The following is a 144,179-nucleotide window of genomic DNA, read 5'->3' on the forward strand; positions in this document are numbered from 1 at the left end:
GACGACACTGTTTTGCTGGCGGATTCCATTGCTGATCTTCAGGAGTTGTTAAATAGTGTGGATGCATTTGGCGAACAACTGGGCTCAATTAATGTTGGCAAAACAAAATGGACATATAATATTTGGCGGCCTTGATTACTCTCAAATTAAACGGGATTGACATTGAAAATATGGATACATTTAAATACCTCGCCAGCATTCTAACAGAGACATTCGACCCAAATATAGAAATTAAATGCAGAATTGAGACAGCAAAAGCTGCTTTTAATAAATGAAATCCCTCTACTGGAATGCTAATCTCAACTTGAAAAAAGGCAAAGATTGGTAAAATGTTATGTGTGTATTGTTGTATGGCTGTGAGACTTGAAAGTGAACACTATGAATGGGCTGGAGGCTTTTGAGATGTGGTTGCATCGCAGAAGGCTTAAGATATCTTGGACAGACCTGATAACGAACTCCGAAGTCTTAAATCGAGCTAAAACGAACAAAGAACTCTTAACCACCATAAAAGTTCGTAAAATTTCATATCTGGGGAAAATAATGCGTGGAAAAAAGTACCACTTGCTTCATTTAATTTTGAAAGGCAAGATTGAGGGTCACAGAAGGGCTGGAAGAAGACAGATGTCCTGGCTGCGAAATATACGAGACTGGACTGGCTTCAGGACTGTAGAGCAGAATTTTCTGGGCAGCACAGGACAGGGAAATTTTCGCCAGAGTGATTGCCAACGTTGGGGATACCTGACAGGGCTCTAAGAGAAGGAGAAGATGGGTAAAATAATTGTAATAATTAATGCGTTCAATGACACGAAAACAATGTTTAAATACCTATTTATCAAAACTCCCTGTCACCGCATATCCTCACAATTGAGGGCATTGGAAACAAAGATAGCAACATCCAAAAAAAAATTTTTTTGGTCATGATGTCATTCTGTTGTTTATCATTTTTATTTTTATAAAAATCATGAGTTGAGTTGCAAGTGTAGTTTAAAATTATATTTCTGATGGTTCTAAAATAGTGTTTGGAAGCGAACACAGCAATATCCATCAGCCATTTTATTCGACCAATAGGCTTGAGATTCAAATTTTCAAATGGCCGTGTCATTCAAATATTAAGAAAGTTTTTTGAATTCGTGTTTCTATTAAAGCTAATTTATTAATACCTTAAAGTTTACGTCCAGTGAAAATAACATTTTACCATAATGACTCTCTTTGGCATTAGTGTAGCAGTTTTTGTTTTTTTTTCTCGAAAACGTCAAAACAGGAGTTTGGTATCTTTGTTTCCAATGCCCTCAATTTATGTCATTGGAAACACAAAAATAATAATGTACATATATATACTCGTACATATTTTATTTTAACCAAACACAATAATTGATATCAAACTTTCGATGTTTTTATTTAAAATATACGAGTATGTACGAAAATCTAGCAAAAGTAAAGCATTTCCGGGTTCAACTTGTACTTATAAATCGTTTAAAAACAAAAATCATACGTCCGAATGTATACATATGTAATTTGAGTGGTAATCATAAAAACTCTCATACACTTCCATGTTTTTGTCCCATAGCTGGATTTTTTGAGAACCAATTAAATAAAATGCGTGTGTAAAAATTATCTACCCTTATTTAATCACTTATGAATTTATCGAGGTCTGATTATTGTGTAATTCATCACCTTTGAAAATTCTTTTAACATCCCCGGAATACTCTTGATAGAAAAAAGAAGATCGTTGATGCTCGGGAATATGGATCATGCAAAAATATATTCAACTAATCACTTTTTTTAGTATGCCGTGAAACAAAACAGCGGATAGCTACTTAAAAATAATTAAGTAAGCAAAATGTATTACATTAAAAGTTACGGGTGACCGTCACAATTAATACTGCGTTATATTATTTTGGGCTTAGGGTCAGTTACATAAAAAAGTTTAACAAAAACAAAACCTTCACGCCATTTCCCTATAAGGGTGAGCAGAGTGGATATAACGCCACATAACTCTATCTTTGCATACAGATCTCGCTTCCTATACATTCATAATCTTCTCTTGCACGCGCGCCGATTATTCGGGTTATTATAAAATCGGTTTGTGGTCCTGTGTCGTGGTCCACGGCTAGTGTCGTGGACTCACTCACCATAACTTGATTTCCATATTCTTATATTGAATTATTTACAACTCGTTGAAAATGGCCACCAAAAATTGAAATATTTTGGTAAATCATAAGAACGCAGATATTCCTTAAAAAAAAAAAAACGACTTTTGGCATGTCCATCTTCAAGTATTTGTTAAATTTGATCATGCCATGTCTTTCTTCATTTCTGCATCCATTAACAATCGCATTGTAAATATTCTCAGCCGTTCTTTCGCTGTCCATTTGCTCTACATTTCCAAACCAGCATAGAGCTCCTTTCTTGATTTTGTCGATAATGCTTATCTCAGCCTTACAAAATGTGCGGATATCAACATTTGTGCATCTATCGTACATAGTTTTACCACACATTCGCCATAGAAATCGCATTTCGACAGCATTCAGCCTACTCTTATCCCTGTTTTTCCAAGTCCATACTTCTCTCCAATACATCAGGGTCGGGACCAGGGCGAGTGTTTTTTAGTTAAAAACTGGCACGTCTGTTTTGCATAAATTCAAAAAAGATTTGATTTTGATACAGTTTTCAATTTGTCATTTCACGAAAATTCAGTTTTATACATTTGTATATATTAAAACCAATATTTGACACCCAGTTTCAGTATTTCGCTAACGCTTTTTTATCCTAAGCGGCTTTAGAGCGCTTTTCACATCGTTTGCTTCGTATTTATTTATGAATATTTTTGTGACACCCTGTGTATTCAAAAGCATTTCACGCTTCTTGAATACAGTTCCGTCTTTTTTTTTCTCTCAGCCATATTGATTTCTGGCTTCAAACAAAGAGAGTTTCACGTACAAACGATAAAAATATACATTCATAACACGAGGATATAAAAAACAAAAGAAAAATGCTTTTTTCAAACTGCAACGGCGAAATAAATTTCTGATAATTTATGCAAATTAAGGGGGCTCTCTAATTTGATAGTCGGATTTTTAAGTATATTTTAAGATTTTTTTGTTAAAACCAATGAAAAGATAGAATTTCGGAGTTTTGATCATTTATTTATAAATGAATCAAGAGTATACATATAAAATTTTAGCTAAAAATATTCTTGAGAACCAATGAGGATAATATTAAGATGTGGGAGACGAACAAAAGTTAAGAAAATAATTTAACTTCTAGACATCATGACAATTGATCAAATAATCAAATTCAATGTTGATAATAAAATAAATAAAATTATTAAAGGAATAGTTCCGAGATATTTTAAAAATAAACTAAAAAATAAAGAGTTTTTTCATAACCATGCAACAAGAGGATCTAAAAATATAAGACTGGAAAAGAAATTAAAAGCAATGTCATAGAACTGCCTTATGTACAAGGGAATACAATTATTTCAGGAAATGCCAGAAAGCATAAAAAATGAAATAAATGTAAATATATTTAAAATTAAATGTAAAAAGTATATATGTGAAAAATATTAGGTAATATATAGTATAAATAGTGAATATAATTAATGAAAGTGTACATATGAAACAGTGAATATTATAAATTAGAATATTAATCGTATAATAGTGTAAAATAATGTTAGAATAAGTATAGATGTAAATATTGTGTTGTAAATATATATTAGACTATGTTAATCATAAAACTAAATAAAATAAATAATTATAATTAAAAAAATATAGCACTCTGAAGACACCTCCCTTGAAAAAATGGACGCTCACTCCCTCCACAAAATCAGCTGATTGGCTTATTCAAAACTTAAAAAATTAGCGGTGTTTTAATTTGTAAGCTTATATCCACGGATTAAATATTATGAAAAGAAAATATTAAAAATTGGATTTTTGACACAACAAAACACACGAACAAAAAATTTCGAATTTCACATATTTTTCTTCAACTTTTTGTAAAAAAAACGAACGAACACGAACAAAAAATTTCGAATTTCACATATTTTTCTTCAACTTTTTGTAAAAAAAAAAAATTCGATTTTTGGATGAAAATAAATTTTTCCGTGCGTCTACATACGTTTAGACGACTCTATAAATTTGAAGATATGATGGAGGAAAGTTTGAAAAACATAGTTTTGAGAAAAACACGTATGATGTTTCAAGTACAGTTACAACTCATACCAGCGCTCCGAATACCTGCCTTTTCTATCTGCTGTATCTTTATAATGGATTTGAATTTAAAAAATTCACTTAAACAACATATTCTAGACATATCAAGGAAACAATTTATGCAAAAAAATACGACTTTTTGAACCCATCAAACCAGAGAACCCCCCATTAGATAATAAATACACGGGAACCTCTTTTACACGAAAATACTTAAATAAAAATAAATTCATTATTAAAAGAAAAACAGACATTGATTACTTTTTACTTATTGCTAGCAATCAACTGAAGTTTCGGTTTCAGTTTCAGCCACTTTCAGCTAAAAATGGGCCAAAGCTTCATCGTCACGATGTGTCGGTTCAACTATACTAGGGTGCATCTTATTGTTTGTTACAGTTCCAGTTCTAAGATCTTTCACATTAATATTTTTGTAATTAGTAAGTAAATGTTTCTATTGCGTACATAAGGAAATGCTATTTTTATGATCCATATTCTTAAGGGTCGGGGTCAGTGCTAGACAAGCTCCTGACGTCACTGCAACATGTAAAGATCTATTGCGACGGGCCTAGGTCTATAATAATCCTTGATTATTCTACTATTTCTACTACTATCATAACACCACTTCCCCGTTGGGGTAGGCAGAGAGAATGGACTGCCACTCACATCTATCCTGGCAAACATTCCTAGCTTCTTACATAAATATTCATACATCTTGTTTTACATGCCCTTCGGTTCTGCCAGATTTTGAAATGACCAGACTTAAGATTTTGGTTTATCTGATCATGTCACGTCTTCCTTGGTTGTTTTCGTCTCACGTTAAAGTTCATTTTCGCCATGTATACTTGTTTTACCATTCTTTCATCATCTATTCGTTTTACATGACCAAACCATCTCAGAGTGGCTGTAGAAGCCCTTTTGCTCTATTGCATAGAGCCATAGAACATAAGCGTTCCAAATTTTTGTTTTGGTTTTTTAATTTATCAACAAACGTGTAACGGATGGTTTCGGTTTGCGCTTGCAACTCTCAATCTGAGTACCTACGGCCCGTTGTATTACTGTAAACTGCAGCAAACTTTGTGGTTGATAATAGGTCGCTTCTGTTCGTTTTTGTCACACACCGAAATACAAATCTGCAGAAATGGAGCTTTAAAGTTTTTTTTTTCGAAAAAAGCATAAATAATGACCACAACTTGAGGAAAAACTCGTTAAAAACCAAAAAAAAAAAATTCAAAATATATTTGTTTCATTTTGATTTCATAAATTAAGGCTTTCTCAAAACTCCCGTACAGTTGACTCAATTTCGTTACAAATGATCTATAACCTACTTTCAATATCTATTAAAATAATTAGTAACGAGAAAATGTTCAAAAAGGCCATACAAAAATTAATTGTGGATCTAGGTAGAAGTAAAATGGATTGTCTCATTCGCTCAAACCAATATTGAATCAACTGCTCCACAAGTATTAAGTTTATGTTATGTTTTTGTTTTTTCATATTGGGTTTTGTAATATAAATAATATAGATCTACATAAATTAATTTTAAATATTTAATGTTTAAAACTGTCTGAACATTTTATTCAGTCTTCTTTGCTTATTCTCAAATGTAAAAATATTTTGAAAAAAAAGTATATTGTGAAGTGTCCTCGGCATGGGTAACCTCAGTGAGGTGACATTATTTTTATTATTGATAATAGTTTATAATAGAAAATAACAAATAAATACTATGTTTTTCGTCCATAGACATCATGGGCGACTCTATTAACTGAATTGTACATTTAAGGTTTTCTTAGATAATTATTTTTTTCTTGGGACTGACAGTAGAAACATCGGTCATTATTATACAATTTACAAAAAACTTATTTATCAAATAAATAAATTTAAGTCTTACAAGCATTTATTTTATAATTTATATTAATATATTGGATGTACATGTAATAATGTAAGTTTTCTTCGGTGAAAATATGTATAAATATACATTTATTTTGTATTTATTGTAGAAATCAATATCGTGGCATCAAGGTTCACTTCACTTAAAAGGCTCTAGGAATATGTCTGCCATCAAAATCTATATGGCTTACTCTCTGTCAGCCGTCAATACAAACATATTCGTGGTAATTGAACATTGACAGCAGATATAAATCAAACGAATTATTTTATTCGAATAAGTCTCACGATTTTGATGAATCGAATTGAAATATTATCCAAATACATTAAATAAAAAAGTTTATCATAAAAATAAAAGACGAGTGATACCTAAACACCCAAATTTTGAATAATCAGTGACCGATTTTATCGCTTCCGCGAAATCTGTGCGAGTGGTATTTTAATAGTAAAATTGAATGCATTTTTACAAAAAAACAATTAGTGTTCATGCTATGTACCACCTAGGTTGAGCAGGACATCAACATTATTTTATTGTCGAAATTCTCGAACGGTAGCTCAAAATATCTCACCTATTTTTAGATAACAGAATACCGAGAATGAATATGCATCATATTTTGAAATATTTAGTTTATTTCTGCCTAACTAAAAAATAAAATTACCAACACGTTCTTATCAAAAAGAGCAAATTAGCTCAAGAAAATCGAATTAGAATAGTTATAATTTGATTGGTTAAAGTATTTTGTTAGTTTATAGGAAACTTATTATAAATTTAATTATTTTAAAATATGTATGTATTTGAAGTAATTTATAATGTGTATAGTATATTAAAATATCATACTCTATTTTTTCAATCACTCTTTAAACCACATAAATGTAAATGGCAGAAAAGCCGTATATAAATACATAAATTGATAAATAGAGAATTGAAAAATTGTATCCTAGTAATTGAATTAAATTATGTTTGTCTGATTATCCGGTAAATACAGGAGTTAACAAGTATGATGTTATTTTAATGCATTTTTGTATATATTTTATAGTTATTTTGATTGAAATAAACGGCACTTAGTGCCTTTACATATTAGTTGCATAAACAAAAAAATATTGTTTTTTTTTTAAAGTTTATTTATTACATGGCGAATAAATAATGAATCATGTCGGACGAGTGTTACGTCGATGATGGGTTAAAGAGACTGCACTTGAACTACATGCTGGAACTGTGTGAACTGCACTAAACTTGTTGGGCTGACTAACTGAACGGGCTGACTGACTTGAACGGCTGACTATCTAGCGTTGCGTCCTATGGTCTTTTTATAGACGATGTTCCTTTGTAGTTAATTTTTTCATGGTAGGGACAATGTGAATGTAATGCAGAACAATGCTCCTAGTTTAACGTGCAGTACTATAAGAGTTGCATGATACGAATGAATTGTATTGGATAGAAAATGATGACTTTGCATTGTCGGTCACGAGTCTACTTCAGGTGAACTAATTTAACACGTGTGTGTCATCGACTATGGACTATGGACCCTACAGCTCACTTATCTGCTACACACATGTTTTTTTAACATACATTCTTTAACTTGCATTCAAAGTCCTCTGTACCTAAATTGGCATGTGTTTGTATTTGTTTAAGGTGTCTTAGTATCGAGGATCTTGTGAGGTTATGAGTTGTCTGTTGTTGGGGTTATATTATGTTTGATTCGATTGTTGCATGGTTTTACGTGCTGTGAAGTAGTTTAGAAAAAAAAATTGCTTCTCTTAAAGGTGTTTTTAACCTGTTTTGAGATATCCAATTCCATTTTTTAGATTTTGAAATTTTTTATTCATGATTTATCATGTGAGTTCAAAAGATCTTTAGTAACATAAACATTCAATTTACCAACTGAATAAGTCAAAATTTATTTTCAGCTGGAGAGATTAGAATTTTTTTATTATTATATTGTTCTTATTTTTTATTTTTTAAATTTATTTATACTTTTACATTGTTTGTATTCTTTTTTTTATACAGAATAATGTTCCCTCACTGGGGTGTCCCGTGCCGAGGGAAACATTTTACAAAAATGTGAAACATGCCTAAGATAATAATATTTAACAAAGTTATGAAATATATTTAACAAAGTTAAAAAATAAACAAAATAAAGACAATAGAAAAAAACGTAATTAAACCAATTAACCTAATTATAATTAACATAATAAACAAAATAAAAAAAACAAAAATATTCATAACAAACATAACCAATTTATATAGACTAAATTATAAAATTCATAAACAGTGCATTCATTTTACATATTTGGCTTGATTCACTCATCGATTCGTGCGCAACCCACCTCCACTATCCATTTCTTAATAGCAATTTTATATTTTGAGAACTTACTTATTGACCTTATGGATAATGAAAGTAGATGGTACACTTTAACAGAGTAGTAGGTCAATCCTCTTTGACCGAAGGTTGTATTTATTTTTCATTTTTTTGGAGCATCAAGGTGGAGTATCTAGTAACCATTGTATTTGTAATGGAAGGTAGAAAATAATGTTTACGTGCGTATAGTAACAAATCTTTTGCATAGAGTTTTATAGAATTTACATCATAAAAAACAAAAAAAGGTTTCTTAATGAATTTGAACATGCAAAGCATATTTTAAGAAGAATTATACAAATCTTATTCTACATGTAATTTTTTATAAATATTTGGACGTACGTAAAATACTTGGTTAAATTGGTATCAAAAAATAAGTTTTACTTTTTTCGTGAAAATTAATGTTTTATTTGAAAAATAGCAATGAGCATGTGATTGAAAGTATTGTCCATCGCTAGGAATTACTTTCATCCATCTTTTTAGCAGCATACGAATACCATCTCAAATAAGCAAGTTATCTTTTGAGATTATCCACGAATCTTCATAAGAATAAAAGTTTTGTTCGCCAGGCCATGAGCCATCGATTAGAACAAATGGTAATCGGAAGGAGCTATGTCCAGTGAATACGGCGAGCGAGCGTTCCCGAGTATGTTTTGATTGGCCTGACAACATGTGGCCGAGCGTTGTCATGCATCTCTCCTCGCATTGCAGCCATTATTTTCGCAACAATCAGCTCAAACGCATCAATAATAATTGTCGTCGATGGCGAACGCCCGTGATGCTTTAGTTGGGCATGTGGAGCTCAAAATACACTACACCCAGCTGATCATAGTGCAGATCGGAAAAGATGATGATGATCAGTTCAGTTTTAGGGTGCAGAATACGGCAATGCGAGACGTCGATTTAATCGATTTTAGCTTGACACAGTGACTCTGACGTGCAGTTGTCTTTTCCGCACAGTATTTGAAGAGGCATTTGCGAGAGAGTGACAGAAAATCTATGTTCAAATTGCTATTCATCAAACAGCTTTTCGCCGCATATTTTTGTAACCCGTCTATTAAATAAAAAATAGTTATTAAATTAGCCTTGTTTTAACCCAATTACCGCTGAAATGGATCAAACGTTTCCTAAAATACTGCCGCCTACCACAAAACCGTTAACCCCTCTACAATTTTGTAAGTGGCTTAAGCCGGATTATTTAACTTTGCCAAAAAGTTTATACCAATCTAATTACATTATTCTCTACAGTAATTATGGAATAATAATATTTCATCCAATTCTGCTCATGATTTATTTGCTTAGTCTTTTTAACTTCTCTACATTTCCTAACCGATATTTTTTTATCCGCTTATTACGCACTTTTAAAAAAAATATATAATTTTGCTAAAAGTTCTTGAACTCAGTATATTTTAAATCATAATTAGCTGAAAATGGTTTAAATGAACAATGAGTTTTTTGAGTTATTGTTAAATTCTGGCTTGGGTCCTAAGTGATTAAAATTTGAGGTTCAATTAATATATTTGATTAAAATCAACCAGAACAAACATCAAAATGTTGCAGGATTTACAGTATTCCATCACCAAGATAGTTGTGCCACTAGAATTATTCAATAAGAGAGATAACATAAGACTCCTTTTCAAATCATTTAAAACTCTGCCAGTTCAAGGAATTCTGTGGTTTTGCATCATAGAGCAGTACAATTTTAATATTTTAAAAATTTATCAAAATCGTAGTCACGACACTCGCTTGACATTGGTTTGGTGATGCCTAGAATTAGTAATAAATATGGCAGTAGATAAATTGTTTTAGTTGAAATAATAAAATATTTGCGTTATTATTATTTACCCAAATATTTCGATTTTGAGGCCATTATCAACGAGTTGTAACTAACTCACTATTAGAAAATGGGAATCAAGTTGGAGTAGAGTGGGATTTGAACTTAAGACCTCTGATCCGTAAGGCCACAACACTACCCACGGGACCACAACCCGATTAAATTGTACCTTATGTTTTTTTATTTTATCCCTACTGACCTTAGATTTAATATTTATTTATTTATTTAACATTTTTTATAAATATACAGTTTTTATACATATAAGGGCGGGCATATTGCCTTAAAGCAATTTCTTCTTACCTACCCTAACCGTTCAGTCTGAGAAAATTATAAATACATGGACATATTGAATCTTACAATTTTATACAAAAATTAAAAACAAAGATTAAGAAAATAAAAATACATTAAAAAAATATGAAAAGAGAAAAGGGGATGGGAAGGTAAGAAGAGGGATGAAGAAACAACTGAAGTATTTAAATAGTGACATTTCAATCATGACTTAAATGTAAATAAAGAAGGTCCCGAACATTAGTTAGTAGATTATTTCACAATCGAGCGGCTACTACTGTGAAAGAGGAGGCAAGAAAATTAGAACGACGAAAGAAAATAATATTTGTAATAAGAAAAATATTAGAAATTGGCTTCTTAATCAAGAGCTTTTACAATAATGTACTGCAATAATGTGTTTAAATTTGATTTATATTCATATTATTTTTTTCGTGATTTAATTTTTTTTTTTTTGATTGAGCGGACACAGTCTAACTACTGCTCCTTATTTTGACTGTAATTGTTTATGTAAAGATATTTTTTTTTTAAGAAGGATTATTTTTTACATAGATTAACTTCACTAACAAGCCACAAAAAGTGGCTTGGCGATTTTTTGGTATTTATTAGGTGTATTTTCTTTTATTTATCTTGATTTTTGTTCATGTGTACTTTTACAATGAAATGAATAAATAAAAACATAAAAACTCTGATACTGTGTCATGTTATATATACTTTAATACAACTAATATAATTTCAAGAACTCGTGACTAACTGGGAAGGCAAAACTTGAATTAACGCAAAGCCCGGCCGCCGTGCTGCTCTGCTTGCACTTAGCTTACCCACCACATACCGCACACCGCATCTGAGGACATAAGTCTCCTTGGCGGTGCCCACATACACGGAAAATTTGCTCGTTGTCAAACGAGAAAAGCTGCCCGAAGGAGCTCTCTGAAATTTGGTAGCCTTAGCATCTTTGTGCTGAAAGAAAGTAATCCAGAAGTACATAATATGTACTTCATTGAATTGAGAAGAGAGGGAAGTGAATTCTTCACTGACTGGGATTAAATTTGCTTGCACTATAATATAAGATTACGTTAGTATTTTATTATATAAATAAAAATAAATAAAAGACGAGTGATACTTTAATCCACAAATTTGGAATATCCAGTGACCGGTTTCATTGCTTTCGCGACATCTTCGAGACTGGTATCTTTATTAAAGAGCTCAATGTATTTATACAAAACAAAGGTAAGGATAGATAATTCAAAGATATATGAAAGTAAATTAAATAAAGTTATTTTTATCTTAAGGATCATTATCAAATTTTTTTCTTCGGGTAAACTATGATATACATACATTGAACTCTTTAATAAAGATACCAGTCTCAAAGATGTCGCGAAAGCGATGAAACCGGTCACTGGATATTCTAAATTTGTGGATTAAAGTATCACTCGTCTTTTATTTATATAATAAATTACAATGAACTTCCATCAAGAATTTTCAATTACAGACTTAAATGTTTTACGTTAGTATGTTAACATTGACCGGTTTGAAAGCTACAAGAAAAGTTAAGGGATTAAAAGCAAAGTTACATTAGATATTTTATTATAATAAATAAGCACAAAGTTAGTGCTTCAAATATAAGAAGAAAATAGAATTATACACATTGAAATCAACCTCTCTAAAATAAAAGACAAAATATCGAGAAAGTTGAGTTTCAGTTCAATCTAAAACATGAAAATCAACAACAAGAATAATGGAAGAAATTGGGATGTTCAAATATTTGCAGAATTGTGAACACAATGAATAAAGTTACCACTTAATCCTTTACCGGCTGAGACTCTGGAGAACTCTAAAAATATTTTTTCAATACTTACATGCGTTCATGCATGGTTTATATTTTTTCCCTTTGCAAGTGCTAAAGACATATCATTAAATACTGTTAAGGGGTTAAACCAGCTAATGAGAGATTAAACGAGGGTTGTTACTGAAGTTTTGAGATAGACAAGTAAAAATAAATATTTATTATCGATAATGGCATTATTGTTTTTTTTAATATTCTCCTTGAAGATCAATACACTATTGCATGCGTTTGAACCAATTTTTGAAGCACTTTTTCCAATCTGATTGAGGTACCTCTAAAACATGTGATTTAAACGTATCAAACGCTTCTTCAGGCGTTGAAAAACGTTGACCTCGCAATTTACTTTTGATATGCGGGAATAAAAAAAATCATTGGGTGCCAAATCAGGACTGTACGGTGGATGACCCATTAATTCGATGTTTTGAATTCTCAAAAAATTTCTTGTTCGAGCTTACGTGTGACAGCTTGCATTGTCTTGGTGGAAAATGATTCATCTTCTGTAATTGGTTTTCTTTATTTTTTCGAATCCTTCTGGCAAACAAATGATGATGTACAATTCGAAATTGACCGTTTTACGTTATTTTAATAAAACGGTGGCAACATGTCCAGTTATTCCGAACAAACAAGCGACCATTTGCTTCGAAGTGCTTCGTGCACGAACAACTTTTGTTGGATTTGGGTCGTCTTGAAAGACCCATACAGCCAATTGTTGTTTAGTTTTGGATTTATATGCATAGATCCATAGTTTGTCGTCTGTCACAATCTTATGGACGTCTTTTGAAGCACCGTGGTTGAATTTTTTAAACATTTGTTTGCACCAATCAACACAAGCCTTCTTTTTAGTTATTGTCAAATTATGCGGTATCCAACGCGAACAAATCTTTTTGATGACATAATGTTCATGCAATATTGAATGTATGCAAGTAGAACTAATGCTCAAGCATGCCTCATTCTCACGGTATGTCATTGACAATCTTCGATTTTTTTTGTCACAACAGCCAATTTTGGACGACCTTCTGTTTCGTCTTGTAACGAAGTGCGACCACGATTGAATTCAGAAAACCAGCAAAACACGATGACTTAAAATGGTGCTTCATCTTTAAAAGTCACAACGAGCTAATCGGCTCCCTGTTGTTGGTTTAATCCACGTCGAAAGTAATAGTAAATCATTGCACGAAAATGTTTACAATTTAGCACCATTTTCTTAACATAATTCATTTTTCAAGTATCTGTAAACAATACAAATATCACTCGGATGACAAAACGTTTTTGGTTTGTTTACCATAAAAAATTGCGAACTTTACGATGAAAATGTCAGATTTTACATATTCACACTGATGTTGCCATATCTCAAAACTTAAGTAGCAACCCTCGTATGCCATGTAAATGCTTCCCTTCAGTAAAATGTTCTCCGACTCTTTTCTGACTTATGAATCTTAAATCTAATTTTAATCCAGTCCTTGTCTACAATAGTTTGAACAAACTCATAATGTTGTTCAAACATTTTTAAAATGTCAACAATGAAACAAGAGTATTTCAATTTTAGTACGCGGAATTGTTTTGTCGGACCCACCCTTAAATGAAAATGTACATTTGATGTATTTGTCCTAACGCACCCCTAGTTATTTTGCGTGAATGTCATTATCCGGCGCTCCCAGTTTTTTCGTATAAAATAAAGTTGAATATTTGTCGGAAATTCGAAAAAAAATTCCATGCAAAATAATTGTAGCATTCAAACGAAATGATAAAAAAAGTCACTTCTTTCAGAGGCAAAAATTTGAGAAATATTTTCCAAACATCAAATTTTATTTAAAGCTTATTATTTTTCATAATGCAAAAACATTTTTATTCTCTCATAATTTTAATAAGAATTATTCGTATTTTTAGGGGTTACAAATTATGACCTCGCATTGTTTGGTATATGATCCACTATTTTGTCTATGTTCGATCATACATAACTAATACAGCTGACTCAAATAAATAGGCAATTTGAATCTAAAATATATAAAATGGTAAATATAAATAATAAAAAATACAAAATGAATAAATACATCAATAGTTTTCAGTCTAATTTACTTAAAATATTATTAAACAAAAGCACATTAAAATTGCATTGTCTTCAAACCGCTGAGGGCGATCTTTTGGCGGTCGATAAAATAACCTTAAACCGTATCATGCAATCAATAAAATAATGGTCCATTTATATTTTAATCTCCCTTTTTCTGATTGATAAAGGTAAGAGCGCACGTCAAAAGTGTTTTTTTTTATTTTTGATGTTTTTTTCAAAGGATTTTCTCTGTCGTTTTAAACGGATATTGTTGTTTATAAATTTTCAATTTAAATTCAGTAATCTCCTATATTTTGCGGTGCCTTGTCAGATCTCCCTGACGTTGGCGATTACTGCAGTGAAAGCATTTTGGTCCTGCGCTACTTTTATATTTCGCAGCCAGGACAACTGCTTATTGGATGTACTCGCCATAGTGATTCCTGGAAAAATAAGACCAGAGTAGTTTCCAACGGGAAGCAAGGGCTTTCTGTGGTGAATTGTTCTATCGGAATTACCTTCCCTTAACGGATGGTTTGGTTTACCCATGGTACTGATAAGGACCGGTATGAAGGTAAAAAAAACCCTAATAAGATATGGTTAGAAATTGAATATTACCATTAAAACTATCCTTTAAAAAAAAAATCAAAAAAATCAAAAAAAAAAAATTCAAGAAAAATATTTTAAAAATTATTTTTTTTGAAGTATTACCGAAGGCGTTACTTTACGTTGAAATAAAGAAAAAAATCAAAAAAATTGATGAGATTTAAAATGCTTGTATTTCTTTTGAAAAACAAAAAACTTAGATGTTGCTTTCGTTATTTTAATGTTTTATTTAATATTTAGTTTTTACATGAGAATCGAGATCCAAAAGTTTAGTCTAAATTTGAAATGGTGTAATCTGCCGGTTGAAAAGTAATTATATTTTAGTTATATAAAACTTTAAAGTATATTTTTCAATAGAAAAACCTTTAAAAATTATAGTTTTTAAATATTTTTAAAGTTTTTTATTATTGCGTGATTTTTAAAATTTGCATTGGTTTTAAAATGGCAAAATCGTGTGATTTCTTAATTTTCTGTGCGTTTAGCCCAACTACAGCCTTAAGTATATTCTAAATTTGGTCTTTTTCGTTTTCTGCATCCTCCAAAATTCGTATCGTAAATACAAACCATCGCAACATTCGTGTCTTGATTCTCTTAATTTAATGCACGGAGATTCGAGCACCTATCATACATAGTTTTTCCACACATTCACTATAAAAAACAGTCTTCTTTCATTCCATTTCTTTAAATTCCATACTTTTCTCCCATACATAAAAGATCGGCATCTGGGCTCCATTGAAAACTGCTGCTTTTGCCTTTTGTGACAAACATTTATCTGAAAAGATTGATTTAAGTGCACCACTTATCCATCTATAGCGAACATACTTCGAAGATTCATAAAAACTCCTCCACCTGATTTTGAATATATCTTTTCACAATGATATTGTATGAATGGTTGCGAGTGAATTGATTTGAGGTTAAAAGAGAAAGATGGGTTACAATTGAGGTTATTTGTGAAGTAGATATACACGAGTTACATCCTTACAATTTTGTACCGGAGGAATTAACAACAGCGAACACTGGTGGACGGGCAACACGAAATGCCAAGATAAAATGTGTATATTCTTTCACTGCACGACGTTTAATTACTTGTCCGAGCTGACGTTACGTCGGGTTACACGTTGCGGGTAAAAAAATGTTCGGCCCTGTCAACTTTACGACTTGATGGTGATGTCCTCCACAATATCACATTGAGTCATACATTAATTCCAAAACCATCAAATTCGATTTACCAACAATTATCAGCAAATTACTCTCCAACCGTTGTACACGTAGCGACTTATAAATAAGTTGACAAAATTTTAAGGCAGAGCCTAAAATTTTCATCGAAAATGAAAACCTCAAAAGAACCCAAAGTATTTTCCGAATTTCTGAACGGAGATAAACTTTTAAATTAGCAATTCTTACGAAGGTAAAATGTAAATGGTAAATTCAAAAAGGCCAAATGTATCATTTGAAAAATTATCTAAAGCCGTAAATTGACTTCGATCCTATTTTTTTAGTAAATGTCTAAATTAATCGAGCGTGATTTGAATACGACGGGTGCCTACTTTTTTTTACCGAAAAGTATATATCATTATAAAGAAGGCTGATACTAGAAAGAAAAAGAGAAAAAATATTCAAAAAATGGCAAGGGAAATACGGATTTGTGAATATATGCAGAATACATAATGTTGTCGACAGATTCAAAAGTTTTTTAAAGTGATATCTACTAGGTGAAATCATTCGGACGAATCTCACCCCGTTTATAAAATATTAAATTTCTTTATCCAAGATTAAAAAAACTGAAAATGAAAATCGACAATATTCAGATATACGCAGAATGATATAAATTGAGTTAAATTCATTATTCTATCTTTTTTTAAATATACGTATTATTTTTTTATTTTTTCAATCCGTCAATTATGTAAAGTAAAATAATTTTAAACTTTTATTGATTTAAGTGACATTCTTCGAGAGAACGAAATAAATCTTTAAAATTCTTACACTTTTTGTTGGATCAGTGGGTTTATTAATTAATCTTAAGTTAATCCAAATATTAACAACTAATTATCAACAATATTTTGAGTTTGTTCAAATTTTTGTAGACAAGGACTGGATTCAACTCCGTGGGGAGCTGTTTATATTAACATATTACAACAGAGATGAAGAACATTTAAGAGAAGGTAATATAGAAGTCTAGGCATCTACAGGCCTAGATCTACAGGTCTTGGCATCTATAAGCCCTGTAGATGCCTAGACTTCTATTTTACCTTCTCTTAAATGTTCTTCATCTCTGTTGTAATTTGTTAACTAATTATTAAATAGCTCTTGTTGATTTTTTTAAAGATCTAAAGCTCTTATTGACGTAGGAAAGATTCTACCGAATGATTAAAAAATAACGCCTGAAAATGTTTTTATTTTCAATTTATTTCTTAGGCAAGTCAATCAAGAATATTTGGAGTTCATGTTCAAACTGTAAAAACAGTAGTACAGTATTTTGGTTATTTTTGTACATTGTATTTGGCTCAGTGGTTTGTTGTAAAAATAAAAATAAGTCTAGACCATTTTTTTTATTTACCTGCTTTTTATTTTATGCTGTTTACCTGGCAAGGTCAAGTTGAAATACGGCCTTAGATAACGGAATATTTGGGCCGCAAATGAGGCCTAAAATATTTCCTAATTTAGGGCGCGAATAAAGCATCCTCAATATACGCCCTTAATGGGCACTAAGGCAAGGCCTTGGGACGCCCTCTGTATTATATATTTTTTATCACAATTCTCCGCCGAACGATGAGAGTTGTGAGTGGAGGAAAATATTCTCCCATCAAGTTTTATTACTATGGATATCATGACAGAAAGCAAACAGCTTAAAAGCCATGTAAAAGAAAGAAATCCACTTTTTACGCGGGGAGAGAGTTTCTTAAATAACTCTTGTGTGGCAAGAGTCTATATGTAGGATATTTATTTAAATGATGAAATTGCATTTTTTATAATCTTCAAAATGACAATTTTACATTGAATTCGGAAAGTAAAATGTGTGTAAATATGCTGGATTTTAATAAAAAAAATATTTATCCTTACAACGTGAAGAATAATGATACGAATGAAAGTAATGGCAGTACCACAATAAATCAGTTATACTGTAACTTATAACAAGGAAGACAGGGACGCTGTTCTGCGGCTGGATATTGAGTGAAAGAGACAAAAACAAAATGAATAAAAACTCGTTCAATCATTTGGTTATTGGCAGTAAACGGGAGTGCATGCTATTTATATGACCGGCGTATTTATGATTTTTAAGTTATTTTGCTATAAAATGCCTTTTAAATTAGGAAAAATAAATTATTTACCAGTATATCTCTGTGTTTCTTTTAAAATATCTTAACTTCAGAATATTCTATCTTTTACTTAAGGTTACACAATGCTGCATCACCGCATGAAAAGGAATTTTATAGCACCGCCTTTTATGAGATAAAGACAGAAAATGTAATACTTTTATCCGATACTTTTGACGAAACTTACCTGTTTATTTATTTAACATGTTACAACAGAGATAATGAACTTTTTAGAGAAAGGAATATAGAAGTCTAGGCATCCACAGAGCTTGTGACCTGTCATTGGCTGCTTTAAGTGGCCACTTTACATACTGTGTAACACTCACCTTTCTCCCTATATTTCAATATCTACATTCCTTCAAACCTTTCATCTGTTGACGTTTGTGAAGTTAAAGAGCTCAAACCTTAATTGTTGCGGGTAAGATTCAAATGATTGAATTATTTAGTGTGTGAAGTGGCCACTTAAACCAGCCAATGACAGATCATAGGCCCTGTGGATACCTAGACTTCCATATTCCCTTTCCTTGGTTCCTTTTTCTCTCCTTCCAAACTCATTATCTGATCCCACAATATCCTCATCATTTAATATGTATGACATAATGTACTTAAAATGTAAAAAATAATGTTAATATGTGCAAGCCTTATCTCCCAATTAAGAAACAGCTGTGACTTTTAATTAATCGGGTTTTTTTAAATATTTTATTTTAACATATGTATGTATCTTTTGATTTATATTTATGGTTTTTTAGTACAAAATTTTTAACAATCTTTTCTTTTGACCAAACTGTATTTTGGTTGGCTGGAAGATATTGCTTTTTGCATAAACCCGCTAAATGACTTATTCTTTGTACTTGAAGTTTTAAATAAATAAAAAAAATGTTATTTATCTCTGTTGTAATATATGTTAATATAACAGCTCCCTGGGGGGTTGAATCTAGTCCTTGTCTACAAACACTCGGACAAACTCAAATTATTGTTTACGTATTTATTTACGCTTTATTTATTTAGTTAATAACATCTTAAGAACTATTATAAACTTTTAATAACATTGCAATTATCTCATGTTTAAGGGATTAACACGTTCATTAAAAGTTTTTATCTTTGGCAAATTGATACTTTATCATCCTCAGTTTTTTTACACATAACGGGGCTTAGTGATGGTTTTATCCATATTTTTTTTTTTAAAGAAGCAACAACTTTTTACATCGAGGATGTAATATAAAGTCTATTTTTTTAAGATATATAATTTGGCAAAGTACAAGGATATCGGCATGACATTAATAAATAAAGGATACTTATTCGACGCAGTTTTCCACCATTTTAGGCTGTAGTCTGGTAAAACGCACGCAAAATGAGGAAATCATATGATTTTGCCATTTGAAAACGAGTATTATTTTTAACGGTATTTCTGTTAAAAAATGTACGTAAAAGTTTAATGCAATAAAAATATAATTACTTTTAGACTAGCAGATTACGCCATTTCAAATTTAGACTAAACTTAGGTATCCGGGCTCTCATATAAAGACTAAGTATTGAACTGAAATTCGTTTTGGTAATTTGAAGATAATAAATTGAACATGAAAATGGCCGGAGAAAAATTTTAATTTTTGGTTTTTGAAAAGCATTTTGAATCAGATAAATTTTTGTGACATTTTTCTTTATTTCTACTTAAAATTATGCCTTCGGTAATACTTAAAAAAATAAATTTATTGAAATATTTAAATAAAAACTTTTTTTGTAGAATTGTGTTCTCTTTTTTTTGAAAATAGAAGACAATTCCGTTTATAACAATAAAAAAAATCATGTTAAAATAAAAGACTTTTATTAAAAAAGCTGTGTTTTTATTTTCAATAATATTTGTAACTTGAATACAGTGTAGACATTTGGCGTAACAACTATCAACAAGAATTGTTTTTTTGTGAAATAAAGTGATCATTTCTAAAGTAGTACATAGTTGGGAACTTTGATGCCTATCTATATACCACTCTTAGAAAAATATTTAAAAATACTTCCACATAATATTTTCAACAATTTGTAATTTCTGAATATTTCGTAGATAGTCTTTTATTTAAAATATACAAAATAAAATTGACTGATACATAAACAAGGTAGTTATTTGTGAAAATAAACTAAAATTGGTGCATAATTGGAAAGTTCCACGGTATTTGAATGTTTTAATTGACATCAAGCCTTTACAAAATATTGGTAAGAAAAACTGAAATCGGCCCTTAAAAACTCAATATTTTTAAAGAATTTATTATTTAAGTTGGATAATTTATATAGCGCCATTTTTATAAAAAAAAATAACCTCAAAGACGCTGTACAATAATAAATATCCCAATAATATACAGAGCGCGTTGACGATTGGAATTCTATTTATTTTCAATTATGATCTTTTTCAAGTATAACAGATAGGAACTAGATTACAGCATCTTGCAGCTACATAGTGCATGGTCGGTAAGTAATCTAGCCCTCATTTACATTATGTTTTAATTTGACAATGAAGTTTAGCGTTTAAATGATATTATATATATATTGTTTTTTTAAACAAGAGTTAGATTATAACAAGTCTTGCAGCTACCAAACTAATGGAGTGTTAAAATTCTAGACCCAATATACAAAATTTAAGTATTTTATGGTTGATAACATTTACATATTAAAGCCAATGACAAGAAAATGTGCAAAAATGTATTGAGCATAATTGATAATTTGTCAAGTGTTCGTGCAAAAAAGTAAACAATAAAAAAAATCAATAAAGCACTCTTTCAATATTATGGTTACAAAATTAAGAAATATATTCGAAGGGTTGCTTTTGTAAATTGTCGGTATCATAGTTACTGCTGGACATGTGGCTAACAGGCTACTCGCTAATTCCTGGAAGATGGCAGATGCACATATGTGCAGTTATCGAGGAGTTGTGCGTATTGTTCGAATGTTTTGGTTTGAATTGTTTCGTTTTATGATGGGTACGAAACATTCCCACTCAATTATTTTTTTTACGTTAGTATTAGACAAATGCGTGTGTGAGAGAGATCACAAGGCGTTAGAAGGAAAACGTTTTGTGGTTGGAATATATAATTATATTTTAGTCTTCCTTCATGACAATGTTTCCAGTTATTTCTTTTAAAAACATGTGAATGCTTTACTGTGTTTGTGGAATTTACAAATTCCACACGGGTAGGAAGGATTTTTATTTCCTTTTGTTACGTAGAAGTTTTGCGTCTTAACTTTTAAAGGGCTTTGTTCGACTATTGTGCCTACAAACGACATAAGCAAACAAAACGACAAGCGCCTTTGGACTAAAGACATTTTTCGGTAACTTTGTGGTCTGTTTCCTGAAAATATTTAACGAGAAATAACCGAGAGTTTTAGCAATTTGCGGGCGCTATTGTTTTAGTAACTATTTGGTTTTCTTAAAACCGCTAAACAGAAAGCTTCGCATAACGGGGCGGAGATTACAATCGTGAAGTACGGGACAGTAAATAAAAAATAGATAAATTCTTCTAAGCGATAGCGAAGATACACTTTCGACCCTATGCCTTCAAGTTTTGAAGTATGTACATCGATATCTATCGAAAACACCTGTACCTCACGGTAAACATAAAAAAATATGTATGTTTTATTTAATATAATATAAAGTTACAACATGTTAACAAAAAGAAATACATAATAAAACAAAAGTACAGAAACAAAAACGAAACAAAATACCACACCAAAAGAGAAGCAACCTCAATGGCTTGCTATAAAATTACAATATTAATAATACAAATACAACATACACATATATTTCAAAAAATAAATTATGGTATAAAGAACATTTTTTTATTAATAAGTTTCTAATTTTTTTTTTTTATTGAAAAAAAAATATGCGCGTTCTTATATTATTATTATTGCGGACCCAAATATTTAATTTTGGGGGCCATTTTCAACGAGTGGTAAATAACTCACTATTAGGAAATGGAAATCAAGTTGGGGTGGAGTTGAATTCGAATCACGGACCTTTGAGCCGCGAGTCCGAGACACTAGCCACGAGACTACAACCCGATTCATTATACATATGAATGAAAATGAGCATGCGTGCGCAAGCACATACACATTCATCCACACACATAGTACAAATGTATTTATGTAGTGTTGGTTGTTATTTAAAATTGTTTCTTGGAGTTCAATAATCTTTTTTTGGAAAGCATTTTGTTCACATATAACTTTTTTTTCAAGTTTCAAATTTTGTTCCAAGCTCAATTTAATTCTTGAGTCTTTAACTGACGTTATTTTAGTTAAGTAGTCTTTTATATCTTTCAAGATATCTTCCATTTTATATCATGCCCGAAAATGGGCGTTATTTATTTCACTCTCAATCACACCGAATTCTTTTATTTTAAGAAATAAATACGTCAACACGTCGTCACTGTGCTGTAGTTTGAACGCGAAATATCCAGAAGTGACAAAAATCATGTATACGTCAGTTCTTAATTATATTTTTAATAATTTTAATCGTTTTAAGATGGCTGCTTTTTTTACACAGCAGTTTATTTCAAATCACCATCGTCATTCCCTTTCTGTACCGTATGGTGCATAGGGCACAGCATCGGTACACCGATCGCAGCGTTTCTTGATCATTTTTTGTTACATGATGGTAAGATGATCAGTCTTGCGCCAGTCTAGGGACTATAAAAATATTTTAGTGTAAAAACACGTTATTTAATTAATCTTTCATGTCAACCATGTTGGGACTGGGATCCGAGACCTTTTGAATGTTAGGCAAATGCGCTGACCACCACACCATGAGACCAACGCTATTTAAAATAAGAAAAAAAATCAGTCAATTTGAATACGACATTTGGCGCAGAGTAAAGTTTGACATTCAAGACAGCCGTTGCAGCATCTGGCGGTTAAAATTTAAAAAATCGAGGTTATTACAGTGCATGCGTTAGACCATTTAAAATTTCATTTATATATACACCCAATGGGCATTTTTAAGGACATATTTATACTACGAAAATTATTTTTAAAATAGTAGAAATACTCAATGGTATATAAAAGACTTTGTGGGAGTGGAAGCGGCAGACAGGTGTTTATAATTGAGTTTGATTCAGCGATCGTTTAAAAGGAGACAATTTGTTTTTAAAAAAATCAAAACTGGTATGTTTGTTTGCAGACCTAAGAATTCTGGGCAAAGGAGAATGAAAACTATAGTAAGTTCTATGGTTATCGGTATGAAAGAGAGAGTTTTGTCTGAGGTTTCTAGCTGACATATTTATATTTATTGAGCTCAGTAGTTCAAGCGCATTAAAGAGTGAGTTAAAAATTTTAAATAGAACTAGAAGGTCAGATTTATCTCGACATTTAAGGTGACAATGCAAATTATTCACTCATTTAGGTTACTTCTTCGCTGTTATGCGGATGATTAATAAATCTATTTTTACTGCTCTTCTCAAGATATAAACAATTTGGAAAATTGCTCAATGCATCCAAACTGTCAATAAATGGATGTCATCAAACAGACTCAAACTCATTCCATTCAACTTTGAGTTTCTATTGACAGCGAAAAAAAGGCACATTACCTTTTAGACCGATCTCCAATTTCAATCACAGTTTGTGATCTTACTCCTTGTATAAATGTTGAGTTGGAACACCCTACTGGGTGTTTATTTAGATTCAGATTTTTTTTTTCATTTTCAGGTCAATAAAACGGTAAGTGCTGGTTTCTTCCATCTCCGACAAATAAAATCCGTGCGGAGAAATATTCATAAATTCGTTACTGTGTTAAAAAAACAACTATTCATCCGATTGATTATTTTTTTCCTACATAAAAATGTTCTTCATCTATGTTGTAATATGTTAACTGTCTAAGTTAAAAGGATATTCGAAGCAAGACAATTTAGATAAATAGGTATTTGAACATTTTTTTTTCAGCCAATCTCTTGCAAACGTCTACCCGATACTACGCGAAAAACATTCGAACTTTGTACTAATTTTGCCTAACTAAAATCGACAAAATCGACGTTTTGCTCTCCTGGTCCGCAAGCCAAAACCGAACCAAAATAGTTATTTTTTTAAAGACCGAGTATCAGAATGAAATTTTCTGTGCGGGCAATTTTGTCGTTTTTCAAAATTATTTATCATACTTTTATACCATACTGGTTGTTTAACTGAAGCTGGCGCGTTCGCTTAACTCACACAAATGCATTCAAAATATACATAATAAATTTAACCGAATGTGCTATCTTTATCAATCAGTGTGTATAAAGGTAGGTACATATTTACTCCAAGATAATGTGTACTTTGCATTTTAATAACACTTTATAAATTATTATAATGAACATAAAATGGTGATGGTCAAGACGCTTGACTCACACACTGAAGGTTCCGGGTTTGAATCCCGGGGAGAACTCCAAAATTAATTGTAATTTTTCTGAAACCTGGGTGTTCTGTTATTGAGCCCACTGGCCTGTTGTGGTAAAAAAAAAACATAGTTATTTAAAAATAAATAAATATTTATCATTTTTTGAGTGATTTTTTTGTTGCTCTAATCCAAGCAATTTTTAAAAACATTTTATACAACATTAAGATTTTCTAATTTAATATTATGTATATTAAAAATGTTTTTGAGTAAGTTTTGCGAAATTGCTAGCTCTAAATAATCACCTATACATGATTTGATTAAATGAAATTAAATACTTATAAAGTAGTGTTTTTAATCCATGGCTTATATATAATTATATTTTTACTATTACGAATTGCAGCAAAATTCAGATGAACGCAGAAGCATCCTGAGTATATTTTATTACCATATCATTTGCAACTAAAAAAGCAATAGTTGTCTATTTCACGCTCATAAACGCGTCTGAGCGCGAGAGAGACAGATATTATTTTCATAATGCGTATGCCGTGCAATGTCATTCCATGAGCTTATTCACAGATACTACACAATGCGTTTCTGTAAGTATTGCAAACACGCCAGTTTTGAAAAATCCACCGGTACCTCCGAAGATGGCAGATAAAACTGGGCACTTTAAAGGGGTTTTTAAATGGTTTTAGCTCCCATAAGAAACAAAGAGAGAGAGAAAAGTCAGACCGCGTTTTTTCTTAATTATATATTTAAATCATATATTCTATTTGTCTTATATTTAAAACACCTATTTTCGTTGCAGATGAGTTCCGGAGCAAGGTTGGTTGCGAAAATGACGTACTGCAGATGGCCTGTAATCCCCATTCACGCATAGCCGTATACTCCGCCAGCTTCGGTAGGACCGAGTACGAGAGTATACAGTGTCCCCAGCCCCAAGGAGTACCTGAAGAAAGTGAGTTAAAAAAAATATATATTATCTACCACGATTTTATTCCCATTTTCGACCTTACTTATTCACGAGCAGGAAGTTAAAAATAGGCATAAAAACTTTTTTTATTTAGATAGGTAAATCGAATATCGTAAGTATTTTCATTTTGGAAAATTTTTAAAGATTTCTTGTTATTTTTGTAAAGATACGAACCATATAATTTAACTATACGAGAAGGCGCGTAGAATCAAGTTTGCATACATCGCACTGTGTCTAAAAAATGCCAAATGCCCTCCCCTCGCACGACATCCCATTTGCGCGGGTGCGTGAAGTGACCTCGTAATATTGGCAAACCGCAAACAAAATACTATCATAACACAAAAATAAGGTAATTTTGTGTTATGTTATGTTATCTTTTACCACAAAAAACATTTTACTGACTGGACTTTAAAAAAATCATGTGCTTTTATTAGACAATCGTAAAAAAAACATGAAATAATCATTTAGTAATTTAGTCAAATGATACAGTTTCATATTACACTAAGGCTCGTTAATAGAAACCGGGTAAAAATTCGACTACCCTAGCAATACTAACAAAATGTCCGCCTTGTTTTATTTGATAATCTGACAGGCGGTAAAATAATCGTGTTATGATATTATTTGTAAATTCGCTTCTAACATGTGAAATGTGATCTCACTATATTACATTTTGGTTCCAGCAGTATTTTGACACTCAAAAACGACACAACACAGCGTAATTGAAATTGAATGGGAAGTTTGGTATTAAGCGACGTCTATAGAGTAACTAATGGCCAAAACTTAAAACTACTCACTTATGAGTAGTTTAGTCAGCCTTAGTTTGATGCACGTGCGCGGTTTCTCGACTATTATTATTCTATGGTTAAATAACAATTTTGCAATTACACAATTTAAGAGCATTTGCTATTTAAATGAACTGCTTTTGTCGTTAAGATATTTTTAGCGTTTGTTTAACGGTCTAGTTGCGATAAAAAATTGGCTTTATTACAATATTTGGAGTTTGTTCAAATGTTTGTAGACAGAAGACTGGATTTCACCCCCTAGAAAGTCATTAAGAATAACAAATAACAACAAAGATGGAAAACGTTTTAGAGAAGAGCATATGAAAGTCTAGACATGCATGGTGAATGTTACACAGTGTATAAATTGGCCACTTCAACCAGCCAATGACAGGTCATAAGCCCTGTAGATGGCTAGACTTTTATATTCCCTTCTCTTAAATGTTCTCCATCTTTGCTGTAATTTGTTGAATTGGTTTATGTTTTTAAAAGTAACTAAAAAGGAATACCCCAGCTAAAATGCTGTGAATACGAAAAATAAAATGTACAAAAATGTCATTATGCTTGTCATGGAAGTGTTTTTACACCAAAATATTTCTAGTCCCTGGACTGGTATCTGAAGCGTAAAATTGATCATCTTACCTTCGTGCAACAAAAATGAGCAAAATACATTGCAATTGGTGTACAATACAGTGACCGATGCACCACTAGGTGCGGAAAGGAAATGATGATGATGATTATCACGAAATTGGAATACATGTAAAATCTTACGCACGAAATCCATATTTTTGTTATTATTGCTGGAAATAAGCGACCAAATAGCAAAAAGCACACGTGCAAACTAACCAACGTAACACAGATTATCAAACTATAGAGCTATAAACTGTTATGTTTGCTGTTTGCTGTTTGCACGGGGGAAAGCAAAGACCAATGTGAATTATTATTGAAAGAATTAAGCAGAAAAATATTCGAAACATTTTGATACATTCTTGGGGTAAGATTGTCTAAAAAATAAAATCAAAATGACGATTAACAAAAAAGTTATTTAAAATAATATGCTTCTGGAAAACCCTAGTTACCCGGATAATTTTAGGCCCAGATAAGTTTACATTACATTTTTTTGTGCATCTGGCCCTTACTTTTTTGACGAAAATGGCAATAGGAATTAAAAAAAACAAGGTTCCCTGGGCCACTTGCACCAAATATTGTTTTAATAGTTTTTATTAACTACGTTGCCTACAAAAAGTAAGATAGCACATTGTATTTTTTTTATTGGCCGAATAATATAACATCAAGTGCATCCGACCTTAGTATGTAAATAGTTTTATGCATAAAAACATTATATTGCCAAAATAAAAAAAAAGAATAATGGACGTTTAAATGTTTAACATGACAGACTGGTGAATGTAAATGCCGTGACTTATATATTATCTTACTTCTATAATACATCAGTCAATTTTATTATTTACACATTAATAAATAACTTTCTGATTCATTTCCTTGCAGCCTGCCTTGTAAGCTATGCAACGGAAACCGTGATGCAGTTGTGTCACGGGAAGCGACGCTGCGCCTTGTCAGCGGATTCCACCACCTTCGGAAACCCCTGTAAACCTGAGTCCAGGATGTACCTGAAAGTTGTCTACACTTGTGGTGAGTTTGCATAATACCTAAGTCATTTGATGATGGCCAGAATTCAACAAAAGCTCGTATTACATGGGTTAAAAATTGTACGAGATCATGGGCATTTAAGAATTATTGTGCCGAATCTTGGGCTGTTTTATATGAGTTTGTACACGGGGCAGATTCTGGGATTGAAAATTGAGCGCACGAGATGTTTTCGGCTCCATGACAAAAATGTTCAGCTTTATAGTTGACAAAACGAGCTATCTTGTGACAAGGTGTCAACAAACAATATATTAATCTGCGAAACACAATTAACTTTAGGTTTCTTAAATAACACAATTTGTGTACCTTATTGAAAATCAGTATCTAAGAGTATTTTTGAAAAAAAAGTAAGCGTGATAAAGGACAGTCAAACAATATTTGGACTTGGATCTATAAGTGCCAATTGCAGATTTCATGTTTTTCTTACAAACATCTTGTAGAGGGTCGATTTCAATAAAAAAAAAATATTTAACTAGTTTATTTACTCATAAATATCCGTTAATCTTTGTTTTTATTAATATTCGCTGTTTTGCCCATATAACTGAATATCGCCCGCAACTACACTGGCTTAGTATCACGCATAGAAGTATCTTTCACAATCTATCACTTCTTCCGATATTTTGAATAATCCCCTTCACCGGTTTATCGGAGAGAGCTCTTCCAACATTTATCACGGCATGGGCAATTTCTTCGTTTTAGTAATAAGAGAACCTTTTCAATACCCATTCACGGCTTTATTTTTCTGCCCTCTTTTTACTAGAAGTAGCTGCTAGATTGTGTAAAAATCTGCCCATTTATTTCAGAGATGCCCTTTTGTTATTAACTTTATTTAAATCACGATTAAAATGTCACTTCCTAAATATTTCAGTTTTTCTTTTCTCCCTCCTCTTGTTTCCCCCCTTTTTTCTCCTTGCTTCATAGTATAGTTTAGACATTAAGTCATTTTTATTTAAAAATAAATATATTTCAATGTTTTGTTTTATAATTAAAATATCTAAATATACCTACAATATGTTTATACACCACTGATTTTGTCAAATTGCACTGTTAGGGTACATAGGGAGAAAAAGCCGTAAGGCAATATGTCCGCCTTTATGCAAATGTATGTAAACTGTACATATACATAAAGTATTCAAATGAATAAAACAATTTCTTATAATGCCTCAAAATGGCTGAAAAATAATTCTTCTATATTATTGCAATTTACGACATTAGCCCTTATAGATTCAAGCCACAAAAATAATACTGATGATGTACAAAGTGACACAAATAACAAATACATGTTGACAGTTGATTTTGACAAATATCACAGGGGGGGATACGGGTGCATGCCTTGGTTTAAATATACGTTGAAAAATTAAATATCTTTTTATTTTTCTGAATTTGATCACATATTACATTCAATTTGTGAATTACACGCCACTGGATTGGGTCGAATTGTTCCATTTTCTGATCCATGTGATATGAGATTAATGTTTTACCCTGGGTTACAATTGAACGTAGTTATGCAGAAAGCGGCCAGTCCACAATTTTGGAAAAATCAGATATTTATGTTATCGGGTACAATAAGGTCGATTCTATGTTTTGCTAAAAACAGCCAGACCGCTTTCATACAAAAAACTGTATTAATCACCTTTGGAAAAAGATGTCGATCACAAAAACGGCATTTCTCAATTTGCAGAAAACACTTAAAAAACTAGAAAAATCTTATGGTACTTTAAAAATCTTTTAAACTGGTCAAATATATAATAAGATTCTTGCTTGTGGTATATAAAACAACTTATGTATTCATTTTTTCTCGTTTGTTAAAGTCAAAAACATTCCAACTATTGTGTAAATTTTATAATTCACTCTTTTTACAAAATGGCCATTATCTCAGTTTCACTTTTCTATGGCTGACTGCTTTCTGTATAATTACGTTCAATTGTAAGATAAATAATACTCATATAGTTAACTCAAATTACCCATGCAAAAACTTCGGTATTTGCTTTTAAGTTTGTCAGTAACATTAATTTTGACGTGACGTATTTGCGCCTAAAATTATTTAACTAGAAATATTTTGAGATGGAAATCGTTATCCCTGCTTAGCTACATAAGACCAGTAAAAACTATCCCGCGCTACTAACTTATTCACCCAAACACCCATTATTTTAAAAATACTGTTATTGAAAAAAAATCAGAGGGTTTATCACTTAGTATAATAATATTAATTATAATTAATAATGTTTAAAATGGCTATAAAAAATGGATAATGGAGCTAAGTAAAAGTAAAATGGATTGTCTCATTCGCCCAAACCAATATTGAATCAACTGCTCCACAAATGTATAAATTATGTTATGTTTTTGTTATTTTCATTGTGCGTTTTTTAATATAAATACTTAAGATGTACATATATACCCAGTTTTTGAAACTGTGAATATTTTGTTAATTATCTCTGTGTATTAAGTAAATCTTCTTTGTTTATTTTCTAATGTAAAAACATTTCAAAAAAGTATATTGTTATGTGTCCCCGGCACGGATAACCCCAGTAAGGTCACATTTTTTTTATTATTAATTATAGTTTGGAAGAGAAAAATATGAATAAATAAATCAAGGTTTCCTACAAAAATTTAAATTTCTTTATCTACTACATATTTTAGGTAATAGATTTTTATGGATAATAGAAAAGTAAAATATTTGTTATTTGATTTCACAGTTCCTAGAAAGGTCTTAAAAGAACGATACGAGGGGCCCCCTGAAGAAGATGAGGTTCCTTTACAAGAAGGTCACCCTTCAACGGACTCAGACGATTTTTATGATACAGGTAATTTATTTTTAAAGATAATATTTTCAAAAACGTATTTTCTCCATTTGATTTCTAATTATAAAAACTAGTGCCTTTTGAATTCAATTCTTGTTCCGAAAAGTAGAATCACTTACTCTAAAAAATTCTATATAGGTAGTAAGCAGCACATAATCTTGGATTTATTGCAACAGAGAAAAAACATTTTTGAGCAAGGAATATGGAAGTATAGGCATTTACAGCGCTTACTTCCCGTCATCGGCTAGTTTATGTGGCACAATGTGTAGCATTCATTATTCCGCCTTTATTAAAATATTCACATTTCTACAATTCTTCCATTTCTTGACTTTTGGGAACCAAAAGAGCTGAAGTTTTTATTGAAACTTTCATAGATGTAGTTGAGATTCATCAGGCTGAACTATTTCACCTACTAGACAACGCCTGAAAATACTTTTTCTTACATCAGTTCGTGTAATCAGGAGTGTTTTGAGTTCACATGCCCTATAAATGCCTGGACTTCCATATTTTTTTTTCGAAAATGTTTTCAAAATTCACATGTTATTTGTTTAAAAGTTTCAAAAACATTTGACTTAGTTTAAATCTTATTTTTGTAACATCCATCCATTGTATTATACATGCCCATTGATTGTTCTTGATTCTGATGTTGATTTTTTTTTAAATATGTTTATTTTTTTTAATTTTCAGATCCTGGCGAAGACAACTGGTACAAAGAATCAGCTGCAATTCCGCCAGCCCCTAAGGTAGCTTCAGGTCCCGCGGTAAAAGGTCCTGAGAATTCATCCTGGGCGCCCGCAGGACCTCCGGGCCTAGTTGGTCCTTCTGGCATGGGGCCCGAGCTTGACTGGCAGGTCACCAAAGCTCCACACGATACTTCGAAAAGAGGAATAGGAGGTAATTTTGACACAATTATAAATATAAATCATCGTTATCGACCATATCATTGACAAAAATTTATTTCACGTAATGGAAAACGTTATAATTTTTTTTTATCTACATCAATAAAGGTTTCAGCTTTTTACAATAGTCCACGAAATATTTTTACACACACATTAACAATTACGAATAAATGTTCATAAGAATTTTTTAAACTTAATTGAACAACAAATCTCACCTTCATCTATAAAGATTTCAGCTCTTTTACTTCACAAAAGTCAATGGATGGAAGAAAGTATGAAATGTGGACATATAAACGTAAACAAAATGGCATGAATGTTACTCAGTGTTGGCAATGACAGGTCCCAATGACAAGCCTTTTACATAAATTAGCACATATCTGATTTTCGTAGGCAACTGAAGTGGTTCAAAATTAGACAGCGGAGAGACTATCACTCCCTCTCACTTCTGTTCACTGTACATCATAGTCCTAACGCTTCTTTATACCTCCGTGAAAAATTTCAACGCCTATCAGTTCATGGTTTACCTCTTCGTCCTAATTTTCAAAACACCCTCTTAATACTAATCCACTATTCCTCTTTTTTCTCTTACTCATATAGTGTCCATGCGGCTCGACTGTGGAATCATCCCCCATCCAATATCAAATATGTTTCTACAGTTTCTTTGTTTAAATCACATTTGAAGAAACATATTTTCATCAATCTGTAATCATCATCATCAACAGTTTTAAGACAGATATTTCTGTTTTTGCATTTCTTTTGTTTTTTTTTATTACATTTAATGTGTTTTCTCACTTGAACTATGAAAGTAAAACTTTTGTTTTATTTTTCATTTTGGTTGCTGAGAAGATATTGAAATTTGGCAATTAATCCGCCAATGTACAATTTGCAATATGAACAAGAAGTTTTATTTTTATTTTATTTTTATTTAGGAAATCAACAGTTCTACATACATATTTTTAGTAAACAAACAGATATAGTGTATATAAACTCAGAACTAATAACAGATTTCCACATAGTATACAACGTTAGTAAAGAAAATATATTATATATTAAATAAATGCATACAATTTATACATATAAAAATGTTATTTTCATGTACTCAATAATCTAAGATTTTTTTTATATTTATTTTAAGAACATTAAGTTACTGTAAATTGGGCGGGATAAAGACAAGAATGCTTGAAGAGGGGATAAGGAAGGGAGGGGAGATGTACATATTTATTATTATAATGTCTACTTAGTTACATAATACATTTTTAGTGTAAATTTTAAATCTGACAGAGTGATGTTTGTGTAATCTATATTTTTAAATTTCGTATTGGACATTGAAAAAGTCCTACGAAAAAAAGCACTTTAACATACGATGTTTTACTTATTGGTACACGAAACAGGTGGTACCGTCTACAAATCCTGGCTGGCACATGTATTGTTATTTTAACCAAGCAGCTCTGTACAGTCAACCATTCCTGTCATAATTTTGTAAAGCAGTAGTTGGTCCGCACACACTCTGCGGTATTGTAGAGAAATGATTCCATGGAAGGTGGAGGCCGTGAGAGTAGATACATAAGAAATACCGGTTTTGTATTTAAGGTACTTTATAAAATTGTTTTGAATATTTTCTATTCTACTTATATATATGGCATACTGGGGATTCCATATCTGAGAGGCGTATTCCAAATGGCTTCTGACAAATGTATAATAAAATGAAATTAGGGCCTTTGGATTATCAAAGTGTTTACTCATTCGAATTATGAAACCTAACATTCTCAATGCTAAATAAGTTAAATAAAATAAAATAAACCTGAGATTGATGTTTTAAAACTTTCTCTAATTAATTTACTTCCGTAATCTATGTGTGAAAGTTATACATTTTTTTATCAAACGTAAAGCCTTTCTCTAATTATCCTGTTGCTCAACTAGTAAACTTTCAAATAATTTTTCAATATTTTTTTATTTAATCCTAATTTACGCTTTTAAAAACAAAAAAATATTCACAAATCATTTAATGTTGGTTTGTGCATGTACAGCAAATGGACGACGAAATAACGGCAAAAAGATTTATGTGGAATAAAATAAATAATTGATAAGTATAAACATAAATGTTCATCCATTAGTACTTATTGTTTACGTTTCATAATGTGAATATTTCATAAAATAATATGGATTAAAATAATTAAATTTAGTGAAGAAATGAAAAGTTTATAAATATCTGCTTAGTTTAGCTTACACGCGAAGTTTTGCGAGTAACTCTTGTTTCAACAAACGTCTTAGTTAAGCTGCACTTAAAGTTAAGTCAGGAGAAGATTGTTGTCTCTTAATCTATAATCCATTCATTAATTCAGCAGAAAACTTGGAACTAACAAGCTTTGCAAGGAAAAAATACTGAAGGAATCGTTATTTACAAAATGCAAATTATAGTACTTAACCAGCGAGTCGTGAGTAATTCGGGTTTTTTGTATTTTTTACAATTACCGTTTGTTCACGTCCAGTGCCTCTATTATGAACGCTATCTTCATCTGTATATATCGAGATGGTATACTTAACTGCTGTACTATCTGTATCTTACCTCGGTATGTTCTACCTACTTGTCATATCGACATCATATGATCGAAACAAGGCAATGGAATGACCGCAAATAATTAGTCCGCGTTTTTTACGTCATTAACATTTAAAATAGTTCTCATTTTTATTTTAAATAGGCTTCTGTAATAAAAAGTGCTCACTTCAAAGCGATTATAAACTCCAATAAATCCCAATTCAAGCAAAAAATTCTCGCTTGTTGAATTTTGCATGACTTTTGGAAATCACCTAGACAGCACACTTAACGATCGTCTGTATGTATCTACCAATCTATACCAATCGACTACAAAGCCAGCTCCTATAACGTCTGGATACATACACTCGGAAAGATAGTAGAACAGATGGAAAAAATATAATAACTAAATTACTTTTTTAGAGTGGTAACTTTCTGACGCATATAATCTGTGTCTGACGCCTAGATACTCTTATTTGTTAATAGGAGAGAACCTAGCGACATTATTTCCACATCTAGGCGTTTGTTTTATTAAAGTGACCGTTATGTCGGAATTTAATTCAACTTCAAAACTGACTTATTTCTCTCTCATATTTTTAATAGGCTTTTAAGAAAAAAAGTGCTTATCTCAAAACGATTGAAATTTTTAATAAATTATAATTAAATGAAAAATTGCTAGGTAGAACAAAATTTTTGACATTTTTAATGCGTAGATAAACGTATCGAGGGTTTCTAGACTCGTCGGTATAAAATGATGTACTAACATCAAAACTTGATGGTGGGGGTATCAAGAGTATACCTTTGTAGTCGGTCGGGAGACTTTTATCTTCAACTATGACGACATACTGAAGCTATGTCATTTTAGAGCATAAATATAAGTACACATACGTGACGTACGCTTTCCCTTGATTCATATCAATGGACCTACCCAAAACTTAAAGGTGGGAGGTTGGTAGTACATTTTTATAATCGCTAGAGGGAATTTATTTTCAACTATACCGTCAAGGTGAAGGTATGACGTCTTTATCTTCCCATCATAATCGAGGCCCAGAAATGTTTTTAAAGGCATATGTTTGATACCCCTAAGGGCTTGTTGCAACAATAAAAATTATTTTTTGGGATTAAATACGTTGAAAGATTATTCCAGTTTGATATTTCAATTTTTTATCTAATGTTTTGAATTATCTTGGTCTTGACTATTAAATAATACGCGATGAAGATTATTTACATTAAAAAAATTACAACAGGGATGGAAAATACCTTAAATAAGGGAATATGGAAGTCTAGGCATTTACAGGGCTAATGACCTGTCATTGGGTGATCCAAAATCTACATTTCTTCAAATCTTCCATTTATCGATTTTTTTTTTCAAAATTACACTAGTTTAAATATTTATGAACATATTAAGGCTTTTTAGGCTATGTCCGTGTCAAGCCACAATAAATTACAATAAAAATACAAAGTTAAATTAATTAGATCAAATTATAATGACATAGAGTAACAATCAAGAAAAAAAAGGTAAATGTAATAAATAATAAAATTCCAAAGAATACAATGAAATAAAAATATTCAGAAATATTTTTTTAAATACAAATTATACTATTTAAGAATCACACCTAATCAAATATACAAAATAATGGTATCATTAAAATCAACAAAATAATAGTAAAATATAGTAGTATTAAAAAAAATCAAAATAAGATAATCATTGAAATCAACAGAAAAAGAATATATTTAAAAAACATAATTGAAATGATAATTGAGATATGTTTTCTAGAAACTCACTCAATACTATACTCAGTAAGAAATAGGAACAATAAATCATATGCCAAATAATAGTACGCACTTAATTAAATTATACAAAAATACATAATGAAAAAACACAAAAATAAAAATTTTAGTGAAGTTAAAGAGCTGAAACCTTTATTGTTGTGAAGAGATACATCTGACTAAATTATTTCACATACCAGGCAACGCCTGAAAACAATTTTCCAATTTTTAAACGTCTTCTCGGACAGTTGGTTTTATTACAATATTTGAGTTTGTCCAAATGTTTGTAGACAAAATACTGGATTTCACCCCCTCGAGAGTCATTAAGATTAACAAATTAAAACAGGGATAGAGAATTTATTTTTCATTGTATTAACAAAATTAAGAATAATTTATAAATAAGAGATTAAAAGGTTAAAAAGCAAGTATTCATCGGGAAGCTGTCGATGAGGAAAAGTTTTTTCTTGTGTTCTTGTTTCATATTGTTTTGACAGCGCCCTTTGTTGGCCAGTCTCGCATGTCGTGCAATGTTCAGGCACACTTCTCAAAACTCAGAATTTTGTTGTTTTGGACCCTAGAGAGGTGCTACGATTCGCATCCGTATAGGAGATTAGGTGTTTTGCAGGCGTCAAAAAGGCGGCATTTTTTTTACGATCCTACAAATAATCGTTATTATTTAAATGGCTCAATTTGTGGATTGACAAAAAAGCAAATAATAAAAAATTGTTTAAATTTACATCTACGAAAAACTCAGTTTTGTTCAAATTTAAACCCTACGCCAGTCCATATTTCAAAAATTAAAAAATGTTACCCCAAAATCGAATTTCTATAATCCAATTGGAATTCCTTCTCACGTGAATATCGCGAATTTGCATTGTTGAACCAAATTGAGATTTTTACAGCATATTTATTCACCTTCGGGGGCTTTCCAAATAAAAGTGATACTGAATTTGGGAAGATCCACCGAATTATTTCACCACCGGGATTGCCCATAAATATAAATGAAACAGATATTCGTCTCCTCGGCAACAATGCAATCGAAGGAAAACCGCAAAAAATACCATTTAAATCAGATACTTCTAGTTGAAGTCTGTTTATGGATGTTTTGTTCTTTTTGTGCTCTGCCACCAAAATGTGTACTGCGCGCTTAAAATAGTTATCTACTCCAGTGTTTTCCAAACTCAATAATTTTTTTTTTCTTTTTTACGTTTAGATTTTTGAATACTTTTTTTCTGTTAATCACTTGTGCTCGAAAAATGACAATCAAGTGAGATTTAACATTTTGATCTGTAATACGTAAGTCAAAAACACAACCATGGAACCACAATTCGGTTCAAATTGATTCATATTTTTTCTTATCCCTCGTGTTCTCATGTTATTGTACATAAAATGGTGCTAAATTTAATAATTATAGGGTATATATAACATTTGAAATGTGGAGGCATCAGTATTACGCTTCTAGTGCCAGTCTAGGAACAGTGTAATTTTTTAGTGTAAAACCATATTTAAGTGAATGTTTCATGCCATTCTTTCTACGAATCAAACCCGGGACCTCAAGAATAGTAGGCAAACGCGCTAGCCACCACACTATTAGGTGAATTTTCCCCCACCCTTTCAGGATTCCTATCTGAAAGTAGCTATCTAGTCAAACCCCCTTGTCCAGAATTCTGATTTTGTTTTAGACATATTTTCTTTTTTATAATTGAAGATATAAGTGAATAAAGGCTTTATGTAATATGCCAATATTTTAAAATGTACTTATTTATATAAATAATCATTTTATGTACATCACGTGGCAATCTTTGTGGTGTAGTGGTTAAGCCGCTAGACTCACGCACGGAAGGTTCCGGGTTCGATTCCCGGTGAGAACACAAAATTTGAATGTGATTTTTTTCAAGTCTGGGTATTCTGTGCTTTAATTCATCACTGTTATTGGGTCTCCTAACCTGTTGTAATACAAGAAAATAATAATAAAAAAATAAAAAATACGTTCACATAAAGCCAAACATAAAAAAAAACTAGCAGAAAACTGATTTTGAGAACGAGCAAAAGTGATAACTTATAAATAATTGTAGTGGAATTCAAAACTTTAAGCCCAGATATCTTTCCTTTTTGATTTTGTCACGTAACACCTTTATATATTCATGTCTTCAAATGTATATTTTTTTATCAAATCAATAATGTTTTAAGTTTGTCTAAATGTTTGTAGACAGACTACTGAACAATATTGCTGATTAAACTAACTGGTCTAAAAAGAAGTATTAACATTTTAAATTATTTTTGGGCATTACCTGGTAGGAGGACCAATTCAGTCCGATGAATCTTAACCATAGCAATAAAGCTTTACATTTTTAACTTCCCGAAAATAAACAGATGTAAAAATGGAAAAATATGGATGTCCAAACATGATAATGACCAATTACAGATCATGGGCATTTTAAATGTTTAGAAATTTTAACTATACATATTTTCATCTCTAAAATGTTTTCCGTTCCTGTTTGCTGCATGTTAAATAAATACATTGTTTGAAAAGCGCTGGTCCTCACAATCGGAACTGCCCATTTTACGTTTTACGAGGTCCAACAATAAACTTGTGAATTAATCTACAAACGGACAATATCTACAACTAGCAGTAAAAGACTTATCTGTTGAATCGCAGCCGTAATTCTGTCCAGGATTTAACAGTGTTAAACGCTCGCGCTGCCGGAATCTTTGATTACCAAATGTGATAAACTTTATATTTGCAAAGCAGAAAATATAATTAATTCAACTCACGAAATTGAAGATTTGAGATTGTTTCAATGCTTTAAATGTCACTTCTGTAAGTAAGACTTTTTCACTTTTTTTTTGTTGAAATTCCGATGTTAACGGTTTTATTATTTTTTTGTGCCAAGTCAGTCAGCAATGGTTTAAAATACGCTTATTTTGATATATCTGAAAACGAGACGTTTTGCGCCCTATGAGACATATGACACGTATTACGTTATCGTGCCATATATCTACGTAATGCCTGTTAGGAGCCCTCTTGGCGGGCATGTCGTGTGACGTCAAAGTTACGTGACGCCAACTTCGAGCCGTTTTGTACGTACTCGTTTTTAAACCCGAAAATAATTAATGAATTATTTTTTCTAATACATGGAGAATTGTATCATAAGAATCGTAAAAATCTGCTCGAAATATTTAATATGTTTCAACGTTATTCCCGCCATGTGAAAATACCGTATTGCGTCGTCAAAAATTTTAACTAGCTACAGTTCTAAATTAATTATCAAATGTAGTTGAGATTTTGTACAAAGTCTTGGTAAAGTTTACTGTACCATACCAACCTACGCTACTTATTTTTTTGGCCGTGTAACGTGTAACTCTATGATGTAATATCTTAAATTTAAAAAGGTTTTTATTGAGGTACTATGTCAGTTAAAAATCATTAAACATAAACAAACACATTCATTTATTTGTTTTAAACTTTATATATATGTACAATTAATAAACATATAAAGGCGGGTATATTCCCTTAAATCAATTTTTTCCTACCTACCCAAACGGTTCAGTTTGAAAAAATTACATGTAAATGGACCTATTTTAACAGAATTTTTAAATTAAAAATCAATTTAAAACAAAAATTAACAAAAAATTTTACACCAAACATAAATTATGCAGTAAGTCAGGCGCGTGCGGTCACTATCATAAGTTAGGATGCTGATTAAAAATATTAATATTTCCAAACCCGCTAAGCCTATTTTACGGGGTTGTCAGTAGGTGGGAAACTAGATATGTAAGGAAGTTATGAAAAATACACCAGAACACCTAGATCAGTTGAGAAAAAATCTTTTTTAACCGGCGACGCTAGTTTCACAGTTAGCTATCTTACAAACTGCACCACAAAGCCCGTCTGTTTATGTAGGTATAGGTATGTTACTGTGTTTAAAAAACTAGAGTAGTGTGGGGGTCGTGGCCTTTGGCTTACCTGTCGGGGTCTCTCTGCACACGCTGTGTGTAACTTTTATACGCACAGGCGTGTGCGTGAGGTAGGATTAGGCAATCGTCCGCTCGGGGCCTCGCGTCCCTGCTGGAGCCTGCAATCGGTCCCGTCGGTGCCTTATGGCCTCTCGCTCGACACCCTACTACGTTCTTTTCAGAAGGTGGCGGGGAAAAGGATTCACATATATATTATCACATAAGAAATAAGAACGGCTTACTTACATGGATAACACTATTTATTTTATAAGAAAACTGGCGTGTAATACAAAGACATTTTATTACACGTTTAATGAAATCTAACTTACTTCGAATTTATATCTAACACGTGTTTTATAGAAGACTTATTTTATGTAAGGAAGTACGGCAGTCGAGTTTCGGACAAGGAGAGAAGGACGGGCCTTGAACTCCGCGCCTTTTATAGCCTTTGTTCTGGTCGCCCTCTGTTTCCGGCTGGGTATAGAACAGCAGGCTGGTAACTTAACGAGCTGCGTTCGCTTGCGTGGTTTCGCTCCTTGGTAGGTCCTTGAGGATTGTTTATGACGGAGGCGCCACAGTAGGAATATTTGGTAATTATCATTGTAAATTTGATCAGCGTTGTTCAATTCGTTAGATTAAAAAATAATAATATATTTCCATAGTTTTCGGGGAAAAATAATTACGCAATTTAATCTCTAGTACTACAAATCGTTCAAACTATCAAAGGGCCACGGATAGTTTAACTGCTGGAACAAAAGAATGATTGGTCTTCTAAGGTTTTCTTTATGCCGTGTGTGAAGTCCAACGCAACCTTGTCAGTATTAAATATTGCACTGCTATCTGGTCCCCTGTTTATAAATTGAATATTAATATATTCGAGAACGTTCGAAAAAAATCCTGAAACAAGTAGAATACAAATTTCATTTGCATTTTCCAAATTTTCTTCTTTAAACTTTCATAATTCCTTGATTCATTAACACACAGAAGATATATTTTTAATTAGCTTTACAAAATTGTAAATAAAAAAGTTGATTTCCAAGAACTAATTAATTTACTTGCTTACTGTGTCTCTTCCAGATTAACTATACTGAATTTCTTATATTCGTAACATTAAAACTAACCATCGGAAACATTCTACCATCCCCCGTATATGTGAAACATTAAGCAAGAATTTTAAGCTTTGATATATTTAACACTCCATGTAATAGGTACAGAAGAAAACTAAAAGGCTGGATTCAAAATAACAGAGAATAGACGTTTTGTCTCTTTTCTTGTTCTATTTCATTAAATCTAATTCAATTTTCCACTCCTATATTGATCCAATCATTCCTCACCACTCCTCAATTTTCATTTTTTCCTCCCCACAATCACCTTGTTTTGGCCATATTTCTTTTATTTTAATACGTAGATTTATTTATTTTATAGTTTAAACCGTCGTCGTTTTATTGTTGTATAATTTAATGAATACATATTATCAGATGGCAGGCCCTACTATAATTACATTGTTTTTATTAAAAATAATTTAATCTGTACATATGTTTGTATTTGAAATAAATTAAGTTATACTATATTTCTCTGCCCACCCCATTGCAGACAAGAAGCCCAAATATAAAAGTAATCTCTAGTCCTGTTAGCCTAAATCGAAAATCCTTATTTCCAATAATACAAATCCTTCTAATCTTTCCTTTAAGGATTAGAACCTTGGTTGCATAGATACTCATAGTAATCTCTCTGTGACAGGTTTATATGAAATAACGTATAATGCCATGGTTTAATTTCAAGTAAAAAGTAAGTTGACCTTAACCAGTAGTCGCTTTTTCAAGACTTTTTTTGAACTTATAAAAAAATAAATAAAATCGAAATGATTAAGAAACAGTTCCATCGAAAAAAGTAAAGTCATATAAATCTTGAGCAAAACGGGTTATTTATATATTTTACATTTCTGCAACCATTTAAAAAAAATATAATGAGCATTATGGCGAATGGTACAAAGCGTATAACGTAATTAATAAACCAGAAAATTTCAGGTTATCATGAGCAATATTCCTATTCACACTTAATGGTGCATAGGACACTGCATCGGTACTCCAATTCCTTCTTGATCATTTTTGTTTCATGGAAGGTAAGCTGATTAGTCGTATTGGGTACCAGTCAATGCAAAATTAAATCCTGCATTGTAGGATCCACCTCTGAAAACGATTTTTTTAACCACTACACCACTATTATTATTATAGATAACTTGTAAAGTGCCATTTTTGTAATAAAATACCTTAAAGGTGCTTAACATAGTGATTTTATAGATAAATAAATTTAATTAAGGCGTTTAAATTTGTAATTTAATAAAAACATTTTTTTTATCACATGTCATGCTACGGATTTATTCAAATGATTTAGAGAACAAGTGGATTTTAAGCTTTTTCCGAAACATCACTTCACTCTCTCAGCCTCGCACTTCTGCTGGAAGAGCATTCCATGCCATTGGGCCTGCGAGTGCAAATGCGCGTTCAATGAATTTAGTGCGCTGTTTGCGTGGAGGTATAATAACTTTTTCACTCGCCGTAGATGTAGCTGGTCTAAGCGTAAGACGCCTGTCAGCTAGTTTATCTGGAATGCATAGTTCCCTTAGATATTCCGGAGCAGAGTTGTGCAGTGATATATACATAAGCCAACAGAGTGTGTATTCCACCCTCTGCGGAAAACGTAGCCAGTGTAATTCCCGAAGTAGTCGAGTGATATGACTGAACTTAGAGATTGCAAAAATAAGTCTCGCTGCAACATTTAATACAGAATGTAGGCGAGTCATTTTTTTTATTGGTCGACCCGCATAGATACCATTACAATAATCGACTAGTCATTGCAAACGCATTTATTAATCGACGAGCGGTATCGACCGGCAAATTTTTGCCAAAAGGCAGTTACATCTTTACCCGATTTTGTTTTTCGGAATTTTAATCTAAAAGTAGCCATCGAGACTAAAACACCTTTTCAGTTACTGGTTCTATTTTACACACAGAGCTGCTTTGTTCTTCCAAGACACAAAAACCCTATCATAAGCCATGTAAATATCTAGACCTTCATATTTCCCTTTTAAAAGACCTGAAACTTTCTCATTTTCCATATCTGTTAGAATATTTACATTTAAATACCTAGTTTTTAAAACAGTCTGAATATTTTGTTTATTTTCTGTGTGTATTAAGTTAGTCTTTTTTGTTTATTCTCAAATGTTAAAACATTTCAAAAAAGTATATTGTTAAGTGTCCTCAGCACGGGTAACCCCAGTGAGGTCACATTATTTTTTTATTGTTTATAGTTTGTAAGAGTAAAATATGAATAAATAAAAAAAATAAAAAACTGAATGTGTATTTTATAGCGAAATACGGTGGATGTTTTTCCTTCGTTTTATTAATCAATCAATAATTTTTATAATAAATAATCCACTTAAAACTTCATTACTAAAAGCTAAGAAATGTTACTTGATAAAAAATTCAAGTTTCTCCTGGGAAACAACGTTTAATTGAAGCGCTTTCACATGATCGGTTATCGATTAAGGATTATCTTAATAGGTACTCCAATACTAAGGTGAACAGTTAACTCGTGTGGTGCAAGTTCGTATTATTCTACCAAGTTCTAATATACTTGCATATTGGAATATGATCATAATCATAAAGGGATTTGCCAAAAGCTGTTTTCATGGCTGCCAATAATTAGGAGTACTACCCCTGTTTTATAGTATTTGATAAAAATATACTAAACTTTTAAAAATACAAATAGTAAGCAATGTTATCATGTAAAAGTACAAACATTAAAAAAATGTGTAAATACACCTTTTTTCCTATCAATCATAATTTAAATTGTCGAATTATTTACTAAAATATTATGTTTTAGGCGATTTAAAATGTTTTTTTTTTAAATTAAATATTTTATAGTCTCTGGATTAGGACCTGATGTGTTAGACTAGTTATCGTGTCTTCTTGTTAAAAAAATAAACGGTTTGGTTAATGTTCCCAGTGCCCTATGCATTAATAGGTGTGGAAAGGGAGTGATGATAATAATTATGTTGTCATGATATAAAATATTTTAAAAAAAATAGTTTATTGCTGTTATTAAAATATGGTACAATGCGTTCGAACGTTGAATAACTCTGTCTAATATGTGTATCTGGGAATGTTTACTAGGGTTGGAATGGCTGAGAAAGATATTGAAAGTAAGGTAAGTTCCAGAAACAGAGTGAACGATGCACTTAAATTAATCTTGGCAAACTAACGATTGTTGCAAGAGGTAAAAATAGCAGTTTACAATGGAGTCCTGGTCTCGACCCTGATGTATGGAAGCAAAGTATGGACTTGGAAAAACAGGGATCAAAGTAGGCTGAATGTTTTCAAAATGAGATCTCTCAAACAAATTTCTGGTAAAATTGTGTACGATAGATGCACAAATGTAGAGATCTGTACATAATGTAAGTCTGGGATAAGCATTATCGAAAAAATCAAGAAAAGAGTCATGCGTTGGTTTGGACATCTAGAGCAAATGGATAGCGAAAATATTCACAATGCAAATGTTGATGGATTCAGAAAAAGAGGAAGACCGAGAAAGACATCGCAGGACCAAATTGAACAAATACTTAAAGATGGACATATTAAAAGTAGGAATAATCGGCGCGTGTGCATGAGAAGATGTATGAATGTAGAGAAAGCGAGATTCATGTGCAAAAAGAGAGTGATGTGGCGTTCTATCCTCGGGAAAAAGGTGTATTGGTTTGTTTGTTTGTTTGTTTGTTTGTTTGTTTGTTTGTTTTGTTAATGTGTTAGTTTATTGTTGGTGAACAAAGTAAATATCCAAAATGCGTTTGTGGTATTAAACATTTGGTTGCTCTATACCTATTTATAAAAGTAATACGATAAATTATATTTCTTGGCATTTGTTTGAAAGTTTATCATGTCTGTTGATCTTAAGGGCACCTCAATTTATTATTCCTCCCCTTAACTCGAAACGGATCAGGTTGAATTATAGGACGTCAACTTGACGCTAAATTGATCAATGAAGCGGTGGGGTCGGGCTGATCCGAATTATCAGATCTTGGACCAATAATGACTGACATCTCATACTTCTAGAAATTGGATTACTAACGTAATTTGTAGCGAACGAAGTTCTCAAAATAAACGCTGACGGATAAATAATGTAAAGAACATTATGTATAGATACTTAAAGAGACGAAAAAACTCATAAAGGCAAGAAATATCGTAGTCAAGGCATTAATAATGCTTATGGCCTATCCAAACCAGGTTTAAGTACACGAGAACATAGAATTAAGAATAGTCCAGAAGGAGCGTAGAGCAGTATTTGAATACATCGGACTGTGTCCAAAAATTCCTCCACTATGCCCCACTTTCACCGCGCGCATTCATGATGTCGCCGCGTATCGTGCAGATTAAGATCTTCCTCTTCATTCTCAGGTCAATAAAACGCTAAGTGCTGGTTTCTTCCATCCCCGAAAGATCGAATCCGTGCGGAGAAATATTCCTATAGATGCAACTAAAGCTCATGTAAATGTTTATGTCGTTTCGCGTCTAGATTACTGTAATGGAATATACGCAAATTTCCCAAAATATCAAACTAATAAACTTTAATTTGTTTTCAGTGCAGCAGCAAGGCTTATTACGGGAGAAAAAAAATATTCTCACATCTCACAACATCTTCGAGATTTGCACTGGTTAAAAAGCCCAGAGAGAATTAAATTTTTTATAATCGTTGGATCTGTTGAGATTTTCAGCATAATATATAAAAATAAATAAGAACACACTTATCTAACAAGATTTATGTACTCGTATGTTGATGGTTGATGGTGTAGTTGTACCAAAATTTAAAAATAAATATGTAAGCGTCCGTTAGATTACATTTTTACAAAAATATTTAATATATTTCAACTCGACTTGTATTCTTGTATATTGTACTTGTATATAAAAATAAAATGTATTTTTTTAAAAATGAAATTTTCGTAAAACATTTTTTTAACTCAGTATTTTTATCTCTTATTTAATACTTTTTAAAAAAAACCCTTTCTTATGTTTCCTTGTTATTTTAGTTAAATATTGAAGATCATTTTAACATGTACTTTTAATTTCCAATTTTTGGTTTTTTACATGTAAAGTTGAAATTTTTTATTTATTTTATTCTACTATATTATTTTTTCGGGCTATCTTCTTAATACTAAAGCATCTAAAACAATCATTATTTTATATGAGTTAAAAATTATGACTACTATTTTACCTTCATTAATAATTTTTATATAACTAATGTCTGATCATCCGATGACATTTAATAGTTTACCTGTACAAAATATATGTTTTAATACTTTATGTTTTTCTTTTTACAATTTATTTACTCTTAAAAGACTGTGGTCAATAATCCCTTTGCGCGCGGTCATGAAACATCGTGTTTCTACTAGCAAAAGACGGAATATTCTAAAGTTCCGACATTTACAAAAAAAAATCAAGGGGACACACTATGATAATTCCTTTTCCATAACTCATTCAAATAAACATATAATAATTTAATCCTTTCATATCGAAATAAATTTAAAATCATAAATAAATACGTCCCCCATCACTGACATCAACATCAACTGACTGAAGACCAAATATGTTTTACGCAATACCCGCTACAGAACAGCGTCTCTGTCTTCCTTGTTATGATTTCTATCTTCGTGTTCACTCTTATACAGATGAGTTGCTGAATTAGCAGGCTGTTATTCTTCGCGTTATAAGGATTTTTTTTGTATCAACATCTAGCATAGTTTTACAAATTTTACATTCAAAATCCGGTGTAAAAATGTCCATTTAATGATAACAAAAAATACAAGTTCATCATTTAAAAAAAATAAGAGAGATATATCAAGTCTTGTATCCTGTGTCAACTAGTGTGACATTAAAGCTACACAAGATTATATATTGTAATAATATATGTATCTTATTGAATAAAGACTCTTATTCATATGAACTAGTGACGTCGTTCAATTGGGGTTCATTTTTATTAAAATACTTTTTTCGTACATTATTGAGAAACTTTGTTTTACGATTCAATATTTTAATTTTTACCGCGCGTAAAAAAACATTTTTTTTGTATCCAATTTCCTATAGGACTGAATTTCTTCATTCCCTTTATGTTTTTTGATCAAACAGCGAATTAACTCAGAGTAATTACAAAATCTAAATAGGTATTTAAATCAAATATCAATATTACGACATCAGTGCTTACTTAGTGTATTGTGTATCTGGGTACTTATATACCCACTCGTTTGGTGAATTCGGCAAAATTGAAGACAAACCTAAGTTTACACAACTCTTCACTTAGTACCGGGTACCAACTACGAAACGCACGCCTTCCTTTCCATTAAGGTGATTTGACAACCTTTTATTTGGAGGAGAATTGACTCCCCGTTACTAGAAAACTCCCTTTAAATTTATTTATTTTTTGTGTTTATTTATTTAAAACTTCAAGTTCAAAGAATTAGTACTTTGGCGGATTTATTGCTAAAAGCGATATTTTCCAGCCAGTCAAAATAACAAACTGGTCAAAAGAAGAGTTGGTCAATTTTTTTTTGTAAAAAAACATTAATATATATCGAAGGATACATAAATAAAAAAAACTGAATTAATTAAAAATACCGGCTGTTTTTTAATTGGGAGATAAAGCTTGCACATATTGACTATTAAAAGTACATTATGTTATACAACATATTAACTCTTAAAAGACTGTGGTAAATAATCCCTTTCGGGCGGTGATGTAACACCGTGTTACCACTAGTAAAGTGTGGAATATTCTAAAGTTTAGACATTTGAAAAAAAATGGAAAAATGCTGATTAATAATTTCTTTTACATAATTGATGCGAAAAAACATATAATTATGCCGTGTTATAGCAAAATAAATTTAAAATCACAAATACGCCGTTCATGTTACGCGCGTGCGTCCCACATCACTGTCATCAATCAACAACCAACTGATGATTGAATCTGTTTTACACAACACCCGACGCATAACAGCGTCTCTGTCTTCCTTGTTACGACTTCTATCTTCGTGTTCTCTTTTGTATATAGTATCTGTATAGATGTGTTGCTGAATTAGCGAACATTCATTCTTTGCGTAGCAAGGATCAATATTTTTTTGATTTACATTTAGCCTAGTTATACAAAATTTTATTTCCAAATTGGATGTAAAAATGTTCATTTGAAGATTACAAAAATACGCATTCATAATTTAAAAAAATAAAAGAGATAATATATATAGTCTTGTGTCTTATGTCGACTAGCGTGACATCACAGCCATACAATAGTTAAAATATGAGGAATGTGAAAACATATAGTTTAGAAGTAGAAAGAAAATTGATCCAAGGAAAGAAAAAGGGATTGAAATATATACATTTAGAAAAAAACAGTAAAATTCAAGGAGTTTAAGATTTGATAAATAGTATTTTTTATTCCAATGATCAGACTAAAGCGCCATTATAGTCATACAAATATTATTTTAACATCGCTGAAATCTATTTCAAAAAAATATAAAAGATCATTTTTGTATCTTAACTTATGCTAGTTAAAATTTAAACAGAAGTTTGTGAAGTTTACATACAACAATAGAGACGAAAAACATTTTCAAGAAGCAAATATATAAGTTTTGAAAAAAACAGGATTCTGTTTGTGAAATAACCAGAACTCTGAAGTAGTAATTTTGGCTTGAGAGCTGCTCTTAGATAAAAATGCTACATTTATGTATGTACATATTTTGTTATTTTATAAATTTATTGCATAAACAAGAATACATATTTAATACCAGGGAATCTATTTTTTTATTTTTTATTTATTTTATTTTATTCAAAAAACATACAGTCATACATAATAAGTATTTAAAACAACAATTTTTTGACATAAAAAGACCAATTAAGATTTTATAAATTATGCAAAAGATATAAACATTAAATGTGACAAAAAAAAAAAATAAATAAAATTTCAATCGAAAAAAAAATAATTTTGAACATTTGCGTTTCCCGGAGATAATAAATTGAAATAAATAAAAATACCGAATGTACACTCCGAGCCATCCACGCACACACATGAACGCACATATAAATAAAATCTATATAAAACAAGTAAATTTGAAAATTAATACGAAGAGTCCCACATTCAACAGTATAAAGGCTGTGTGGAGATCGGATATTTACTCAGTGCAAACCAAATACCGCCTATTTAACGTCTACATAACACCTATTCTCCTCTACGGATGCGAATCGTAGCACCTCACTTGGCCCTAACATAGCAAAATACTGAGTTTTGCGAATAGGTGTCTCAGAAAAATCTTAGGTGTGCGGTGGTTTGCTATGTGTGCGGTAGCATTGAGTCACTTTCACCACTCTGCCTATGTTTAAATGTTTTCCGTATCTGTTACAAGAAATTTAGATCTAAATAACTCTCTAAGGAGGAAATCTAGCCAGTCTGCAAACATTTGGACACACTCAAAACATTGTTGAATAGATCTTCGGTCTATGCACCATTAGGTGCGAAAAGCGATAATGGAATGGAATGGAATTATGATGATAATTGTTATTTTTTTGCTCTTATTGTAAAAATAACACTAGGACTCTATTTTTTTTTAAAATACAATTTTAAACAAAAAAAAACAATATTTCTATTAAATACCTAAAAACCGTTTATTTGGTTATGTTTCGAAGTATTTTAGAACGCTAAAATTTAATTATTTTTTGCAACACAGGGAAAACACTTTTGAGAAGGGAACATAAGTCTAGGCATTTAAAGGCCTGATGAACTCTCATTAGCTGGTTTATGTGGCTACTTTACACACTGCGTAACATTCACCATTCTGGCAATTTTTAAACTCGTATTTAAACTTAATTTGTTCAAAAAATCTGTAGATGGAAAACTATTAAAGGAAAAAACTTAAACATCCAAAAAAAATATTTTGATCTGAAATGTTTTATGTTTTAAAAACGATTTTTATTGAAGGCATTATATTCAAAACTGGAATTTAAGAAAAAATCTATTCAACTTATGTGATTGTATGAAATTCTTGTATTTGAATTGAGTACTTTGTCTCTATATGAGTACTAGTAAACTTTACTTAATTATTTATTAATTTTTATAAAATATTTATGTTCAAACATACATGCAGTTTGCGGAATTATTGCTAAAAGTAATATCTACTCGTAACAGTCAGAGAATTTATTAAGTCTAAACTTTCAGAAGGGTTATTTGCCGGAAAAACAGAATTATAATTTTTTTTTGCTTTTTTAAATGTTAAATCATGTTTTTCATTAGAATACGTTAAAAAATATTGTTTTCATCTAATGATTATTAATTATATTTTTTAATCTGGCGATTTTGAAAAAAAACGACCTTTTAAAATACCATAATTGAACGATTCATATTTATTTTTTAACAGACTACACAGCCGTAATTGAAATAATAAGTATTGAATATAAAATTACACGTCCATTTCACATGAATTAATAAGGTTGAAATGGCGTCCATCTGAAACTAGCGCTGTCGTATTGGGTAAGTATAGTAATAAATTAGCCTATCAGGGCGGGTTGGTAATACAATTCCTGTGTCCGTCTCTGATAAATTACCTACTTCATTAGTACAAACCCCAGCCCCGTGAGGAGCGTCATAAATTTCAAAGGACCAAGTACGTCTGAGAAGATCATTGTCTTTTACCCACAAAGAAAATGGGCTTCTTGAAAATAAGAGCCATGCGCCGCTGTCGGATCACAAGTTTACTAATTTTTCTAGGCAAAATTCAAAATGCAGTTCCCAACACGAATTAAGTTGATCATCATTATGCGTCGATTAAACTTTTCTTTTAGTTTTTACGAGCGGCTTCTGACTAAAACTAGAAGTTAATTTCATTTTATCAGCTGGTACTATAAGTATTGATTTTTTTTTTAATTTGCAAATATTCCACTAAACCATATTAACGTTTATTAGTAATTAGAATTTGAAATATGTGTTATAATCAATTTAATAAAATTGATGTTAATAACATGTCTTTAACTTCACTTAAACATTTATATATATTTCACTGTCCCTGGCCTGGCACCTTAAGCGTAAGACTGATCCTTTTACCTTCACGTAACAAAAAAAATGATACGCAGCGATTGTTGTACCAATGCAGTGCTCTATACACCATAAGGTATGGAGAAGGAATGATGATATTATTTTATAAATGTTTCTGATTTTTCCAAATAAAATTAAAAGTCTGTTTGCATACTGTTTTATACAAAAATTGTACGTAACCAAATATGTTTTTTATTCGTATTTATTCGTATGTTTTTCTGGATCACTGTGCCGTGAATTAATACTCTTCTTGCCAACGTATTGGACGGCGTTACAGCGTCCGTTTTGTGCCGTTAGAAACGAACATATCTGCGCATGCGCTGGCACTGATTTTCTCTCCCTCATCCGTGATTTACCGCTATGAAGCATAGTCCATCTTGCTCATGCCGCGGTCTTACCATATCTGGTATTTTTCATAGAAATTTGGGCAAAAATGTCGGGCAAAATAAAGTATGAGTGATACGACAAGATACGTAAGTAGGTCGCCTGCTAGAGTCAATTTCGTTAGATCTTTTGGCACTAGTATTGAATTAAATATACACAAAGTGTTAAAATGAATCCCTTTTTTCTTTGAATTACATATTTTTACTATGAATTATTTATTTATACATCTTTTACTTGGCAGTGCACTGTACTTATTCAGATACTAAAAAACCGCATTTACTTGTTATAAAGACTAAACACGTATTAAAAATCAGTCACACATAAAAACAGCTCGTTTTATTTTAAGTTTTATGCTCAACATTATTTTTTTCTTGATCCAGATATTTTCCAATACTGTACATCAGTTTGCTTTCACAGGTCAAGCATTTCTTTAATATTATTTTTTTCAATTTTTGGCTCTCATATAAACATCTTCCCGCAGTGTCCTCATTTATTATTACGTTCCCTGGATAGTCAAAAACTATCCCATACTGTGCGCACAATAGGAAATTATCACATACTCAAAATACAGATAAAAATATATAAAATGGATTTAGAATAATGAATTGAATTTTCAAAATCAATGTTGATATTCTGGAGCAATGTTTTCATTTATAAATTTTAAAAAGTTTTTTTTTTAAAGTCACTAGAAAAACGCGGCATGTTTGGCCTCGAGAATAGCGATAGATCACTTTTTTTTACAAATTTTTAAAGTAATTAAAGTCTATGAAATACTGTTCAGTAAAAAAAAATTGTTGATTATTAGTAACATAAAAAATACGTTTAAATTTGTAATTTTGAATTCCCGCGAAAACGGTTATTTCATTGGCCACACCCCTTATACGTCACGACTCATGTTTATTTGTTCATTGCCGAAATTTAGGTAGAATAATATCACGAATCTTGACGTCACAACAACCAAGTCCAAACACGCCGCGTTTTTCTACGAACGTATTTTTATTGAATTTCTTTTTTACATTTATGTATGAAAACATTTCTCCACAAAATCCATATTGATTTTGAAAATACAATTAATTATTCTTAATCCATTCCATGTATTTTTTTGGTATTTGTAATATATGATATTGCTTTTTTGTGACGTTAAAATTCGTGACAATGTTCAAAATAAATTTGAATGGCAAGGAACAAATTCACATGAATCGTGACTTATTAGGAGCGTGGCCAATGGAATAACCGTTTTTGCGGGAATTCAAAATTACAAATTTAAAAATATTTTTTATGCTATCAGTAAATAACAAAGAAATATTTTTTTACTAGACAGTATTTCATCAACCTTTATTACTTCAAAAATGTTTTTAATAAAGTGTTATTTAAGTAAAAAGTTATATTTGAGTAAAAAGTGATATTTTGGGAGAAAGTGACCGCTTAACCCCTACGCATCTAACATCCGAAAGTCGGATACTATATGGAGGACGTTTTAAGAGATAGGGTCCAATGCTAGGGCAGCAGTCATTACCTTTTTTTTGAACTTATGGAGATACTTTCTGAAAGACCATGACCCGTCCGCATTTGCGTTAACTCGTAAGTCCATCCGAAAGTAGCCAATATCTCTGCGCCTTTTAAATGTTTAAAAAACAATTTTGCCATTTTACCAGAATCATTTGATAAACATCTTTTGTTCCAAGTATTGTGTATTTGCCTTTTCTCGGACTATTCATTATTGTTTGACATAGGAATATGGCATCACCTATAATATCATATTTCACGACATTTCTCCATCCTTATATCCTGATCATTTCTGTTACATTGAAAGAAAATTGAGTCTTACGCGTCGAGTGTTAATCCAGAAACAATGGAATATTTTTGTTTAGTCCAGGGTTTTGGTTTTACTTCAAACTCAGTATTGAATTATTTATCGACTCAGACATGGAAACGATATTATATTTACTGAAATAAATATTCAAATTTGATTCAAGAGTCCCCACTATGATGAATAATGTACTGTGTTCTACGTTTTTTTGTTTTATTTCGTTAACACAGACAGTATAAAATTAAATTATTCTTTGCGTAAAAACCATTTATTTACAACAATAATAATACAAAAAATTATTAATCTAGCAAAAAGGCTAAATAGTCAATTTTACTATAAAACGTGAATTTTTAAAAATATTTTTGCTAAACAGTATAGAAATAACTACACATATACAGAAAATAAAATATGTTCCTAAAAAATGAATAAAATAAAATTATCAAAAACAAAAAAATGGGAAGGGGAAAAGTACGAAGGAGTTTTTTCAAGAAACTTATAAAATAAAAAATAAAAATATAAAATCTGTACTCATTGTTATTTTTTATTCCCTATTTTAAGCTTTGTTGTTTTTAGATGTGACTATAATGCAATCAAAAAATTATCTCATTTATTTTTAGAAATGTAAAATATTTTTAAATCACAAAAAAACTGGTTACGGCAGCTAAGAAGCCAAAAGAAATTTAAGACAACAATTTTGTATATGTTAGGATTGTTTTTTCCAAGAAAAAGACATTGAAATACACGTTAAATTATTTTTAAATAAAAAAACATATAAACGTATTACATTTAATTTAATCGCATTATTAACGGTTTTATATTACCCATGTTTCCAATAAAAGTAGTTACTTAGTTTTCTCAAAATATTTAATAATAAAGTAATATCTTTTATATTGTAAAAAATCTGTATCTCCAAGTTTTGAAAATCCACATTGTTCCCGATATACCAATTTAAAAGCACTGTATGAGCTTTCCTGTATTTTTATTTTCCCCAAATAAAACAATGAAATGCTCGCTCAGTATTGAATATGAATATTCAAGCGTGAATATTAAAATTCTCATTTTGTTCTGTCGGAAAAACGGACAGAACTTTTACAAAATCTTTTAACTGTCTGATTTTCTTGATTTTCAATGGAAAAATTTAAATAAAGGTGTTTAAAAACCGTCGGTCTGAATTTGTTAATTAAGAATTGTTATCAAAGTTGTCTGCTTGAACAAAAAGATGGTTTTTTAAATCATTAATTGGAAGGGTTTTTCCTGAATTTTTCGCGGTAAAGTACTTAACATAAATTTCAGATTAAAGCGTGTTCTAATTTTTCCTAAATCTCAATTATTGAAGAGTTGTAACTGGAAATTTTATTCAAATCACTAATTCGCAACGTGTTTTATGCAAATCAAAAGTAAAATGGATGAGAGTTATTTTATTTTTATGTAAAATAAGCTTTTTTTGTAGTTTTACTATTCAAGCAAATTTGGAACATTATTTTTTTCTTATCGAAATTGACCGACTACTTATTACACGATAATTTATCACCGTTTTGTTGAATATATTATATTTAAAATAGCTTCAATTTAAAAGCAACAGACGCAATATTTTTTTTAAAGGAGTTTCAGAGTAAAAGAGTTTCCTTTTTTACTTTTCTACTTTGGTAAACTTATAAAATTATAAAAAACGTTATCTGTGCCCTGGAAGATTAAAAATACAGTAATGAATGTGAAATAGAACCAGAATCCTAGACACGTGATTTCGACTCAATAGTTGGTCTCAGGTTAAAATCACGAACAAGAAAATCGAATAGATATAAGATCCTCGTGGTGTAGTGGCTGGCACGTTTGTCTGCCATGCTTGAGGTCCCAGGTTTTATTCTTGAGAAGCTTGACATAAAATATTCATAAAAATTGCAAAAAAAAACCATGTTCCTGGACAATCATTATCTTACCTTTATGAAATATATTTTTATGTTTATTTATAAATAAAAGATAGAATAAAAATAGTTCTCTTATAATTTACCCTAATATTTCAATTTTGGGGGCTATTTCCAACGAGTCGTAAATAACTCACTATTAAAAAAATTTAAATCAAGCAAATTTAAACTGGGGTTCGAACTTCGGATTCGTGAGTCAAAAAAGAAGTTAGACTCGTTTTATAACGAAGTCCAGATCCAAATATATCAGACTCATCTTAATACTGATTACCATATCTGTGGAGCCTAGGGATAGACGAGAGCATGTGATAGTTAGTCCTTGTAGAATAAAACGGAGATCTGTGACGGGTATGTCAACCAGGTACATGAAAACCACCAACAGCAGCAAATCTGGACTGTCAATGAATGAATTTCTGTGGTTCATAGTTCATTGATTGATGACACACGTGCTAAATAATTCACATGAAATTATAGTGCAATGACCGATGTAGCTAGACGTCATTTTTTAAAGAATCCTATACAACATATTATGCAACAGTATTGCACATAAATACAAGACCGTCGCCTTGCAGTGCATTCACATCGTCCCTACTATGGAGATATGAAAAAAAAGAAACGTGGCTTATAAAGAAACCACAGGGCGCAGTCAACGCCCAGTCAGTCTAGTTTAACGCAGTCACACAGTTTACAGCATGTCGTTCAAGTGCAGTCTCTTCAATTCTTCATCGCTGGAACACTCGCGCTACTCAATTCATTATTTATTCACTATGTAATAGATCTGCATTTAAACAGCAATCTCGTGTCTTTTGTCAATATCTTTCTAAGGTAGGAGCTCCAAACCTCAACAAATAAAATCCTACAAATTAATAACTTCAAAGTAATATTAGGTCCGTTAGAATTCGTCTGTCAAAAAGTTTTAAAAGATAACAAGCAATAAACAAAAACTCTACATTAATAAGCATCACCCCCTGGCAATATGACTTTGAGAACGAGAAGTAGAGTAATTGTAGTGGATCGAAACTAAACCAAAGCTGATCGACGACACGCAGATTCTGGCTAGCTTCGCTCGCGCCGTCGAGCAGTCAGCCTGTTTCCGCTGTCTATTCGCGGTGTTGCTAGTGGTAGAAATGTAGCACAAGAGTGTGCCCATACAATGTTGAAGATCGATCAAGGACTAAGGTTTACACGTGCTTGCCTGCATCGTATGGACAAAGCACGGGGTATCGTACAGTTTGCTCAAACAATACCGTGTAGGAAAGTCGCTGTCGTCTAACCTTTTTAAGCTTGCGATCGGTGAAAACAGGAGAAAAAAATTGCGGACCGGTAACGCATTATTTTATAGCTGGAATAAAATTGACAAATGGTGTTTTTTTAGAACAGGAATTTTAAAATAGGCTAAGTATTTCTGCGGATCGGCAGAAAATCTCAACGGACCGATAGCGGTCCGTGGACCATGGTTGGAAAAAGCTGGTCTGCAATATGTTCGAATACCCCTGATTTTCTCAAATTGAACTGTTTGGATAGGAGGGAAGATATTGCCTTTAGGCCATATGCCCGCCCTTATGCATGGATATGTAAACTGTATATTTGTTTTATTTTATTTATTATGGTTCACAAACAATTAACAATACATACCAGATTAGTAAAATAATCACGATTTGCTTAGATATTGTCCATCAATTATATGTGAAGACAACATGCAGAAATCAGTTAAAAAAAAATTTTTTTTTAAACGGACAAGCATAATGAAACTCTATATTTTTTTTATGTTTGAAGCACTTACTTGGTGGAACATTATATCAAATATATAAAAATAAAATCATTTTATTATCACTTTGTTACTTCTCTTTCACTCTCATCACTTTGTTATGTTAATTTGTAATTAACCCTGAAGAAAACATAGTGTTGCCGAAACTAGTTGGTTGTCAAATTATAAAAATACAAGTGGTACACTTAAACAAAGTGATTTTATTTTAATATATTAAATAATGAAATTCTATTAATATTATGAAAATTATTACAATAATTATACATTTTTATATAAATATCAAGTGTTAGATAAATTAATTAAAGAAACACCTGCAAAGCACGGTAGGCAAACGTGTAAACAAGTACACTACCATACGGACAAATCTTTGTTCGATTGAGTTTTTATTTGAGAGTAGCCATCGAGTCAAAAACATCATATATTTATCATAATTCCCTTTCCGCACCTAATGGGCATTAGCATTGCTACACCAATTACACAGCGTATCTTGATATTTTTTATTGCATGAAGGTAAGATTATCAGTCTTACGCTTTAGTTACCAGTCCAAGGACTATGGTGTATTTTAGTGTAAAAACACCTTGTTAGATAAATAATTCATATCAACCATGTCGTGAATTGAATCCGAAGCCTTTTGTATGGTAGGCAAACGCGCTGACCACTACACCACGAGACCGACGAAAATACTGAACTTTATGTTTTATTCTGCCTGGGTACAGGAATAAATAGTAATTCACTCAGGTTTTATAGTCGAAATAGAAAGCAATCTCAAACATTTTAATAAGATCGTCAACACTGCACTAATACCCTTTACACTGCATACTCCTAACGTCACACACCTCGGGGTGAGCAGGGTGGTTTCAGCCATTAAAAATAATTTCCCCGACTAGTCGGAAAACCACAAGTAGTGAGGGGTTTTCAATATTGCGATGTGTACCCTCCGAGATTACTTGCGGGGTAGTTTGGGGTAAGATGGTTCAATTAAAAAGATAAAGACTACTTTTTCTGTTGATTTGCATAGTTCAAACTATCCTTAATACTCATCTATTCCACGGCTCCAAATGTTGGCGAAAAGACATGGAAATTCTGATTTTTATCTTCTTTTTTTATGAATCTTGTTACCCAAATATTTACTTTGAGGGCCATTTTTAACGAGTTGTAGATATCTAGCTATAAGAAAATAGAAATCAAGTTGGGGTAGAGTGGGATTTAAACCACGGACCTCTGAGCCGTGAGTCCGAGACCTAGCCACGGGACCACGACCCGATATAAATGTTCTAATTTATTTTATGTATCTTTGTACAATTTTTTATTTTTTTTATTTTATTTTTATTTTAGTTATTTAATCCAATATAAAATACAAATACATAGTAAACAAAAATGTTGATTCAAAAGGTAGGTACATTCAATATATATATATTTTTTCTATTGATATAGCCACTCCACTGGCTCACAGGCACGTTCCATTAAGATCATTACTTTTAATCACCTTTTTTCAAGTTTATACTTGTATTATTGTTTGTACTATGATACATCGCCTTTGTCACTTTATACGCCAGCTCTTGTTAAGCGATATGTACGTCATTCGATAGAAAATTTTCTGCTTTACAGATTATTGTGTTTACTTTAACGTTACGAATATTATTTTATTTGAATACAAAACAGAACGTCGAGTAGACGTAAGTGACCATTTTCGACATCTCCTTCTGTTCTCTTTCATTCTAGGAATTAAAGCTGCCGAAACTGCTTGCGATATTTACGCAATATTCGGTGAGGTTGCTATGCACTATTGACTAATTTGTTTTAAAATAATAAAAAAGAATACAGTTTTGTTTTTTTTTTGTGATTTTATGTTTTGGAAAATCGGAAATAACTTTTGTTATCACTAATAAGATTACTTTATTGATCCAAAATATAAAATAAAAAAATTTTCGACACTCACACACCACGATTGAAAACTGCAGGTACCCTGGTCGTTTACCGAATCAAAAATTACTTCGGAAAATGAACATTATATTGGCTTGTTACAAGATTGTTCTATAATCTCCCAAAAAACATTATTCATGTATAAGATCCTAAAAAAAAGAACTAAAAAAATATTTGCTTAGTGCCATATAGAAAAAAGTTTGTATTAAAAGTATGTTTTAAAAAAATCTGTTTAAAAAATTGACATCGTTAGTTGCGTTTTCATAAAAATAGGTGGAATGGGTTGTTTTATGTTATTTTTTTGACTTAATTAGCCTATATTTATTACTTAAGTTTTAAACAATAAATGAAACCATATAAATAGTTTATAATTTCATAATTTTACAAATAATAAAACAGTTAAGGGAACGTACGCCAAAGAGTATGCAGTTCATAAAAGTACTCATAGACAATATCTCATAATATATTTGATTTCTGGCAATTCTTATTATCTCATTCCAAAGACAAAAATGTATTATTTCTGGACTGGTACTTACTGTTAACTGGGTTGACACATCTGGCCAGCAGATGGAGTAAATTTATTATAAAACTTGCATTTTACAATCATTATCAAGTAAATAAATAAACGAATTTTCGTCTCGTATTTTGGATAGATGATTTAAGGTACTGTTTTTATTATAGTGCTGTTTTAATTTTGTTGTTTAAGCAAATATGTAGAATAATAATGTAAATTTAAATTGTAAATAAACTTTTTAGCTGTCTTGGTCATTGTGTAAACTTAAATGTTATGTCGCGTGGCATAAATGAAGCAACACTACAAAAACGACTGTATCATATTCCAACATCTTTAGGCAAGTATACTGAAACATATGCACCCTTGGAGAAGGAGTTGGCAGATCACGTGAAGCATCTGAAAAAGATTTTTTGTGGCGTGACAATGAAAAACTATTGAAAACTTGCATTCAAATTTGCAGAAGCCAATCAGATGGAGCATCGCTTTAACAAATACTCGAAAATGGTACTTGCGTACTTTTAAAGATTCACTCGCGTACTCTTAGGAAAGTTCAACCTAAGATTACACATTTTTAATCAAACTTATTTTTCAATTAGATTTTTTGAAATCTTTTTTTATTAAATCATACTATTTTTTTTGTACTCCTAGGAGTTAAAACAAACACAAAAGGACAGAATAAAATAAACATAAAGGTATGGTATTAATTATAATAAAGTAACAAGTAACAGTATGTACATAAAACTGAAATAAGATAGCAAGCGAGTATATAATACAAAAAGTGGCTTGGTGGGATTTTAGTTTTAGTAAAAATATAACAAGTGAATTTTTTTTAATTTGTAAAAATGTATAATTATACAATTAAATAAAAAAAAAAAAAAAACAAATAAATTAAAACAATTCATAATAAAAATTCTTGTTAAACATTTGAATAAAGCAAAAAAAAAAATATCCGAGGAAAAAGATGAACTGAAAACTAAATTTTACCTTCCACGTACCTTCCTCAAGTAGTATTTTTTAAATGAATATAGTCATTTTTGGCGTTCTATAGGACTCAGGTAGCCTGTTATTCTCACTATAAGCAAGGTACAGCAGAGGCCTTAAACAATACATTTATTAGTCACAAACCGATTGCTTCATATTTCCTGGTAGACTTTGTATAAAATTGATGCATTTATTTGACGCAAAAATCTCGAAGAAAATCTGAATGGTGAAAAAAATAGGTGCGCAACATACGTTTACAATGAAAACACTAGGTAATAAATTATATATTTACATTTGTTGTAAATTACCCTATTTTTGCGTCTATTATTTTATTTATCTACTCTTACTTGTTTGATCAATTAACGATTTCATATTACGGACATCTTCAGACAGTCTGCAAAGGACACTGCATTCGCGGCGTTTATACGTATTTTTTATTTTTTTGATATCATGCAAATATGTTTTAGGTAAATGTAATTGAAACACATGTTGTTAAGCTATTTGAAAATCATATTGCATTCATAACTAGTACATTCTCATTTTATTTTTACGTTGTTTTGAATATTAGCTGAACCCTTTGATGAGCTGATGGTACAAATTTGTCCATGTGTAAAATAACGCATAAATCTCTTATATGAGAATAGATTTGATGTTACTTTTTACTGTCGGTACATATTTAGACGTTTTGGAGTAGTTTGGCCAATTCAAAGTTATTAGTTCAAAAGAATGACTCTTGGGGATCAGTTTTGCGTAGAGCGGTTATACGCTTGTTTGTATAAAATTACTACTCCTTTACGAAATTCAATATTGTTATCATGGTGGCAAGTGACTTTTGTATATTTGTTCGATTTCTTTTTAAAAAGTAGTTTTGTGATTTTTTTACAGGTTTTTTGTTAAAATATTAAAAAATAACAAGTTTTTACATTGCGATTCCCTGATAGTACAAATTTTAATCACAATTTTTTTTATATTGAATTTTTAAAAAAAATGAAAAATACGTACTCGTTTTCAAGCTGTAAATAACATAATGAAAAAGTTAAAAAAGTCGACTTAATCTATGTTCAAATCACAAATGGTTCATCTAAATTACGGTTATTATTTGTCGATAGTTGTAAACGCTTGTAAATGAGTAAATTATTCAGAATAACATGACGTGAACATTACTCCAGAGAGTTGATCTCCGCTGTTTGTAGTTCCGGTCGAAATTCGGTCGGTAAATCATGATTGATTTTCTTTACGTTTCACAATATATCAAATAAGAACATTTAAATAATATGATCCATTCAGTTTTAGTGCCAAAACATGGCGTTTACAGTCAAAAACATAAATTAAATTCAAATCAGTGCTAATAGTATAAAAGTCGACGGTAACAAGGCAGCTGATGAATTGGCCAGGCTGAGAGATGAAACAGCCCCAATAAGCTCTGAGCCCTACAGCCCCAGGAAGCAGAGCTAATGCTCTGGCGAGAAGCACTTTGTCAGCGCTATGCGAAGGAACCAATTAAAGGGTACTGGTAAAGGTTTGCTTTCGACCTAATAAAGCTCAGCTGAAGTGAGGACTATCACTACAGCTCTTAAAGGGCACCGCAGATTGAACAAACACCTTGCTAGAATGAACCTTAATGAAATTTCTAGATGAAGGTCTGCAATGCAGATGAGGAAACACGTACACTTGTTCTATGTGAATGGGATGCTTTACACCATAAAAGATGCCGCATCCTTAGCGGACCACTGGTTCAACTTGAGGATGTTAAATAGCTTGCCTTCTACCTAATAGCCCGATAATTTGCGGATCTGGGCTTAGAAGAGGAGATTTAGCGAAATGAAAACTCTCGCCGTCCACACAGTAGCCAGGCTCTTTTAAGACCTGGGCTTGAAAGGTGAGAATTATTCACGGAAACCCATCGCAATAGATTTTCACAGGTCACAGTGGCATCAAGAGCTTGTATGGCACTGACCCAGACGGAGACAGTATAATTGTTTAAATTATAAATTTAACGATGAAAAATTACTAAAAAATATTCACAGCAACCTTACAAGAAACAAAACTACTTGTTACGAAGCTACTAATTTAAAAGAAAAAAAAATATTTAGATTTATTTCAACAGAGAGGGAAAAAGTTTTCGAGAAGAAATTTGGAAGTCTAGGCATTTACAGGGCTTATGACCTGTCATTGGCTGGTTTAAGTGGCCACTTTACACACTGTGTAACATTCACCATTCTGCCCATGTTTGAACATCCACATTTCCTCAACTCTTCCATCTGTTGACTTTTGTGAAGTGAAAGAGCTGAAACCTTTATCACGTGGGTGAGATTCATCCGGCTGAACCAAATCACCTACTAGGCAACGCCTGGAAACAATTTTCCAATTTTTGTACTTCTTCTTTTACCAGGTAGTAATTCAACAATGTTTGATTGGACATTTGTTGGACATAATCAAACATTGTTGAAAAAAAAATAGTTTCTAAAATTAGCTACATATTAAACTCGTGGGTGTTTTCTGCAAATTCAAAAATGCCGTTTTTGTGATCGACCGATTTTCAGAAGGTGATTTTTATAGTTTTTTGTATGAAAGCGATCTGGCTGTTTTTAGCAAAACATAGAATTGATCTTACTGCACCCGATAACACCAATATCACACTTTTTCGAAATTGTGGACTGGCTGCTTTCTGCATTACTACGTTTAAATATCCACATTTCTTTCATTCATATTGTTTTTGTGTATTTCGTTACCATAGATACGACACTGGTTGGGAGCTGTTAATTAAAAAAATAAATGTAACTTATTTTTTACCTATTGATTACTTAAATTGGATTGTATTTACGAATGAAACACAATAAATGTTTTATTTTTCACAGTGGGACTGCAATTAAATCGTTTTTTGTCACACACTGCACATTTCTGCGTAGCGTTAGTTAGATACTGGTGGCATGGAAGACAATAATCCATGAATTGGAAAGCCATTTTCTTCGCGCTAGTAACGTTTCTATTAAATTCTGCTTCATTAATTAAAATCATTAAAATGACTTTTTTTCCGATTTGTGAAAATATTCTATTGTTCGTTTCTCCCCGCCTTACTCTACGAAGGTACGCAATGCACAGTTTGCATCTCTCCCCCCATTTGTCCGGGATTGGAAATGATTTCCATCACGCTCAAGAAACATGGAACAGTCACGTACTCTTGGAGCTATAAATTACTTCCAATACTTACCTAGTGAAAAACGCTCCTCACTTTATTTAATATGCAAATGCAATCTTTGTATTTTCATTCACTGAAAAATTGATTTAATATTTCTAAATGATTTTCTCATGAGATCGACGTTCAAGGGTGTTTTGAGTATGTCCAAATATTTGTAAATAAAACAAGATTCCACCGTTCGGAAAGTTTATCAGATATAAATATGATTGAATATCTCGTTATGGCGAATAGATACCATTTCCGATCTTCAGAATCAGTTAAATACTGTAGATGCATCAGGCGAGCAACTAGATTTAACAATTAATGTTGGTAAAAAAAAAATTATGGCATTCGGCCCACTTGATTACTCAGCATTTTTTTTCAAATAAAAGGGTGGTGACATTGAAAAGGTGGACAAGTTTCAGTACCTTGGTAGCATTCTAACAGAGACCCTTGACCCAGATATAGAAATTAAATGCAAAATTGAGGCAGCAAGAGCTGCTTTTAATAAAATAAAATCCCTCTTCTGCAACGCTAATCCAAACTTGAAAATTAGAATAAGATTGGTGAAATGTTATGTGTGGTGTGTATTGCTGTATGGCTGTGAGACTTGGGCTCTGAAGGTGAACACTATGAACAGGCTGGAGGTTTTTAAGATGTGGTTGCATGTTGCATCGCAGAATGCTTAAGATATCCTGAACAGATCTGAAAACAAACTCAGAAGTTTTTAGTTGAGCTAGAACAAACAGAGAACTCTTAACCACCATAAAATTTCGTAAAATTGCGTATCTGGGGCATGTTATGCGTGGAGAAAAGTACCACTTGCTTCATTTAATTTTGTGAGGCAAGATTGGGGGTCACATAGGGGCTGGAAGAAGACAGATGTCCTGGCTGCGAATATACGAGACTGGACTTGGCTTAAGGACTGTGGAGCAGATTTTCCGAGCAACACAGAACAGAGAGACTTTTGCCAGAGTGATTGCCAACGTTAGGGATACTTGTCAAGGCATTAAGAGAAGAAGATCTCGTTTTAATAACATTAAATGACAAAAAATTCTCAAAATGTCATTCTTGCATTTTATTATCCTCTGTTTATGAGTCCATACAATCGTTTTTTTCCATTTGAAAATTTAGAAAGTTTTGAAAAATGCATTTTTTTAACATTTGTTAAAAAATGCATTTCTCAAAACCAGTATTAAAAATACTGTGTTTTTGTGAAAATGGCAACTGTTCATATCAGTTTGTTTAAATGACCAGAAAATATTCTTTGATTAAAATTTCTACCACCACTATTAATAACTATTACTGTTATTCACTAATACTCATTGTTTGATAGTTCAAAAGGTATTCTAGATAGTTTTAGATGGTGTATTACATGTTTTTATCAATATTTGCTGAATATTTTCATATTTTTTAATATAGAGAGTTCACAACTATGCCAAGTTTCTGTAGAACCCTAATTTTATTTCAATCTTTCTTGTAATTGTTTTCATAGTAAGCAGTAGAAACACAAAGGTCAAATTTTGTCTAAAATCAACAAATATCACACTGATAACTTATTTCATAAGTTCTATGGAGTGCATTACACTTTGACTTTTTTCCGTTTTAAGTCATAAAAATCATAATAAAACCTTAGTTTTCAGTAAACACACTGAAAATGGTTAGACCTAGTTTTATACACATTTGATGTTTATAAAACAAGGTTTTCAATAATTTTTCTACTAAATGCAGGCCTTGTCGTTGTTTACAAATGCGCTTTTTAATTTTATTTTTTATGTTGTTATTGTAACCTAGATTGTTTTTTTTCCAGTTAATTGGAAATTGAATGTCTCTCGCAAAATATGATATTTATGTGCTCCAGTTAGAAATTGAAAAGTAATACCCAACACCTTTGTTTTTTCAATTATTTGTCATTACTCAGTCATTATTAATTTCAATTAAAAATGTGCGATTATAGAGTAAGATAAAAAGTGGATAAAAAAATATTCTCAGTCGTATATTTTTCGTTGTGTCATGCAAATGTTTAAATACACTTTAATTTTCAGGACAATTTATACGAATTTTACGGATATTAATTAAACCTGCGTGTCTGTTTATTAGCTTAGCATTATCTTATTCAAATATTCATCAAAACTCATGAAAATTTCTAGACTCACGTATTTAACCTATCTATCAAAAAGTAAATTCGAATAGCTCCAATAATTCCACGCACGCAATAAGAATATTTTTTAATAAATAGTTAAGTATTGATATTGTCAGGATTAGCAGGATTTTGTTACTTAACTCTTATGTGACAAAATAATCAGTAAGTTATTGGCAGTAGGCGAAAGTGCACGCTAGTTATATGACCGGCGCATTCATGATATAAAATTTATTTTGCTTTAAGAGGCCTTAATTATAATACAACTTTTATGAATTATGTTAAATGAATAAGTCTCATTTTTGTTTTTAAATGTCTGAACTTCAGAATATTCTGTCTTTTGCTTAAAATAACACGATGTTACATCACCGCGTGTGAGGAAATTTACAGCCTTTCAAGACTTAAAAAAAAATAAAAAAATAATAAATTTCATAAAGGGTACGTGTTTTTGTAAAATTAGAAACATATCTACTTTTACACATCTAGTAAATGTTATCACTGTAACTCTCCAAAAAAAGAGACTAACTCTTGTGCTTGGAGAGTGACTTACACTGTTTTAGTTGATTATTTATAAGAGTTTATTTAATTTTTAATACGAGTACATGAGAAAAAAAACAAAGGATATATAAAGAAAAAACATTAAACAATAATACATTCAGAATAATTAAAATTTAATGTTGTTTTTACACGTGTTCAAAAAATTTCTTCAGATTAACTTAAATTTATTAATTGATATATTATTTTTAATCGTTTTTAGTTCACTGGGAAGATTATTATAATAAAAATATTGTTGTGCAACGTAATACACAAAAAATTTACACTTTAAAAGAGTTTAATTAACATGGTTATATTTATTGGTGACATAATGAATACAAAGGTTAAATAAGACACAAAAATACAAAAGTTAAATAAGACACAAAAATACAAAACGTCAATATCCACAAATATGCCTTAATAGAAGTCCATAATGTAGTAATTAATGTGACTAATTCACCTTTAGCAAACTCCGCAAACTTAATATATCTTCAAAATATTTTTTTTTATTTTTTTTATTTATTATAAAACATATAAGACATGAATATCATGATATTATATTCCCAGGAGTTGTACGAGAAAACTCATTCTGGACGGTACATAAAAAAAATAGTACACTTCTTGTAACAATACATAGTATACATTTAAACAATAAAAATTTAAACAAATTTTAACAATCTATGAACTTAATATTAAAAAAGGAAAGAAAACATTTAAACAATTTGTGAACTTAATATTAAAGAAGAAAATAAAAACATTCAAACAATCTGTGAACTTAATATTAAAAAAGAAAAGAAAAACATTTAAACATTCTGTGAAATTAATATTAAAAAAGAAAATAAAAACATTTAAACATTCTGTGAACTTAATATTAAAAAAAGAAAAGAAAAACATTTAAACCTAAAACACAATATATAGACTATTCACAGAAACTGAGCTAAAAACTATCACTTTCAAAAAGATTCAAGAAATAGGTCTTCATTTCTGGTCTTTGAGATTTACCACTCGACATTTCATTTTTAAGGTCATCAGGCAGTTTATTAAATTGTATACGACCAATGTATTATTTGTATTTTATGTTTATTTTTATTTATCATGGTAAAACAACAGTTGTTATATAAGAATACAAAATATAAAAAATAGTACATTCATCCAGTTAAAGTTTTTCACAAATATAATGAGAGAACATATTACACAGTAAAGAGAAAAATAAAATATTACATAAGACATGAGAAAAAAAAAAGAGCTCGTAAGAAGGCTAAGGGATGAGGAAATAGAGCGGAGGAGTGGAGAGAGGGATTTTCATAATATAGTTGACCAATTCAAAATTTTGATATTATGATAAAATAAACATAATTAAAGGAAAAAACTGATTACACACTGACAAATGTTTCATTATTGTATTTATGTATTTATTTATGTATTGCTCATCATTTTCCACCGTGGAGCATTCTTTATATACCACTTTGATTATTTTCCGTATTTTAGTTCATGCAACCAAAGCGAGACATTTTGCAACAGCAAACCTCGATAATTTCCAAATATTATTTTTTCAAAGCCATTTATTTAGATCCGTTTTATTTCGATTGTTCCAGAATTCACCGAAGGAATCTACCTCTACATAATCATCAGCGTGGCTGCTTCGTTTCTTCTCTGCGCGTGTCTGGGCATAGTCCACTGCGCAGTGCGTCACCACAACTCGAAGCGCGACGCGAAGGTGCCCGACATCTCCGCCACGACCGACCTTCCCAACGGCTTCGGAGACAACATTTCGGAAGTGGATGGCGACATAGACATGACCACGGCGTTACCCATTGCCGCGGTAAACTCGTCCCTGAAACCCGAGCGGATTCCCGCGTTTTCCGACGTCTCGCTGGCGCAGAAAGCCGCGTACGGCCGGGCGCTGTCGAACGCGGCGTACGTGGGCAGCGGAGCCAACATGTACGGCCAGCCGGACGAATACATCGTCAGCATGGGGACGTTGCCGAGAATCCCCGAAGCCGGGACTCTGCGCAGAGGAATCCCCGCCCAGATGAACCAGCAACCGACGGACATCGTCGTGAGTCCGAGAAGCTTAAATAGGTGTTCGAATGCTCAATACTACTACGGATGACACGAAGACGGAAGAGGCATGTGTGATGTCTCAAGAACATACTGCTTCTAAACTTAAGGACTTAATAAAAAAAATACAAACAAACAAAAAAAAACTTAGTGATTATTGTGTATCGGATATACGGGACACTAATTAAAATGATTTTGTAATTTAAATTTCTCTCAAACGGTTATTTTACTTTTTTTAAAATCTAATATTGCATCCATAGAATTAAGAATAGTCTAGAAACCGCATACGCACATTAAACAGAAGGCGACTAAACTACTCATAAATGAGTAGGTTTACGTTTTGACCCATTAGTTTCTTTGTAGACGTCGCTCAGTACGCAGCTCCTGATTTGAATTCAACCATGCCGTGTTGTGTTTTTTTAAAGTGTAGAAATACTGCTAGGATCTTAAAGAAACAGGATGTTATCACATTTCATGTGTAATTAGCAAATTAATGTGTATATAACAAATGTATTACTTAAAAATTAAATTATTTTTCCGTGTGTCAGATTGTCGAAGAAACAAAATGGAAATTTCGTTGGTGTTGCCAGGGTGGTAAATTTTTTTACCCTACTTTGCTCATCTAATGAGAGAATAAATGAAAATTGGATCTCGGATTAAAAAACTCTGTGGTGAACATTTGACCAACATTATCTTTAAAGGATCAAATATTATTTAAAATGATATAAAAATATCCGTTTTACGTCAAATAAAATTTGTTTTATATTTTAAGTTTAAAGTTCATTAATTCAATTTCTCTTATTAAATGACCCTTTACTTATCAACTCTGTTGTGTCAATCAATATTTCCGCGTGCACAATAACATTTAAGAAAAAATTAACAGATTGCTTTTTTTTACCTTACGTTTGTGTAATGATTTTTTTTCCCATCAAGAAACATTACGCTACGACTTCACGAATGCGCGCGGCGAAAGTAGGGCATAATGGGGGAATTATTGGACACAGTCCGATGTATTCAAATATAATTCTACGCTCCTTCTGGACTATTCTTAATTCTATGATTGCATCATAGGTTATAATTTTGTAAGTTTGTAAATATTAGCAGATTCCATAAGAAGACTCGATTTTTTAATAAAATAAATAAAATAGCACGGTTCGAATGAATGGGGTAATGAGTTATGTTGATGGTTTGGCGATAATTGTGTAAATTGTTTAATGTTAATTATAATACCTACCTTTGTTCCTAGAAATATTTATTTTTTTAAAGTTTTTATTAAGTGCACGTTTGGTATTATTTTTCTTAATATCTCTTCCCTTGTAAATATATTAAATATTTATTACTTTGATTCATTTCTAATTTTAAATATGTCAGTCAGAAATGTATCATAATACCAAAATTATTCAATCTCTGCACATAAAATGTATAGATTAACTATCCAACACCAAAATATGTTTAATCGCTTTCGCTCAATTTAAGAAAGGTATGTGTTTAAAAAGCGTTTGAAGAAAAACAATCTTCATTTGGATATTTCCTTCAGTAAAAATATTATTTAACAAAGAAAATGGGATAAAACTTTATTTCAAATATGATATTACGTTATTATATTGTATATATATGTGTATTATAACAGTTCATTGGTTCATGGGATTAAAAAAATATATTTATAAAATTTGAAAAAAAAGGATGTTGAAAACAATTCCAAAACATTAAACGGTACCTTAGTATATTGGAAGATTATCACTTTGACGTAGTTACGCAGAAAGCAGCCAGTCCACAATTTAAAAGTCCACGATTTGTGTTATCGGCTGCAGTAAGGTCAATTTTAAGTTTTGCTAAAAACAGGCAGACTACTTCCATACAAAAAAATGTAATAATCGCCTTTTGAGAATAGTGTTGATCACAAAAACGGCATTTTTCAATGTGCAAAAAACACCTACAGGACTCAAAAAATCTTGCGGTACTTTAAAAATCATTAAAACTGATCAAATACAACATAAACTAATTTCTTATAATATAAAGGCATTAATGTAAGTATTCATTGTTTATCTTGTGTCAAATTTAAAAACATTCTAAATGTTGTGTTTTTTGATTATTCACTCTTCTCACAAAGGTGCTATTATCTCAGTTTCACTTTTCTATGGCTGGCTGTTTTCTGCATAACTACGTTAATTTTATAAGACGCAGAATTTCAAAACCTTATATTGTTTCTGTTGACCATTTGATTTGGTATATTTTTTAACTATTCTCAGAAATTTTTAAAAAGTTGTAAATTTTAACAACAAAGTGACAATACCGATTTTTTATTATTTTTGTGTTGCATTTTTAACTGCATTAAAAAAACATGTTCTTATTAAAAAATACGTGGCATTTATTTATTTTAATGCAGTGTTTTATACATATTGACTGTCAGCATAATATAATAATTCAAACTTTTACTAATCAAGTACGTAAAAATATTTACCGCTTCTTGTATACAAATGTATTATTTATGGAGAATTCATTTCATTAAAAATAAAAATTTATATCTTAAAAAATCCAAAAATTTTACCATGCAGTGTTTTTTTTTTAATTTACACTTTAGAAAAAATAAACGCGATTTTGTATATAAAATAATTTATATGACAAAAATAGAAAAAATATTTTAGTTTTTGATCGAATTTTGCATTTAACTAATTGATGAATTGTAATTAATTTATGACTGAAAAACAAAACCATTTTTTATTAAAAATAAATCGCTTTATTTAATTATGATATCTTGGTCTAAGTTTTAAATTTAAAAAAAAATATCTTGCATTTATTGGGAACCAGATTACGAAAATGTTTTCAGAAACCCTATAATATTAACTGACAGGCAATTTAAAAATCTCATAATTGTGCACCTTTTTTACTTATCTGATTTTTTAAATCAAATACTAAAATATATTGAAATGTTTAGAAAGTGTTAAATTTATCATCTAAATATCTAAAAATGATGTTTTTGTTGATGTCGATGATCAAATAAGTTGTGAATTTACTAAAATGTTTGTCGAAATTGTATAAATATATATTAATGTTGGATTGTTTGAGCAATGAACGTAATAAATTAAGTGATATGGATGGATTGGAAAGAAATGTATTTAAAGATAATTAATAAAATGATAATATAATTGTTTTTTTTTTATTGAACCCAAGTTTTTTTAATTCTGACCCAAGCTCATACATGTTAATTGGCATCTAAATCAGTTAAAATTTGAGAGGGAACACATTTTTCTGAAGTGAAGTGGAAGTGGAAGTTTAGGCATTTACAGGGCTTATGACCTGTCATTGACTGGTTAAGGTAACCACTTTACAAATTGGCTTATTAATATTATTATGGATAACTTATATAGCGCCATTTTTGTAATATAATACCTCAAGGGAGCTTTGCATACTGATTCTACAGATGTTTAAATTTAATTGAAGCTTTATATTTTTAATATAACTAAAACAACTTTTTTTGTTCTAACATGCTACCGATTTATTCAAATAATTTTTTCCGAAACATCACTTCACTTTCCAGCCTCGCACCTCTGCTGGGAGGGCATTCCACGCCATAGAGCCTGAGACCGCAAATGCGCGTTCACTGAATTTAGTGCGTTGTTGTTGTAGGCGAGTCTTTTTGTTCATTGGTAGACCTGCATAGATACCATTACAATAATCGACTCTACACTACAAATGCATTTATTAATTGACGGGCGGCATCAACCGGCAAACTTTTGTAAATACATTTAATTTGTCTCAGATGATACAAGCATATACTTATCGTTGTACTCATTTGAACGACAAGAGAAAGGTCAGAATTAAGTAAGACTCCCAGTAGTTTAACGGTGGGTAAAGCGGTACTCTCTACATCTTGTAGTGCCGTATCCTGAATCAAATTCTGTTGTCTGGCTGAAACCACCTATAACTATGGACAACTGTTCCGTTTTTAATGGATTTAATGTTAGTCTGTTTCCATATATCCAGTTTCCTATATTTTCAATGCATCCATCAATAAAATCAACAAGCCCACTTTTCTCGCCTGGTTTGAAATAAAACTTTATCCATGTATTATCTGCGTAGCATTAAGACCACAATCCAGATTCTTTAATAATTTTCTTTATATATTTTGTGTATAGGAGATAGAGGAGTGGTCCGAGTACTAACCCTTGAGGCACTCCAGTAGACACCTGAAAGTTGGGTGAGCTTTTACTTTGGAACCCAACTACATATTTTCTTTCATTAAGATATTAACTAAACCACATATGTGCCTTATCACGGATATCATAAGTTTTATCCAGGCGTTCAAGCAAAATATTATGGTCTACAGTATTGAATGCAGCACTCATGTCCAGAAAAGCCATCAACACCAGATTACCAGAGTCTACCGCCGTTTTAATGTCAGACCGAACTCTTATCACTCCCGTCTCCGTGGCCAAAGTGGTGAATGGTAAATGTACAACACTAACTCTTCCATCTGTTGACTTTTGTAAAGTGGCCACTTTACACATCATGTAACATTCAGCATTCTGCCTATGTTTTAACGTTCACATATCCTTAACTCTTCTTGTAAAGTAAAAGAGCTAAAACCTTCATTATGTTAATGAGATTCATCTGGCTAAACCATTTCGCCTACTAGGCAACGCTTGAAAATAAAATTTTAATTGTTATGCTTCTTTTACCTGTTAGTTTAATTAACAATATTTTAAGTATGTTCAAACGTCATCTCTGTTGCAACAAATATAAATCTAAATAGCTTCCAAGGGTGCAAATCCAGCCTGTCTAAAAACATTTGAACACACTAAAATCATTGTTCATTAAACAAACTGAAATAAGAAGCATACAAATTTCATATCATTTTCATTAAAAATTATTTGCCTAGTAGTTAATGGTTCAGCCAGATGAATCTCACCCACATAATGAACGTTTTAGCTATTTTACTTCACAAAAGTCAACAGATGGAAGAATTAGGGAAATGCGGACGTTAAAACATAGGCTCAATGGTGAATGTTACACAATGTGTAAAGTGGCCACTTAAACCAGCCAATGACAGATCATAAGCCCTGTAAATGCCTAGACTTCCATGTTCCCTTCTAAAAAATATTTTTCCTCTTTGTTGAAATAAATTTAAATAACAAAACGGTTAAAGTAAAACGTCATTCGAATCTAAACTTTTTTCCCCAAAAGATTTGTTTTCTTTTGCGTTACATACGAGTATATTATTTTATTTGATAACAAGTCTTCAAAACGGAATTTTAAGAAAAAATTTGAGCATTTTCGACAAATCCTTCTGCATGCGAAAACAGCTTGCGATACTTGTGCAGTGCAAGATGAAGATACTATGAATCATTGGCTAACTTGTTACAAAATAATGGAAGGAGAATACATTATTGACTGATTTGTTGTAATTTTGGTTTTTTGTGTCTTTTTTATCTGGAAAAAAATGGACACAACATATGTTAACACTTATTTTACGTCTCAAATAGGTCTTGATGTTATATTTATGGATGAAAGTCATATTTTCTCACTGTTATCCAATATTTAGTTTCTGTCTCACGAACGCATCACCTTAAGTCCCAAGTTCTATCCGACTGAAAGTATTAACCTGGCTTCAACTTGCAACTTTTCCTCTAACATACGACGTACGAACTTCCCGCGAGCCGCAACTTTTAACAATAGTAACTGATTACAAACAAGTTTGCCTTTTTTTGTAAAAACGCTTCTTACAGGAGGGAATCAAACATAAATATTTTAGTCCATCAATTCTCAATAATTAGTTTTTATTTTTTTATTTTAATTTTTTATTCCCCTTTCCGCACCTGGGCCTCAATTATGATAAAAAAAGACGTCATACCTTCACCTTGATGGTATAATTGAAGATAAATTAGCTCTAGCGATTACAAAGACATACTACCGACTCCCCACCTTCAAGTTTTGGGTAAGTACATCGATATGAAACAAGGGGAAACGTACGTCACGGTACACATATCTACCATCTAAAATGACATAGCTTCAATATTACGTCATAGTTGACCATAAAATTCTACCGACAAATATAAACTATCGATACCCCCACCATCAAATTTTGATGTAAGTTCATTGGTATAAACAAACCGGGTCTAAAACCCCTCGATACGTTTATCTACGCATTAAAAGTGACAAAAATTTTGTTCCACCGAGCACTTTTTTCTTTAATTACGATTTATTTAAATTTTTAATCGTTTTGAGAATGGCACTTTTTTTTAAAGCCTATTAAAAATATAAAAGAACAATATGTAAATTTTGAAGTCGAATTGTATTCTGACGTAACTGTCAGATTATGAAAAACGAGCGGCTAGATGCAAAAATAATCTCGTCAGATTCTATCCTTTAGTTTGAAAGTTACCACTGTAAAAAATAAATTTGGTTATTATATTTTTTCCATCTGTTTTACTATCTTTCTGAGAGACCGCTTCGAGGAGCCGGCTTTGTAATCGCTACGTACTACTTCAGTAGATAAATGCAGACGATTGTTAAGCATATCGTTTTAGCCATAGTTAAAAGTCATTTAAAATCATGTTCAAGCGAGCATTTTTTGCTTGAATTAGAATTTATTGGAGTTTATAATCCCTTTGAAGAGGGCACTTTATATCAAAGAAGCCTATTTAAAATATAAATGAGAATTATTATAATGTTAATGACGTAAGGAACGCGGACTAATTTTTAGCGGTTATTCATTGGCTTATTTCGATCAAATTATGTCGATATAGCAAGTAGGTAGAACATATCGAGGTAAGATACAGATGGTACAGAAGTTAAGTGTATACCGTCTAGATATATACAGATGAAGATAGCGTTCATAATCGAGACACTGGTATTAGTACACTAATCGTAGCGGATCTTGATAAAAAAATTGTAACATGAAGGTAAGATGATCAGCCTTACGCTTCCGGTACCAGTCTAGGGACTATGATATATTTTAGTGTCAAGGAAAATTTTAAATAAAATATTTCATATCAACCATGCCGGGGATCGAACCAGAGATCAATTGCATGGTAGGCAAACACGCTGACCATTGCACGAGAAAGCCGACGTATTGTAAGTATTGCCACTTCCAAAAATAACAAATGAATAAAGTTAATGTTAATTAATTTGTTAAACTATATATGAGAAAGCACGATAATAAAACTTATAAATATGTAATTTTTTTGGATCATAACAGGCAAAAAGGCCTAATTACAGTGATGAATTACACCACAGAACACCCGGGCTTGAGAAAAGTCACCTTGAATTTTTGTGTTCTCACCGGGAATCAAACCCGGAACCTCCCGTTTGTTAGTCAGTTATAATAGACCCTAATTGTGAAATGTTAATAAATTACGGAAAAGGAATTTGAAACAGTATACCTATCTCTATGTTTTTATTTCAAATGTTTGATTTTCAGAATATTCCACCTTTTATTAGATATAACACTTCGTTACAACACTGCGTCTATTTTTTTTTTGGCACCTCCTTTTATGAGTTAAAAGTTGTCTCCATTTTCAAATAATATTTATTATTTTTAAACAAAAAAATATTTTTGAATAAAAAATTTGGATTTTTTAAAAAGTTCAGCGGTCCATTTATATTTAATAATTTTGTTTATTTACGTTAAATGGGCATTTTGATATCAAGCGAAACTAGTTTGTCCATAATATTATTATTTTTAAACATATAGAATATATACGCGCACATTAAAGCAAACAACTACAAAACAGATTAAAAAAAAACAAAAAAAAAATTGGAAAATTACCAAAAAATAATAATTGAGATATACGTATTACATAAACATATACTATTTGTATTTTTATTTATGTAAAAATGTTTGTTGTTCAATCGGTGATTCATAATTTTAGATCGTGCTTTATTTTTTTTATTAATTGCGAACATATCTATACCCTCCGTGGCCTTTGATTTGGTATTTGACTTCGAGAGGGATAAAAAACGAAAGGGATGGTCTAGTAACAACATTCTTGTGACGTATGCAGCAATAACAAAAGTTTTCGACTTGTTGTCGAGATCAGCCCTTGGCTTTTTCATTTTCCTTTCGAGTACTCTTTACCGTAAGCCATTGTGTGTAAACAAAAAAATAAACTCATTTTCTTAAATATCTGTTACTATGGAAGCTATTATTTCCTAATTACTGATACTTTTTGAGCGACATTTGATATTGGGTAAATACAATGTAAATATTTTCTGTTTATCTTGATGAAAGGTTGTTTATATGATGTTTTGATTTGATATTACAATAAAAATACATTATGGAAAACAGTTAAGCTCATAAATTAACTTTCTTAATAAAATAAATGCCGATTTTACAATGTTAGTCCCATGAATAAAATAAACTGATCTTGTTACATATGTTATACTAAACATTTTCTAAGCACGTTTTTATTTTATCATTTGAAAATTGAACTATCTATTTATTTACTGTATCCGGGTGGATAAATAATACAGTTCTGAGTGTACAAACGCGGTTTTAAGGTTATTCTACACGAAAATACACCAATGCACCTGAATCGTAAGACTATTCACCTTAAATTGCATTTAATATAAATTATATAGATTCGCTGCAATTTTAATGCCAACCAACAATGGTTATTTATTCAAGGGTTATTCTAAAATACAAAAATTTTCCGTGTACAAACAAAGTTAACAAAAAATATTAATTTATTTTTAGTATTTTTTTTTGCACCACAACAGGCCAGGAGGCCCAATTACAGCGGTGAATTACATCACAGAACACCCATGCTTAAGAAAAGTCATATTTAATACACGTGTTCTCGCCGGAAATCGAACCCGGAACTTACCGTATGTGAGTCAAGCGTCTTGACCACTACACCATGGAGCCAGTTTTGATAGGTGAATTGATCTTATCGAGTTTGGCGTTCATTGGTATTGATAATTATGATAAAAATGTTACAACTCAATTTTTGCAAATGCTCAAAATGACTTATATTGATTCGTCTAGTGATTTAAAAAATGATTTGATGTTTTTATATTTGGTAGTCATTATTAGATGGCCGTTTTTGAATAAAAAATCCTGAAAAAGGAAATCATGTGGAGATGGTAGTAGGCGCGTTCGCCTACCATTCTTGGGGCCCTAGGTTCAATTCCTGGAAGGTTGGACGTAAAATATGGATTATATTTATTTTTGTTTTATTTTATTAACGTAAACGGCAAATCTGCCTTTTGCAAAAATTTTAAATACTAACATATATGGCTTAATTTTTTTTTTATTTTTTAAAACATAAATTTCCTTTTACCTTAGATTTATAAAAAAAAATAAACCTAAAAATTGTACAAGATTTATGTTTAAAAAAATTAACCTAAAAATTATACAGCATATTCAGTAGGAAGTTTAAGAAATTCAAGAATAAATGTGAAAAACAAAATTAATGATGATTCTGCACTATAACATTTTAATGTTCCTGGACTGGCACCTAAAGCGGAAGACCAATCACCTTACCTTCCATGCAACAAAAATGCAATATGCATCACTAGGTGCCGATAGTGAAATGATTATGATTATTTAAAGACAGAGAAGAAATAAGTGATTTTGGATACAATGTTTGACTTTGACAAATGATAAACAATGAATACATTAAGTTTTTTTTAATTACAAACAAGAATCTAATTATGTTTTTAACCAGTTTAAAAGTACGGTAAAATTTCGTTAGTGTTGTGGGCGTTTTCTGCGAATTGAGAGTCATTTTTGTGATCGACACTATTTTCAGAAAGTGATTATTACAGTTTTTTGTATGAAAGCCGCCTTACTGTTTTTAGCAGAACATAAAATAATTTACCCGCCTTATCGAAGTGTAAGATGCTGAATTACAGGACAGACATAAAATTAAATGTTTCATTCCGTCTATAATAAGGAAAAAAACATGACGAATAAGAAGTTTTTTTTTTTATATAAACAAATACTGCTTTTATCGTTAGACCAATTTCTTCAAAAACAATAAGCGTAAATTGCAAGGCAACGTCTATTAAGTACATACTATAGGAATGAATAAAATATATAATTCTGCGTGCGGTGAATACTTTTATAGCGTATTAAGGGGTGGTGGATATTTTTAGTCCGAGGGGGATTATTGTCCGGTGGAACAGTAAAACAGCAGTAAAACACACGTAATAACCCCTTTATTATGATAAATTCGGACATAACTTGCAACTTTGGTGTAAGATTGTGTTATGAGGTCCACAGTTAGGCTTTTATTGGGCAGTTGGGAGTTACTCTAAACTATGAGGGTGGGTAGGCAAATATGGGGATTAGAATAAATTTGTTTAATAGGTTTGAAATACAGATTTACAATTTTGAAATAATAATTATAAATAATGTACCTTACGCGAAGCAAACTATTTTTAAATTACGACGTGGTAAATATTTTTTTACTGCCAAAAGATGTAATTTTTGCACCCAAAATACACGTTTCAAAGATACCTCAGTGAAATTTTAAAAAGTTCTATGAAAACTGATTGAAACGGATGCAAAAGTTTGACGATCATCGCAAAGGATATTTTGAAAAACAATGAAATCGTTTTCTAATATGGGGGGTATTAGGAATCGCAGGATCCGCGTTGAAAAAGTTACAGAGATTTTTGAAAAAAACTTTCTAAAAAAAAATTGTGTGATTTCTAATACCGATAAAAATATATGAAATGGATTTAGAATAACAAATTGCAATTTCAAAATCAATATGGATATTTTAGAGAAATGTTTTCATACATAAATGTAAAAAATAAATCTAATAAAAATACGTTGCTACAAAAACGGGACGTGTTTGGCCTTGGCTGTTGTGACGTCGAGATTCGTGATAATGTTCTAAACAAATTTCAATGGCTAGGAACAAATAAACATGAATCGTGACGTATTAGGGGCGTGGCAAATGGAATGACCGTTTTAGCGGGAATTCAAATGTACAAATTTAAAAATATTTTTTATGCTACTAATAAGAAAAAATTTTTTTTACTGGAATTTCAAGGACCTTCATTACTTTAAAGTTATTTTTCTTTTGACGCTTCACTAACTCAATGGAGAATGCTAAGTTCGCGGTGTCGAGAATTATAATAATTGAAATCTGTTTTTGCAAGATTTAGAGACGGTTTTGAATTGCGCTATTATTTAGGTAGGTAGATTTTTATGTGTAGTTTATTTTGGCATTAATGACTAATTTTCCGTTTTGGGTGGAGATTTGTAAGTTTGCTTCTAATACTCACATATAGATAATACTTTTTTTCAAAAGATAAATAAATAGCAACCCTCGCAGAAATTTACATTTAAACAAACCCACACGTTCAAAATCTTATACGTTTGTTTAATTTTTTTAAGACAAGGACTGTATTTAATCTCCTAGAGAGTTGATTAGGAGACTATTTTAGAGAAAGAAATCATAGACGTTTAGGCATTGACATAATTTGTAACCCGTCACCAGATGGTGTAAGAAGCCAATTTAGAAGTTGACGGTGTTTTAATGTATCTTTTTATTTTTAAACAGCTGTATTTTTCAACAATGTTTGAGTGTGTCCAAATGCTTGCAGACTGGCTTTATTTCCTCTCTAGGGAGTTATTCATATTTAAATTTATCGTTGTCTGGCATATTCCCTTCTCAAAAATGTTTTTCCTCTTGGTTGAAAAAAAATTAAATATGGATAACTTCCTAGAGAGAAAATCCAGCCAGTCTGCAAGCATTTCGACATACTCAAACATTGTTAAATTAACTACCTGGTAAAGGAAGAAGCATAAAAATTGGAAAATTGTTTTTAGGCGTTGCCCAGTAGGTAATTTGGTTTAGCTGGATGAATCTCAACCACGTGATAAAGGTTTCAGCTGTTTTACTTCACAAAAGTCAACAGATGGGAGAGTTGAGGAAATGTGGATGTTCAAACATGGGCAGAATGGTGAATGTTACACAGTGTGTAAAGTGGTTGTTACACTTACACCAGCCAATGACAGGTCATAAGCCTTGTAAATGCCTAGACTTCCATTTTCCCTTCTCAAAAAAAAATTCTCTCTCTCTTGAAATAAATTTAAAGCTGTATTTTCGTTAAGTTAAAGAGCTAAAACTCAATTTGAAAATTAGTCAACCACATGGCGTAGGTAGTAGTGCGATTGCCTGCATATAATAATAATTAAAAAATAATGGAAATGAATCCACGTTATGTAATTTTGTCGTGTTATGGGGATTACTACTGTTATACCTTATGGTGGTATATAAGATCAGTAATAAGACTTTTTGCGGTTGACTGATGTTTATTCTAAATACTTATAATTACTATGCTAGAGAGCAACTGTTTACTAGAAGAGACAAATCTTGAATGACTTGCTAAGTTGTGTGGGTATGCAGACGACTGTAGATATATATTGTTGTTACCAACAATATACCTACATTCCCTACAGTTACACACGTCTGAAATACGTTAATACGTATTCAAAAAAATATTTCAGTTTGATCTTTTACAAAACGAAAGCTAGGAATTATGAATATTTTTATGATTAACCTCAATATTTCAATATTGAGGCCTTTTTCTTTAACTCGTAAATAAATGTGTTAAAAATTTAGAAATAAGTTGTGGTAGAACGAGGTCCGAACATCAAACCTCCTTATCTGTAGTTCATGACAATAACCACGGAAGCAAAACCGTGTCGTTGACCATCGCAAAATAAATCAGATTAATAAATATTAACATAAAATATTTTCTAAAATAACGAAATTTATTTAAGTACTAAAATAACAAAACCTTTTATATTCTTCATTGGATTATTGTGCTGTCTGAGTGAAATCTCGCTTATATGTCATAAAGTAGATGCTAACATAAATAATGAACGACTAACTGAAATTGAACATGTTAAATACTTAGGACTAACAATAGACAGACAATTGACATAGACAATTCATATCAACAATTTAATTAGCAAACTGGCGACGTTATCGAGTCTTTTTTTTAAAATCACATACTTTGTTCCAATAAAGGAAAGAAAAAAAATGCATGAAGCCTATGTAAAAACTAAAATATGTTTTATGAAACTACTATGGGGAACAGGAAATTAAAATGACATAAACAGACTACAAAGACAGCAAAATAAAATATTAAAGTTAGTATAAGACCTACCCTATCTAACAGCAACTAAAGAACTTTTGAAACAAACTAAACAATTAAATGTAACTGAACTTTTTAACATAGAATCCTCACAATTTATTCATTTATTAACCACTGATGTAATTGTAGACGATGAATTAAAACTTGAAAAAAAACTCTGGTAAACATGAACACAATACGAGAATATCAGAAAAATATCATTTACAACCTTTTAAAACAAGAAAAGGACAATCGAGACTAATAAACCAAGGACTGCAATTATACAATAAACAACTAGACAAAACTTAACAAAAGACTCAGACATCATTTACAAAAGATGTTAAAAATATTATTATTAACAGTAGAATGTGAATTTTAAAAGTGAAACTATTTTGTTAAATGTATGTAACCCGTAGGGTATCAATGAAATTTAAATCTTTAAATCTGCTTTACCTACATGGTCCTTAGCACAGAAATCTACTTTTGCCTACCTGTTTTATCGACAAAACTAGGTTTTGAAAACTTGCGCCTGGGAGAAAGCAATTTGATTAGCACAAAAAGAAATCTATTTGCGTAAATATACATACATATAAATTTTGTTGAAATTTATTTTGGCCTAAACAAAAAAAAAAAAAAAAAAAAAAAAAAAAATGTACAGTAACACACCTACCAACCCATTTAACAAATCAACATTGACACCAAGATCACCTAAACAGAACTAGGAGAGAAACAAAATCGTCAGATCTCTCTCAGAGGGAAACTCTGACCCAGAGGAATACACAAAAAGCCCAGGCAATGATAGCTCCCTGCAAGGTGAAACTTTGGAAACGTCAAATATGTATTACCAAAATCCCCTGATTGAAGCCCGCACGTTTATACAAAATATAAAATCAATAATGTCAGAAGGGAAAATGAAGTTTTCAGTTCTTCAACGAGACAAAATAAACGCAGAAACCGATAACCTATATCACATTATAGCAAAACTAGTATCAGAAAATGCGGAAATGAGAGGAGAATTGAAGATTTTAAGGCCTCTGACTACTCAAATAGTAAAAAATATATCGGAAATAAATGAAAAAATCAAAATATTGAATACAAAACCAGAACAAACCAATACTACGTACTTTAACCAAACTAAAAAAGCGGACCCAATGATTATTATCAAACCAAAAAGCGAGCAATCAGCTGAGACAACGACAAAGGATATTAAAAAACACATCGACCCTGTTGAAAAGGGAGTAACTGGTATAAGAAACTTGAAAAAAGGATCTATATTTATAACATGTAAAGGGCAAGAAGACACAATCACTATGCGAGAAGAAGTAAGAAGAAAATTAGGAGACAAATATGAAGTAAATATTCTAGAAAAGAAAAAACCAATTTTAAAGATCATTGGCCTAACCGAAAAACTCGATCCAGAAGAGATTGAGGAAAAAATCCAAATACAAAATAACTTTGAAGCAAATAGTAAAATTTCAGTTAAGTATATAAAAGAGATGAAAAATCGTAAAGATGAAACATATTTTGTCGTTTTTCTGGAAGTAGACGGAGAGACGTATGAAAAGATGCTTCAGAACGAAAAAATCAACATTGGATGGGATAGGTGCTCAGTATACACACATTTCTCTATACTACGTTGTTACAAATGTAATGGATATAATCACAAAGCCCAGCATTGCAAAAACAACAAGTCCTGCTCTAGGTGCGCAGGCAATCACAGTTATAGTGAATGCACCACTGAAGCAAACAACCATAAATGCATAAATTGCAGAAAAGTAAACGACCGACTAAAGCTCCAGCTCAATGATAACCATCCATCATGGAGCATAGAATGCCCCACTTATAAAAGAAAAATAGAGGCAGTAAAACGGAAAACAGATTTTTTAGATTAAATTCAGGGAAGATAAGACATGAAAAAAATAATAACATTAAAATTCTATACTTTAATATCCGAGGAATCAAATCGAAAATAGATGAGCTTAATATGCAAATAGCAAACATGAAAATTAAGCCAAACATAATCATACTCACTGAAACTTGGCTGCAAGAACATGAAACAAACACATACAAAATAAAAAACTACGAAGCAGCGCACTCATGCAGAAATGGAAAAGGAGGAGGAGTATCCATACATATAGATAATCAACACGATTTTAAATTAGAAAATATCGAAGCCTATAAGGAAAAAAACAATATCATTAAATTACAGGTAATAGACCCAAAACTCATAATATATGCAATTTACAGGCAACCTGGAAAAAATAAAATAAAAGACTACATCGAATACCTCGACCGAACACTAAATAATCACGGAACTGAAAAAAGCATCATTATCGGAGACCTTAACATTAATTTACTAGACACACATAACGACGTTAAAGACTATATAAATATGCTTAAAAGCAAAAACCTAAAAATTATCACCAGAAAAACTAACAAAGAATACACCAGAAAAAACCAACGAGGACAAAATTCAATAATAGATCATGTAATAACAAATATAAAACCAAAAGAGAAAATAGAAGTTTACCTTACCGACACCCCACTAAGTGACCACAGACAAATAGACATACAATTGAAAATACCACCAAACAATCCCAAAAAAAGCCTACAAAAGTATGCCTCTAAAAAAATTGACTATGCAAAACTTAAAGAAAACATAACAAAAATAACAAATCATCTCAACATTGAAAGTTTTAAGGAACTACAAGAAATAATTCAAGAAGAAACGAGACAAAACACAAAAACCACCATTAAAAACTATACAACTTCAACTAAAGAAGGCTGGATGACAAAAGAAATATATGACAAAATTAAAACAAGAGACCAACTGTATAAAAAAATGCAATACTTTCCATCATTTACCCAACAATTTAAAATTCTGCAAGCAGAAGTTAGAAACAACATAAAAAGAACAAAAAAAAAACACTTTGCTAGTCGCATAAATGAAACTAATGGGAACAGTTACAAAATATGGAAAGAAATTAAAAACATTACCCAAGAAAATGATATCAAAAAAACTAACATATCTAAATTAAAAAAAGAAAATGGTGAAGAGACTCAGAATGCAAAAGAAATAGCCGATATAATAAACAACTATTACACAAACATCGGAAAAGAACTAGCAAGCGCTATAGTAAATCAAAATACAACCAAAACAAATTTTAGAAAAATAGAATATGACGCAGAAATTTACTTAAGATATACGAGCAACAAAGAAATCAGCAAAATAATAAACGGGCTCAAAGACAACACATCACCTGGCCATGACGAAATAAAAGTTGTTACAGTCAAAAAAATAAAGGAAGAAATAACCACGACAATAGTGAAATTGATAAATAAACATATAGCAAACGGAAGCTTTCCAGAAGTAATGAAATTAGCAAGAATAACACCAATTTACAAAGGAGGAGAAAAAAACTTAGCTTCTAACTACAGACCCATTGCAAACTTAACCATTCTAAGTAAAATATTTGAAAAAGTGCTACACAATCGATTATACCAACACCTTGAAAACCTTAATTTTATTGCAAAAGACCAACATGGATTTCAAAAAAGAAAGGGTACCTCCACAGCAATGACATCAATTTGCAACTTTATACAAACCAAAATTGATAAAGGAAATACAGTGACTGCACTCATACTTGACTTCAAGAAGGCATTTGATACAGTCCACATAGATACCCTTCTAGATAAACTAAAACATACAGGAGTTAAGGGACAAGCTCTCAAAATATTTAAAAACTATCTACAAGGAAGAAAACAGTTTACGAAAATTGAAGAACACAAAAGTGAAATAACAACAATGCAATTTGGAGTACCTCAGGGATCAATATTAGGACCACTGTTTTATATAATATACATTAACGACATAATACACAGTGACATAATGGGAAAAAAAACAATCTATGCGGACGACTTAGGAATTTTATATGAAAACAAAAATGACATTGAAACGACTAAAACCATCAACAATGACGTGCAAAAACTATTAGAATGGACAAACAAAAACTTCTTAACACTAAATGCCAAGAAATGCAATATAATACATTTCGAAACACAAAAGAAGAACCATAACATGAACATAAAAATAAACAACGAAACTCTTAAAGAACTAGAACATGTGACTTACCTAGGACTTACAATGGACAGACAATTAAAATGGACAAAACACATAGACGGACTCACTAAAGTAATGGCATCACTACATAGCCTCTTCTACAAAATTAAAGATTTTATATCAAGAAAAGAAAAAATTATGATGTACGAAGCCTATGTCAAAAGTAAATTGAGTTACATGATCGCCTTCTGGGGAACTGGTAACAAGACAGACATAACAAGAATACAAAGACAACAAAATAAAATTCTTAAACTAACATACAACCTACCCTACCTGACCTCTACGACTGAACTGTACAAAAAAACACACCAGTTTGACATAAACTACTTGACTAAAATTGAGACCTTAAAAATTGTGCACAAAATAACACTGGGAAACATACAAGACGACGACATAATATTAGTCAAAAATGCTGACATACATAAATATAACACCAGACAACAAAAACACTATCATATTGAAAAAGCAAAGACAAACACAGGACAGTCAAAAATACTACATAATGGACTTAAACACTACAACGACCTACCTTACTACTTGAAAACTTTTAATGGAGACAAATTTAAAATCAATCTGAAAAAGCACATGATGACTGAACTAACTAGACTAGACGAGACATAAAATGACTAGACAATATTAAATTTCCAATGTAACCCTAACGGGTTTTTTAAAATTGTAAATAAATAAAAAAATAAAAAAAAATAAAATAAAATATACATATTTATAGAAACGCTCCTAAAATCACCAGGTAATTAACTAAATTATAAAATCGCAGTTCATCAGAAAAGTTTTCAAAACCAGCGCTTTTTGAAAACTTCAATTCCTTTTCCAAGCGTATTATAAAATCACATGAGCTGGTATAATGAAGTTAATTGAAAATTTCGCCATGAAACCGTGCCACGGTCGTATCCATATAATTATTTACCCTTAGCCCGACCGAAATCCATTAAAACTGTAATTTGTTTCATTACGTTATAAAAACATGTTCAATATCACGCAAAATCAACAAAATAACAATTAAAAATTGTTTTGATAAACTGATCAACCAAATGGCGGAGAGCATGTTTTTTTTCCGCACGTAGCTTTGGATTGTCGCGTCAAGCGGTACATAGATTTGAATTAAAAATAAAAAAAAACATCAGCCGCATGCATCAATATTTTTTGTGCTATATCCCAGAATCCTGGTTAATTAAAAAATATCAAAAGATTTAACCGGATATTACACACTACAAGCTTGCATAATAATATAACAAGATTTACTTTATTTCAAATTTTGATTTGTGTTTTTGTAGTTCGTTTTTTTGTTTAATATCAGCATATTATTCCATCTCAGTGTCAAAGTACCGCGCTAATTGGCAAAAAAAGTACGTAAAAATAAGTGCTTGACAAAATTGCAAGAAAATAATTCTAGCAGCTTCAGTACCTGTTCTAAAGCTACATATTGTATGGTATCCATAGGATTATAATATACAAGAAAACGCGTAGAATTATGTTTGCATACGTTGTACTGTGTCTAAAAATCTGGAATCCCGCCTGCGCGCATGCGTGAAGTAGCCGCGTAATGTTACCAAACTGCGAACAATTTATTATCATAACACAAGTAAAAGATAATTTGGTGTAATGTTATTTATTTATTTATTTTTATTTTATTAGGGAAATCAACAGTTCTACATACATATTTTTAGTAAACAAACAGATATAGTGTATAAACTCAGAACCAATAACAGATTTCCACATAGTATACAAAGTTAGTAAAGAATATATATATTACATATCAAATAAATACAAACAATTTATACATATAAAAATGTTATTTTCAAGTACTCAATAATCAAAGATTTTTTAAATATTAATTTTAAGAACATTAAGTTACTGTAAATTGGGCGGGATAAGGACAAAAAAGGACAAAAATGCTTGAAGAGAGGATAAGGAGGGGGGGGGGGAGATGTACATATTTATTATTATAATGTCTACTAAGTTACATAATACATTTTTAGTTTAAATTTTAAATCTGACAGAGTGATGTTTGTATAATCTATATTTTTAAATTTTGTATTGTACATTGAAAAAGTCCTACGAAAAAAAGCATTTTTAACATACGATGTCTTACTTGTTGGTACATGAAACAGGTGGTACCGTCTACAAATCCTGGCTGGCACATGTATTGTTATTAAAACAAGCAGCTCTGTACAGTCAACCATTCCTGTCACAATTTTGTAAAGCAGTAGTTGGTCCGCACACACTCTGCGGTATTGTAGAGAAATGATTCCATGGAAGGTGGAGGCAGTGAGAGTAGATACATAAGAAATACCGGTTTTGTATTTAAGGTACTTTATAAATTTGTTTTGAATATTTTCTATTCTACTTATATATATGGCATACTGGGGATTCCATATCTGAGAGGCGTATTCCAAATGGCTTCTGACAAATGTATAATATAATGAAATAAGGGCCTTTGGATTATCAAAGTGTTTACTCATTCGAATTATGAAACCTAACATGCTCAATGCTTTGGAGGTAATTTTATTGATATGCGATTCAAAAAGTAGTTTTGAGTCTAAAACAATCCCAAGATCTTTAATTTTATGTTATGTTTTACCGAAAAAAAAATTACTTTCTGGACTATAAAAGAAAAAATGTACTTTTACTAGGCATTTGTAAAAATAAACATTATATTATCATTTATCAAATAAACTAATACCTTTTAATATTATATTAAGTTGTATTATTAGAAATCCGGGTAAAAAATCGACTACACTGGCAATACTAACAAAACGTTTACATATATTTAGATAATTTATATGGCACCGTTTTTATGAAAATCACCTCAAGGGCGCTGTACATTAAATAAATATCCCAGCACGTCTTGCAGCTACAGAGCGCATGGATAGTTGGGATTCTAGTTCCTAGTCTTCAATTATAATATATAAGAGCTAGATTACAGCACGTCTTGCAGCTACAGAGCGCATGGACAAAAAACATGTATCCCTTATTTACATTATATTTATTTTTTATTTGACAATGAACTGTGACAATGAAGAGTTTTAGTGATATTTTAAAAAACGAAAAAAAAAACAAATTCAAAATTATAAAAGTTAGATTACAACTATTTTTGCAGCTACTTAGCGCATGGACGGTTGGAATTCATTGACTTAATTGAGGTATTTAATAGTTGATAACATTTACCTATTAAAGCTAGATTACTAATCGTCTTGCAGCTACAAAGTGCACCGACGAGTGAAATTTTAGCAACTCAAAATTATCAATAAATTTACAAAAATAAACATAGAGCATAAAAGTATATTAAAAGACTAAACAGATTAATTACAATATTTCAGTTTGTCCAAATGTTTGTAGACAAAAGACTGGATTTCACCGCCTCGGGAGTCATTAAGATAAACAAATTACAACAGGGATGGAGAATACTTTAAATAAGGGAATATGGAAGTCAAGGCATTTGCAGGGCTTATGACCTGTCATTGGCTGGTTAGTGTGGCCACTTTACACACTGTGTAACATTCACAATTTTTCCTATGTTTGAACATCCATATTTCTTTAACTCTTCCATTTGTTGATTTTAGTGAAGTTAAAGAGCTGAAACCTTTATTGTAATAAAGAGATCCATCTGACTGAATTATTTCACATACTAGGCAACGTCTGAAAACAGTTTTTCAATTTTTAAACATAAAATAGCCTGGTAAATGTAAGCCGAATCACCAGTAGAGAGCCATATGTATTCGTAGTGTATTATCCGTACTACAGATTGTAAAATTAAAGGTGCCGTAGTTTTTTTTGTTTACTTTTTTTACTGTTTCCATGTATTATTATTTAATTATTTTTTATATTTTGTATACTCTGTTTGACCTCTTATGTATATTGTAAAAAAAAAAATAAAAAAATAAAAATTAATAAAAAAAAGTCTAGTCGCTGGATGCTGTCATCGAGCACAAAGTAGGGAGGTCCTGATTTGCGGTACTGTTTTTTTTTTATGTGTATTTCTATTATTTTCAAATAGGTATATAATCTTAGAGTCATAACCTAATAGACTCGCCCATACGGAGAAAAGGCATTTTATGATTGTTGACCACGAAGTCAGCTACATATTATAGCAATTCAACGGGCCGTACGTACTTGAACTGAGTTTCTAAAAAACATAAAGTACGATAATACTCATTATTAAATTAAACCTTGATAAGGAAACTTGTGTAGTTATTAGGGTTTTTTTTAAGTGATGCACTCAAATTACCAACCATTACATAAACATTTGTTCATTCACTGAAACAACACCTGTTACTTAAAATAAATCTACCCTTACAAAATGTTATGATCAGCTTAGATTGTAAATATAATAGATAAAAAAATCAAACAAATTTAGATATAAAATTGTTATATAAAAATAATTGTTTGCTTCAAATACATAAAAACAAAATAAAAAGTTGTATTCCTAGGTCACAAAAAGTAAGTACGCGATCTAGAAAAGGGGGTAATATCTTCATTCCTAAATTAAAAACAACTACAGCACAACATCATTATAACTACAGAGGAATATTTTTCTTTAATGAAATGAACCAATTTTAAAAATAACAGTCAGGTGTACAATGTATTTAAAAAAGAAGTGAAAAGCAACATTATTTATTTTTCTTTATTTAACAATGAGTAAATATATCGTTTTTATATATTTTTTTGTAATTTATATATGTTCTAAATAATTTATATATATCCTAAAGAAATTAATAATTAAAATAAAATAAACTATTGTTAGACGCCACTATCCATTTATTTTTTTTACGTAATGGGAGACGTTAACGTAAATATATGTGTTTAATTTAATGTAAAAAAAATGTATTTAGTTGTGATATTGTATTTTTATGTGTTGTCTGAATAAATATAAATATATATTTTTTTTTAAAACCCGAAAGAAAAGTTTGAAGGAATTCAAGAAGTCACCTAATTTCTTTACCTAGGAAGTAACTGAGATGAAAAATATTATCACTCGACACAAGGAAAAATTCCCAAAACGGGGCAGGAAGTAAATAGTCAATATTTTATTTTAGAACGCAACTACCAGTGGAGGGGGCAAGAGGGGAGGATTAAAAATATTGAAGTCGTCGGAGTTCTAGGAAGAAACAAAGAAGACCTACTCTCTACTATATTAAATATAATTAAATCAGTCGGCATTGAAATTCAACCTTAAGATATCGATTTTATTCATCGGATTAATCTAATAAACTCCTCAACTGGCCTCAAAAATATTATCGTAAAATTCTCTCTGAGAAATGTAAAAGATCAACTGCAGAGTAAAACTTAATTGAATAAAGGACTCACCACAAAGGATATCGACTTTCCTGGAGACAAAAAACGGATTTTCTTCAATGATCACCTTACACCAATGCATAAACTACTTTATTAAAACTGTAGGGAAACCATTGAGATATAATATAATAAATAATTCCACACAAGTCATGCTTAAAATAGCTTTGTCTTCAAAGGTTTAAAAAATTATAAAAATCTTCCCAATGAACTATAAACTATTAAAAATAATGTATCGATAAATAAATTTAAAGTTAATCTAAAGAAATTTTTTGAGCACGTGTAAAAACAACATTGAATTTTAATTAGTATAAATGTATAATTGATTTATGTTTTTTCTTTATTTATCCTATGTTTTTTTTTTCCTCATGTACTCGTATTTAAAGTTATATAAATTCTTATAATAAACAATAAACAACTACAACAGTGTAAGTCACTCTCCAAGCACAAGAGTGAGTCTCTTTTTTGTAGAGTTACAGTGTTAACATTTTCTAGATGTGTAAAGGTAGATATGTATAGCATTTCAAAAAAAACATGTTTCTTTTACGAACTTTATTAATGAAAAAAATAAAAAAACAGGGCGCTTTAAGAAAAATATATTTGGCGATGACATTATTTCTTTAAAACTTCGCAATTCGTATTAAAAGCTTTAAAATTTTTTTTTGCTGGGTAGTAATATTTCGTATAAAGAAAATAGAAATTATGTGATGTACGGAATTACGCAGTTTTGTTTTAGGCGAATTTATTTTAAACTATGGCGTCTTAACGCCGCCCATTTTGCTTCATAACAAACTAATTGATCTCATATGTAAAAAAAACGCATTGAAACCATGGTCAGATTTAAGAGACAATGAAACAGTTGTTTTGACCAGTGGAGAGTGTTATTTGCGCCGTTCCCCCGCGGGGGTAGGCGGAGAAGATAGAACGCCGTCTTATTCTGTCTGTGCGTACGGACCTGCTTCCTCTACTTTCATACGCCTTATCTTCCCGTTGACATCTACGCCCTGTTTTTTATTGTTTTACTTTTAAATTTGTGAGAGAAATAAAGGAATGTTTAATCAAAAGTGTTATTCTACATTTTGAGTAACAAGACTGCCAAGTTCCAGTACCATTAATACGAAACATAAACCCTGGAAAAAAATATAATAAACAAAGACATAATGCTAGAATATCAGAACAATATCACATACAACATTCCAAAACGAGACAAGGTCAATCGAGACTAATAAATCAGGGACTTAAATTATACAATAAACTCCCAGACAGAACGAACGTCTCAGACAAACTTTTCAAAAGGCGTAAAAAATATTGTTATCAACAACATAGCATGAATTAAAAATAATACATTGTGCTGTGAAATGAATGTAATAATCCTCGAGGAATAATAAAAAAACTTCATAAAAACAATAAAAAATTTAAAATTAAAGAAAAAAACTAAATTTCTCAAATAAGAAGAAAAAACGTTTCAGACGTGTAAAAAAATTAAGCTTGGCAATTATCAGCAATGACTTGTGTTTGTTTGGTAGAGCGAAGAAGGACGTGAGATCAATATAAAACGTAGATACCCAATCAAAAGTACAAAAGCGGTAAGACTCGAAACTTTCCTTTATTCTTCTTTGCTTAGCAATATATTCTAACGTTCATTAGTATCTTGTAAAACAAAAGTTTAAAAAAAACTTTTTCTTGTCACAAGCACACGAAAACGTTCTTACAAGATAAGGTTCACAATGAACAACATTTTAGGGAATACCTACGGGATTGTTAGTAGTTACGAAAGAATTTCATTATTTATTCATTCGAAAACAAAATACTTAATGTTTAAAATTAATAATAAAACTGCTGTAATTATAATTTCCAAATTCTAATTATTGTATGCAATTATAAGTCATTAGAGTAGACTGAATAAATTTTTTTTTTTTTTTTTTTTTAAATAATTTTTCACGCTCACAAGGCTTTTATAAACATGAAAATTTTATAAACAACATAAAATTGAAAAAATATTATAAAACGCAACAAAAGATAGAACCGTGTTTAGACGTAAAGTTGGTTTTAAAAAATAAAGATGGGTATATAAACGACATAAATTTTAAATAAATACAATATAAAGAAATAAAAGATAGAAACAGTGAAATATAGTTAGCATAAAAATAAAAAGATGAGTGAATTAAGAACATAAATATAAAAAAATACAATTTAAAGTAATAAATTAATCAAACTGTGTTCAGAAATTTAGTTGGTTTTAAAAAAAATAAAAATAATAGTAATACGAGTATTTTTTTTAATAAGCTTAAGAAATGCAGTTTAAGGCTTAAAGCAGCTAGGTACATAATGTTATAAAATACAATATGAACAGAATATTAATAGTACACTACCATCACGCCATTTCCTCGTAGGAGTAAGCAAAGAAGATAGACGTATTCTGGCATACATTTCTAGCATCTTCCACATTTATTTTATTTTTTACAATATACATAAGAGGTAAAGCTGAGTATTAAAAAAAATATGAACAATAACAAAGCAATTAAATACATAATAATAGTAAGAATAGTAAACAAAAATATTCTAAAAAGGCATGGCCCGTTTGAGGGTATACAAGAAATGTTTACAATTTTTTTGCTCCTTTAATAAATAGACAGGTACAATATTTTTGTTTAATATAAGAAAGAGAAAAAAATATTCTGTAAAAAATTAGGAGGCATTTTTTTACTTTACTGCAATTCAAAAAGGAAATAAAAATTATGAAAAATACATAAAAATTTCCTCATTATTAATGGGCAACAAAATAAATCATAGAAAAAAAGAGTTATTATCTTTGGTTTGAAACCAGGAAAATTAAGATGGTTGTATGTGGAAAGTGATATTAGAGTGATTGGCGTGATGAACTGGAGAAGAGCCGCAGGGTGCTGGGACGAATGGAGACACATTTTGAAGGAGGCCAGGGCCCACAACGGGCTGTAGCGCCACTGATAATGATGATGATGATAATAAAAAAGGTTTATTTAATATCAACGTAATATAAAAAAATAAATATATCCTGAGACCCAGATTATGGTCACACAATCAGTAACGACCTATATTTGCCTGTAAACTTGCCCCGACTATAAAATCCGTGTTATGTAGGGGCACGCTTTATTAAATGTAATAATTTAGTGCTCTATTATTGGGTGTGAATAAGGGATAGTATTTTTGATGTTTTTCTTTCTTATTATTTATTGACAAAGTTGTTTTGTGTAAAAGTATTTCATTTCTATGTAACTATTGTATTACTTATGAATTTCGATATAAATCTAAATATTCCACATAACTTTTTGATTAATAGTAGTTATTGTGTCATTTATTATTGCGTGTCGTATGGACAAAAACGAACTCAAATACATAGATAAAACAAGAAACTTTCAAAAGACACAGTATTAATCTATGATAACGCAACATAAATAATGGGGTAATTAATGATAGATTATGAAATATTCACACTTTAAGAGCCCAGATCAAAATAGAAGGTTGACAAAGGTGTCTTAAATTATCTATAAAGAAAAATCTAATTTTTGATACGAAAATCGGAATAATTTTAAATATTATTTTTTGTTTAAAACATGTTGCCGACAAAAATACTTCAAATATTAATATAAGTATTCACACTTTCGTAAAACAAAATCCTTTTTACTTTATAGACAATTGAAGATAACATCCCATTGTAATCGAGGCTCAGTTCAATAATCTAGTAATTTTTTATTCAGATTCTTTTTTACATATGTGCATTTTTTAAAGAAATAAGCCTCTATTTTGAGGCCCGTCAGCAGATGGGATAGAGAAAATATGGAAGGAGGTAGCGAAAAATACACTACAACACCCAGACCAATTGAGAAAAAAATATTTCTTTGATTTTTTTCTTGCAACTGGCGGGAATCGAACCCACGACGCCAGTTTCACAGTTGGCCTTTTAACCAACTGTGCCACGGCGCCTGTCAATACATTCATTGTTACCAAATCGTATACTTATTAAAACAATAAAACAGTAAGTATATAAAGTTAGCAGTAAAAAGATATATGTAGTGATTTTTAGAAACAATACCAAAATTCCATTTCAATTTGAGAATAATTACACGTTTGTTCTTATTTTTTAACTTATTCGACTCAAAAAAATAATAATCAATAAGAACCAAACACAATATTACTGGCCAAAATCTTTATTTATTAGCAAAGATGAAATATTCCAAACAAAAAAGTAATTTCTTCAACATAACATGTAAGAAATAGCTTATCCAACTTAAAAAGGTTAATGTTATTATTCCAAATGTATTTTTTAATTTATTTTAATTTTAAATTAGCTAATTTAGAAACGAAGCTATCAAAATAATTACCATCAAAGAACTTTAGCCATAAATTACGAAAATATCTCTCATTTTCCATATTTGAACTTTCAAACTTGGAACAGCTGTTAAATTTTAAATTGTATTACTATTCCTTATTTGAAAATACGAACTGTTAAGAAAAAAGAGTGGATTTCTCGGTTCACTGAATTGAAATAAATGTGTTAAATCGATGAGTTATATTTTTTTTAAATATTCGAGGCGATTTTTCAGCTCAGGAAGTTTTGACAAATACATTTAGAGATTGTCAGAGAACGAATAAAAGGTAAAACATCATTAGGTTTATAAATACATAAAAAAATATATTAATTGTATTTTTATAAAGCAGAAAGTGCGAAATTTGGATTGCTAAGAACACAATGTATTTTGCAATACGTTTATACAATCGAATATTATTTTTAGTATTAATGTTATAATCTTAATAAATAATAATAAATAAAATAAGTATAAGGAATACTAAATCAAGAAGTTCAATTGATAATTTGTATCGAAATATTATTATGAGTTATATCAGAGCTTTTGTATTTTTGAATGAACGGATTTTGAGTAACGCCAGAGAATATGGAATCTCCAACCATATTATTAAAGATTATTTAGGATTACAAATGAAATTAACTCTCAGTTTGCGTTTCCGCCAACAGTGTATCCTGAATGTTTGTAAAACATAATCTTATTTCTAATTTAAGAACAGCTTTTCTGTTTTTCTCTGTTTAATACGAATGTATTAAACTTTGCAGAATTAAATTGTATGTTCTTGAGCATTTCAATGAATAATCATATACTCAAATCTAAATTCTCTGAAAAATTTCATTGTAATACTATGCAATTTTTGATGTTGTTTAAAATAAAAACCCTTAAATAGGGCAATTTCGCACGACAAGTACGTATAATTTAACGTTTATTTTTTAATCAAATGGAAAATATTTTTACACGATCATGTAAGCATACAGACAAAATTATTTGGTAACTTTGTTAACCTTAAAGTTATTAAAAAATATTGCCAACTATCTTTTACAATCAGGTGATAAGGTTTCAGCTCTTAAACTTAAAAAATCAACAAATAAAAGAACAGAGGAACAACAGTTATTTTTTTGTACACTTATGATTTAATAAGAATCTACTAAATACCGGAGTCGTGGATATCATGGATCGTGCAGCGAAATTGAAATGGCAGTGGGCAGGGTACTTGGCGAGACAAAATGATGGCAGGTGGACACCCAGAATAATAAAGTGGAGACCATTGGCAAACAAAGAAGTGTTGGAAGGCCACAGAAAAGATGGGTTGACGACATTGCCTCTATTGCCGGTAAAACGTGGATGATGAAAGCGGGTGATAGGAAGGAATGGAGACGTTTAGAAGAGGCCTTTATCTAGCAGCGGAGAGAATAAGAAATACATTCTAGTAAAAAAAAAATCTCGTACTTATTAGTAGCGTAAAACTATTTTCTATTTATAATTTTGAATTCCCGCGAAAATGATTCATTGCTTTGGCCACATCATTTAACTACATTTATATAAGTGATAGAGGATTTGATAAAGGTTTTAGATTTTTTACTTCACAAAAGTAAACAGATGGAAGAGTTGAGGAAATGTGGATGTTTAAACATAAGCAGTATGGTGAATGTTACACAGTGTGTAAATTGGCCACTGAAACCAACCAATGACAGGTCAAAAGCCCTGTAAATGCCTATACTTCCAAAACCCCTTCTCACAAATGTTTTCCCTCTGTTGCAACAAATTTAGATTTACTATTATTTTTTACTTTTAGCTCTCGTTTTTGAGTTTGGAAAAAAACGGATGCGGTTTATGATAACAACCCAAAAAAGAGAAAAATACATTTGGTTTCTTTGTAAATAGTCCAAAGATAAACAAATATTTCAATAAAATGAAATTCCGGAAACAAATCGCAAAAAAATGTCAAAAATCAAACCATGTACTTGTTATATCTTAAACGAGTTATTTTGGCATCGCGCTCTATTCAGGAAATATTTTTTGCTCCATAAAATTCGACACCATTTTCGGCACTCACGGACATCGTTGAAGACGAAAAACAAAAAAGTTACGTAGGTATTAAAACAGCTCTCAATATATACGCCTTTTATTACTCCTGGTGAAAACGCCTTGATTTTACGTTTATGGTCTACCTTATCAGTTTTCAATGGGATGTAATAAAAATTCATTCGTGTTACAGAATCAATACCTCAGAACACCATAATATTGTATATTATTGTCAAAATTCTTGAACGGTAGCTGAATATAACTCACCTATTGTTAGATTACATAATACCGGGAATGAATATGCATCATATTTTGATATATTTAGTTTATCTCTGCCTAACTTAAAAAATAAAGTGACCAACATATTTTTATCAAAAAGAGCAAATCATCTTCAGAAGATTGGGTTGGAATAGTTATAATTTTTTTGATTAATGTATTTTGTTATTGTATAATTTCTTTAAAATATATATGTATTTCAAGTAATAAATAATGTGTACAGTACGAGTATATTATTATATTTCATACTCGATTTTTTTATATTTTTATTTTTAAGCACTCTTTTTACCACATATATGTAAATGGCAGAAATGCCGTATATAAATAAATAAATAAATACATAAATAAATAAACAAATAAATATATAAATAACTAAATAAATAAATAAATCAATAAATAAATAAATAAATAAATAAATAAATAAATAAATAAATAAACAAATAAATAAATAAATAAATAAACAAACAAACAAATTAATAATTAAATTAATTAATTAATTAATACAAAAAAAAATAATTTAAAAAATAAAAAAAATAAACAAATAAATAAATATACCAACCAGAACTTACTCGGAACTCAAATATATAACTCTTGGCATTGTAGGGGGTAAAATACAGTACTTATCTTAAATTATATTAATTACCAAAAAAATATGTTTGTTTTCAGTTCAGTGTCGAAAATCTGAGATAATTATTGAAAATAATACAATGTATTATGTTAGCAAAACAGTGAAAAGGTACAATGAAGTTTAATTAGGTGTAATACGAGTACTATCATGTAAAATACAATTTTAAGCTAAAATTAGACCCAATGAATAATAAATTAAGTGTATGAAACTGAATAAAATATGCAAAAAAAACTCCAAAAAGGTGTAAACTGATAAAAAAAATAGAAGAATCTAGTAAAATGGATTACATTTACTACAATGCTACTATCAAAGCTATTGCATTTTTAACTAAATGTAAATAGCTGCAATGACTGCATTAGAAGCATACTAAGAAATCTCTACCAAAAACCAAAAATTAGTTTTTTTAAAATTTAAATCCCTACAGAGATGAGGTAGAATTTTTTCAAATTCAAGATTCAGGATTATGGATATTCGAGCGTTTACAGGGCTTATGACCTGTCATTGGCTGGGTTAAGTGGCCACTTTATGTAGGTACTACAACATTCCCCATTACGCTTATTTAGCGAATATCCACACCAGGTTACATTTTTTGGTTTTTGTATATATGCTACGAATCAAGAACCCATCTTGGGAGAAAATTCCAGATTTGTGTGCAGGTACACGAACCAAAAAATGTTTTTAAAAAAAAAGAAAAATCAGTTATTGATGCCAAAATAAACTATACATAAAAACTTACCTACCTAAAAAAAAACGTAATTCAAAACCATCTTCGAATTTCGCAAAAACAGATTGCAATCATTTTACTTCTTCAAACCTAGAATTCTCCATTTTTTATTTTATTTATTAAAATTTTTGCAAAAATTAACCATATCTAGATCTAATAATAAGTAAAAGATTATCGGTGTTTGTGGAGTTAGTGAAGCATAATAATTAGAAATATCAGTTACTCCTTTAATGGTGATTTCTAAATTTGTTTTTAATACTCTCATGAGTAGACATAAAAATAAACTAATCTACAAAAATTTGGACGAACTGGTACAGTGAAACGTATGAAAATCAAGAATTTTTGCAGGCGTTGCCTATTAAGGTAAGGTAGCATATATTGTACCACTCTGCTTATCTGAAATTAAACGTTATTTTTTTTAATTGAAAACATAATATACATAAGTTTATATAATATTCCCAAGGAGTTTTTTAAAAAAACTCATTTTGGGACATGCAAATAACAATATCTATTTACAGACGTTTTTATATTTTAAACTTTAACATTATTTACAAAAGCAGAATAAAAATTATGATACCCTACAAATTAAAAGGGTAAGAAAAATATTTAAAAATAACAAAATAAACATAATACAAGGTATGGAAATAAATTCAAAATGTTGTATACATTTAACAATCTGGGAAAGAAAAATTAAAAAATAGAAAAAGTTTAAAAAATACATGTACCTACGTGTATATAAACAAACCGAACTAGTACGAGAGTGCAAATGTTAAAAATTACAAGAAAAAAAAAGTTTTTTTTAAATTAACAAAAAAAGTGCACCCAATGCAGTTTAAAAAAATATCAAAAACATATTAAAATTACATATACATAATACAAGCTAAAAAAGTATAAAAAAACACAAAAAATATTTCAATAGTATTAAAAATTACATATACAAGCAAAAACGGTATATTCTGGATAACATTATTTATTCAAAGTACTTCTGGAAAAAACAATTCTTCAATTCGCACGTCCTGTTTCCATATTTTGAAATTGGTACTTTAAATTTTTGTGGCAATTTATTAAATTCCTTGAAATCTATGTATTGTAAAGATCTAGTACCAAACTTCGTAGACTTCACAGATCCAATATAAATATTATTTTTTGATCGAGTACTGTACTGATGGATGTCTCTAATGAAAGCGGGCTTTATGTTACTGTGCATTGAGTCGAGAGTTGTAATAATGATAGTGTCAGTTATCTCGAAATAGGAAAACATGCTAAAAGGCATGATTTTTGTTTCAAAATAAATGTCCCTTACATGAGTATCATACGGTGGGTGAAACACATTTCTGATCGCTCTATTCTGAATAATCTGCATCTCTGAAATGTTGCTCTTAGTTGCAAAACCCCGAACACAGCATAGGTATGATAAATGTGAATGGACCATAGAAAAAAAGATTGCTCGAAGCAGCAAAACTGGAAGCATTCTCTGAAATATGTACAGTATTCCAGCTACAAGGTCAATTTTTCCTTTCGCGTGCTCAACATGTTCATTCTAAGTAAGCTGCGAGTCCACTAACAAGTGCCAAGTACTAAGTACTATTTTTTTTTTCCGGACGATCATCGCCAATAAAAACATCAATATATTAATTGCTCTTGTTTCCAAATAGTAGGTAGTGAGTCTTTTTTGCATTCAAGCTCAGTTTATTTAAACGCAGCCATTCCGCCAGATGTAAGACGTCACTTTCAACAATCTTCTGTAAATATTGTTTGTTTTTACAACAGTATAAAATGGTTGTATCATCTGCATAAAGCTGTATTTCTCTTTTAATGCCCATTTTGTCACATCGTTGATGTATATAAGAAAAAGCAACGGACCGAGTATTGACCCCTGAGGTACCCCGCAAGTGATTTTACCAGAAGTGCTAAGCTTATCTCCAACTTCCACAAAAGATGATCTGTTTAAAAATAGTCTGTCAAAATTTTGAAACGTATTCCAGTTACACCAATATACTGAAGTTTTTCGATCAAAATGCTGTGGTCCACAGTGTCAAAAGCCTTTTTTAGGTCTATGAAAACACCAGCAGTATAATCGCCTTGGTCTAAATGTTTCTGGATTGTAGAAATAAAGTAAAGGATGCGTTTTTTGTACTTGAATGCTTCCTGAAGCCATATTGTAATGGAGTCAGTAGATTACAGTAATTTAATTTGTAAATACTTTATTTATTTCAAATACAAGCAGATGTACGAGTACATGTCAAATGTTTATATTTAGAGACTACTAAAAAATACACAAATAATCCTGCTATACCAAACCTGCCATCCAATAAACATATGTATGCACTAATTTGTAATTTTAAACAATTTTATCGATAGTCCATATCTCTTGGAGCGTATTTCAATCAATTGTCCCTTAAAGTCAACACGACAAGTTCATTTTTTTTATAATTCATTGCCCAAAAAAAAATATGTTCAAAACTCATTTATTAATCGTAGCTGCTCCAAATTTAATTTACTTTGTCCCCATTAAGATGTTTTGAATACAAAATTTCGTGACTTCAAAAAAAAACCTTTTGAAATACTGTAAAATGAAACATTTGTCAGTGTGTAATAAGTTAATGTTCCTTTAATTATGTTTATTTTATTATAATATCAAAATTTTGAATTGGTCAACTATATCATGAAAATCTCTCTCCTCCACTTCTCCACTAATCCATCTATTTTTTCATCCCTTAACCTTCTTACGAGCTCTTTTTTTTTCTCATGTCTGATATAATATATTATTTTTATCTTTACTGTGTAACATGTTTTCTCATTATATTTGTGAAAAACTTTAACTGGATGTATGTACTATTATTAATATTTTATATTCTTATATATCAACTGCTGTTTTTCCTCAATAAATAAAAAAAAAAAAAAATAAAGCGACGGTTTAAGCTACATCAAAAGTAAATTATTTGTCATTGAAATAAAGTTATTCGTATAAATTAAAATAAAAGAAATTGGGAAAAAACGAAGAGATAGTGGGAAGGGAAAAAAAGGAAAGTGATGAGGAGTTATTTAGTAATATGTAGCATATAGCCGGATATAGGTATCATGTTTTATAAAAAAAAAACTGGATATTTTACTTCGTGACATGGTAGGAAATTTAAACCGTTAGATTAATATTTTAATTTTTTCATCTATTGATATATTTTACATGACCCTTAGTTTATGTAAACATAAATTAAGACTCTTTATTTCTGGCTGCGATACAATCCAACTTACTATTTAATGATGCTCACACTTACACACACCTGAACACTTACTCCAACACTAATACAAATAAACACACATCCACACTTACTCTCATACAAATACACATACATACACCCTTTTGTTGTAACACAATTCAATAATATGTATGATTTTTATTTAGAAACTTTGCTGGTCTGTCTTTAAACTTTTTTTTTTATGTTACTATATCATTGTTGACTATTTGTTTCCTTAAAATGAATGAATGAATAAATAAATGTTATGTCATACGATTTGTTACTACATGACATAGTAGTTAGTTTAACCCGTTACCTCAATTTGTGATGTGGTACGATTTTTTACTGCATGACATGGTAGTAAATTTAAACCGTTACCTCAATATGTGATGTCGAACAATTTTTTACTGCGTGACATGGTAGTAAATTTAAACCGTTACCTCAATATGTGATGTTGTACGATTTTTTACTGCATGACATGGTAGTAAATTTAAACCGTTACCTCAATATGTGATGTCGAACGATTTTTTACTGCATGACATGGTAGTAAATTATAACCGTTACCTCAATATGTGATGTCGTACGATTTTTTACTGCATGACATGTTAGTAAATTTAAACCGTTACCTCAATATGTGATGTCGAACGATTTTTTACTGCATGGCATGGTAGTAAATTTAAACAGTTACCTCAATATGTGATGTCGAACGATTTTTTACTGCATGACATGGTAGTCAATTTGAACAGTTACCTCAATATGTGATGTACGATTTTTAACTGCATGACATGGTAGTAAATTTAAACCGTTATCTCAATATGTGATGTCGTACGATTTAGGCAGTGCGATGGTACGAGATAGGTAAATTTCCCTTATGTAGGTGATATAATATAGTGAGATAAATCGGTGGTCAGATGGCAGAAGGCCATCTGTATTCTTTTGTTTTTTAGTTTTCAAATGTTTTAATTAATATTTCAGTAAATACACAAAGTAAAAAAACGGGATAATTTAAAATGGTAATTTATTATTGAAAAGCGACTCTTAAATATTTTAGTTTGTGGATTGAAGTCTCGACACTGAGTCGTATTTTAGCTCTCCTGAACATTTTCAATCAGAAGATATCTTTTGCCACCTGACTACCAAAATATTATCCGCACTAAAAAACGTTTAAACTCCTTAACTTCACAAAAAAAAGAGAATTAAAGAAATATATCTGTTTAATCATAGGCTGAAGTATAAATGCTACACTTTGTGTGATATGGCCACTAAAAACAGTCAAAAACGGATCATAAGCCCTGTAAATACCTAGTCGGCTTCGTGGTGTAATGGTCAGCGCGTTTTCCTACCATGAGAGAGGTTTCGGGTTCAATTTCCGACATGGATGAGATGAAATATTTATTTAAAACGGTATTTTCACAGCAGAATATTTCAACGTGCCTGGAGTGGTACCTGAAGCGTAAGAGTGATCATCTTACCTTCACGTAACAAAAATGATCAAGATACCCTAGAATTGGTGTACCAATGCAGTGCCCTGTGTACAATTAGGTGCGGAAAGGGAATTATTATGATGATGTAAATACCTAGACATCCATATATCCATTTCATACAATTTCTCGATCTCTACTGTAATATGTTCATGTTTAATATAATAATAACATATAAATTCTTAGGAACATTTTATTGTCCTTAAGAACGTTTGCAGAATTCGAGGTTTTAGCTCATTACTTTAACGAAAACCGAAAACCAACAAACGCAAGATTTAACGAAATACGGAGTTACACATTGTGTAAAATGGCCGCTTAAACGAGCTAATTACAGGTCGTAAGCCATGTTAATACCTCGACTTCCATATTTGGTATTCTTCGTCTCTTTAGTTATATGTTTATCTTAATGATGCACTTATCAGTTGTTTCATGCAATTAAACTTATGCAAAGACGTTGCGCTGATAATTATATTTCCCAGAATTGCATTGTTCATTAAAATTATTTCACTCTGAACCTTTGTCAAAGCAATTTGATCTTGTAATACCAACCTCATTACAAGAACAGTTCTAGCTCGTAGCGACTGCTACCGTGTTTAACAGGATTGTACGTTATATCGACATAGACACACGGCTTCTAATTAGTCGATATCTCACTATCTCGGGTTGAGAGATAACTTGAGAAATAGTTAACGATGCCGCCTGCCACATTCAAACATACCGACGATGCGTTTAGTTGTTACTTAAAGTCTACGAACAGATAATAAATGATTCGATAAGAAATGGAAATCGTATTATTGTTTATTAAAAAAACAAAAACAGATTATACTACGATATGTGTGTATGTATCAGGCGCGTGCGGTGACTTTTATCAGTAAAGATGCTGACGAAAAACCATAATGTTCCTTATTTTAGTAGGTTTATTCATAATTATATAATACGCTTTATAAGTTGTCCATTAGATTAACAATAATTTATAGTTTACAACCAATAAATTTACGTAGCACAGGCGCGTCTAGAAGTAGAGCTGTAAATTGTATTATTTTCTTCTTTTTTTTCCACCCTTAAGTGGAGCATGTGGACATCACCAGACGCCTCCGGGAGACCTTATCGTTAGCCAGCACTCTCGCCTCCTCTAACGTCAATTCCGCGCCCCTTCCCCCCCGCTGAACAAAGCTGAAAGATCGCCATCGATGTTCCCGTAGGTGTAAAAAGGAAATGAACAATATAAACATCCACACATCTAAAACAAGACCCGAGACAATCGTTCTTAAATTTGGGCTTAGTGTCAATAATGCGCTTCTTTAAACTTTATGATAAACGTTATTAGAGGCGTTTTTGCTTAGCATTTTACAAGTTGGATGCTTCTTATCTCTCCGAGTCTCGAAAAAGAAATCAAAAACCTTGTGAACCTAAAGCGCGTGCGCAAAAAATTGGACAATTGCTATGGGAACTAGACGCAACTCGACAAGCAGCATCCCGCGTATACAACAAATACTATCAAGAACAAGATACCTAGATATTCAGTGCGTACGTTGGTAAAGGAAATACGCATATGTAGCTAGGTATGTAAACTGAAGATATTGTTTGAATCGCGTGCACCCGAACGTTCTCAGTGAGAATTTAAGAAATTAATATTAAAAGGTTTTATTTCGAATTTATAATGTTTTTTTTTGTAAAATTTATAAGAGATGCGGCGCATCCAAAGTATCTATGGACGGAACGCGCTTGGTATTTATTTATTTATTTATTTTTTTTCTTTCTGTTGACACCCATGGGACTTTTACATTATACATACTATATAATAAGAAAAAGTTACACATTAAACATAATTAACATTTTTTCAAATATAAAAATTAAAAAAAAATATTTTTAAAATTTAAAAATAAAGTTACATAGTTAATATAATACATTATTTAGACATAATACATACATTAAATTATGTTTATAATATAAGGCATAGTAGGATTCAAATAAAACATAGATATTTTTTTTTTTTTTTACACCGGTAAACTAAACTTTAAAGTGAAGTTATCCAAAATGTTGAAAACTGAAAAGGGTTTTATAAACTCAAAATATAAAACATAACACGGGCTTACTTTTAAGCAAACATAAATACGATCGAAGATTTATTGATTGGTATGTATGTGTGTGTGTGCATATATATATGTATTAAAAAATAATAACAAAAGAGGTGTTGGAAGGCTACAAAAAAGATTAAAAAAACATAATAAAAATTACAGCACAAATAAATAGTGTAGCGAGAGATTTTTTTTACTAAAAAACGTATCACTTTATATAATTGGGAAACATGTTACTTATATTCTAATGTATTATATAAGTATTTACTTATTACAACATACATTAAGAACATTTTAAATAATGGAATATGGAAGTCCAGGCATCCACAGGGCTTATGACTCATCATTGGGTGTTTTTTTTTTTTTTTTTTAAATGAAATACTTGAGTTCTTATTATTTACTCAAGTATTTAAATTTTCAGACCATTTCCTAAAAGTCGTAAATAACCTGTGCTAAAAAAAATGGAAATCGAGTTGTGGTAGATTGAGATTTGAACCTCGGAATTTCGGCCCGAAAGTCCACAATACTACCACAGGACCACAACCCGATATAATTTATGTTTTAAGTGGCCACTTTGCACACTGTGTAACATTCACCATTCTGCCTATACTTGTACCTCTATGTTCATTCGACTCTTTCATCTGATGACGTTTGTAAAGTTAAAGACCTTTAACCTTTATTGTTATATAAATATATAAAAATTATAAGCTTTACATTTATAATGAATTAGTTTCAATTATTTTTTTGTCGTTTTCTTAACATAAGTTTAAAACGATTTGTACTTTAAAACATAAAAAATCTTAGAACAGGCTGAGCCGTATAAGATGGAAACTATCCTAACCAGAGAACATTGCGCATTTATTTTCGTATTCACTAGTTTTATATAGATTCATTGGTTTTAAATATGTTTATTTATTTATGTAGTAAATGTACCAAATAAAAAAGAATTCATAAATTAAAATTTAAAATTGTTTTTAAAGTTATTTTCTTAATATAAAGAAGAACATTTTAATGATGCTGAATTTCTAATAAGACCATCAGAATAAAATAAATTACAAAATGTGTTTCAAATATAAAATAATAAATACTTAATAATACGAATAATAAAGGTTTTTTTATATATTTTTTTATTAAATTCGTAAACAGAGATAGATAATATGTGATATCTTGTATAAATAAATATAAGTGCTAGGGTATCAAATTAATACTAATCTCAGGATGCTATTAAATAAGGAAAAGCAGTATACTACCTAAGCCGATTTATTTATTTATTGTTTTATTTATTGTGGATAACTTATATAGCGCCATTTTCGTAATAAAATACCTCAAGGGCGCTTTACATGGTGATTCTATTGTTAAGTTAATTTAATTGAAGCTTTTAAATTTGTAATTTAATTAAAATAATTTATTTTGTTGTCACGTGCTACGGATTTATTCAAATGATTTAGAGAACAAGTGGGTTTTAAGTTTTTTCCGAAACATCACTTCACTTTCACAGCCTCGCACCTCTGCTGGGAGAGCAATCCATGCCATAGGGCCTGCGACCGCAAATGCGCGCTCACCAAATTTAGTGCGCTGTTTGCGTAGAGGTATAATAACTTTTCCTCTCGCCGTAGACGTAGCTGATCTAAGCGTGAGACGCCTGTCAGCTAGTTCATCTGGAATGCATAGTTCCCTTAGATATTCCGGAGCCGAGTTGTGCAGTGACTTATACATAAGCCAACAGAGTTTGTATTCGACCCTCTGTGGAAAACGTAGCCAGTGTACTTCCCGAAGTAGTGGAGTGATATGACTGAACTTAGAGATTCCGAAAATAAGTCTCGCTGCGGCATTCAATACAGATTGTAGGCGAGTCATTTTGTTCATTGGTAGACCTGCATAGATACCATTACAATAATCGACTGTAGACACTACAAACGCATTTATTAATTGACGGGCGGCATTAACCGGCAAATTTTTGCGTATGCATTTAATTTGTCTCAGTTGGTAGAAGCATGAACTTATCGTTCTACTAATTTGAGCGTCAAGAGATAGGTCAGGATTTAGTAAAACTCCCAGTAGTTTAACGGTGGGTAAAACGGCACTCCCTACATTGGGCAGAGCCGTATCCTGGATCAAATTCTGTCGTCTGGCTGAAGCCACCCACAGTTGTTCAGTTTTTGATGGGTTTAATGTTAGTCTGTTTTCAGCCATCCAGTTTCCTATTTTCTTGATGCATCCATCAATTAAATTGACAAGCACACTTCTCTCGCCTGGTTTGCAATAAAAATAAATCTGCGTATCATCTGCATAGCAGTGCGACCACAATCCACATTCTTTGATAATGTTCTCTATATCTTTAGTGTAAAGGAGATAGAGAAGTGGTCCGAGTACTGACCCTTGAGGCACTCCTGTAGACACCCGAAAGTTGGTTGAGCTTTTACCCTGGAACACGACTGCATATTCTCTTTTATTAAAATATGAACTGAACCACATATGTGCCTGATCACGGATACCATAAGTTTTCTCCAGACGTTCAAGCAAAATATTATGGTCTACAGTATCAAATGCAGCACTCATGTCCAGAAGAGCCATCAACACCAGATTACCAGAGTCCACCGACGTTATAATGTCAGACAGTACTCTTATCACTCCCGTCTCCGTGGAATGAAAACGTCGGTATGCCGATTGCCTTACCGAAAAAATTTGTTTTAACTAAATCCAGATTTCATAGATATCTTAAACCTACATAATATTAAATGCGATAATTCACGCGAGAAATGAATCTGTTCATAAGAATCAAAGTTAAGGTGCTTACAGAGCTTATGACATGTCATTGGCTGGCTTGCTTTCAAACGTAGGCAGAATTAGGAAATATTACATACTACGAATACCGATAAAATATATGTAATGAATTTAGAAAAAAATATTGTATTATCAAAATCAGTATGGATCTTGCAGAGAAATGTTTTCATATATAACTTTTTAAGAAAATATTTTAAATATTTCCCGAGAAAAACGCGACATGTTTGGAATTGATAGTTGTGTAGGGTCCATAGTCCATAGTCGATGACACACACGTGTTCAATTAGTTCACCTGAAGTAGACTAATGACCGACGCTGCAATGTCATCATTTTCTATCGAACCCATTACAAATTATATTACAACTCTAGCAATATTGCTACACCTTCTACCTTCTCTTAAATGTTCTTCATCTCTGTTGTAATATGTTAATATAAACAGCTCCCCAGGGAGTTGAATCCAGTCATTGTCTACAAAAATTTGGACAAACTCAAAATATTGTTGATAAAGTAATGGTTATTTTTGTTAATAAACCATGATTATTATTTAAAGTTTTTAACAAATAAAATTATTAAAATAAGTTACATGATACAATTAAGAGAATACATACAATTAAAAAAGTAAAGAATAGCGCTATACATAGGTTGGAGATGATAATATAGTTGACTAATTCGAAATGTATTTATAATAAGAATATAAACATATTAACAGGTACATAAATTAATTACGCAATGGGCTTTTTTTATGAACCCGGTATAAAGTTACACCTAGGCATAGTGGTAGAATAAACATAGAAATACCATCCACCAGATGGTATTCCCATTCGTATTATATCTCTATGCTTATGCGTAACTTTATACCGAGTTTATGAGTAAAGGCAATAATTGATTCATGTTTAATTTTAGTGTATTTTACAAAGCTATTTTTGCTGTCGCAAATTTAGTATTTAAAATGTCTTAATAGGGACCGAGTAAGTTAAATTCCTAATTCCTATCCGTATTCTATTGCTATGATTAGGCGTAACTTTATACCGACTGTATGAGTACGGCCATTAATAAATGCTTAATTTTAGAGTATTTCACGAGGCTTATATTTTGATGTCGCAAACTTAGTATTTAAAATATCTGAATAGGGACTGAGTAAGTTAAATTTATAGCAGCTTCGATAGATAAATTAGTTTTTAACAATTTTTTTTTCTGTCAATGGATTATAAAAACGTTAAGCCGGTCGTATTGATTTAACGGGACAATTTATTGAAATACGCTCGAATATATAAGGATTTTCGACGAAATCGTTCAAAATTAAGAGAATAGACAACATGAAATATTTTTATGTTATTTTTTTAATTAAAGGAAGTAAAATGTTGTGTCTGTGCAGGCCACATTTACAGAATCCTTGTAAGAGAACACCTAAGCTAACTGTTCACATTCCATAATGTAACATTACGCGCTTGGATTTAGTTACAGTCACAAATTCGGTCCTTTATCTAGACGTTTATTTCCAGGTAAAACCAATAAATTGCCATGTTCCTCGAATAAATGAAGTAATAAGGAACTGTCCCAACATATCTTCAAAGTCAATGTTTTCCAAAATGGCCAAGGTCACATTAATTTTTACCCTCGTATATTTGTACTAAACCTAAGGAAGTGTATTTCAATGAACTACCTACCATGGCACTTTTTCTTTTGAAGAAAGATTTTACCTCTTTGTTTTTAGTGGTTCAATTATTATTTTTCTGGATGTTTTAAAGGTAAATGTACCCAATGTTTATGGTAATTACATATTACCATAAAAATAACACGGTAAACATTTTACATGGAGCCATAATTTGAACCTGGTAAAAAATTATGCCTAGGCGCTGTGGTAGAAATTTCCACTATGCCTAAAGGTAACCAGCTTTATAAGTATGGCCCATTATACCTTAAATGTTTTTATTATTATTATTCATTTTTTAAATTCATTATTTTATTTTATTTGCGAAATCAACAGTACCACATAAATATTTAAAACTAACAGATATAGTGTATAAACTCAGAACAAATAACAAATTTCCACAAAGTAAACAAAGTTAGTAAAGAAAATATATTACATTTCAAATAAATACACATAAGTTTATACATTTATAAATGTTATTTTCATGTACTCGTAAATATTTTTCAATAATCAAAGATTTTTTTTTATTTTTAAGAAAAGTAAGTTATTGTTAATTGGGCGGGATTAGCACGAGGATGTTTGAAGAGGGGATAAGGAGGGGAAGGGAGATGTACTTATTTATTATTATAATGTCTACTAAGTTACATAATGCATTTTTAGTGTCAATATTAAATCTAACAGAGGGATGTTTGTGTTATCTTTATCTTAAAATTATGTATTGTACACTGAAAAAATCCTACGAATAAATCATTTTTACATACGATGTTTTACTTATTGGTACATGAAACAGGTGATACCGTCTACAAATCCTGGCTGGCACATGTATTGTTATTAAACGAAGTAGTTCTGTACAGTCAACTTTTCCTGTCATAATTTTGTGAAGCAGTAGTTGGTCCGCACACACTCTGCGTTATTGTATAGAAGTGATTGCATGGTAAGTGGAGGCAGTGAAAGTTCAGTATTATATTACCATTTATTTGATTAGGAATATAATATTGAGTTACCAATTTGTGATTTCCTAATAATTAATTCTGCATTTGTAAAAAAGAAATACTTTGTTACAACTTTATAATACTATTGTATTTGTTTTAGATTGTTCTTGATTTTTACCTGAGAACAACTCTTCAGTTTAATACATTTGACGATTTAAAATTTTTAATGGGTCAATTCGTTCATCATAGCATAACATATCTGAAAATATGAGTTTATTACGAATTTCCATTAATTTTTAAGTGTTGAGAATATAAATACAGCATGTACTGTGAAATAACCCAGCTAATGCTAACGGCCTATGGTTAAAAAAGAAAGGATTAGTCTTCTACGCATGTTTTAACTCCTCTGTCATGGGTCCGATTAACAAGATTATAATTTAGGACACTTTAAAAGAAGCTTTGAAAGCGTGCGTTTTATATAGAACCCGAATATAAAACGAAGGCCATGGTAAAACAAAAGTATGGGAACAATTTTGCATTTTGATTAAACGTAAACAATAAGTAGAAACATCCATTTTTCCAAAAACAGGGAGCTTAAAAAGCCGTACCCTAAAGTTTATTTACACGCACTGATGTAGCATCGTATTTATTAAATCAAAAGACTGAATATTCTGAATTTCAGACATTTGAAGAAAAAAAAAAAAAGACATACGGTTATTATTTAATTCCTTTTCCACAATTTATTTAACTTATATTATAATTAAGGCCTGTTATAGCAAAATCAAATTATAATCATATAACTAGCTCGCACTCCCGATTACTGCCTATAACCAACTGATTAAATATTAAACGAATTTCTTTTTCTATTTTTGTCTTATTCTCACAAACACTGGTCGCACAACAGCGTCTTTGTCTTCCTTGCTATAAGTTATATTATATAGTTCTATACAGTACAACAGATTAATTATGGTTTTGGCATAACTTGTATTTGTATAACTCCTCTTCACATAGCACGTATAAATGTGTTTTATATTAAAATCCAGCATATTCATACAAAATTTACTTTAAAAATCCGGTGTGAAAATTTTCATTTAAAGATTACAATAAATACTACTTCGTAATTAAAACAAATAAGAGAGATATATAGACTCTTCATGAACCACAGCTTCACAAGAGTAAAAAAAAATATTGTTATTATATGGTACTCAAAATTTATGACAGATTAATATTTCATTTGTTACAAGACAACAATTAACTTGGCTTGTCGGTGAAAATTCTTGAAAAAACATAAGTACACCATAAATCTTATGCTAAATACTGCAAACTTCACTTCAACGTACGAAAAAAAGGATAACATTAAATAATGAGGAAAATAAAAATAAACATGTAAACCTAAATTTAAAAAATGTCTGTCAATACAATAACATTTAAAAAATCCATTCATATATAAATACCTGATCAAATAGTCTCTCTTATTTTTCCCTAGTCTTTCTTAGTAGTTCCATTTTTAAGACTCGTTGGCAACAAATTAATCAAAACTGGAACTACATATTAATTTAAATGTTCTTCTGTCTTATTTGTTTCATATATTTGGAATCACTGAACCTTCTAATGATTTTATTTAAATTTTTCTGAATTTATTTTAAATTTGGTACTGTTTGAAATCTTCATTTTAAACGCGTTGGGGTATTTTATACTACTTTAATGTTATATAAGAAAGTCATAGTTATAAAAAAAACATTTTTTTGTTTTTGCGTCCACCATCAAAGATGTACTACATTATCTAAATCACGTTTAAATCACGTCTGAAAAAATATCTATTTTCTCTTCTTTAATCTCTCCTTCTTTCCTTTTCCTCTTTTTTCCCTTTTCCCATTGAGTAGTAGTTTTGATTTAAGGTAATTTATAAACAAATACGTTTATTTCAATTTTTATATATCTTAAGCTTTTTAATCTTTATTTTCTATTGAATATGTTATGTTACTTGAATTATAAAAAGAAAACTATAATTTTATTGGTTGGTTGGAAGAAATTGCCATTTGGCAATTAGCCCGCTAATGTACAATTAACATTATGTACAAACAGCAGATGCATGTATATTTTCGATGCTATTTTCTCATTTATGAATTTGTTGACAAAAAAAACAAAAAATTTAACTCTGGTTATCATCATTTTGCAATATCCGCATTGTGTGCCCAATATTAGAGCTCCAATTGCGCGATATTAATGTTTGCTCTTTGGAAAATGAGAAAACCAGTCTAAAAAAAATACATTATTTTAGTCTAATCATTTTTAAAGTCAATGCTCTAAGTCTAGCTTTCCAGGAATTAAATTTGGTGTCTCAGGGATAGCCACTAACTTTATTTCGTTTTTTACAATTTTCACCTGAGAGTAATCAAGTTGAATTAGAATCAAGGAGCTTGCAGAAGCTTATGAGGTCAAGAAGAGTCTCACTCTGCAAGACTTGCCAACTGACAGGTTTTATCAGGGAACCGGAAATTTTTTCTCCCTTCCTCATCCTGCGGAGCGATACCAGATAGACTATGGATTCCAATGACCAAACGCTGCCTGACATGAAGGAGAACGAATTGAGGATCTTCACTGATGGCAGTCTCTTAAATGGCAAAGTAGGTGCAGCATTTGTACCCTACGATGGCGTAAGAGAACTGCCTGCCAGGAAGTTTAAACTCGATCACTTTTGCTCAGTATTTCAGGCTGAAATATACGCTATTCGAGAATCTATAGCTTACGCTTTAAAAAAACCGCCTAATAGATGGAAACATATAACGATTTTGACAGACTGTAAATCATGTATTCACGCGATTGCGGATCGTAATTCGGTGAACCCAATGGTCATGAGTATACGAACTGATATCCAGATATTAAAAAATCGATCGCAAAATGTGTACATTGGCTGGATTCGAGGACACTGCGGAATAATTGGCAATGAAAGAGCTGACGAAAAGGCTCGGGAAGCAACATTAAAAAAAACAGTTCCTGATTTTGCTGACTTCCCAATAAGTTTTGCTAAGAGAAAAATAAGATGCAGAACTTTACAGCTCTGGAATGATCGCTATTTAGCAGAACCCACAGGAAAGGTTACAAAAATGTTTTTTCCATCTATTTACCATGCTTTTGAATTTAGGAAACTGCAGCGTGCAGGATACGAACTCACACAAATCCTGACAGGACATGGCGGATTTATGAGTTATTTACACAGATTCAAAATATCTGAGATCAACACTTGCCCATGCGATGATGTTACTCTCCAAGATGTCTCCCATCTATTGATGCATTGCCCCTTTTTTAGTCTGCAGAGAATGCAACTGGAGGCGCGATGCAGAAGTCTAAATGAGGATTTACACGATGTGCATGTAGTGATTAGTCACAGGGACTTGTCAAGAGAGGTATCATTATACATGACAGATATAGTGAAGGCAATAAAAGGTATCAATGATAGCAGGACACCAAATGCCGAACACTGTTCAGGTGGATCGGAGGATCTGTTGACGAATGGCAACGGTCCGCCTTCTTCTGACGAGTTTTCTGTCCTTACCTCTTGAAACAGGTCACAGCCGAGACATCTTACTGATCCTTTTATAAAGTGACGAAATAAAGTTTTTTAGTAAAGTAAATATTTTTAAGTAAACAAGTTAATGGCTGTCGCTTTGAAGTGTATATTAACCTTGTACATTGCAAGCAAGGTATTGAATAATGCAACTTCATATATAAAAAAAAAAAAAAAAAAAAAATCAAGTTGAATTGTCGGAAAACACTCAGCTAGGATTCTGGTTCTATTTAGCTTAGATAACTGTATTATTTAACCTCATGGACTCAAAAAAATGAACGAATTTAAAATGGTTCAGAAAATATAAAAACGCGAACACATTACAAAAATCGGATAAAATTTTATGTTAACATTCATTTACATTCGCGCATAGAAACTTTCCAAATCACAATCAAATTGCTTATATACGTTTTGTATGTTTTATATACATAATTTTATACTCGTTTGTGTTAAAGCAAGGATTTTTATTTTTAAAAAAATACAAATAAATTATTGAATAATATAATCTAATTGCTTGGCTTAGAATGGGGTAAGTTCTCCTGTAAGCTGGGCAAAGTTTCAAACAAAAAAATGTAAAAATGTATTAGGTTAATGTTTTATGCACACTTCTGTAAAGGCATTTGATAAAGTCAAAGATATTTTTTTATAGAAGTAAAAGTCAAATTAAACTTGAATTTACAAATTTTGAATGACCATTTACCGGTTTTATCTGTTTTTGTATAAATACATCGAATTTTAAATTAGAGATACTAGTCCCAAAGATGTCGTGAAAGAAATGAAACCGGTAACTGTTTATTTCATTTTTTTATTTACATATCACACTTTTTTAATTTCTATAATGCATTACAATGAACTTCCACAAGGATTTTTTTAACAGACTTGAGAAAACTTTTTATTCCTTAACTCTTGTGTGGCTGTGAATTTACACTAGTCGACCCAGGACACAAGACTTGATATATCTCTCTTATTTTTTAAAATTAAAATGATGAATTCGTATTTTTTGCAATCTTCAAATGGACATTTTCAAACTCGATTTGGAACGTAAAATTTGTATAACTATGCTTTATGTTAATACAAAAATATTTATCCTAGCTACGCGAAGAATGAATGTCCGCTAATTCAGCAACACATCTCTATACATATACCTTATACAAAAGAGAGCACGAAGATAGAAGTCATAACAAGGAAGACAGAGACGCTGTTCTGCGGTGGGTGTTATCTAAAACAGATTCAGTCTTCAGGTTGTCTTCAGTCGGTTGATGATAGTGATGGGGGACGCACGCGCGTAACATGAACGGCGTTTTGATAATTTTTAATTTATTTTGCCATTACTTTTATACTTACGCACAGACACACACGCACCCTCTCCTTCATTCATTCACACACACACACATTCACATACACAAACATAAATATAAACGTCACACACATTCAATTACGTAAACTATTTCTCGTTTATATTATGTGTTATTAGATTTACAGTGGATTTTTCTAATTGGCTACTGATTGTTTTATGTAATAGTTGTAAAAATCGCAAAAAAAAAAAAATAAAATAAAATAAATTATGGAAAAGGAATTATTAAACGGTATGTCTCCATGTTTTTTTTTTCAAATGTCTGAACATTAGAACATTACGTCTTTTACTAGTGGGAACACGATGTTACATCACCGCGCGCAAAGGGATTATTTACCACAGTCTTTTAAGAGTTAACGATGCCGCCTGCGTGTATTCAAACATACCGATGCGCGACGATGCGTTTAGTTGTAACTTAAAGTCTACGAACAGATAATCAAATGATTTGATAAGAAATAGAATCCGTGTTATTGTTTATTAAAAAACAAAAAAAGTTTATTAATACTGCGATAAGTGTGTGTGTATGTGTGTGTGTATGTATATATTTTATACATGCATGTTTAAAATAATAATAACAGAAGAGGTGTTGGATCACCGCGCGCAAACTGATTATTTACTACAGTTTTTTAAGAGTTGACTAAATGCTCTTGGATTAAGATACCCATTATTGTCATTTATATAATCGTATTTATGTGGGAAACAGCAAAAGGTAAGAATTGGTAACAGATTGTCAGTCAGTATTGATATAACATCGGATGTACCTCAAGGTACCCATCTGGCACCTCCTTTTTTAAATTCATTTACTAATGTGGCAGCAAGTGAATTCTCATTTACTAGTGGTCGGGTACTCCCGATGTTGACGATCACTTAGGAGAAAGTATCCGTATCCTGAGCAGTGCGAAATAGCTCCTCCACAGTTCTAATCCTGGTCCATGCTCGCATGTTTCGAAGCCAGGAAAGCTATTTTCTTCCGACCCCTCTACGTCCCTCGATCTTTTCTTTCATGACAAGCTGAAGTATGGCATATTTATCACCTCTCAACACATGGCCAAAATATGAAATCTTACGGAACTTAACAGTGGTGAATAGTTCTCTATAAGTATTGGCTCGACGTAATACTTCATTGTTGGTTATCATATCGGTTTAAGATATTCTTCTCATTTTAAATGTTTCAAGGCGGTTTACAATATTAACTTTTAGGGTTCACGCCTCTACGCCATACAGTAAAACAGACCATATATAACATTTGACCATTCGTTGTCTCAGCTTAAGGTTTTTCATTTTATTAAATCCTGTTCGGGCTGCTTCTATTCTGCATTTTATCCCAATTTCAGGGTCTAGATTTTTAGTGATGATACTGCTCAATTACTTGAACTGTTTTACTCTCTCAATATTGATACCATTAAGTTAGAGATTTACATTTATATATATATATATTATATAAATGTGAATTCTGAGGCTAGGCTGAGCCCACTGTGCAACATTCACCATTTTGTCTATGTTTTAACACCTAATTTTTTTCAATTCTTTCATGTGTTGATAAAAAATAAAGATATGTTAATAAAAAATAGAAATGACTGTTTGTTTTTTTAAATAACACATAAATATTTTAATATAGCCTAAAATCTCTTATTATGAAGTGCAAAATAATGAAATTTTTTTTAGTTAAAAAATCCATACCTTTTAATCATCAAATTGAAAATATTAATTAAGCACCTTGAAATTATCATGGCAATAAATATTAGTGTAAAGTGATTTTTTCAAATGTTTACACAGTTAAAACATTTAACTGTTCACTAGTTTTTCATCTTCTAGAACATACCTCTGTTATCTGTTCTCCCTTCTGTGTAGACCAGATAAATCACATTTAATCGGTGCAACGTTGCCTGCTAGGAGAAGTAGCATGGATGATTGTACTCGAGAAGGGAGACTCTAATTACGGAGATGTAAAATCAATGATGCAAATCTCAAGTGTACAAAAACATATTCATGTTTAATTTATTTTATGGCGGGATTGGTGTGCCATCGTCTGGAACAAGTAGCATTTAATGTTCCGATCCGACTTTTACTAAATAATGATGTGCTGTTAATCAATTAGTACGGCACAAACTTTGGCTTGCATGTACATATAATATGAGAGTATTATAAGCGAACTTAGAAATCTCCATTGAAGTTACTGAGATATTTGCGAAAAACTTTGAAAAAATAATTGTTAGATTTCTAATTATGCTTCACCACCTCAAAAGAGAATGTTTAGTTAGCAATATAAAGTAGTATAATTGAAATCTAGTTTTGCAAGATAAAGAGACGATTTTGAATAACGCTTTTATAAAGGTAGGTTAATGTTAAGTTTATTTTGGCATCAATAACTAATTTTTCGTTTTTGGTGGAGATTGTCAAGTTTGCTTCTAATATCCTTATATTTCGATTGAGCCGTATCTTAAACTTGAGACAAGATCTGAATTTGTTTGGTTTGAGTCTTTCTAAATTGAAAAAACCACTGAAAACGACAATTAAGGTAATTTTTCTGTCCTAGCTTTACTAATTTTTAGTTTCACTTTTTTTAGTGTATGTTCAAATAAATTTTATAAAATGAGCCGTTTGTATAATTTGTGAATAAATAAATTAATAAATGAAAACTCAAAGTGCTAGATTTTCTTACGAGAAATTTATTAAGTATGCTTAAACGTTTTATCTTAAAGAAAACGGATTGAATATTAATATCACCTGGTATGCGGTTTTGGTAAGTAAGAATAAAATAATATTTTCTCGTTTATAGGAAAATATGGGGTAAAAACCAAGCGTTTTCTGTAAAATGGAGAAATAAAAACGAAGAAAAAATGAAGCCGCGGCCAGAAATAATAAAAGAGGCGTATTGTTTCCTCGGCATATTTTTTTTCACTATTTATGAAGGCAAAGCTCCCGACCAAAAGCAGGAAGTTGGAAATTACTTCAGAAGGAAAATGCATTTAAAAACTTGCCTAGTTTCCGTGACATGCATTATATTAGGACCAACATTTCCATAAAACAATATACTTTATAGACTGATTTCTTAATAATCACGATTTCGATCGTTTTCCTTTGCATACCCAGTGGTGCATAGAACACAGAACTATCACTCCATTTGCAGCATATCTAGGTATTTTTTTTATTTTATTTATTTGGGATATCAACAGTCATACATGTAAAACAAAATATCACAAATAAAATATACAGAGAATAAAACCAATAACAGAAATACTTCAAATACTCGTACAATACATGCTAGTGTGTTTGTGTGAGTGTAAGTGTATGAGAGGGTGGATGAGTGCGTTTTATAATAGAATGAGGGTGGACATGTGTGTAAATATCATTGCACAAGTGTAAACAATATATAAAATATTGAGAATTATAGATAAAATAAGACCTTATTATAGAAACTAAGTTTAAGACAAAAAAGTGTGTTTTAAATCGCGCATTTTAAATGTTAATTTGGTACAATCAAAGGGATCAATAAGGGGAAAGTTCAAATTATATTCACAAACAAAACGAATAAGTAGAGAGTATTGGGCATAGTTCGTACAAACTGCTGGCACATGAAATAGAGAGCTCGACGTGTGACGGGTGCGATAGCCAGGAACATTTAATGACAACTCCGACATAAGAGCCGGACTACCAAGGCGTCCACTTAATATGTTATGTAGGACTCCCACGACTAATAGTAGACGGCGATCTTCTAAACTAAGCAAGTACTGCTTTTTACAGGAAGACATATAATTGAGGTCGGTATTCCTGCATCTCCAGTTAAGATGTCCAAGAAATGTCCATTGAATTTTCTCGAACCTTTTTTATGTGTGGCATATTGTGGAGACCAAACAGAAGAGGCATACTCAAGCAAACTGCGAACATAAGCAAAGTGGACCATTTTAATAAATGCGATATCTTTAAATACCTGACATGTACGAAGTACAAACCCAAGATTTCTATGTGCATAGATCAGTATGTCATCAAAGTAATTCTTAAATGTATTTTTGTTACATAGTTACGCTTCAGATGCGTGGCCTGAAACAATTAAATATTGCAGTGTAGTACAACCTTTAAACCTAATATTTCGCTTCCACCCGACCAGAAGTTGAACCCATGAATTCAAGCACGATAGATAAACAAGTCAACTACTACAATACGTGGCGGACTTACCTTCATTCGATTTCCTTAATCAGGATTTTTACCTGAGAGCTATCCAGTCGAAAATAGTCCAGGGTTATGTGGCCTTATGCTGTTACTAATTCGTCGAATTATTTATTATTTCAGCATTTACGTTGTGAAAAAAACATTTTTAATTTATTTAAAATGAAACACAAATACTTTGTATTTTTTTCTAAATAAGCACGGAAGGTTCCGGGTTCGATTCCCGGTGAGAACACAAAAAAATTATAATGTGATTTTTCTCAAGCCTGGGTGCTCTGTGATGTAATTCACCACTGTAATTAGGCCTCCTGGCCTGTTGTGGTCCAAAAAAAAAATGTAAAAAAAAAAAAATCACCATGAACTATGCTGAATTATAAAATATTATGAATAAACACCACTATGTTAATTGAATAAGAAAACATATTAAATAAACGCCACTATTAGCACTGAACTGAACTGAAAAAAAATGTGTACAATAATTATACTGCAAAAATAAATTTTATGACGATTTGCTCAAAAGGATTTAAAAGCAAAAATGAAGATAAAAAAAAGGACTGCTGAGTAATGTACTTGTAAATAATATTCCTTAAATTTCCAAAGTCCGGAGCTTTTTTGTCCTCATTTTCCTCCCCTTTCCGCAGAAAAAACAATCATAATGTTTTCGTCATACATACTTGATGTAAGCTTTTATGATGGGGAACGTCAAACTAAGGGAAACATAATTAAATTACGAAAGATATATCTTTATTATACCTGAAGGGAGGGATCAGTGCTCATACATGGGAAGTTATGGTATTTTTTGTAGTAAACGACGAAAACAGAATCATTTTACTGAGATTAAATTTAATAAATTACTAAATAAGAAGAACCCACATAAAAAAATACGTACATTAAAACTATATTTTTGTCAACAATATTTTGAAATTGTGTAATTTTTTTTGTAGACATGGATTGGATTTAACCCCCTAGGGGGTTATTGATATTATTATATTATATCAAAAATGAAAAACATAAAGGTTTTAAGTTCTGAACCTTTAAATTAAAAACCGTTTCAAAGACTTGGTGTCTTTCGATCGGTTTTTTTCAAACTCAATCCACTTTTTTTTTATATAAAAGACTTACTTATCGAATTTAAAATTCAATAAACCGTGATTTATTCAATTGAAATTTTTTGTCACTAAATACAGAAAATAAAATAAAATACTTCGGTTATAATATTTTTTATATGATATAGTATTCAAAATAACAAGTGAATCTTAAGAAATGGCAATCCAAATAAGAAAAATAACATTAAAGGCAACAAACACACCAGTATAAAGAATTTTAATATCATTTTAATTAATAGTATATATATGTAGAACCAAAATATAATTATCATAATAATTTACGCATGGTCGTAGAATTAAGAATAGTTAGAAACCGCATACGCACATCAAACAGAAGGTGACTAAACTACTCATAAATGAGTAGGTTTACGTTTTGACCCATTAGTTTATTTGTAGACGTCGCTCAGTACGCAACTCCTGATGTGAATTCAACTATGCCGTGTTATGTCATTTTAAAGAAACCGGATGGTATCACATTTCATGTGTAATTAGCAAACGAAAATTTAAGTAATTTTTTAACCCTACTTTGCTCATCTAATGAAAGAACTAATAAAAATTGGACCTCAGATTAAACAACGTTGTGGGGGACATTTGAACGATATTAACTTTAAAATACCAAATATTATTTAACATGATATAAAAATAACGGTTCTATGTAAAATAAAATTTGTTTTATATTTTAAGTTCAAAGTTTATTAATTCAATTACTCTTATTAAATGACCATTTACTTATCTTATCTGTTGTGTAAATCAATATTTCCGGGTGCACAATATTTTTTTAGAGAAATTAACAGATTGTTTTTTTTTTACCTCACATTTGTGTTATGGTTATTTTTTTTCCATCAAGCAACATTACGCAGCGACATCACGAATGCGCGCGACATAATTAGTTCATAGTGAGGGGATTATTGGACACAGTCTGATGTATTCAAATGTGATTCTACGCTCCTTCTAGACTATTCTTAATTCTATTCGCATGGTATGTAAAGTATAAATTAAAATAATCAATCAACTAAAGAAATTAGGCTTTGAACGATATGAAAAATAGAACGAGACATCAAAAAATATAAAGTAGATTAAAAGAAAAGTATAAGGTAGTTTATATTGTTTTATTTTAAACACTTAAAAGCTATCTTTTGTAAAACTTAGTAGAACTGACAAATTTCTTCAACATAAAGACAAACTGCATTTAATAAAAACAGCGTAAAACAAATAGAATGCTATAATTTCTATAAAATTATTTACAGTTTGGTAAAATTACAACCTAAGATTGACGCCAAGGTCGAAATAAAAATAGATCTTTCTAAGATACCAAGATAGTACTAAATTCGGAGAGAAATGGACCGTCAGGATGACGTAATGAAACTGCTTTATGTTGACATAAACTATGAGAGGAATCATTCTGACAAAATTGGCAGTTGGCAGCCACAATGCTTCACATAGCGCTTCAAGAGTCAATTTACGGAGCTGAATAATTCAAATATCCGAGAGAACGAATATATTTTCAACATTTTTTTAATAAAGAAAAAAGCGAAATTTATTGCGACTCAGGGGGAAATATTTTTGAGAATGGAATATGGAAGTCTAGGCATTTGCAGAGCTTATGATTTACCATTGGCTGGTTTAAGTGGTCACATTGTGCTTATTTATAATTAACCCACAAATTGCAAATTCACAATAGTATAATAAATTCTCCACTTCATAAAAATGAAATGATATTACACATATTTACAAAAACGAAGAATCATAATAACTGATTTTTTTATAATTATTTTAGAATAAATGCCTGTATGAATTATTATACGTGACCCATAATTTATTCCATGCTGCTTGCGTATAATTGTTCCATAGTTCCGCTGTACATGGACTTCAAATACAATGTGAAGATGATTTTCTTCACTTTGTCACATATTATATCAACTGTTTATTTTGATAATTGTCCGTGTTAGGTACTGTTGGTACCCAACATAAAAAAAAAACATTGCAGTTATCCTACAATGAGAAAGTTCAGCGTCTTGAAAAAAATAAAATCTTATTAGATTGTCAAACTAAGCAAAATAAAACGATTTTCTTTTATGTGTCGTATCATCATCGGTATGATTTTTTGATGTTTTGTGTTTTTGAAATTATACCACCCGCGCCTTCACAATTTTAAGTTATTGAGTTTTCCTAACATTTAAAAGAAAAACCCCGTACCCATCAAAACACGCTTAACGTCGAAACGCATGGATACCCAGAAACCTAAAATCCATCAAAACGCCATAATTGATTAGTTATTGTAATCACATATTCGTGTGAACCTATGGCGTTTTTAAGTAGTTCATTTTTATAATTTTTTTTATAAATTTTCAAAAAAATTAGCAGTACAATTCTATTTTCTTTTTACCGCGTTTAAGATAACATGTTCATACTCAATTTCTCGTAACACTAAACTTCCTCATTGTTGTACAAGCATAGTGCCTTCAGAAATGATGGCGACGATTTATTACAATATTATTAATACATACTTATTTAAGACAAGTAAATAAATATGAACTCTATAGGGATTTTATCTCAGAGTAATTATAAGTAAGCTATAGAGGAGCCCAAACGTGAGAAAACCATTATATAACTATTGGGTATTAAGTTAGCTACAGTTCGCAGCAAAACAATGGGCCTTACTCAGATCGAGAATTGCCAAATGGATATTAATTTGCATTGTAAATACTTTTAAATATAAACCTGTGTATTTATTATTGCAGGGTTATTCCAATTTATTTGTTTATAATTCGCATTTATTTATTTTATAAAAGTGAAATTACATGTGTGTGTTTATTTTTTATTTATTTATTCATTTAACTACAATAAACCTACTTATGTTACATTTACTGAGACATAAATCCCAACTCCATGGAACCAAAGTCATGTGTTGAGTTTGTTTGTTTGTCCGTCACATCTCCGAAACGGCGAGTTGTAGCGGCCTGAAATTTGGATGCGTCATTTTAAATGCAATTTAAAGGTTAACGTCGCTATTTTCGAGTGAAATTTGAATTGATCTCTACTCGATAAAAACTCAATCTTAATATGGATGCCTAGTGCGGCCCCGACATACTGCCCGTAATCAACTGTCATCATCAACAGTAAACATACTTTAATTGAAAAATAGTATATCCCCTAAATTGAGAAACAAATAGTATTTTAAGTAAATGTGTTTATATAAGAAAAGTTTTTAAGCAACATAATACACGTGTCGGGACAATAAATGCTAAAAATTAATGAAAATCATAGGAAAATATTTTAAATCAATTACCTGTGAAAACTGACTACTTTAACACCTTTGACGCTCCTACTGTTGTAAGCAAACATACTGCAATCCAACATTGTCGATTTTTATTTATTATCACGTAAATATCCAAGTTATTTACAAACAAAGCCAAGCACAGCAACAAAAGCATCCGATATAACCGTTACACGTACGTTGTCAAACAAAACAAAATGACCGCCAATTTGTTGCGAACCAACATCGCTTGCGATCTATGAAACAAAGTGTTAGGGCTACTCTATAGGTTGACGCATTATTACTCTGAGGATTTTAAATATTTATGTAGATGGACAGATTTCTAGAATAGATAATAGAATTTCAGAATAGCGATTTTGGTTAATTACAAAAGTGTATCGTACCGTTGAGGTGTTGCTGTAAACTTTAGCTAGCTTTGTGATTCAGCCTTGTGGTGTAATGGTCAGCGCGTTTGCCTACCATGCGAGAGGTCTCAGGTTCGATTACCGATATGGTTGACATGACGATTCTAATGGGATGTTAACATAATTATATTCTAAATGTTATTGAATATTTGTTCATAACCACTTACCGACTTTTCTATGTCTACCGGTTTCGAGACGTACACGTCTCTTCATCAGGACACCAATTAAACTAACATGCAAACCAACATGCAAAACCTACTGTATACCTTAACCATAGTTGCACAAAAATATATAACCAACATGACATGCATTTTAATAAGCACATGCACTGATTAGAACAAACATGCACTGATAACAAACATGCATTGATTTTTGCAACAAATATGGTGAAGGTGTATAGCGGGTTTTACATGTTGGTTTGCATGTTGACTTAATAAGTGGTTATATGCAAATATTTAAAAACATTAAGTAAAATGTTGGACTACAAAGTTAATGCTTTAAATAATTATAAGTGTTTTATTCGACTGTTTATAAAGAACACCCGATATTTGTATACGAACATAAGTATATTTACATGAACATTTAAAATATCTTATTTGGAGATCTATAACTGAACATGTTTAGAAGAAAAACTTGTGTGCATATTCTGCTTTTCATACAAAAAACCTAATTTTACTTTGTAGATAAAATTTAAGATAAATTTATTTATTTATTTATATATGCGCCCAATAGGCATTTTTATGGACACATTTATACAAAGAAAATTATTATAACAAAATTAATAAGACTCAATGGTTTATAGTAGACTTTGTGGGAGTGGAAGCGGGAGAGAGGTGTTTATAATTGAATTTGATTCAGTGATCGTTTGAAAAAAGACAACTTGTTATCAAAGAAATCAAGACTGGTATGTTTGTTGGCAGACCTAAGAATTCTGGGCATAGGGGAATGAAAACCATAGTTAGTTCAATGGTTATCGGTATGAAAGAGTAAGTTTTTTTTTTTTTTTTTTTTAAATGTTTACTTACCATTGTAATTGGGACCCAGGACTGGAATCTAAATTGTTAGACTGATCATCTTAACTTTGTGTAACAATAATAAAAAAATGAGCAAGATACGCTGCAATTGGTGTACCAATGCTGTGCCCTATGCACCATTAGGTGCGAAAACGGAATAAAGAAGAAAAAGAAGCTTCGTGATTGATAATCATGTAATGGTTTTTGGGAGGTGTATTATTACTCAGATGTCAATCTTAATAACTCGCTTAGGAGTGAAATTCAGCCTCGTCAACAAAAATTATTTGGACTTATAAAAAGTATTGATATTTAATACACATTTTTCAATTGCTCTTAAGTCTCATTTCCCATCACGTGACAATAATTCTGAATAATTTGGTACTTTACAAATTGGATGAAAGCGTCACTAAGTTAAACTCTCGAATTTATTATCTGTTAATATTTATTCTCAATTTTCTCGACGCTCCCGACAACTCTTCCTACTCTTCTGTCAACATATTGGAAATGCCGAAAGAAGTCGCTGTTAATGGAATACATTAGGAAAGATTTATGCCTTTCTCAAATATTCGTTCGCAATTGACATAGGAAATCGCTGAATAAATAAACTAATGAATGAGACAATTTATTGTCACTTTAAGGGGACAGATAAAGTTCATTTTTTTATTTTATTTTATTTTTTTATTCATCATATAACACAAAGTATTTACAAGTATAATACGTTGAATTACATTCCCAGAAGTTACAACAACTCAATTCGGGGCATAAATGATATAAACATTTAAAAAATAACACATATTAAGAACAACAAAGAAACAAAGAAAGTTGAGCACCTTTATAACTAAATATCAGTGGCGAATGGTGATTTTACTTACAGGTAAGCTTTAGAAAATATAATATATATTTGTACCTACATAGGAGGGTCATAATATAATGTAAGTTAAATATACTTTATATTGATATTTTTCTGTGGTTCTGTGTGATACAACAACTCTTATCCATCAAATCAACTAAAACTTTGTAACATCGTGATATATTATATTATATAGATATATTATCTATTACTTCTATATAAAATAAATAAAAAATACCACTTTGAATTCAGTCGATATTAGGTATTCAATTGAAATGTCAACTGGCCGCATTGTTTTAGTAATTATTTGTGCTAAAAACGGCGCGTGGAGTGCTATATGTCCTGCACTATGACGCATGAAAGTTAGTATGGTCTTATGTCAAAAGTACCATCTAAAAGAAAAATAGTCCTTAAGAAACAATGTTTGAAATACTGTTTTCCAAATCAAGAATCTTCAAATTATTTGTGTAATCTGCAATTTTAATCCAGGAGAAAAAACCCGCACTGGGGTTAGTTAGTACATTCAAAATATAGTATACTTATTTGTACGAAAAAATAAACTAGAATAATCGGCTAGTTTCTTAGCTCACCGTAGGCGCTGGGCGCGTTTTATTAAATTTTATGAATATATAAAAATACAAACGGTGGAAATGATTTAAAATAAATTCTAATTATTTATTTGATTTTCTGTAAATAAAGTTACAATAAAACATTATTATGGTTTGTCAAATATAATGGTAAGCTGTGCATAATCGCTTCTGTACACGGTTTGCTCCTGCTAAATAAAGCACAACAATATATACACCCAAAACCTTTTCTTACACAAGCAGAATAAATATATATAAAAAAATCGATTTTAAGAATAAAAAAGTGTTGAATCTACTAAGGGAGATAAGGTCATTAACATCACATACCATGCAGATGACGCAGCCATGGTGAGGATGAGAACATATCCATCTCAGTTAGTAAACATCTAGATGCCTAAGAAATATCGTATAGTACAACGAACACATGATTATTGGAAACATAATTCGGATTTACAAAACGTGCGTCAGACCGATCATGGTGTATACAATAGAGGCGAGGATTATCGTTCGTTTATATAAACATTTTTTTTTTGATTTCGGTAATTTTATTTATCGACATTACAATAAACAAAAATGACTTTCAAACAAAAATTTATGAAAAGTGAATTAAAAATAACATATTACAAATTACATAATATTTCAATTTATAAAAATAAATTTCATGCAATTTATAACTGTTTTCATTATAGACGGCTTGTGGTCCTGAGAGAAGTGTCACGGACTGCGGGTAAAAAAGTCCGAGGTTTTTACCATTATGTCAGCGCATATTCCTACAATGCATATGGTCTCGGGTTCGATTCCCGAGAGGGTCAATATGAAATATTTATTTAATAGAGTGTTTTCACACTAAAATATTTCATAGTCCCTGGACTGGTACATGAAGCGTGAGACTAATAATTTTACCTTTCTTGTAACAAAAATCGATCAAGATTTGCTGTGATTGGTCTACTAATGCAGCGCTCTATGCACCATTAGGTGCGGATAAGGAATGATGATGATGATGTACAACAACCTATTTCCAATTTTCTAACATGGTTTTTTACCTTTAAAAAAATTGCTCCAAAATGTAAATATGTAGGTAAATCATTAAACGCAAATAAAAAAATATATACATTTAAGAAATTAGTCACCGTAGGTAATCTTTCATACCGAAAAATAAGAAAGTAGTGAATATATTTCAAATGAAATATTCATAGAAATATAAATAATTTAGATATATAATAAGTAGTGAATAGTTAAAATTTAATAGTTAATAAACGTAGAGTTTAAATATATAAATTTAGAGTTCAAAAAAGGGTACAACAATGGATGAACATCTCTGCTGGCGAGCTCATACTAATGAATTAAGCCGCAAAATATTTTTCAGTCTACACTCACTTAGAAGGTTGCAAAAATTCTTACCCATTAGTACTAAATGCACTCTTGTACAAGCATTACTACTACCCATTCTAGATTACGCTGATGTTTCCATGACTGATTTAAGCTGTGAGCAACTCGATAAACTTGAACGACTTCAGAATACATGCATAAAGTACATGTTTAGTCTTCGAAAATATGACCACATTTCTGATTATCATAGGCAACTGAAATGGCTCAAAATTAGACAGCGGAGAGACTATCACTCCCTCTCACTTCTGTTCAATGTATTTCATAGTTCTAATGCTCCAATATACCTGCTTGAAAAATTTCAACGCTTATCAGTCCATGGTTTAATACTCGTTCTAATACTCAAGGCACTCTCTTAATACCCATACACAATTCCTCTTTCTTCTCTAACTCATATAGTGTCCATGCGGCTCGACTGTGGAATCATCTCCCATCCACCATCAAAGATGTTACTACATTATCTCTGTTTAAATCACGTCTGAAGAAACATCTCCTTTCTCTTCCTTAATCTCTCCTCCTTTCCTTTTTCCTCTTTCCTCTTTTTTCCCTTTTCCCATTGAGTAATAGTTTCGATTTAAGGTAATTTATAAACAAATACGTTTATTTCTATTTTTATATATATTTAAATTTTTAATCTTTTTTTCTATTGAATATGTTCTGTAACTTGAATAATAAAAATAAAACTTTTATTTTATTGGTTGGTTGGAAGAAATTGCCATTTGGCAATAAGCCCGCCAATGTACAAATAACATTATGTACAAAAAGTTAAATAAATAAATAAATACAACAGTGATAAAAAATGATAAAATAAGTACAGATGTAAATACTGTGTTGTCAATATTGTATAAGGCTATGTTTAACCTAGAACTTTTTTTTTTTTGAAAGCCACACGCACTTATTTTGATCCGTTTTAAAGGTCCTGTGGTCTCGTTTTAGATCCGCACATTGCAGAAACTTTTTTTCAGCAGATTACAGCGTTTATTAGAACAGTATTTTTTTTTTCTTTTCAAACGATTCACGTTTTTTTTAAATTTACATTTACTGTTTACAATGCCCCTATCGCCGTCAAAGCAACCTTAGTATATACAGTCAATTTGTCTGTCACCCTCAATTTAATTTTCCCGATTCTGATGGCAATAGGGTATGTTAGTTCATTAGCTTGTTAGTAAACCGGGAGAAACAAGTCAGACCGAGATAATCAGAACCGTCACCGGCCCTCCATTGGTCAAATAATTCGAACATAAAAGAAAATCATTGTTAATAAATTCGCTCTATTTCTAGCACCACCCTGTTCAAGACGAAAATCTAGCATCAATCTATTTAAAACCTACCATCATCCTAGTCAAGACCTATCAACCAATCTATCAAACTGCATTATTAACTCCACGCAATATGAAAACCTAATTTTATATACTAGGACAGCGTCCTTAATAACACACCACGGCGGCGAAGGAGCAGCCCTGCCCGACCCCTGACCGATACTCGCCTCCCAGTCATACTCGTTAGTGTATTGGTAGATAAACCCTCTTTCCATTTACAAAAATAGACAGTTATGACTTGAGTTCGCTTCAGCATCGCCGCCATGAAGATTATCTGATTATTATCCCGTTAGAGCCAAAAAACAATGCACATTTAAATTCCTAGAAGGACATTCCACTTCCGCATGCGCCAGCAAATTTTGCAAGTTTGCCAAAATTGTTTGGATTGCAGAAGAAATCAGAATTCCATGTCAATCTCCTTACCTCCGCCCAGTCATCGAGCATCGTCTCTCTTTCCATGTCAAGAATATGATATCCCCACATGATGTGTTCAGCAGTCTGCATGTCCGACCCGTACACGCATTGCGGATTTTCTGCAAAAACTAATTCATGGAACTAAATAAAATAAAATGAAAAGGGTATTATCTTTTTTATTTCTACTGGCTAAACTGAATTTGATAAATGTACTTATATTAAATTTATTTATGTCTAAACCTTGAATACGAATGTGATTCATTGATTAAGATTATTAAGTTACGTTATGATTGCATTGTTCATAAATTGGTTTCATTTTCACACGCAAAATAAATCGTTCATTCAAGATGGTGCCTACGTAAGTAAATTTATAATAAAATGATAAGAAAACGAAAATAATATTTTAAGAAAAAGGTTTGTCAAGCATGAAATTAACCGATCAATCTTTAGTAAACGGTAGTTTTCCTTCGATGATAAACTGCGTATATACCTAAATAAAATTATAGGGGTTAGGTTTTAGGTCGATCAAATAATTTACTAAAACATTATTTTCTCTGATGTTTTGTTTCACAAATTAAAATATTCTCTGTGGACGTTTAATGTGAATTTTTTTTAAATAAATGACAGGTAGACAATTATATATACTTATCTCGAGGGAGTGATGAAACCAGTTATTGAAGTAAATTAAAATGTCAACCTGTTATGCATAAAACATCAGTATTTAATTGAATAGTTAAAAAAATATCCGTATTCAGAAGATTTTGACATGCTCAATACATTATTGATAAGAAAAACTGTTATCAACGGATTTCAACGAATTGAAAAGTATTATCAGGCGTTACCCCATAGGTTTATTGAATTGGTGAGTGAAACAGATAAGCATTGATTTGAATACCAATGACACTCAAATATGGACGGTTGCGAGGCAGTCGATGAATTGGCAAGGCTGGGATCTGAGATAGCCTCAATAGGCCTAGAGCCCTGGGTAGCCCAAATGTTCTCCTAATGAACTTATATAATGGCCTAGAAGCAGGGCATAATGTTCTGGCCAAAAGCACTTGGTCAATACTATGCAAATGATTTTCTATAAGCTGTACTTGCAAAGGTTTGCTTTTGACTTAATAAAACTCAACTGAAACCAAGTGAGGGATTCCACTAGAGCCCTTATAGGGCACAGTGCACTGTATAAACACCTTGATGGAATGAACCTTTCCAAAACTTCTAGATTAAGGTTTAGATAATGAGACACCTGAACGCGTTTTATGTGAAAGTTATGCTGTCATAACTTTCACATAAAACGCGTTCAGGTGGTATACAGATACAAAAAAAGCGCATCTTCAGAGAACCACTCGAGATAGAGCGCTCGCCCCCTACCCAACAGCCCGATGCATTAAGAATCTTGGAGAGGATATTTAGCTGTATGAGAACACTCGTCTTCTACTCAGTAGGCAAGTTTTTTCAAGGCCTAGACTTAAGGGGCGAGAACTAATTTACTAGGACTCGCCACAATAGATCGACACATATTGCAGTGACGTCAGAAGCTTACATAACATTGGGCCCATTTTTTAGAAAAATAATATGAATACCTTGCAGGTGAAATGTTTTTGGTAAACCTCGCCTAGATCTATCCAAAGAGTTTCAAATTCTTTACGCCAAAAAAGTCATCAGATAGAGTATTTTAATAAATATACGCAAATCATTTAAGTTTTTAAGTGAAAATTCTTGATGGAAGTTCATTGTAATTTATTATAGAAATAAAAAACGAGTGATACTTTAATCCACAAATAAATATATATAAAAATATAAATAATGTATTAACAAAACTTAAGCTTATTAAAATAGCATCATATCAACTCATTAGTTAGCCCGAATTTTTTTCGTTAATGGCCCTTGAGATATAAATATATATTTTTAAATTTACTTTCATACAATTTTGATTTTTCTATCCTTACCTCTATCTTGTATAAATACACTGAATTCCTTAATAAAGATACCAGTCTCAAAAATGTCGCAAAAACGATGAAACCGGTCACTGAATATTCCAAATGTGTAGATTAAAGTATCACTCGTCTTTTATTTCAAACATAAAATATACGCAAAATAAATAATGTTATGTTCTTTTTATATAACTTTAGCTGTAGGTTGAAAAGAAAGGCGCTGCTTTCCTGCAGAGGTTAACTCTTGGAAGATAAGAATTTAAATCAGGAGGGTTCCGATTTTCTAGGAATCTGCAAAAATCGGGACCAAAAAACACGACTTATATTCCGGGAGGTAAAAAACCAAGGCAGAAGCAATTAGCAGTAAGAGTAAAAGTATGTTTCACCGCCTAACTCGTATACAGCCACTGTGGGTGGTTTCTCAGATAAATGAAAATAGGCGTCTATTGGCATCTAACTACAAAATATTACTTAATAAACGGGCTGAATGGTGAATGTAAAAGTAAATTGTTCATAATCTCTTGCCGTGGAAACCATTTGAACCAGCCATAGACAAATCATAAGCCCTGCAAATGCAAACTTCGATATTCCCTTCCTAAATAGTTTTTCTGTCTCTGTTGTTATATTCGTGAACCAAAGGGTTATGTTATTCAATCTACCATTCATTTAAATAAATTGCTTTCAAAGTGAAACAAGCCATAACTAGACTAACTAGACATAATTTGCACCAGACTAATATAATTTGCCCATGCGTAAATCCACAATATGCTAACGTTGCAATATCTATTCTATACGTTATAACGGCTACCGTGGCCGTGGTGTAATAGCTAACACACTTTCCTCTCTCACGGAGGGTTCCGGGTTTGATTACCGGTGAGATTACAAAACATAAGTGTTATTTTTCACAGAATGTGAAAGAATTTGTACATTGGATAAATAGGGCGCACAGCAAAGAAAAGAATGAGAAAGTCCAGTGTCTTTTAAATATTTTTTTTTTTTGTATTGATATTTTTTTACGTAGGCATTTTTTGAACATTCGTTTAATTCCTGCCTAACTGCAAAAGTAGTTTTTTTGAAGGAAAAAAATCTCAAATAAATCAACGAAACAAAAGTAAAAAAAATTGAGTATAAGTAAATCAAGTCTTTTTTTGATTCCGAAATATATAAAAAATATTAAACAAACATCACTGTTTTGATCACTGTTTCAAACTATTTCTATTTTTTTAAATCTGTTTTAAACTAGTTTTACTTGCTAAAATTTTAAAGAATCTAATTTGTAATTTTTTATCCTATTTGTATATGTTTTGAATGTTAGCCCATAACAGCTCTCTCTATATAATACGATTGTGATATGGTTTGTTAATAGAATTATAAACTAAGCCAACTTTTTTTAAATATATTTTATTTATATGCCATATTGTCAGTGCTATGATTTTTTAAAGTTTTGTATTTCTGAAATAACTCACAACGTGTGACGTCAGAGGTTCCTCTCTGTCAGTTCTTCCGATTGGTTCGTTTACGGTAAGCAAACCGGGCATCCATCACAGCTCTCATATCATTGATTGATTCATATGAGCCACTGACGTCGTACAAAGTAGTGCGTTTTTATGAAAAAAATATTTTTTTTCGTACATTTTCAAGAAACTTTGCCGTACAATTTAATGCTTTTAACGCGCGCAAGAAAACATTTTTTGTATCCTATTTCCCGTAGGGCTGAAGTTCCACAAAAACGAACACAAAAGAACGTGTAAACTTTAGCACATTGAAAAATCTGCGATTGCGGAGCACTGTATAGACACAGGACATATTTTCGCCTTCGAATCAAAGATTTTGCATAAACCTAGAACGTAGGCAAAGAGGCAATTGAAATACACAAACACCGAAATGACATAAAAAAGATGGCTGGCTGAAATTAAACTCAAGATGGTTCCCGGCACTACGCACTACAAAAATGACACGGAATGAGCCTACTGCCGATTGCGACACGGTACAAATTACTAGTTCATGAACAAATTTTTTTTTACATGTTATACCCTATGGATGCAAATGACAATCATTAATTAGACTTTATGTAGTTGACAGTGGTTTATTATAAATACTTATTATTACTACTACTATTACCATCACGCCATTTCCCCGTAGGGGTAGGCAGAGAGAATGGACCGCCACACACGTCTATCCTGGCATACACTCCTAGCCTCTTCCACATTCATACATCTTGTCATACATGCCCTTCGGTTCTGTCTGCTTTTGACATGACCAGACTTAAGATTTTGGTTTATCTGATCATGCCACGTCTTCCTTGGTCGTCCTCGTCTAACGTTGCCGTTCATTTTTGCCATATATACTTGTTTTACCATTCTCTCGTCGTCCATTCGTTCTACGTAACCAAACCATCTCAGAGACCCTTTCTTAATCTTATCAATTATACTTGTCTCAGATTTACACTCTCGCCTGATTTCATCATTCGTAACCCTGTCATACATTGGTTTCCCACACATTCGTCTAAGAGATCGCATTTCAACCGCGTTCACTCGGCTTTCATCCTTCCTCTGCCAGTTCCATGTTTCACTTCCATACATAAGTGTTGGGACTAAAACTCCGTTGTGCACTGCCGGTTTAGCTTCGATTGACATATTTTTATTAGAAATTACTGTGCTTAGTGCTCCGTTCATTTTGTTGCCAGATACACAAATTCTTCTACTTGCTCGAGACATTCGTTGTTTACATTTATTATGCAGTCAGTAACCTCACTATCCCTTTCAAATACCATCACTTTTGACTTACTTTCGTTCATCGCCAATTCGCTCTCCAGGCATACATCATACATTCTAGAGACTATTTGCTGCAAATCAGCCTTGCTGCTTGCTAACAGAACTGCATCGTCAGCATACAACAAGCAGCTTACTGAAAAATTATCCATTTTTGCTCCAATACCCATACATTCTATCTCTTTCATACAGTTGTCCATGTATAGATTAAACAACCATGGTGACATTACACATCCCTGTTTCACGCCTTTTGAGATCGCAAACCAAGATGTAAATCCCCTATTAACTCTTATACACGCTGAACTCTCCTCATAGAGAGACGATACTGCACGTATAAGTTTATTGTTTACTCCATACTTTTCCAACACGCCCCACAATATCATTCTATCTACTTTATGATACGCTTTTTGCAAATCGACAAATGCGCAGAATAGTTTTTGACTTTTTGCCAAAAACTTCTCCGTTAGCATTCGCAGCGCAAAAATTTGATCCGTGCATCCACGTCCACTCATAAAGGCTCCTTGCACGTCCCACACTTTGTCTTTCGTCACCTTTCTTACTTTCTCGATTATAATTTTCCCATACAGTTTACCGACAGAACTCAGAAGACTGATGGCCCTATAGTTTCCACATTCCGCACGAGATCCTTTTCCCTTATATAAAGGCATGACAACTGCCCTCCTCCAATCCAACGGCGTATGTCCTTCCTTTAGGCAGAGATTGAAAAGTCTGTGCAGCCATGTACCCACGATCTGGCCACCACTCTTCAGATATTCCACAGCAACCTTATCATACCCAACGGATTTTCCGTTTTTCATACTTTTCAGCGCACTCTTTATTTCTATCATGCTTATCTCACATGACCACTCTCACATGCTGTGGTTAAAGAGCGACTGTTTACTAGGAGAGACAAATCAAGAATGACTTGCCAAGCTATGTGGGTATTGGATTGGTCCACATAAGTATATCTCTCCTGATTCTAACAGTTAAGATAAATTAAAATAATTTTTATTGATGAGAAAACCACCTTTTTATATAGAAACCTTGTATATTATAAGCAAGGTAAATAATAAAGCAACTCCCATATAAAAAAAAGCCATGTGGGTATGTAGATGACTGTAGATATTTTTTTGTTTTTTTTTTTTTTGATTTAGTAGCATAATTATACATTTTTACAATTTAAAAAAATTTCACTTGTTATATTTTCACTAAAACTAAAATCCCACCAAGCCACTTTTTGTAGCTTGTTGGTGAAGATTATATTTATACTGACTTAATAATATTATTTACATTTTTAAAAACAATGAATAACATATAAAAATTAACAGCCGGAAAGATCAGAATAAACATGTTTATACAAATAATAATATATAAATTTATTTTTTAAATAAAAGAAAATATATGAAAAAATAAAATATTTACACCTAAGCTACTATTCATATATAAACTCTTGATCAAGTAGCCACTTTCTTATTTTGCTCTTGTTACAATGTGAGTTAAATTTAAGATCTTTTGGTAAAAAAATAAAAATTCTAGGTACTAAATATTTGAGAGTTCTATTTCCATATTTATTACATACTTTTGGTACTACCAAGCCATCATTAGACGTGAAGCGTGTATTATGGTTATGTTTGAGAGGAAATTTGAATGAATTACAATGAAATTATATTAGTGTTACCAACAATATACCTACATTCCTTACACTATGAAACACACAGTTTACCCTGAAGATGACTCCTGCAACGGTAGCTGAAACGTATAAACAAATTCAATTTACACGAGATCACACAAAAAAAGCAACACGTTGAAAAAAGTGACCGTGAAACCATACGCACCAATACTTTTCATTGTTTTTTAGTGTGTTTTAACAATTCAGGATACCATTGTTATTCCGACATAAAAACTTTTTTGCAAAAAATAAAAACACACTTGTATGAATAAAGCCTCATACGTTACAAAGTAGAAAAAATATATTTATTTTTCTTCCATAAAAACAAATATTGTCGAGAAAACCGAGTGTACCGGAGATTTATTCTCGAATAAATTTTTATTTCTTTTGCCAATACGTGATTTATATTTGCTTGGATTCGTATTGTTTCCTATGGGAGATCCTTTCAATCTTATAGTGTGGGATTCAATCATTTTGGAATATTTTTCCTAGAATGTGAACTGGTTTGTTTTTTAGGGGCATTTCTTTTCAGATCAAACCACCAAACTAAATATGTTACTTCAGGTTTCAGGTCAAATAAACTAATAAAGAACTAATTTACCACAACAAATATGAAAAACATATTAGAGAAGGAAATAAGGAAGTGATTTTAACTATGCTTTTTGTTTTTAGTATTTTAATAAATTCTTTAAAACATATTTTATGTTACGTATTTTGCTATGTTTTTTACTATATTTTCACTATATCTACAACCTTAATTTATTTTTTCTCTGTTGTTGATTACTGTTTTTATATTTTGACTACCTTAGAACGGGGAACTTAGACAGTCAAAGCAACTTTGGATAAATGTATAATTTTGTTTTTTTTTTTTTTTTAATTGAATTGGCATTCACTTCGTAACACTTCATTATAAATTATTATGAAAATAAAACTTTGTTATCAGTGTTACAAAATTTTATTCTTTTACAATAACACAACTATAGTTTCAGGAGAGCACTACTCTCATCGACGGGTGATATGAGATATAAGAATAGTTGTGTTCTTGTAAAATAATAAAATTGTGTAACTCTGATAACAAAGTTTTATTTTTATAATAATGTATAATTTTGTATTTACCATATGATAATAAATAATTAATGATAAATAAAATAAATTTGCGAGGATTATGATCTGTCTTGGTCATTGGCTGGAACTAAGAATTTACCAGTTTTCAACGCACCTGCAAGACAATTAAGAAATTTAAAAAAAAAAAAAATTCTTATATATAAGCAGAATAGTGAATGTTGAACAGAGCGTAAATTCGACACATAAACCGTCTAATTACGGGTCATAAGACCTATGAATGCTAGGACTTTCGTATTTCGAACTTGAAAATGCTCTCCATATATGTTGTAATATGCTCGTCTAAATAATTCCCTAAGGAGTGAAATTTATAATTTGTCTACAAACATCTGAATAAACTCAAAATATTGTTGATGAACAAAAATTTTAATTAAAAAATATTTTCCAGTGTTTCCCGGTATTTAGGGAAACTAATTCAGTCACTTAAATCTCACCCGCATCAATAAGAATATGAACATTAAAAAAACCAACAGATACAAATATAGATAGTAAATGTGGTTACTAAACGGTAATTTTTTTAATTCTCAAATGCTGGAATTTTTTAGTAGTAAAAATCCGTTTGATGTTTACATTCAAAGCATTTTCATTTGTGGTGCAGAAAAAATTTTCTAGATAAAATAATTAAGTGTATATTTATCCCTGTTTCATTCCCCAGGGAAGACAAAACAATGTTCAAAGAGACTGGATATAAAACCATAAATATTTTTTAATGTTTATTAAGTAAGGTGTCTATTATGTTATTTTTTTTTTAAAGAAAATTAGCATTAATTATACATCCGTTTATTTAAATACGAGCTAAACCCGGCAATGCTTTGCTATTGCTAGATTTGAGTTCTTGATAAATTGATCAAATGAACACAGTCAAAAGTTTGAAATCAATTATAAGAATAACATTTTCAGTATAGGTATGTTTTGCGTTTCTTAAAAATAGTTATATTTGTATACCGTGCGCCGTGCGCCCGAAGACAGCAGATAAAACTGTGCTTTTTAACGGGTTTGGATGGGTCTTGTTCCCAAATTATTTTTTTAAAAAAAAACAAAACAATGTAGGGACACGCCAAAAGTAAATATCTATATTGTGTAAAATAGAGCTCTTCCCTTGTTTGGACATAGAGAGCGAATGGACAACGAAAGAACGGCTAAAAATATTTACAATACGGAATTCAATGAAATAATCTGATTAGGATACATAAAAAAACGAATGCTGTCTGTAAACATTCAAAAACAAACCTTTTATATACAGAAAAAATTACATTCATTCATTTTTTTTTCATTCTCGGCGAATGCAACCCTGTTGATGAATAAAAAAAACATTTACGCTCCTAACTTTTTTTGTACGTAATAAATTCAAGATTTTATGAGCTGTAAACCTTCTCGTGGCAAAGACGTACATTTATCTGAAAACCGCACGTAAATCAGTCCGGTAGTTATCGATTCCATCAAGGACAACCATTCAAACATTGCCTTTTATATATATATAGATTAATTATAATTATTTTAAAATTGATTATATTTGGAATTCGTGAGTATTTTGATTCAAGTATCAAACCCATCCTATTTTAGTCTCAAACAATCACTAAATCTAGTTTCCTGCACATTTTGTTCAATTTGACTCCCGATGTTTATCCTTTCGGGTACAGATTTTTTATTTTTTATTTTTATTTTATTTTATTTATTGGGGATATCAACAGTAATACATGTAACAAAAAATACAACAAATAAAATATACAGAGAATAAAACCAATGACAGATATCCACAGAAATACATTAAATAGACGTACAATACATACTAGTGTGTTTGTGTGAGTGTAAGTGAGTGAGAGGGTGGGTGTTATATTGGAATGAGGGTGGACATGAGTGTAAATATTGCAAAAGTGTCAAGTGTCGAAAATATAAATATATTAAAAATATAGAATTAGAGATAAAATATAATAAAATAAAATAAGATAAATTAAGACCTTATTATTAAAACTAAGTATAAGACAAAAAAATATGTTTTAAGACGCGCATTTTAAATATTATTTTTTTACAATCAAATGGATCAATAAGGGGAAAGTTCAAATTGTATTCACTAACAAAACGTATAAGTGGAGAGTTCTAGGCATAGTTCGTACGAACTGCTGGCAGATGAAATAGAGAGCTCGACGTGTGACGGGTGCGGTAGCCTGGGACATTTAATGATAACTCCGACAAAAGTACCGGACTATCAAGTCGTCCACTAAGCATGTCATGAAGCACCCCCATGTCCAACAGTAGACGGCGATCTTCTAAAGTAAGCAAGTTTTGTTTTTTTGCAGGAAGACATATAATTGAGACCGGTATACCTGCATCTCCAGATAAGATGTCTTAGAAATGTCCATTGAATTTTCTCGAACTTTTCTTTATGTGTGACATATTGTGGAGACCACACAGAAGAGACATACTCGAGCCAACTGCGAACATGAGCAAAGTAGACCATTTTAATACACGCGATATCTTTAAATACCTGACATGTACGAAGTACAAAACCAAGGTTTCTATGTGCACGGGTCAGTATGTCATCGAAGTGATTCTCAAATGTAAGTTTGCCATCAAGAATAACACCCAGATCGCGTACGGTATCAACTCTCTGAACAGGTTGGTTTTCTAATATAAAATGATATGGGATGGGATGTCGACCTCGCGAAAAAGAAATAAGCAAACACTTTGACACATTGACGTTAATACGATTTTCAAATAGTATTCTGTCAAACGGTTTAGATCATCTTGAAGTTTAAGACAATCAAGGGGATTCTTAACTTTGAAGTTTATTTTTTTATCATCTGCGTACATCAAAAACCTTGCGTTCATAAATGCAACATAAATATCATGAATTTGTATTCCATATTATTTTTCCATTGCTTTATTTTGTAGAATTTCAACGATTTTCGCTTAAAAGTATAGAACAATACTAATTTATTATTTTGTGTTGGTAAATTGATGTTTCAAAGATAAGAATACTAGTGTAACGCATTGCGGCATCCATCATCAGGGCTGATGTAATTCGTATCAAAAAAATTCTAACCTAATAAACTCAGCTTATTTATCTTAGCTAGATAAAAATAATAATTAATTTAATTTAAGTCAGAACAAATTTTTAGTTAGAACTACGGGGTATAATATCGTTACAGGGCGTTAATTTTAGTGTTCTACAGAAGATATTATTGTTCGGTTTTAACTGAGGAAAATAAAATTATCACGCAACAATACAGTTTTGATTACCCAACATTAAAATTATATTTTGTTCTCCAAGCATTAAGTCGTTTATTTTTATTGTCAGTTTTAAAGTAATCCATACCAATACTTTATACATATATTTTTTATTTAAAAAAAAATATTTTAATTTTTCTTTGCATTTTACAATAAGTTACAAATATTAACAAAACGAATACATAAACACAAAAAAATATCCCACAAAGGCATGACCTGTGTGTAGGTATACATTTTATTTAAAATTTAATATTAGTGGTTAAAAACTGTTTTATTTATTTTATTTTGAAAATTGAACACTTAAATCCATTATCTGATTACATTATATTCAGTTTTTTATGTCCAGGTTACAGATTCGGAAAAATAATAAAAATTAAGTAGCAGGTGTTGAATACATTTATATTTTTAATTATTCAATATAAGTAGTTAAGGACTGTTATTAAAATCTTTAATATGGCAGCTTTTTTGGCCTTTATTACACAATGCAATAAATATTCAATTCATATTTTTTTTTCTAAACTGTGATTATTTTCAATTGGGTGATAAGTAAATTCGTGAAAGTTATGACACTGTTATTGAAAATCTTTCATTTGGTGATTAATTATGGGAAAATTATTTTTGCCTCCTTTTCGGGCCTTGATTAAACTATGTGATATATATTATCCCTTATCTTTATTTTCAAAACTGTGATTAATTTTAATCAGGTGATTAGTAAAATGAGGAAACTTATTGTATCTTCAATAATTTACGTAATTTTGTGTTTAAAAAATAATTAATGAATATTTTTTTTTTTAACTAAAGTAAAACAATTTCTAGAAACAATTCGAAAACCTCAATAATTATTAACTTACGTTTATTTTTCACTAAGAGAAGGAATGAAAAATACAGTTAAACCCGAATCTTGGACGAGAGTTTCTTTTTCGATGGCTACTTTCAGGTAAAAACCTGAAAAATGATAAGTCCATCACCTGATTGATTACAATTCAAACCTGCAAAGGTTCTATGGTGTGATTCCTGGCAAAGTCGAGATGAAATAATTTGAAAGAACGCGTTTTACTTTAATGTTTTATGTTCCTTGTATCTGAAGCGTAATAATTTATGTATCAATATCAAAACATTTATTATTTTTATAACACATCAATATCCAAACTACATAATTAAAATGCAAACATGCCAAGAATTACAATACAGATAATTTATCTAATAATATATCGTGTAGCAAAGTTAAGGTCTTGAACCATTTTTAAAAAAATTGTTTCTTCAATAATTTTATGAAGTAATTAAGTGATTGATTTTGATTGTAAAAATAAAAATAAAAATAAAATAATGAAATAAAATTATAATAGGAATACATTTTTATGGTACAATATATCATTTAATAGACAAATAATTAACTAATAATTTTATGTTTTGATTAGCAATAATTAAAATACATATTCAAAGTTTGAAAAAAAACACAATGTTTATAACTAACCCAAGTACCAAAGGATACACTTTTGTTATTTTTGAGTTGTAACATAAAGATATAGAGAATAAAATAACCCGCTCTCATGTAAAGTTGAAGAAAATTACATGCGTCGTTGTTCTACGATCTTGACGACCTAAAAAACAAATGCTGGATTTTACCCCTAAAGGAGTTAAACGCAATAGGATATATATGTAAGTAAATCAGTAAATAGATAAAGAAAATTGAATAAAAGGAATTTGTAAATTCAGGAATTCACAGAGCCTTTATTCGTAATCTCTTGTGGTTTATACATAAATATGTTTTAATCGTGCATTTCTTTTAATTGAAGTTGGTTAATAATTATTATTTCGTGAAAATAAATTCCCTTTTAAAAAAAATAATTAATCATAAATCAACGCTTAAAAAAATGTTTCTGCAATGTGCAGATCTCTAAAGCAGCCACAAACCTTCCAAAATCTTCAATTCTTAATTTATACTTATTCATTTGTACATTTTTTACCTGCATCTAATTAATTATTGTTAGTTGTGAATTTTTACAAATAAATATAAATGTTTATGGAAGCAGAGAGAGAGGGAGGAAAGTAGAGTTGGAGCTATACAATGTTTTCTCCCTTTTATGTCCTTTTTATTTAACACTCACATTTTAACTTTTTTTAGAATTCAATTATTTTTTCTCTCTCTTCTTGCTTTCATAATAAAATAGTGTGAAATCTGTAATTAGCCTTTCTTTTTAAAATTGCTTTTTTGTTCTTTGTATTTATATAAAGACAGTATGATTTCCTTTATAAATAAATAAATAAATAAAAATGGATTTGGGTATGTGGGTGCAATGGGACTTTTAATGTTAACTTTATGAAGGTAAAGTCCTGAAATTTTTATTAATGTGGGAAAGATTCATCTCACTGAATTATTTCACCAATTAGGCAACGCTTGCAAACTCTTTTCCTATGTTTATTTTTATACCAGTTATTTGGAATCAAGAATAATTTGAGACATAAAATATCTGTCTTAAATCGACGTTTCTGTTAGTTGATGTAAAATTTGTCACACAGAAGAGGCACTTATTACACTAATGAACGTAGAACTACTTTATGAATAACGTCTGAACTTTCAACAAACACAATATTGATTCACGATTGAAGTTTGTGTGCACTAATTCAAATAATCTGTTTTGCGATAATGACGATTGAGAGGAAAACTTAATTAATTTGGGTGCCTGCATTCACGTTGAATTGAGAATCGATATAACTTTAAGAAAGACACCCTTTCAAACCAAAGTTCACTCGTTTTAAATATTGATTCAATATTAGACATTTTATTTTTTAATATTTTTATAGACCCATATCCCAACAGATACAAACAAAACATCATTCATCGATAAGATATCTCAGCCGAGATTGAGTAATAATAAGAGAGTG

General features: G+C 31.0%; 1 protein-coding gene across 1 annotated transcript; it reads left to right on the top strand.

Annotated features, from left to right (window-relative positions):
* Positions 1–25,535: 25,535 nt before the first annotated feature.
* Positions 25,536–69,311, top strand: LOC148277174 (uncharacterized). The gene is made up of 5 exons (XM_088233234.1): positions 25,536–25,679; positions 27,980–28,123; positions 30,835–30,942; positions 31,627–31,833; positions 67,970–69,311. The coding sequence occupies exons 1-5, from the start codon at positions 25,574–25,576 to the stop codon at positions 68,485–68,487; spliced, it is 1,083 nt and encodes a 360-aa protein (XP_088089360.1). The 5' UTR covers positions 25,536–25,573; the 3' UTR covers positions 68,488–69,311.
* The last annotated feature ends 74,868 nt before the right edge of the window (positions 69,312–144,179 follow it).

The sequence above is a fragment of the Micrasema longulum genome, unplaced genomic scaffold, assembly GCF_059751315.1.
Source record: "Micrasema longulum isolate JH-2025_06_02 unplaced genomic scaffold, ASM5975131v1 h1tg001077l, whole genome shotgun sequence".
Taxonomy (NCBI): Eukaryota; Metazoa; Arthropoda; class Insecta; order Trichoptera; family Brachycentridae; genus Micrasema; species Micrasema longulum.

Coding starts and splice junctions, on each gene's coding strand:
- LOC148277174 (XM_088233234.1), top strand. CDS start 25,574: ATGGCCTGTAATCCCCATTCACGCATAGCCGTATACTCCGCCAGCTTC. Junction 28,124..30,834: donor GAAAGTTGTCTACACTTGTG/GTGAGTTTGCAT, acceptor TTGATTTCACAG/TTCCTAGAAAGGTCTTAAAA. Junction 31,834..67,969: donor TTCGAAAAGAGGAATAGGAG/GTAATTTTGACA, acceptor CGATTGTTCCAG/AATTCACCGAAGGAATCTAC.